Source organism: Cynocephalus volans, chromosome 5 (genome assembly GCF_027409185.1).
Source record: "Cynocephalus volans isolate mCynVol1 chromosome 5, mCynVol1.pri, whole genome shotgun sequence".
NCBI lineage: Eukaryota > Metazoa > Chordata > Mammalia > Dermoptera > Cynocephalidae > Cynocephalus > Cynocephalus volans.
Genome location: NC_084464.1, coordinates 44,238,175 through 44,353,130, shown reverse-complemented (window position 1 = coordinate 44,353,130; position 114,956 = coordinate 44,238,175). Strand labels below are relative to the sequence as shown.

The following is a 114,956-nucleotide window of genomic DNA, read 5'->3' as shown; positions in this document are numbered from 1 at the left end:
CACTGCATGATTGCAATAGATAGGCATTGAGACAGGATGCATGCTCTTGTAACCCTTAAGCTGATTGGAGGATGTAAAAAACCTGCCTTCCCCATTTGCCTTTAAAAGCAAGTGCTTGTGTGATAATAAACGGAACTGCTCGACAGTTAAAGACACTGCTCCCCCGCTGCTTCTAAGTGTCCTTTAACTGGGCTGGTTGGGGCCAGCGGCTGTGCTCACCTCTCTTCACGGCTCTCTTCCCCCGTCTCCTTCCAAAGGGGACAGGAGGGAAAGAGGAATCCCGGGCCATTTGCTCGTCCACCAAAAGGAACGAGGCTCGGGCTGTTCGGGTCAGCCGGCGGCGGACCCGACACAGGATGACAAAGCTCAACAGATGTCTTGTGGGGGAACCTGGTCATGAATTTGAGACGCTGCAAATTTCTAATTTCCTCTCATTTTTTGTCTCATTGCTAAAACCTTGCTTGATTTCACCTTCTCCAGCAGGTACCCTCTGCTGGTTAGTTGACAAACACCCCGTGTGTAGTGGGGACAGTCGTCAGCTCACCTCAAAGGATTATCCCTTCTCTAGAATTCTATTTTATCTGGTCCATGTTGCCTCCACAGCTCTCCTTCCTCCTTAAAGTATGAATTTTGTGTTTTTAACTTTTTTTCCCTAGCTGTTGTACTGGGAGCGTTGGGCTGATCTGACTGCACCCTACATAGAAGTTAAAGTCCTGTTAGTCTACTCTTATTTTCTGGGTTTTTTTTTTTTCCTGGCTTTTTGTCACTTTTTATCTTCTTGTATACCTTTTTTATTGAGACCACTGAAGAAGAAAAATGTGAGTGATAACTTGAGGCTTTAGATCATCTTATGTTTCTCCAGAGGTGATTTAGTCTTGCTTGTGTTAGGCAATAAGACTTAGGACACTAATATCCCCAATTCACCTGAACCTGGTCTAGGACTTAGTTGATTGGAACTTGGGCTTCGTTTCCTATAAAGGATGATCTATTTTTAGTTCACTCTTACTCCTCACCTTAGATTTTCAGCATTCTTATAGAAAGTATAATTTTATATTGAGTGACCCCTCCTCTTATTGTGGACCATAAATTCCAAATTTGTCCCTCTAGCCCCATGAACACAGAAATACCCAATGATACATTTTGTGAGTGTTTTTGTGTAATGCGAGTTGAGCCAAATGAAAAGAAACATAAATTTGATAATGCCACATGGAAGCTGATGCAGTCAACTGTTGGACTTACTCTGGAATATATGTTCCTCCTCATATAATAAACAGCATTATATTCTTTCAAACTGGAGCTGGAATCCTGGGAAGCACTTTCTGTCTTTGCCTTTACACTTTCTGGTCTTTTACTAGTTCTGGAAGTCACCTGTACACATGCTTCTCTCCCACTTGGTCTTGGCCAGTATGTTGTTCCTCTTATCCAAAGGAATTATCCAGATATTGGATAATTTGGGGCAGGATAATTTCCTGGATAATTATGAACGTAAAGTAGTATTTTACCTTCACACAGTTATCTGGAGAGTTTCCCTTCCCACCACCCGCCTACATAGTTTCCAGGCTGCCTGTATCAGATCCCGGAGCTCCAGGTAAGCAGACATAAAACCCAGAGCCTCCACGTACATTGGGCCCTCCTGCCTGTTCAGTTGTCTCTGCTATACACTGGCCTATATCAGGGTTTCTTCCTATGTGACCAGTCCAAGGAGGAGAAAAAATATCAAGGAAGTATAAAATTGGGGCTATAGATTCGATTTCTTTGCTTCATAAATGGCATAGTTAGGTTCTTCCTTTATGATGCTGTATTTCTGGTTTTTATGGTATGGTGTAGCTCTGAAGGTATATCAAAAAGTTCACAGGATGAGTATTACTATCTTTTCATTCTATTTTTCCGTGAACTTTTTGAGGTACCCTCACATGTGGTGCTTGTGTGGCACAGGCCTCGTCCGAGAGTTAAACACGTTTAGATTTCTAGCCTTTACCAAAGATTTTCCCCTTTGAATAGAGCTACAAAAATATCTTGATGCTACTGAGCCCCTTTTATCTGTTTTTATTCACTTGACTCCTGGCTTATGTCCTTCATAAGAATCACTTTTTACAGCATCATCAACCTCTGACTGTCTGGCTGTTTCCCAACTCTCAGTCCTTTGATGCTGGTGATCAAGGACACTCCCATTTGTCCTCTTTAAAAAATATGGAGAAAAATAATTTGAATCTAGAGGCATTACAGGTGTCATCCCATATGTCCCTTCTCTTGTAGACATGCTCTGTGACAGAACTCTCATGAGGAATTATCCCTGAGGACACTTCAAACTGAAAAATGAAATATGTTAGCCAACACTTTTGCTTGCAAATGGCAGTAAACAAAGAAGTTTTGGAAAAAATCATGTCAGCTTTATTAACCCTCATGTATAGTCTTTAAATAGATATGTGTGCAATCTGGATTGCAAGAAAGACTGAAAACCCATGTGTAGATGTATCTAAGCCTCCTTCCTCCATGAAGAGCTAAAAATTGCCATGTTGGGAAAAATGATATGAGCCTCCTGTTATTTCAGGAATACATTGTAGAGAAGAGGAATTCCTCTGAAATGGTCATCTTCTTGAAGTGAATGACAACTCTGACAATACCTGAGAGAGCAGAAACTGTTGGGAAGAAAATCAAGGAAGCAGACATTGCAGACGGAAACACACGCTGATGGTCAAACTAAGTCTGGGCATAATGTGGAATGACCTGTGGGCTGAGAGGCACAGCATGAACCGCCACGAGGATGCCGTCCTCTAGGGCAGCAAAGGTGGCTTCCACTAGCAAACATGATATGCGCTCTGGGGGGAGGCGGTGAGGTGACCCCAGGGTGCAGGGTCATCTGTCCCCACCCAAGAATGGAAGGAATTGGCCTAATTATACATTGTGTACAAAAATAGGCACCTGTTGGGAAAATATAGGAAAATGGTCAGGGCCCCTAAGATGTTTAGAATCTTACTGAGCATTTGATGTAAATATGCACATGCACCCAGGTTTTCCTTGGCTATTGTCTAATATAATTGTGCGTGTGCACCCAGGTGTTCCTTGGTTGTCTACTGTAATTGTGCATGTGCACCCAGGTGTCCTGGGTTATGGACTTAGGTATAAAGGACTGATGGCTCTGATACATGGTGCTTCTCGGGACACTCTGAGAGGCCACTAGGGCAGCTGCTCCTAGCTCTGAAAAAAGCCTAATTTTTACCCATAGCTCCCAGGACCTTTTCCTGTTACCCAGCTCAAAGACCTGCGTGCAAAGGGTTTGTGACCCCGTCTGTACAACAGGCTCGAGGGGTCTGTGAGCCCCAGCCCTAGCTTTACAGCACCATTATGAGAATTTTTTGGAAATTAATAATCATAAGAATTATTTTATTTTTCCCCATTCCTTTTCTCCCTCCTTTTGATTCCTTTTACCTTCTGTCCCTTCTCCCTTCCTTCTTTCCTTCTTTCATTCTGTACATCCCTTTCTATCCTTGCTTTATTATTTTTTCTTCATTAAAGATCTTGCCCAGGTGAGCATCTCAGAGGTGAGGGCATGCTGGGTGACAGGTAGAAGCCCGTCAGTGAACTCAATTCTGAGAGAGCTGTGATCATGCATTGGTTTAGCATAAGAAGGAAAAGGGAAGCATTCAGCTTAACTCAGGAATAACTTGCTTAAAAAGTAAATATTCCCCTCTAGAGGACAGTGGCCTCTTTAATAAAAGGGCAAAGAGCTCCTAATCCATGGCCTGCTTTTCCTAAAACCTCCATCTCTCCCATCAATTATCTGTGAATAATTATCAGGTGTAACTCATTGTGGAGAATACTACAGGATGAATTTTTAAAACAACTATAATTAGGGCCGAGCCCGTGGCACACTCGGGAGAGTGCGGCACTGGGAGCGCAGTGACGCTCCCGCCGCGGGTTCGGATCCTAAATAGGACTGGCCGGTGCACTCACTGGCTGAGTGCCGGTCATGAAAAAGACAAAAAAAATAAAATAAAATAAAATAAAATAAAAAAACTATAATTAGAACTCAATGATCAAATGCAAGTTTGTCAGTATGGAATAGAGACTTTACTTTTTCTTCAGAAAGGAGAGTTTACATGAGTTCACCCACAGCAGCCTGGGAGTGGCACTGACCGTGGGCACAGACCCAGCTACCTGTGGGGACCCAGTCGGGTCACATCAGGCTCACCCCTGGGGATCTCCTGGCTTCTCTCCTCCCAATCCTTATCCTTCCCACCTGAGAAGTGAAGTGGCCGGCAGTGGGTAGTGCAGATTGAGAAGTAGAGCTCTTGGACCAAAGGAAGAGAGAACTGTTCTTAACTTGCCTTAGAATCGGCAGGCACGTGAAAGAGAGAAAGGGCATTTGTAGAGAGCATCAGTACACGTATATCAAACAGAAATTTTTAACTAAGTGGAAAAGAAGAAAAAGCCAATCTTAAACAAGTTTTAGGCCTTTGATTGAAGAGATGGAGGATATCTCAGAAATGACAATGTTACAGTATTCTAGAGCAAAAATACCTGGTTTATTTTAAGGTTATTCCAAAATCCATTTACTGCCTCAACAAACAGTCCACATTAGTTTCTATGTCACCTGCCATTTCTAACAGAAGCTTTTCCCTGTCGGTATTTGTTTCTAGGTGGAGGCATTAAGAGACACTTCCCAGTTAGTTCTCAGCTCCAGAAACCTCTCAGGATAGCAATGTGTGGACAGAGCTGCCCTCTGGGTCTAAGATGTAGGGACCTGTGGACCAGAGCCCCTCGGGCCCCAGAGCTGCCGTGCTCCTGTCAGCTGGAAGGACGTGATGCTGCCCTCAGTGCAGGTGTTGCAAGTGCCGGGACATACAGACGTGAAGACGCCTAAGCCTGAGCCGCAGCTCTGAACCTCCCCGTGCTCCCTCTGAACAGACCCTGGCTCTGTCACTGATTTCAAATGACCACTTGTCTCATCGTCTAGATCATCAGCGTCATTAAAATGCCCACTAAAGTGTCAGCTTCAACATTTACTCAGCTAAAGTGTTTACTAATGTTCCATTTCACTTCGATCCCTCCTCCCTCACTTTCCTATAGAAAGACCACAGCCCAAACCAAGTGTCCTTATCACCACCTTTGATTCATCAAGTGGCAGAAAGTGGGGTAGTGCCCTTATATGTTCACGATTAACTCCGTTAATCAATGGGTTTGACTTCCATGTGACATTTAATATTCATATTTCTCTTGATGTGCCTCAACCTCCTTCACAAAAAAACAGTAAAAAAAAAAAAAGCCTATCAATTTTTAAATATCACATATTTGAATGTCTTCAAGACATTAATTCTATTCTTTGAACTCTCATAAATTTCTATTCTTTAGATACAAGTTTATTCTATACGTAAAGTCACTCCTGCTAGCTATGAATGCTGCTTTTGGAATCAAGAAAACTTACCACTTTTCTTTCTGAATTGCTTAGCTCCTACCTGAATGGATAATTAAGGTTTTCAGTATATACAGATTGCAGGAAACATTGATTCTCTGTACTCTAAAGCCCTCATGGCACCTGTCCCTCTGGGGCAGCCTGTCTGCCATCACCTTGATGCTCAATGCCAGGGAGATGCTCTGCTGTCTCCTCCTGTAGTACAAAGCTCTGGGTGTCCTTACAGGGCCCTCTGGACCTCACCTTCCTAGGCATGGGCAGAAAGACCCTTGTTCCTCCATGTGGATTGATCCTCACCCGGGCTCTGAAGCTATCCCTGAGGTCCTTGGGAATGGGATGGGAGATACAAAGAGCACAGAACCTCCTGTGAAAAAGTGAGATGAGCGTTGCCATCACTGACCCTTTGGGCATCTGTTGTCCAACACCTGGAGGATCTAGTCCTGGGCAGGAGCTTTCATAGCACTTGGTGTAGGTCCCTGACAGTGACCCCACATGAACGGTGGGGGTATATCCCACGCACAGTACTTGCATCACTCCCCGTGCCATGTACCAGGGCATTCACTATGTGTCCATAAATGACCAAGCACCTGATGACACTTGCCCTATGAGTCCCCCACCAGGTTAACTTCCATGGCAGTTGAGTACAGTTTCTGGCAAGCTTCTTCGAAACCAATGTCATGCATGGGAGAGTAACTCCATGTATTCAGCTGCAGCATCTGGGGCTGTCTTGCTATGGATGAGATGGCAAAGCAGCTGATGGACACGTCAGCAGCTAAAGACCCACACGTGCCTGTGAAGAGCCTTGTATGAGATACACATACATCAAGACATCGTATGTATGTCTGAAGACCAAGAGGGAAGGTCATGATCCTCAGTCCCCCTAATCAAGCTGCATAAAGAGTTGGAGAATCTGCTTTATGCTGGCTCCACCCAGAGAAGGTCAAGGATGAGGTTTCAAGCAGGGATAGACTTGCAGTGCTAGGCAGAGATGAGGGTAGACGTGAGTTGTTAGGACTGGCAAAGCTCCCTGCCCCCATCCCCACCCTACCTGTTCAAACCCCAAATCCAGAGTTACAAAGATAAGTCTCACCAGAGGTCCAGTGTGCAAAAGACACCGGAGAAGAGGTAAGGGCCCCAGAGATACAGATATGCTTTTCTTTTGTGAAGGGTTTGGTACCTTGCCATGAGCTGCCTTGAGAGAGAGCCGGTTCCTTGGATAGTATTCAAATTCTGGAAGAATTTCTGGTCCCTGAAAATCTGAGGAGGAAGGCGGCAACACCCATATGCTCTCCAGGCCTCAAGCCGAGTGACTCTGGCAAGTTGCAGCAGAATAGGTGCACAAAGTCAGGGGCCACGGGTCTGTGAAAGATTGGCTCTAAGACTGGCTCCAATGCACCAGGGTGCATGCCAAGGTTGGAGGGGGCTGCAACTTTGCTGAACGTTTTCTGCCATACCACTGCCCTCACTCTTTCCTATTCGGTTTTATTGCTCTCCAGTCCTACCCCAGTGAGAGCTGCCCAAGGGGCATGTGGGGCTATTCATTGCAGAATAACATGTAATAGGAAAAGACTGGAAACAGTCCAGAGGTTCATTAACAAGTGACTAGTTGAACAAATATAGTACAGCCCACAAGGCAGTGCAGTGCAGCATTAACAGTAACAACGAGGGAAGAGGGAGGAGCAGAGCGGCCCGAGAGAAAAGGGCAAAGGGCGTTAGCTGCAGGCTTTGCAGCTACTGGTAACTGTAGCAGCAGAAACTGCAAGTGGAGGCAGAAGCTGGAACTGTTTCCAGAAAGCAATAATGTGACTCAACACTGGGGGGAAAAGTGTGACTTACCATGGAAAGCTGCCTAATTTCACCAACGATTCTTGAATTTTCACCACTATTATCTCTGCTTATTTAGATATTTCTCCAAGATAAAAAAAAAAAAAAACTCAGAATTATTTTTCATTTCTTACTTATTTGAACCAGAGAAAACTCTGACCATCACAGCAGTCATAGATAACAGTGTCCCCATGTGGACATGCTCCTGTTCGGTGTGAGGCTTGCTGCTTTCATGCTTTCTGGTTGCGTCCATTACACACCAGTTATCATTGTACAGAGAATTAACTTCAAATACGAGGATCTTATGTGGACAAGGAGTGAGGGCTGTGGGTCTGCTGAGTTCTCCTAGGGCATGGTCACCTCCCTAAGGTGCTTGTTGTGCTATTTACACAGCATGGTCAACTCAGAACATTATCAGAAAGTGACTGGTTACTGTAGGAGCACCTTCTATCAGCCTCCATAGCAGCCTCGGTGCTGACACAATTATGGTCATTCCAGCAAACTGATCTTACTTGACATTGTAACTATGGTCTCTGTATTTGAAGCACTGCCTCCCTGCCCCTTTCATTTCCCAATGCCCAATAAAAGCATGCTTTTTATAGTGCAAAACCCGGGGAAGAAATTCTACAAAATTTGCCAAGCAAAGACTCATTGTTAGATGAAACTCATGGTTGGGCCGCAGCACACCAACAGTAGAGAGCCGATGCAGAAATATGCACCTTTAGAAAACCTAGGTGAAAGCCACTTCGACAGCCCTAGAAAAGCTTATTCATTTAACTATAATAGATATGAAAATATATAAAGTTATTTATCCATTCAATTGTTACTAAATATTCAAGTTGTTTTCCATGTTTTACTATTGCAAATAAAGTTGTTTTAAATTTGCAATAGTTCCTCTAGGTGTATATTCAGGAGTAGAATATAGTATTATAATGTATATATCTTTTCATTGTTACTATGTAATGTTGACTTCTTTTCCAAAATGATCCTATCAATTTGTATTTCCATCAACAGGATCTTGTTTTCCAGTGTGGTCTTTATTTGCATTTCTCTGATTAGTAATGAAGAGGTTCGACCCCTTTTCATGTGTATATGTGTCATTTATGTATTCTTGCTGTAGAATGTTTTTTCTTGCCTTTACCACTTTTTTTTTCTCAGATAAATATACTTCTTCACTAACTGACTTGCGTATGTATACTCCTTTACTAGCTGATTTGTAGGAGGTCGTCATATGTTCTGGGTACTAATCCTTTTTATGTTTTAATATGTTGCAACTATCTTTACCCAGTGTACTAAAAAAGTGTCCCTCCATAGTGGATGGTTCAATCGGCATACAAACATGGCATAGTAGGTCCTCTCTCCTAATTCCAACTCTGTTAATGGATTTTTACTCCTAATTTGAAGGAAAATCCTCAAAAATGTTAGCTGCACTTATTTCCATAACTTCCCATTCCTCTCTGAACCTGCACAAGTCAGGCTACAGTCCGTACTTCTAACTGAAATCCTTTTTGTCATTGTCATGTTAGCTCAGTGTTGCCAAATCCAATGGTCATTTCTAGGATGTCACTTTATTTATCACATTAGAAGTATTTTTATGCAGTTAATCATTACTGCATAATTGATATATTTTCTTGATTTGTCACTAACCATTACTCTCCTGGGATTCTCACCTCACAAGACTGACAGCCACATCTCAGTCGGCTGTGACTAGTGCCTCCCATCTGCCCAACCTCTGGATGACTGAGGGATCCAGGCTCATCTCTTGCACTTGTTTTCTATGTGCCTTCATTCTCTTTCACCCCTACCACTAAGCATAAGTCTTTGTGGGAGTCTCTCTAACTTCTTTCACTATCCCTGACATGTTCCCTGTAACTCTGACATGCGACTTGAAACCAAGTTTTGAATATTCCTTTTGTTCTTCTTTTTCAAGATCATTTTGCTGTTTGCTATCCTTTGCATTTTCATATAAATTTTAGAATTGTCTGTTTCTACAAAGAAACCCAGTGGAAATATTGATCAAGATTGTGTTGAGGACAATTAGTATTTCAACAATATCAGTTCTTCCAAAACCAACATATCTCTTCACATATTTGGGATTTCATGAGTTTCTCTCATCACTGTTTTGTAGTTTTCACTGTGGAGAGAGACATCACACATCTTTTGGTTCAATTCATCTCTAAGTGTTTTATGTTTTTATTGCAGTTGCAATGGAATTGCTTTTTATTTTATATGCAGTATTCTGCTGCTGGTATATAGAATTACAATTGTATTTTGCCATTAGTAAATTCACAAACTGTGCAGACATTTTTAATAACTTTCTTATGGTTTTATACGTAAACAATCATGTCTTCCAGGCTGCAACGTCCATTCTTTGCCAAAAGGAGTCTGAAGTTGTGTGAAATCTGCTTTGCTCAAATTAATTTTAAAATATCTTTTTGATGCCAGTGAAGCCAACTGGTAGTTGACTTTTCTTTGTTGGGAAGTTTTCGACTGCTGACTTACTAATTTTTGCTTATTTTAGCTCTGTTGAGATTTTCTATTATTCTTGAGTCAGTTCAAATAATTTGTGTATTTATAGAAATTTATTCATTTCATCTAAGTTATGTAATTGTCAAGTAGCTGGTAGTTGCATGATTAACGTTTTAAGAACCCACCAGATGTTTTTCTGAAGTAGTTGTGCCATTTTGCATTCCTACTAGTAGTGTACGAATTTCTCCTTGCCAACACTTGTCAGGATCAGTATTTTCTTTTTTCTTTATTTTTTATTTTAGTCATCCTTTTAGGTGTGTAGTTGTGGTTTAGTCATTCTTGTAAGTGTGTAGTTGTGGTTTTGTTTTGCACTTCTCTGGGACTGGTGATTTTGAGCATCTTTTCATGTGCTTTTTTGCCCTTTTTATTTAACATCTCTCTCTGGACTGGCCTCTTGGATCCCAACACATATCCTAAAAAATAAATTATTTCCTATATCTTAAAATATATATATATATATGTATATATATATAATGAAATATAATGCCAGCTCAATTCAAAAAATTTAAAGAGTATTTTCAAAATTGTTAGTCCCCAATTTTACGTTAAATCACAACCAGACACAGGTAGTTAAATGTCTCACATATCATCACAAAACTAAATAGTCACCCATTATTTCCATATTCCAGTTTATATCGATTTCAATGGCTAGGGCATCCTTTGGCGGTATAGTTTTCCCTTCTCCCTGCTAATATATTAATTACTCTTTCTTTCTCTGTGTGTTCACAAGTATATTTTTCCCTGATGTTCAAAGCACCCTGTCCCTAATAGAGTATGCTCCAATACTCTATTATACTCAATATACTCTATACTCAATAGAGTATCCCCCTGCCAGTGCAGCCCTAAATGAAATATGAACAATCCCTTACGTTCAGTTCCACGCCCACATCCTCCATGAAGATTTTCTTGACTCCTCGTAGTTATCGGATTATTATAATTTTATTGCCTACGTTGTTTACTCTTAAAATTGCAATGACTTTGAGAATTGGATTTATAATTTTTTCAGCTTTGCTTCCTTAAAAGTGCCTGGTAATGAAACGTGATAACAATGAATTTAAGATACGGAAGCAGTCCTCTGTTTCCCTCCACTCCCCTCTCCCCGGCCCCCTCCAGGGTGGTTTAGTCCTGGAACACTTTGGGGGCCCCAAAGAGATGGAATTCAGCGGCGGCAGCAGCTTTCCTATACCTGCCCCCATTCGGCAGGCTTTGAGCTGAGTTAATACAGATTAGAAAAGCACGATTTAGGAAAAGAAGATTTTGGAGTTAAAATTCGAGACATTTTAGAAAAGGAGCCTCCGTCCCTGCCCCCTCACTCTGAGGTCGCTTGCCTTCCTGAGACACCGATGCACGTCCTTGGACAAATAGGCCATCTGCTGGTCAGATGCGAAACTGCAACGGCCCGCTAGGGAACCCGCGTCACAGAGATGGAGCCATTGGTGGCCTCAGAGAACCAAGTAAAAGAACCCAGGAAGTGTGGCAGGGGGGATGGACACAAATGCAGGAGGCTTAAGAGACAGGTGTGCTTTTCTTTCACCCTCTTTCTGTCAACATTCAGAAGGTTCTCCTAGTTCCAGTGTGAGATGCCCCCTCATATCGCTGTGAGTGCAGGTTCTCGGGGATCCTGGGAGGAGTGCGACGGTGTTAACACGCATTCTCTGGCCATCCTAATTCTCCAGGTGAGACACTGCATTGGTTGGCTAGTCCACTGGTGTGAGCGTCACCCGTGTTTACATCTCTTCCCAGAAACTTCACTCTTCATCAGAAGTATATTGGTAGAAACATCCTTGCACACAATTTATACATTTTGACATTTTTATATTTTCTTTTAGGCTAAAACCCACAGAAGAATCAATCTTATGTAATTTTATCATTTGCAAAAAATCATGGATGATATTAGTGATTATTCTATACTTTTGTAAATTTTTCATAAAAGTGAATTTTAAAGTAAAAATTTTAAATTTAAAAATTTTTTAAATGTAAATTTTTTAAATTTAAAAATTTCAAAGGAACTGGTTTGTCAGACACTTTTTGGATTCTGAGACAGTGACGGATCTAACAGTGCAAAGAGCTCTTGGGCTTAGCCTGGAGATCATCAGAACCAAGAATTGCCTCGGTCCCCCACGCCTAAATGTTTGGCTGTTTCAAGTACCGCTCTCCAGCAGTTCTACTCTTTCCTTCTTTCCTTCCTTTCTTCCTTTTTATCTTTCTTTCCTTTTTCCTCTTTTTGATTGACTTCTGCTGTCAAATCTCTGATGCAGAGAGATTTTGCTGAGAAAGCAGGGTCTGGAGGCGAGTCCTTGGGGCAATTAGTCACCCTGTTCTCGTGGCATGAACTGTAGGAATCACCGTCTTCCTCATTCTCCTTTCAGTGAGTCCTCAGTCCATAGGAGCTTACTTTGGGGCTGATTCTTTTTCTTCCTCAGGCTTTGGCCGGATGGCAATGCTGTGCTTCCCTTTGATTTGAAGGGACATTCGTCACAGCCCTAAGCTCTGGAAGTCTCAAGAGGAGAAGCCCTATTCTACGTCCACTGTGTCTCCTGCTGAGGTCAAGGTGACACTGGGTAAGAAAGGGGTAGGATGAGGAAGCTTACACCCCAAGGAGCCCTCAGAGCTGTTTTCTGATAGTTTACTCCTTTATCACCTCTGTCCCAATGGACCCTGAAATATCACAGAGGGGGCGCCAATGTAGTCACAGAGCAGAGTACCTCCTTTCTGTCCCTACATGTCTTGAGCTGATCCCCAGGGTATTTATACCTTGGAGCACACCACCCTTCAGGGCCCGGCCTTCCTGGAGGTGAGGTTGAACTTGCCCCATTCAGTCAGCTTCCTCCTGTGCCCTGCTCCCGCGCTTACCCTGTAATGGCCAGCCTGAACCCAGCACTTCAGGTTCAAATATCACCTTAAAGGGAGGGAATTATTCTCCTCTCCCAAAGCTGACTATCTGCTATCTTATGTCAGAAAAACACATTTGCAAGAGGAACAAATCCAAAAAAATGTTGTTTTAAACAATAACTCAGAGCCTCAGGTTTCTTTTAAAGAACAACAGAAGGTCAGACTTTGTTGTCTGTAGTGATTCGAGGGTTCAAAGGGGGAGGAGGAGGAGTGATTGAAAGAACAGAATCCTTTCCCGAGGCACTGACTGAACTGTGGTCACACTTAGGAGAAAAGGTCACCGTCCACCTGTGAGCATCAACCCTCCCCTCAGTAATCTCAAGAACACCACACCCGAGACTCAGCATTTGTGTGGGCATCTCAGGGCTACTGTCACTGTTCTCTCCCCAGCAGTCAGAAGGCAAATCAAGAGCGCTGTAGAATGGCATACTGCCAGGCCACCAGGATAGGAGTGCTGCTGATTTTTCTTTCCTTTATCTGAGGGAACTCTGCGTTTATAAAAGTTTCATTGCTAGGGGACTCCACAAAATAAATTACCTTTCTGGTGTGTTGATCTGACAACTCTCAAAAAAGGCTTTCCACTAGATCCCCAAGAATAGAAGCTGATGGATGACCAGCACCTGAATTTTTCCATTTTCCTAGCAAGATTCTGAAAGAAAGGCAGCCGAGACGCCAGGTACCATTCAAGCTTTATTAAAGGAAAAGAATCTGCTGGGCTGCACTCAAAGTGGTGGGCAGCCCGGGGCTTCCCTGAAAATGGGGGACAGCACCAGGTGTGGGGGTGGTAGAGCTTGTATAGGGTGTAGAGGGCTGGCTGATATAATCAAGGAGGGGATCCCGGCAGAGAACTGTGTCCTTGCAGAAGCAAAGGGGGTTTCTGTTTTGCAGAAGTCACGAGGCTTCTCATAAAGGGAAGGGGGAAGGGTTTGGTGCTGGGGTGGAAGACAAGGCTGGAGGCTATTTTGTGCTTATTGTGTGCACAATGGCTCCGGTCACGTCCAAGATCCATCAGATTCCTGATGTCTCTTGGACGAACATCGTTTTCTTATTCTCAATTCTTATCCCTCTCTTGTTCTAGTCTCCCTTTTTTCCTAGACTCTCCACTCCCAGTAACGACACCTTATACCTAAATAGGGATTTTGTATCTTGATTACATTCTTACTCTGTTCTTTTAAGAATATTTTAATGTGAGCAGTGCACATATTATCCCTATGTTAAAGCTAAGAAGATTGAGACCCCAGAAATAAACAGACTTATCCAAAGTAAAGCTTGCCCAAATTGATTAAAAAAAAAAAATCTAGAACTAAAATTTCAGGCACCCTAAGCTCAGTGCTCTTTTTGTCATCTACTGGACGAGGCAGTCGTGAATGTTGGTCAAGCATGACAGCAGCATTTGGAGGAGGAAACATTTCCAAGTGCCTTGATGAAAAGCACTTGAGGGCCAAGACCGTGAGCATGTCTCTGCTGCCCTCTGGTGGCCATGTAGATCCATGACTCGCCTTCCCTTCTGTCTCCTGCCCTCTCCCAGATCCTTTTTGTTTTGTCTTCTCAGTGCTGTCGGCATTTACCTTGTTTTCCTGCCTCTCCCACATGCGGACTCTAATCAGAATGGCAAAGAGATTGTGTTTTATTTTTCTCCCCCACATAGCCGTGTGTCCCTACACAATGTGGCCACCCGTAATACATTATGTAATTTAGGGCACAGTTCTTATCTCAAAACTGGTGAGCCTCTGAGAAAGTGTACGTAAATGGTTTGTGAGAAAAGATGTGCAAAAGGTTAAACAGAGCTTCTTTTAGGAGTCAGTTGATGCTAACGTGCCTGACCATAAACAAAAATTCAAATATGGATACTAAGACTCCTGGAAGAATTCCAACACGATATATCAAGATAATGCAGAATGTGTGCAGTGGGTAGTCACACCACAAACTCAGGTGTGAAAAAATAAAATTTCTGTATTTTCCTATTGCTATTTTTATGACAAGCACTATTATAATCTGATAACTTCCAGATAAAGGCAGTGGCTTTCACAAAATTAATAAGCAACCTCCCCTCACCTCTGCCCCAGTGCCCAGGGTTATTTCTATATTTCTAAGTGCTGAAATAGGGGGTGGCGCAGGGTTGGTGCGGAGGCCCTTCCCATGTCCGCGGGACATGTAGTGATTTCTCCTGGTCCCTTCATGCTCCCTGGTCGTCACTGGCCCTCCCATTTTGGTGATGATGACCGTTACATCCATAACACCAAGCTCTCTTCTTGCTGCAGCACTGCATGCCAGCATTTTAGGCAGCAAACGTTCAATCCAATATTTGAGTTTTCCAGGACCCACTTCTTCTTGCCTTGGGGAGCTTTCCCTTTGCTGCTACTCTTCAGTGTCACTGCAGGAGAGAGAAGACTGTGGGCACCACTGCTATTCTGGGAACCGGAGGTGAAGTGGGGAGTAGACTCTCTAGTCTAATTGAGAGAAAAACAGGGTAAGGAGGTCCTCTTACCCCCATCAATGTTTAATTTTTTTTCCTTCTCCTCTTCAAACCCCTTATGCTCCACAGTGAGGAGGAGCTTTAAACTGAAGCTTTAAACCTCAAGTTAGGTGGCCCAATTACCGGCTGATCATAACACGGGAGGGAAAGAGACTCCGGGAAAATTCAGCTCAAAGCTTCTAGCATCACAATGCTGCATGTACTTGAATTATTAGATCGAAGTGCAAATCTAGAATTAAATCTAAAAATATTCTGGAGGACTCTTAAAACCCTGAGACTGCATCTGCAGACCCCGTCTAGCCCAAATAAAACAGACAGTAGGAATGTAGAGAAAAATCTGAAACAAAAATACACAAAAATGTGCCTATAACCTCTACCATTATGCTCTTTGTGCCCAAAGTTTGTGTTCAGAAGCTCATTAAATTTCTTCTGTATCTCAGAGTAACGAATCCCTTTACTTCCCAGTAGAGGGCGACAAAGAACCAAAGTGAAAGGAGCAGCACAGCCGCCCACCGGGGACCGCGGCTGGCGCTCGTCCTGGAGGAGGCCGGGCCGGTCTACCCGTCTAGGGGCCTCGGTGTCCTCATCAGTGAACCGAGGGGCGATGTGCTTGATGTCCAGCCCTGTGAGTACCGCGTTCCGGTGGAAACTCGGCACGAACGGCGGAATCTCTGGCGAGTGTCGGGCGGAGGGAAGGGAGACGACGGGCACCGCAGGAGGCGCTGCGGCCGCAGGGCTGCGCGGGGACCTAACACGGGGACCCAGAACGAGCGCCCTGGCTTCCTGGGGAGGGTGACGGGTGCCGATGTCACAGCTGTGTCTGTGTGTCTACAGAACTCAAAACTGAACCCGGTCAAAGTCCACTTGTCTCGTTTCACTTTTGAGAGGGTTGTCGCTGGTAGGAAATGAGCGTGCGACGCTGACTGGAAGGTCATTTTCACAGCGAGCCTCGGGCACCTGGCTGCGCCTTCAGCTGGGGAGACGCGGCCTTAACCCTGCCTCCGCCCAAGGCCCCGGGGATCCGGGGCTGCCTCCGCCCTCTCTAGTGTTCTGCAGTTCTGGCTCCAACCCGTGCACCCCAGCCCTCAGACCTGTCTGTGGACACCTGCTGTGTGATGAAGGGCACACCTGCGAGCAGGTGACGAGAAGACTCAGCTGCCCCCGTTTCACGTTGAAGGAGAGAGGGAGACACTTGAGAGGTGTGGAGAGTCCCTGGTGAAGGATGGTCATAGGAACAGGGACGTCGCCTACAAGGAGGAAGTAGAGCGTGCAGTCAGCGTCCTGTGGGAAATGCTGCCCCTGTTACACACCTCTCGCGGGTGCTTCATACTTACACCCCACTGCACATGTTTCAAAGGGATGTCACAGCTCATTTAATCCCCACAGCGCTCCTGTGGAGCAGGCTGGGTGAGGAAGAGCACCGGGGTTAAAAAGAAGAAAACCAGGCTCGTACTATTCCTTTGTCATGTATGATGTTGGGCTGTTTTTCTGAGCCTTGATTTTCTCGTCTGTCACATGGTGATGATACGGCTAGAAAAATGTTAGCAATGATTGTCTCCATCACAGAGGAGAAAAAGCAGGGATTCAAAAAAGTAAAGTGAGACACCCAAGGTCACAAAAGTCGAAGCAAAGTCACCTTGCCTCCTAGAACTCATTTTATTTTTGCTTTCTCTATAAAAATGTAGTGTTTCAACATGTGATAAACTGCAGCTGTTTATAAGGTCTATACAGAACATAAACTTCAAACTTTGTGAACTGAATTACTTTATTCTCACCACTTAATTACTATGGCTACTTGACATTTTGAGGATTTAACATTTGAGGCTTTTTACCTAAGAAATTTCTAATAACCCACGATAAGCAGTAATTTGTAATTTTCTTTGATACGAATTTCAATAGTGGAGACATAGACCTGGAATTCAGAATCGTTATTCACCGACGCCTAAACACAAGCTTCCACTTATTGCTGCAGTTGAACGCTTGTACTTTATCCAGGGAATTAAATGAAATATGGGTTTTTGAGAATTTGATGCTACATATACAGATTAGATCATATATCTTGACAAAACCAAAATTTACCATGTTTAATAAGACAAGCAGTTTCAGAAGATTTTTGCTGCACATTCAAATGGTGAAAGAGATGTCAAAAGCTTATCATTAAAACATTTTAATTTAAAGTTTACGATTTAAGTCCAATTATCTCTTTATCAAAAACATGCCAAAGGTTTTCAGCACACTGACAGCAGATAGTCTCTGGCAGGGTTTTTTCTTGGCACTATTGACATTCGGGCTGGATAATTCTTTGCTGTCAGTGCCGTCCTGCACATTGCAGGAGGTTTAGCAGCACCCTGGCTTCTACCCATTATACGTCTCCTCATCCCAGTGTGACAACCGAAAATGACTCCAGACATTGTCAAATGTCCTCTAAGGCCAAAACCACCTCCTTCCCGATTGAGAACCCTGGTCCAAGGCAGTTACTTTCCCCTTTCATTCTCTCTCACAAATCTGTCCCTGAGCATTTTCACAGCATTCTTCAAAAGCATCATTGATTTGAACAATTTTTTTCTAGAGTTCATTTGTGGGCCTCCCTCCCTGCTTTAACATAAAAGACTCAAAGGAACACAAGCCTGTAAAATGGTTTGCAGCAAGTGTGGGTTCACACGATTAAGTTCACATGGCTGAGGAATGGTGCTTGGTGTGGACTTTGTGGGGCTTTCTCTGCTCTTACTTGGAAAAAAAAGTTTCTTCTTTTCACAAAAGGAGTCAGGGGCATTGCCAATATCCTTCAGTCTTTTTTTTTTTTTTTTATCTATCTCATTTACTTTTAGTTTTTTGAAAAATAATATGTAAATATGCATATTTGTGGGATACGGAGTTGAATATCAATACCTGTGTATTATGTGTAATTATCAAATCAGGATAATTAGCATGTTCATCATTATAAAACAGAATCATTCCTTGTTTCCATTAACCAATTTCTTGCTAGCTCCCCTCCCCATCTCACTTTGGCACCTCTAGTAACCACAGTTCTGTTCTCCCCTTCTGAAAGTTCAATGTATTATTGCAATTGTCCTTCCTTCCTTCTTCCTTCCTTCCTTCTTCCTTCCTTCTTCCTTCCTTCCTTCCTTCCTTCCTTCCTTCCTTCCTTCCTTCCTTCCTTCCTTCCTTCCTTCCTTCCACACCCACTTATGAGTGAGGATATGTGGTATTTCTCTTTCTGTGCCTGGCTTGTTTCATTTTACATAATTTTCTCCAAGTTCATCCATGCTGCTGAGAATGGCAGTATTTCATTCTTTTTTATGGCAGAGTAGTATTCCATGGTGTATATGTACCACAATTTCCTTATCCAGTCATCCACTGATGGACATTTAGGTTGATTCCATATATTGGCTATTGTAAATAGAGCTGCAATGAACATGGGAGTGCAGGTATCCCTTCCACATGATGATTTCCATTCCTTTGGGTATATACCCAGAAGTGGGATTGCTGGATCCTATGGCAGTTCCATCCGTAACTGTTTGAGGAAACTCAACACTGTTTTCCATAATGGCCGCACTAATTTACAGCGGTGCAGAAGGCTTCCCCTTTCACCATATCCTCATCAGCTTTTGTTATTCTCTTGATAATGGCCAGTCTAAAGGGGGTGAGATGAAATCTCAGTGTGGTTTTGATTTGCATTTCCCTGATGATTAGTGATGTTGAGCATTTTTTCATGTGTCTGTTGGCCATTTGTATGTCTTCTTTTGAGAAATGTCCATTCAGTTCCTTTGCCCATTTTTTTTCAGATTTTTTTTTTACTGTTATTTAGGTTCCTTGAATTTTCTGTATGTTAATCCCTTATTGGATGTATAGTTTGCAAATATTTTCTCCCATTCTGTCTGTTGTCTTTTCACTCTGTTGATTATTTCCATTGTTGTACAGAAGCTTTCTAGTATTATACAATCCCATTTATTTTTTCTTTTGTTGCCTGTGATTTTGAGCTCTTATTCATAAAGTCTTTGCCCAGTCCTACATCCTGAAGTGTTTCCCTTATGTTTTCTTCTAGGAGTTTTATAGTTTCAGGTCTTATATTTAAGTCTTTGATCCATTTGGTGTTGATTTTAGTATATGGTGAGAGGTACAGGTCTAGTTTCATTCTTCCACACATGGATGTTCAATTTTCCCAGCACCGTTTGTTGAAGAGACTGTCTTTTCCCCAATGTATACTCTTGGAGGCTTTGTTGAAGATCAGTTGGCTGTAAGTATATGGGTTGATTTCTGGGTTCTCTATTCTATTCCATTGGTCCATGTGTCTGTTTTTATGCCAGTACCATGCTGTTTTGGTTACTAAAGCTTTGTATTATAATTTGAAGTCAGGTAGGGTAATGCTTCTAGCTTTTTTTTTTTTTTACTCAGGATTGCTTTGGCTATTTGAAGTCTTTTGTTGTTTCATGTGAATGTTAGGATTGTTTTTTCTGTTTTGGTGAAGAATGTCATTGGTATTTTGATGGTAATTGCATTGAACCTGTAGATCTCTTTGGCTATATGGACATTTTCACAACATCAAGTCTTCCAATCCATGAGCATGGAATGTCTCTTCTGCCTTCCTCTTTAATTTCTTTTGGTGGTGATTTGTAGTTCTCACTGTAAAGATCTTTCATCTCCTTGGTTAAATTTATTCCTAGGAATTTTATTCTTTTGATAGTTATTGTAAATGGGCTTGTTTTCTTGATTTCTCTGTCTTCTAGTTTGTTGTCGGTGTAAAAAAATGCTACTGATTTTGGTGTATTGATCTTGTATCCTGTGACTACTAAATTGTTTATCAGCTCTAGGAGTTTTTTGGTAGAGTTTTTAGGTCTTCCTGTATATATAGGATCATGTCATGTGTAAACAGGGACAGTGAGTGGTAGGTTTCAAGTAGCAAGGTATGAATGGTCTGTGCTGTCTTGTAACACTCAGTCTCATTTTAATATAAACATTCTAGTTCTCTTTTAGATCTAGGTATTGTGACTGGGCTCATATCAGTTTCTTTTAAATGAAAGTATGTTTTTTTTAAGAAAGCAAATAGGGTATTATTAGAGTAATAATAATCTCTTGAATCATTTAATTCATAATCTTCACTTCAGACTGTTGATTTTTCCCCACACCCAATAAAATCTTTCTGTCATTAGTTTTTGGGAAAAGGGAAACTGTAACTGACTCTACCTTGCTCCAGAACTGGTTCTTCTGCTTGCTGTGAAGAAAGTTTTCCTTCAATAAAATAAGTGACACATCAGATATAATAAGTGTTAGACTTTTTTTACTCTAGATTTTTTATTTTTCAACACTAAAGCTCGCATTCTATCTTTGTCTTGGTAAGTTTTAAACACTTTAGCTGTGTAGAAATATTTTGATTATGCTGGTACAATGAGCTTGTTAGGTTTGCCAATCTCTACCAGTTGGGCTATTTCTTTCATTCATTCCTATATGTCTTCAAGACTATACTAAAAAAGCAGAGAAGGTAGTTTCCTTGACATTCTTCTGTAGCCCATTTCCACTGCTCTTTCCTTCACCCTCCAAGGCATCCCCATGCCCCTGGGTTCTCCAGAGGCACGAATGTTGGCTTCCTGGCTGCACGTGGGACTCGAGGCCTTCCTCCTCTTCCCTCCACATCTAGAAAACTGCAGTGAAGAACTTTGTAGGAGGGGCTGGGAGAAGAATGGGAAAAAATATCTGAATCCTTCTCTATAATTTTTGTGTGATCACAACAGATGGACCTAAGGAGTTTTTGTTTTGTTTTGTTTTAATACTATTGTCCCTTTAGCACAGGAGTGCTTTTTATCTTAATCAGAAAGCTTCCCCTAGGCCTAAAAAATAAAGTACAATAAATTAGGTAAGGGATTAGAAATGATTAATAACTGCAGAGAAATGGAGCCGAGCCAAGCCCATGTTATTGATCGTGACAGGGTGGATGTTGATTCCTCGTTAGACCAGTGGAAACCACAGAGTATGCTGGGTGGATTACACTTCACTGAGGCACACTCATGCTTTCTGTTGTGTTTGTTCCGGGGAGGATGATGGACTTTCTGGGGTGCAGTCTGTCTGGTGAGGTTGCCTCCTTCTTCTTCATTCTGCTGACCAGGAAGCAGTCAGGTAGGACCTCCTTCTCCCAGTCTAATGTCCCAGTCACCCAGTCAGATGCAGAGTTCTAAACTCAATAGGACTAGTACAGAATTTGAGAGTGTAGGTCCTGGGGCCAAAGCACCTGTGTTCCAAAGAGGGCTCCTTCAGATTGAAGCTGTTATCAGAAGGCTCCCAACAAAGAAAAGCCCAGGACCAGATGGATTCACAGCAGAATTTTACCAAACATTCAAAGAGGAATTGACACCGATTCTTTACAAACTATTCCAAAAGATTGAAACGGACGCAAATCTCCCAAACTCATTCTATGAAGCAAACATCATCCTGATACCAAAACCAGGTAAAGATATAACCAAAAAAGAAAACTACAGGCCGATATCCTTGATGAATATAGATGCAAAAATCCTCACTAAAATACTAGCAAACAGAATACAGCAACACATACGAAAAATTATTCATCACGACCAAGTGGGATTCATCCCAGGGATGCAAGGTTGGTTCAACATACGCAAATCAATAAATGTGATACACCATATTAATAAACTCAAACACAAGGACCATATGATCATCTCTATAGATGCTGAAAAAGCATTTGATAAAGTTCAGCACTCATTCATGACAAAGACCCTCTATAAGTTAGGTATAGAGGGAAAGTATCTCAACATAATTAAAGCCATATATGCCAAACCCACTGCCAATATCATCCTGAATGGGGAAAAGCTGAAAGCTTTTCCTTTAAGAACAGGCACTAGACAAGGATGCCCACTCTCACCACTCCTATTCAACATAGTGTTGGAAGTACTAGCCAGAGCAATCAGAGAAGAGAAGGAAATAAAGGGCATCCAGATTGGAAAAGATGAAGTCAAACTGTCCCTGTTTGCAGATGACATGATCCTATATATCGAACAGCCTAAAACCTCTACAAAAAAACTGTTGGAATTGATAAATGATTTCAGCACAGTAGCAGGATACAAAATCAACACACAAAAATCAGTAGCATTTCTTTTCTCCAATAGTGAACATGCAGAAGGAGAAATCAAGAAAGCCTGCCCATTTACAATAGCCACCAAAAAAATAAAATACTTAGGAATTGAGTTAACCAAGGAGGTGAAAAATCTCTATAATGAGAACTACAAACCACTGCTGAGAGAAATTAGAGAGGATACAAGAAGATGGAAAGATATTCCATGCTCTTGGATTGGAAGAATCAACATAGTGAAAATGTCCATACTACCTAAAGTGATATACAAATTCAATGCAATCCCCATCAAAATTCCAAAGACATTTTTCTCAGAAATGGAAAAAACTATTCAGACATTTATATGGAACAATAAAAGACCACGAATAGCCAAAGCAATGCTGAGCAAAAAAAATAAAGCTGGAGGCATAACACTACCTGACTTTAAGCTATACTACAAAGCTATAATAACCAAAACAGTATGGTACTGGCATAAAAACAGACACACTGACCAATGGAATAGAATAGAGAATCCAGAAATCAACCCACACACTTACTGCCATCTGATCTTTGACAAAGGCACCAAGCCTATTCACTGGGGAAGGGACTGCCTCTTCAGCAAGTGGTGCTGGGATAACTGGATATCGATATGCAGGAGAATGAAACTAGATCCATACCTCTCACCGTATACTAAAATCAACTCAAAATGGATTAAGGATTTAAATATACACCCTGAGACAATAAAACTTCTTAAAGAAAACATAGGAGAAACACTTCAGGAAATAGGACTGGGCACAGACTTCATGAATACGACCCCAAAAGCACGGGCAACTAAAGGAAAAATAAACAAATGGGATTATATCAAACTAAAAAGCTTCTGCACAGCAAAAGAAACAATTAAAAGAGTTAAAAGACAACCAACAGAGTGGGAGAAAATATTTGCAAAATATACATCTGACAAAGGATTAATATCCAGAATATATAAGGAACTCAAACAACTTTACAAGAAGAAAACAAGCAACCCAATTAAAAAATGGGCAAAAGAGCTAAGTAGGCATTTCTCTAAGGAAGATATACAAATGGCCAACAGACATATGAAAAAATGCTCAACATCACTCAGCATCCGGGAAATGCAAATCAAAACCACATTGAGATACCATCTAACCCCAGTTAGGATGGCTAAAATCCAAAAGACTATGAACGATAAATGCTGGCGAGGCTGCGGAGAAAAAGGAACTCTCATACATTGTTGGTGGGACTGCAAAATGGTGCAGCCTCTATGGAAAATTGTATGGAGGTTCCTTAAACAATTGCAAATAGATCTACCATACGACCCAGCCATCCCACTGTTGGGAATATACCCAGAGGAATGGAAATCATCAAGTCGAAGGTATACCTGTTCCCCAATGTTCATCGCAGCACTCTTTACAATAGCCATGAGTTGGAACCAGCCCAAATGCCCATCATCGGATGAGTGGATATGGAAAATGTGGTACATCTACACAATGGAATACTACTCAGCTATAAAAACGAATGAAATACTGCCATTTGCAACAACATGGATGGACCTTGAGAGAATTATATTAAGTGAAACAAGTCAGGCACAGAAAGAGAAATACCACATGTTCTCACTTATTGGAGGGAGCTAAAAATTAATATATAAATTCACACACACACATACACACATACACACACAAACCGGGGGTGGGGGGGAAGAAGATATAACAACCACAATTATTTGAAGTTGATACAACAAACAAACAGAAAGGACATTGTTGGGGGGGAGGGGGGGAGGGAGAAGGGAGGGAGGTTTTGGTGATGGGGAGCATTAATCAGCTACAATGTATATCGACAAAATAAAATTTAAAAAAAAATAATAATAAAATAAAATAAAATAAAATAAAAAAAACAAAGAGGGCTCCTTCACTTCCAGCTGTGTCACCTTTGGAAAGTTACTTGAACACATTATGCCTTGATTTCTTCATCTTTCCAATGAGAATAACAATGTTACCTACATCTTAGAGGCTAGCACAGGCTTTAGGGTTAAATGAAACATGAGAAGCCCTTGAATCAGTGGCTGGAACACATTAAGTTCATGCATTCATATTCATCCATTCTGCTGTTTCCATGCAGGACAGCTCTTTGGGGGGCAAGAAAAGTGTCTGTTTCTTATGGTAAATTAAGCAGCATAAAAATAATTAGAAATAAGAAACTAGAAGGAGATTTCCAAGAAATGAACTTGGAAATCTTGGTAGATGAATTTTGTGTCAGTCAAAATGTACCTTGAGTGGAGACCACACACCCCACAGCACCAGCACGCGACTGAGCAGGTAGGCCTCGCCGCCGCTAGACTCCATCCCCAGCCCAGCCGAGTGCACACCGACCAGAGAGGTGCCTCCCCAGAGAGTCCCAAGACCCAAGGCAATCACACGCCCAAGGGACCAGTGGGCAACTGAGCAGACACTGACAAAGTGAGCAGCCGTGCCAAATTGGCAGCCCCAGCAGCATCCTATCCAGACAATAGTGTCAAGCCAGTGGACCATGAAATCCCTTTCCACAATGACTAGACATCATAGGAAAGATACCAGAAATATGAAAAATCAAGAAAGTACACCACCAAAGGTTAATAACCCTCAAGCTCTAGATCCTATAGATCAAGAAGCCCTTGAAATGTCGGACAAGGAATTTCAAGTGATAATTCTAAGGAAACTAAATGAGAGACAAGAAAACTCAGCTAGACAACACAATGAAACAAGGAAAAGTATATAGGCTCTGAAAGAAGAAATGTACAAGGAAATCAATGCCCTGAGAAAGAATGTAGCAGAGCTTGATGAGCTGAAGAATTCATTCAATGAAATAAAAAACACAACAGAGAGTTTAACCAGCAGGCTTGCAGAAGCAGAAGAGAGAACTTCTGACCTTGAAGATATGCTGTTTGAAATAAGACAGGCAGACAAAAAAGAAAGAAAAAAGAATTAAAAACATTGAAGAAAATCTAAGAGAGATATCAGACAACCTTAAACGCTCAAATATCCAAGTCATGGGTATTCCAGAATGGGAGGAAAAAGGAGATTGTATTGAAAACATATTCAACAAGTACTGGCAGAAAACTTCTAAGGTATAGGAAAAGACACAGATCTTCAGATTCAGGAAGCTCAAAGATCCCCAACTGTACTCAACCCAAAAAGGTCTTCTCCAAGACATGTTATAGTCAAATTGGCAAAACTCAAAGACAAGAGAGAATCTTAACAGCTGCAAGAGAGAAGCATCAAATCACCTATAAGGGACCCCCAATCAGACTAACATCAGACTTTTCATCACAAACCCTAAAAGCCAGAAAGGAATGGGATGATATATTCAAAATACTAAAAGACAGAGATTGCCAGCCAAGAATACTCTACCCCACAAGGCTATCCTTCCAAAATGAAGGGCAAATAGTATATTTCTCAGATGAGCAAAAACTGTGGGAGTTCACTACCACATGACCACCCTTACAAGAAATTCTCAAGGGAGTACTAGGTTTGGTACCTGAAAAATAACTACCACCACCATAAAAACTCAAGAAAAATCAAAACCCACTAGTAAAATAAAAATGCAAACAATGAAGAGAAAAAAAAAGTTTATCTACAACCCAAGAAACCAACAAATACAGAAGATAAACAGTAAATCAGAAAGAAAGGAACAAAAGACACTTATGACATGCAAACAAAAATCAATAAAATGCTAGGAATAAATCAACACTTTTCAATAACAACTCTTAATTTAAGAGGATTAAATTCCCCAATCAAAAGACACAGACTGGCTGACTGGATCAAAAAAGAGGACCCAACTATATGCTGCCTTCAAAAGATCCACCTCACCCATGAAGACTCACATAGACTAAGAGTGAAAGGCTAGAAAAAGATTTACGATGCAAACAGAAATGAAAAATGAGCTGGAGTAGCTATTCTTATATCTGACAAAATAGATTTTAAAAACCATAAAAAGAGATAATGAGGGCCACAGCATAATGATAAAAGGACACATCCATCAAGAAGACATAACAATCATAAATATATATGCACCCAATGTCAGAGCAGCCAGATTTATAAAGCAAGCACTACTAGACCTAAAGAATGAGATAGACACTAATACCATAATAGCAGGGGACCTGAACACCCCACGATCAATATTGGACAGATTATCTAGACAAAGAATAGCAGAGAAACACAAGATCTAAACAGCATTCTAGACCAACTGGACTTGGCAGATATCATTCCATCCAACAACCTCAGAATATTCATTCTTCTCATCAGCACATGGATCATTCTCCAGGATAGATCACATGTTAGGTCACAAATCAAGTCTCAACAAATTCAAAAAAATTGGAATTATCCCATGTATTTTTTCAGACCACAATGGATTAAAATTAGAAATCAATAACAAACGAAATTCTGGAAACTATACAAACACATGGAAATTAAACAGCATTCTACTTAATGACACATGGGTCCAAGAAGAAATCAAGCAGGAAATCAAAAAGTTTATTGAAACTAATGAAAACAATGATACATCATACCAAAACCTGTGGGATACTGCAAAAGCAGTATTGAGGGGAAAATTTATTGCATTAAATGCTCACCTCAGAAGAATGGAAAGATGGCAAGTGAACAACCTAACACTTCGCCTTAAAGATCTAGAAAAACAAGAACAATCCAATCCGAAAGTTAGCAGACGGAAAGAAATCATTAAGATCAGAGCAGAACTGAATGAAATTGAAAACCAAAAAACAATTCAAAAGATCAACGAAACAAAAAGTTGGTTTTTTGAAAAGATAAATAAAATTGACAAACCATTAGCATGGCTAACAAAAAAAAGAAGAGAGAAGACTCAAATAACAAAAATTAGAAATGAAAAAGGCGATATTACAACTGATTCATCTGAAATACAAGGAATCATTCGAGACTACTATAAACAACTATACGCCAACAAATTTGAAAATCTGGAGGAAATGGATAAATTTCTGGACACACACAAGCTCCCAAAACTGAACCGTGAAGACGTAGAAAATTTGAACAGACCAATAACAATAAAGGAGATTGAAGCTGTTATCAGAAGGCTCCCAACAAAGAAAAGCCCAGGACCAGATGGATTCACAGCAGAATTTTACCAAACATTCAAAGAGGAATTGACACCGATTCTTTACAAACTATTCCAAAAGATTGAAACGGACGCAAATCTCCCAAACTCATTCTATGAAGCAAACATCATCCTGATACCAAAACCAGGTAAAGATATAACCAAAAAAGAAAACTACAGGCCGATATCCTTGATGAATATAGATGCAAAAATCATCACTAAAATACTAGCAAACAGAATACAGCAACACATACGAAAAATTATTCATCACGACCAAGTGGGATTCATCCCAGGGATGCAAGGTTGGTTCAACATACGCAAATCAATAAATGTGATACACCATATTAATAAACTCAAACACAAGGACCATATGATCATCTCTATAGATGCTGAAAAAGCATTTGATAAAGTTCAGCACTCATTCATGACAAAGACCCTCTATAAGTTAGGTATAGAGGGAAAGTATCTCAACATAATTAAAGCCATATATGACAAACCCACTGCCAATATCATCCTGAATGGGGAAAAGCTGAAAGCTTTTCCTTTAAGAACAGGCACTAGACAAGGATGCCCACTCTCACCACTCCTATTCAACATAGTGTTGGAAGTACTAGCCAGAGCAATCAGAGAAGAGAAGGAAATAAAGGGCATCCAGATTGGAAAAGATGAAGTCAAACTGTCCCTGTTTGCAGATGACATGATCCTATATATCGAACAGCCTAAAACCTCTACAAAAAAACTCTTGGAATTGATAAATGATTTCAGCACAGTAGCAGGATACAAAATCAACACACAAAAATCAGTAGCATTTCTTTTCTCCAATAGTCAACATGCAGAAGGAGAAATCAAGAAAGCCTGCCCATTTACAATAGCCACCAAAAAAATAAAATACTTAGGAATTGAGTTAACCAAGGAGGTGAAAAATCTCTATAATGAGAACTACAAACCACTGCTGAGAGAAATTAGAGAGGATACAAGAAGATGGAAAGATATTCCATACTCTTGGATTGGAAGAATCAACATAGTGAAAATGTCCATACTACCCAAAGTGATATACAAATTCAATGCAATCCCCATCCAAATTCCAAAGACATTTTTCTCAGAAATGGAAAAAACTATTCAGACATTTATATGGAACAATAAAAGACCACGAATAGCCAAAGCAATGCTCAGCAAAAAAAATAAAGCTGGAGGCATAACACTACCTGACTTTAAGCTATACTACAAAGCTATAATAACCAAAACAGTATGGTACTGGCATAAAAACAGACACACTGACCAATGGAATAGAATAGAGAATCCAGAAATCAACCCACACACTTACTGCCATCTGATCTTTGACAAAGGCACCAAGCCTATTCACTGGGGAAGGGACTGCCTCTTCAGCAAGTGGTGCTGGGATAACTGGATATCGATATGCAGGAGAATGAAACTAGATCCATACCTCTCACCGTATACTAAAATCAACTCAAAATGGATTAAGGATTTAAATATACACCCTGAGACAATAAAACTTCTTAAAGAAAACATAGGAGAAACACTTCAGGAAATAGGACTGGGCACAGACTTCATGAATACGACCCCAAAAGCACGGGCAACTAAAGGAAAAATAAACAAATGGGATTATATCAAACTAAAAAGCTTCTGCACAGCAAAAGAAACAATTAAAAGAGTTAAAAGACAACCAACAGAGTGGGAGAAAATATTTGCAAAATATACATCTGACAAAGGATTAATATCCAGAATATATAAGGAACTCAAACAACTTTACAAGAAGAAAACAAGCAACCCAATTAAAAAATGGGCAAAAGAGCTAAGTAGGCATTTCTCTAAGGAAGATATCCAAATGGCCAACAGACATATGAAAAAATGCTCAACATCACTCAGCATCCGGGAAATGCAAATCAAAACCACATTGAGATACCATCTAACCCCAGTTAGGATGGCTAAAATCCAAAAGACTATGAACGATAAATGCTGGCGAGGCTGCGGAGAAAAAGGAACTCTCATACATTGTTGGTGGGACTGCAAAATGGTGCAGCCTCTATGGAAAATGGTATGGAGGTTCCTTAAACAATTGCAAATAGATCTACCATACGACCCAGCCATCCCACTGTTGGGAATATACCCAGAGGAATGGAAATCATCAAGTCGAAGGTATACCTGTTCCCCAATGTTCATCGCAGCACTCTTTACAATAGCCAAGAGTTGGAACCAGCCCAAATGCCCATCATCGGATGAGTGGATATGGAAAATGTGGTACATCTACACAATGGAATACTACTCAGCTATAAAAACGAATGAAATACTGCCATTTGCAACAACATGGATGGACCTTGAGAGAATTATATTAAGTGAAACAAGTCAGGCACAGAAAGAGAAATACCACATGTTCTCACTTATTGGAGGGAGCTAAAAATTAATATATAAATTCACACACACACATACACACACACACACACAAACCGGGGGGGGGGGGGAAGAAGATATAACAACCACAATTATTTGAAGTTGATACAACAAGCAAACAGAAAGGACATTGTTGGGGGGGAGGGGGGGAGGGAGAAGGGAGGGAGGTTTAGGTGATGGGGAGCAATAATCAGACACAATGTATATCGACAAAATAAAATTAAAAAAAAAAAAAAAAAAGTTTGGTAGAATTCAGCAGGGCAGCCATCTAGTCCTGGGCTTTTCATTGTTGGGAGATTGCCAATTAGTTATTCAATATCTTTGCCTGTTATTAGTCTGTTTAGGTTTTCTGTTTCTTCTTGGTTCAATCTCGATAGTTTGTATGTGTCCAGAAATGTATCTATTTCCTCCAGATTTTTAAACTCATTGTCATATAGTTGTTCATAACAGCCTTTAATAATTTTTGTATTTCTGTGGTATTGGTTGTAATGTCTTTTTTTTCATTTCTGTTTTTTGTTATTTCAGTCTTTTCTTTCTATAGTTAGTCTAGTTAATGGTTGGCTATTTTGTTTATCTTCTCAAAAGACCAAGTTTTTGTTTTGTCAATCTTTGGGGGGTTTGGTTGGGTTTCTGTCTCTATCTCATTTAGTTATGCTCAATCTTTATCATTTCTTTCCATCTATTCATTTTTGGATTGGATTGTTCTTGTTTCTCTGGTTCTTTGATGTGTAACCTTAGGTCATTTATTTGAAGTCTATTCTTTTTACATAAGGATTTATTGCAAGAAATCTTCCTCTTAGTACTGCTTTTGCAGTATCCCATAGGTTTTGGTATGATATATCTTTATTTTCATTTAGTTTTTTAAAAATTTCCTGCTTAATTTCTTCTTTGACTAATAGGTCATTCAGGAGCATGTTATGTTGTTGTTTAATTTCCATGTATTTGTATAGTTTCCAGAGGTTCATTGAGTTCTACCTTTATCCCATTGTGGTTTAAAAGATACCTAAAATGATTTCAATTTTTTTGAATTTGTTTAGACTTGATTTATGACCTAACATGTGGTCTATCCTGGAGAATGTTGCATGTGCTGATGAGAAAAATATATATTCTGTATTTGTTGGATGAATTGTTCTGTACCTGTCTGCCAAGTCCAATTGGACTAAAGAGTAGTTTAACTCCTGTGTTTCTCTGCTGATTTTTTACCAAGATGATATGTCCAATGTTGAGATAGGGCTATTGAGATCCCCAACTGTTATTGTACTGGGGTCTATCTCTCTCTTTAGGTCTAATAGTGTTTGTTTTATATATCTGGGTTCTCCAATGTTGAGTGCATATATATTTATGATTGTTGTATGCTCTTGCTGGATTGATCCCTTTATCATTATATAATGACCTTTTTTGTCTCAATCTTATTTTCATTCAAATACAATCTCATCCTCTGAATCATCACCTTCTTGCCAATTTCTCTTCTACCTCTTTTCATTTTACTCTATTAAAACCTTAGTCGATTTACATATACCACCAGCCTTTCTGTATAAAGCAGTGTTTCTCAATCTTTTTTTCATCACCTGCCCCCTAAAGAGCCTTTTTAGACAGCTTTTTCCTAATCACTCACACCCATGAAATTTTAATATCACAAATATACTGTATACATGCACATATTATATTTATATCTGTGCTTTATATGTCAAAGAGTAGGATTTTTTTCACCCTCCAACAACCAATTTTTCCCCTTTTAAGGACACTATTACCCTGATTGAGAATACAAGCTATGAGTCTTTCTCTGCTTCCTCACACTGAATGATGCCTAGATTTCCCCTGCAAAAAACCCTTCCCTTTCAAACCTCCCAAGAGAAGTGTAACTGTATTCCCATAATACTCCCAGACAGAGAGAGGAACTGTGATCCCTTTGAACCTTTAGGACTGCTCCTATTTTACTTAGACACATGCTTTTAACTACTCCTCCTTTTTGGTCTAACTCATCTAGAGTTCCCATTCTTGGTCCTGTTAACTATTGATGGTCCACACAACATTCAATCCTCATGATTCCTTCATTCCTTTAATTCCACAATGTTTGTTTCCAGTCACTTTAGCAAACTGCTTTCATGATCACATCCTAAAATAGGTCACAATTGGAACACAATGAGCTATATTTCCACATTTTGTGGTCCTCTACCCCAATAACCATGCTTTTAATAACAATTATAGAGAGTCCTCCAAGCTATTGGCACTCCATGTTCCCCCAGTCCATGAGTTCCCACTTAGTTTCACTTCCTTCCCTACTAACTTTTGTCAATGAAACTTTTGTCAATGCTTAACACCTCTAAAATTCACTATTTCATCCATTTACTGAATCACCTTTGCTACCAATTCACAAAACTAAATCAATGCAACTGCTCCTCAGCGTCTAGTATAACTATTCTTAACAGAGACAGGAGAGAAGTTAGAAGGCTATTGAAGTAATCTAGGAAAGAAAAATTGTTGACTTTGTTGCAAGAGGGAGAAAAAAAACAGAGAGATGCAGAAGGATTCCAAATACATTTTTAAAAGTAATTTTCACATCTCATTTTACACATCAAGAACTAACGTCCATAATATATAAGAAGTTCATACAAATCAATAATTGTTTCCCAATTTAAAAAAGGAAAAGAATATAAACAAAGTTCACAGAAGAGGAAAGCCTTATGAAACTCACTGATAATAAAATAAATGCAAATTTAAACTACCACATGATAGTATTTCACCTATTAATTTTTTTTTTTTTCTGGTATCATTGAGTTTTCTATCTGTGTCCTATTGAGCATCATTAAAACAATTATTTTGAATTCTTTATCAGGCAATTTGTAGATTTCTTTTTAGGAAATCTTCATTTCTTTGGAGCCAGTTTCTGGAAGTTCATTGTGTTCCTTTGGTGAAATCATGTTTCTCTGATTCTTTGGGATCACTGTAGGCTGTTGTAAGTAACTGCACATTTGAAGAAGCAGTCATATTTTTTCCAAACATTATGGACTGGCATTAGTAAAGAAAGAACTTCACTTGGGGAGGGGAGGTCGAGGGAGGCATACTGAGCATGTTGTGGCACCAGGTCTAGTGGTATGAGGTGCCAAGTGTGAGAACATGCAATGCTTCAGGTCGGGGGGTGGGGGTGGGTATGGTGTCTTGTTGACTTAGGCTACTGGTGTTCATAATATTGGCAACTGCCTGGTCCTTGGAGGCAATAGCTGCAGGAAGTCTGTGGTGGCTCAAAGGGCTGTTGGGATCCTCAGGGGAGCCTCTGGCCAGTGACAGGGAACCAATCCAGGTAGCTGAGGGGGCTGGGACCTGTGGTGTGCATGCATTCAGCTACAGGGGCTGGCTGCAGGTACATGTGTGGCAGCAGGGCCTGGCTGCAGGGCCTGGCTGCAGGCATGTGCATGCTGGCAATGTCCAGGGGCAAGGGCCAGGGCCAACTGCTGGTGTAAGTGTGGTAGTGGAAGCTGGCAGAGTGTATGCACATGGCTATAGAGGTCAAGAATTGCAGTGTGAACATGTGCAGCTGTAGGGGCCAGATTTGAAAGCAAGCATGTTGGTGGGGGCCAGCAACAGAATTAGGGGCCAGCTCCTTGTGCACACACAGCTGAGGAGGCTGGGGCTTACAGCATTCACATGTCCAGCTGCAGGGGCCAGCTACAGGCATGTGTATGGTGGTGGGTGCCAGTAACAGAGGTCAGGGTGGCTGCATGCATGCACATAGCTGCAGTGTCAGCCATGTGCAAACATGCAGCAGTGGGAGCCAGGGCCTGCAGCAGAAGCCCAGTCCATTCGTGAACATGCACACAGTGCCCTGAGTCCCTGGGCAGCAGTAGTAGGAGCAGCTCCAAGAGGGAGAGAGGCATATCAGTTCATGCAGCTAGAGACTGAAAAGACTAAAAACTGCTGGTGGCAAAAGCTGCAAGGGGTCCACTGTGGCTGTACTGGATGTTGGTTTTGTCACAAGTGAAAGCTGCTGGGGTGCTCTGAGGAACAGAGCTGTGGGGTCCACTATGGCAAACACTGCAGGATCCTTGGTAGAAAAAGCAATGGGGTGGGACTGGGGGGACAGAAGGGAGGATTATGGCAGCCACAGGGTTTTGAGGTCCTCAGCTGCTGGTGTCCTGTGCAGATCACGCCACTGGGAACCATGGTGGCTTCTTCTGCACAGCTTATACTGATAGCCCTGCCCTTCTTATTTATTCCCAGTCATCTCCAGATGTCTCAGCTATACCGGTTTCCCCAGTGATCTGGGTGGGGTGAAACTAAAGCAGGTCATTCAAGCAGTTCCTTGAAAGGCTGGGGAAGCTTGTTGTTCACTCTGTTCTCCTTTTCCTTGTGAGGGGAACTCACAAGCTGGGGAGTTCCCTCTTAGTGCTGAACAATGCCAGCCTGGGGGGTGGGATTATGCAGGCGAAATGAAACCATTATTCCTATCCTTTTAATGTAGTTATTCTAGGGATTTGTGCTCCACTGTTTTACTGCACCTTCTTAGGTGAACTCCTAAGGTCTCCTAGAGCTGTTTTCATTCATGGACAGCTGTTCAATTATTGTTCTTTGGGTCTGGGATCCCCTATTCCATCATCTTGCTGAAGTCCACAAACTATTTTCAATGACAACCATCCCTTTATCTGTTATTGGCTTATCTATACCTCAAATTTTCTAATACACTGTGTTTTAAAACACTGCAAATGTTCTGGGCCAAAGTCATTTCATCCATATGTTTACAGTGCAGAAATCTCTAATATCAAGAGACAACAGTCTCAAGGATTTGAGCAAACACAAATATAAGCTTTCCTAGCCCACAAATGCATGACCACAAACATAAGCTTTCCTAGCCCATCGCAATGGGGTAGAGAACTTTTCTTCATTTAAACCAAAAGTCAAGCTCTTTTCTTTGCCCAATGAGTTTCTAATATTGCTGTTTATCAAGGATATTTAAATCATAGGTACACCCCTAGCAATCAATCATACATAATTAGATACTGGTTAGCAATATTATAGTTAAATTTTCTCATCTTATCCAAATGTCTGTATTAAAAGTCAAGTACGACTTTAATCTGTATTGCTTATCAGTCCTAGGCAAACTTGGTGTATGGACCAAGGAGATGCTTGCAATTCATTACTCTACCTTTCTTAATCTTTAACCTCCATCAAGTCAAATCCATTGAAAGTTACATATATGAACTCTTTACACATTATTTCTTTCTCCTTTTTAGTAGCTAGAATTCTTATTGTATGTGGTCAGTTTTCTAAAATAGATCAAATTTCCCTCTGGGCAATACAGAGGGCCCACAGGTAGTTTTTTAGTACACACACACTGTGTTGTATTGCCAATGATTAGATATTTAGCAAAAGGATGTGTTAGTCAGGGTTCACCAGAGAAACAGAACTAATAGAATGTATATACAGAGATTTATTTTAAATAATTGGCTCACATGATTGTGGAGCCTGGCAAGTCTGAGATCTGTAGGATGGACCAGCAGCTGGTAAATTCAGGTAATAGCTGATATTATAGTCTTAAGTATGAAATCCACAAGCAAGCCAGGCAGGATGGAAACTCACGTAGGGTTTCTTCAGTGCAGTCTTGAGGCAGAAACCTCAGCCTTTGCTTTCAAGGCCTTCAACTGATTGAATGAGGTCCATCCACTTTATGGAGGGTAATTTGCTTTACTTAAATCAAATTTAAAGTCTAATTATAAATGTTTATCACATCTAAAAAATGCCTTTACAGCAATACCTAGATAGTGTTTAACCAAACAACTGGGCACCATAGCCTAGCCAAGTTAACATAAAATTAACCATCACAGGGAGTATTTTGTTCTGTTGGTTTAGTTTGGATTTGGGTTTCGGTTTTATGATGATGGTAGTAGTGGTTATGTTGGTAATATGATAGAATTATCATGTTTCTTCCATTAGAATTTTTCAACTAATTTACATTTAGTTTATAGTAAGAGAGCTGCAATTCAGAAACCAGGCTGAGGTACTAATCTATTTCATAAGATGTTAGGCATCTAAATTCTAATAATTCTATTATGGTATGCAATTAACATAGTCAAAATTAGATAATTAATCATTGTAATTGGCTATTGGACTTGCAATAGCTCTAATAACTTTGTAATCTGACTTAAGAATGAATCTGTGTCAATAGATACATCTCAACAGAATTAAAACATGGAGTGATTATTGAAATCCTAGTAATTTAAATTTATACATGTAAAATTTAAATGATTCCTCCCTCATCAACCTAGACCATAAAAATAGACCAAATGAGGATTTTAACCATCAAGGTTGACTTTAAAAAAACAAACAAACAAAGTAATCCAGAACTGCCCCCAGACCTGGCAGGTAGAGCATGCTGAAACTAGAGGACACCTCTCTCCTCTTCCAGAGGCTGACCGCTTACCCTAGGAAACACCACCATGGACAGCAGGCCTCGAAGATCAAAACAAAATGTGGCTTTGTGAATATAATGTGGGCTTTGGAGTCAGGAACTCTGCCATTTGTTGCTTGGTGACAACAATCTCTCCATCTTGAAGGATTTAATTCTGAGGGTTATTGGGGATTGATTAAATGAGTTTGTGCTTGTAAAGTACCTACTACAGAGCCTTGTAGTTAATAGACACTCAATAAAAGGTGTTTATCTCTCCCCTGGCACCACAGACCCCCTGACTTCTCCTTGCTAAGTCCAGCAACTTGGCTTCTTTAGTTCACCTTCATTTGTTCCAGGGGCCCCTCTTTTTAAACATCAACTATTTATCCAAGGCCTATTCTGTGGATGGTTCCCTATCTCAAGAGTTATAAAGATGAATGAGACATAATCTCTAGCCTCAAAATCTCCGGAAAACTAGAAATTATTCTAAAGCCCAGATAGAGTGAGTTCCCTTCCACTATCCTATATAAGCACAAGGTCCTCCAAAAAATTCGTTCCCAGCTTCTTGGTCCTCCTCTTACTTTCCTCTTGCCTCTCTGAAGTTCTAAGTCTTTGTTATGACACAGATTCCAGAACCTTCATAAGCCACACTCCCACAGTTTGCTTAGGTCTGATCAACCTGAGCCACACAATTCCTCAGCAACCCCTTGTCTACAAGGGCCTCCCTGACACCCAAGTTCATACTGCTCAGAAACACTGAGCTTGAGTTGTTCATTTTATCTTAATCTCCCTCTGACAAGGAAATCCAGATGACATGGAGCCAACTGAAGACAGTATCTGAAAAATGGCAGCCTTGGGTATGGACTGATGCCTTCTCTGAGGCTTCCATCACTCTGCTGGCTCAGGCATCTTCTCGGAGGAGCTCTGGCACAACTGCTTTACCTGCCTCCCCTGCTTCCTCTTCAAATCCAATATCCTTCCTTGCACTCTCATTGATCCCTCTGAGAGCCTGGGGGAGACAGCCCTCAGTCCACTCAGTTCTAAAGTGGTAGTGCTGGTTTCTCCTTTGGCTTCTAAGGTTTGATTTGATCAAAGAAAATAACCATCTGCCACAGCACTAGAAAAATTCCTTAGCCCATTATCTCCTTTCCCATAGTATTGTTCACTCCATGATCTGTCTCAACTCTGAGAAATAATGACTTCCTCTTTTCCATAAATGGGGTGGGCCATCTTCTAACTGCTCTATAGCCAGAGCATTTTAAAGTCCAAAGGGAGTACTACTCTCCAGATGCTTAATCTGAGTACAGTACCTAGTAATTCCTTCCTCTCCTAAGGGTTATTACATTAGTCAAAGAATTGACTGGCATAACAGGCCAGACTGACTATTTTCTGTTCACTTTAGTGGTACATGAGGAGCAAGTCTCTGAAGGTTGATTTGGCGTAAGAATTTTCTCACATAGCCAAATACCTAAAAGACTAAGTAGACATGTGCCTAATCAGCCCTGACTGGAAGTATGTTATTACATCTTTAGGTGGATTCACCTAGTCTTTTTGAAGTAGCCTTAATCTCTCTCTCTCTCTCTCTCTCTCTCTCTCTCTCTCTCTCTCTCTCTCTCTCTCTCTCTCTCTCTCCTTTCTTTTATCTTCTCCCACAGCCTTCATAGTAACTGTTCTTCATAATCATACAAAGTTGTCTAAGATTTTTCTCTCCTATGACTGAAAGACTATCTTAGATCGACTGAATGCAAATCAATAACACATAAACACAGATTAGGCAGTCCCAGCATGCTTTATCCTATCAACCACAGTAACAAACCTCACAAACAGCCATCTTATCATGAGGGGCTTGGTGGGTGATGACTGAAAGGCCTTTCTCAATAATAAGAAATTTCTGTCCCCTGCTATGTCTTTCATTAATATAACCAACTTCAGTGAGCTTCCTTCATCAGGGGGGACCTCCAAAGTTTTTTGATCACCCACCCATGTAAAATTTTTTGAGCATGAATTCCCTATATGTGCATATTAATAAATGTTCATCACATTTATTAATATGCATATATAGGGAATATATATATATGTATGCACATTTTAAAACAAAATGTACATTTTAAAACAAAAATCTACAAATTTTAAAGGTATGAGATATAATTACATAAAAGTAGAAGTTCTAATATTTTTTCTCATATCCAGTGGATTGCTTTGCACATCACTGATCCCCTCTAACCTTCCGCCTGGGGAATAAGGAGTACAACTGAGGAGAAAATATGTCAGACTGCCCATTCTAAATCAAGCATACACAGCATCTGAGGTAATTAGTATATGACCAAAAGGACCCATAGAAGAGCTAAGAAATGGGCAGGGGCAAGGAGCTGAAGTAGCAAAAAAGAGAGAGAAAAAAAGTCTACTTGGTGGACAGTAAGAGGTGACCAGACATTATCTCTGATAATGGCCTGGTCGAAATAAGCATGCTAAGGTGAGTTTTTGTTTCAGAGATAACTCTGGCTGTCATCCTGACTCTACTGGGACTTGCCATTCTGGCTATTTTAATAGCAAGATGGACACGACACAAGCAAAACGGTGAGTAAGAATGAGTCAAAATTGAAGATTCCCTGTGAAACTCACAGAGGGAGGGGTGCCAAGATTCAGTCTGAGTTTGTCTCTACTTATCAGATAGCTAGAGACTTTGCTTTTATTCTGGGAATCTGTTTCAATGCATGCGTCAAAGATCTCTGACCTAATAGTGGTTCCCCCTGCACTTTTAAACTCCCAAAGCTTACATTATCAATAATATCAACCAAAAAAATCACAGATAGAGCTTAGCAAGATTAATAAAAACACTTTAAAAGAAAATTATCTGAGCTCCAAGGGAAATTACTTGTAAAAAAAAAAAAAAGAAAGAATACAGTATACTAGTAGGTACCAATATCTAGTATTATACAGAAAGAATTGAAGATTTTAATGACGTAATATGCGAAGATGATAAGAAAAAACAAACATAAAGTAGCACTTGTCAATGAAACAGAGATGGGGTTCATAAAAGTAAAGTCTTATTTCTATGCCATAAGGTCCCTCTTTCCAGGAGTTTTCTTGATAACTTTCCCACTCCTTTCTAATCATCTACGTTCCTTTCCTGTTTCCTATTCTCAATGCCTGTTAGCCCTCAGAGAATAAGTGGTGTGAAAACAATAGAACAGGGATGACTGGTGATGCTAAAAAGAGGTGAGAACCAGTAATGCTTACATCAGGAGGACCACCCTGGGAACAAAGAAGCACAGTTTAAGATGAGGACAGTTGAGTCACGAGAAGAACACCTCTCACAAGTAGCTAATAAACATTTTTGCCTAATTCTTCCACAGAAATGTATGTCTCCAGATACAGTTCAGAACAAAGTAAGTACTTATACCTATGAGAAAAAGAAATATACTAAGTATTTATGGAATTTTCATATGGCAGGAACAGAGTCTGTCACGTTGACCACTGTGTTTCCAGCACCTTGCATAGTGCATCATTCCATGAGCTGACTTCTAAGTTACTGGGAGAAATCGACCAGAGATTTCTGGGCTGCACTGAATGCCAAACTGGAGTTGGAAGAATGAATTAGTAGTATGTAGGCCTACATGATTCTGAGGCTCCCTTCGGATGTTGCCTGTGGCCTGAGAGCAGCATAAAGATAACAAACCATGGAAATAGCAGACTCCTCAGACAGTGGAGCACATGATTCAGCAGAAGACCTAAGAGTCTGGTAGCAAAGGGTGCCTCGGTAAGGTAGCTGGACAGAAGAATCTCACATAGCCAGTAATAATGAGCGTGAACACAGCTAAGGTGATTATGATTGTGAAGAATAGCACCAAGTTTGAGATGTGAAGAGGTGAAGCAGACTTTCCATGACAAGATCTGGAGAGATGCCGAGGTTGCTAAGAAAGATAGTTCAGCATTGGTTAGAGGGGAAACACAGGAGCTAGGTGCTAGAGCATCAAGAGGTAAAAGGAACTTCGAAGTTCCTTTTAATTATCATTTAGCCAGGTTCATATAGTGACTGGCACAGTCACTTATCATTATCTGCCCCTGCTACGTATGCACCATCTTTAGCTGCTGCAAAGTAAATTAATTCACATCATTGCTCACCACTGGGGGTTCATGTTTACATTAGCTCACAGAGCTAATGTAATTTTTAAATTAAGCCCCACTAATAGTCAAGTAGTAAAATCATGGAGCTCTCTCTCCTTTTTCCTCTAGGTACTGGGCTTCTGGACTATGAGGATAGTAGAGGTAAATAGATTAGAAGTTACCTGAGAATTAATAAAGGAATGAGTTATTAGAACTTTGAAAAATGACTTGTTAAGTCAGCACATCTTTTGCTGTTATAATATCCAACTGTGTATTAATCTCTCTATAATACATATACATTTAATACATATGCATACACAAATATGTATAAAAATGCAAAATACAAATACATATACAAATAAAATATATATACATTGAAATTAGTGGTGTGTGTGTGTCCCTGAAAAAAAGTAGACAGTGCCGTATGGACTCCTCATAACAAATTTCTGGAGAAGTTTTACTTCACTTAAACTTTATCATTATTCCTCATTCATGTCAGACCATATGTCTTGATTTGGGGACAGGTCATAACTTTATTGATAATAGTAAATAGTTAAATTCAGAATAACATCATTTTTTGTCTTAAATCAAGTGGGGGTAGTATGGTGTACAAATATTAGTACTATATTCAGAGTCACAAAATCTGGGTTTAATATCCAACTCCTTCCTTAGCTAGGTGAACTCATATGAGTAAGTCTCAATCTTTTTGAGCATCAATTTTATCTTCTAAAATGAGGATAGCAAGTTTTGTTTATTTATATCCTTTTATATGTACTGTTGCATTTAATCTTCATGGCAACATGTGAATTACATACCGGATCCCCATTTTAAACATCCAGGAAATTGTTTCAGAGAGAAACAATCTTTCTAAGATCTTAGGGTAAACAAGAACTGGAAATGAATTTTTTTAATATTCTTAGGAAGGGGAAATATCTGCCTTTTGTGAGACAAAATGCACAACGTGTGTTTGTGTGTGTGTGTGTGTATATACATATATATATATAATAATTATAAAACTTATTTGAAATAAAACTTCTGCAGAAATTTGATGATTATGAGGAGACTACAAGGCACTGTCTAATTTTTGCAGAGACACGCACATACCGCTGATTTTAATGAACCACAGCTGTCCTTAATCCTTACACCCCAGCCCTCGCTGATCTCTCTCAACATCCACTTACTCAGTCTGCTCATGGATGTGCCCTCTGCTCTCTCTCTGACCACTTCTACCTTCAGAACTCATGAAGAACCACTAGAGCCATCTCATTCCTGCGAGAGGCCCCTAAAATTGTCCATATTAGGCCCACCAACCAAACTATAACTATGAAGTTATAGGGCTACAGGTGTGGAAATAATTACACACACATACATACATACATACATACATATACAAATGAACACACACACATGCTAGAAGCATACAGATCCCCAAGAGGTGAAGAAAGAAAAGAAGAGGTGGCTTGGTCACTCTGCTGGCTGTCCATGCCTCACTCTTGAACTCTTGGTCCATTTCTCTACTTCTTAACTCTTTGATTCATCTGTCATGAACAAGGGTGAGTAGCAAAGAGCCATGGCATCCTCTCTTTCTTTTCTGAAATGGAACCCAAAGAAAATGGGAATATCTGGGAAAGTAGCAAATCTCTTAGTAGTTGAATTTAGACTAATGATAAATTTATCACTTGATGAGCTGTTGGCAAAGTAATCTGTTCTTTTTTTCTTCTTTCCCCAAAGATTTTTCTTCTCAGAGATCTAAAAGAGGAAGAGGTAAACAGATTTTCATCTAATAAGAAAATAATGCAGACATACTTGTCAAGGTAGAATCCCATTGTTTTCATCTTTTCTTTTAGGACTCCGACATGCATATTCAACAGAAAGTGGTAAATAAATTAGACATTGGATTGCTAATAAATTAATACAGAAGTTCTGTCCACGAGAAATTAAGAATCTTTTATTTTTCCTTCAATCCTCTAGAAAGTTCATATGATGACCAAGGTAAGTATATTTAGAGATTACGATAAAATTAAAGGAACATTAATATTTCTTTCTGCCATAACATGAGGGGCTGTAAAATGACAAGAAATCAAAGTACCATGTAGATTATTCCAAAAAATGTTCACAAATGTTCACCTTTGTATTATGAGGTACCATTCTCCCTGGTGCTATCCATTTTCTCTCCTATCCACCTCCTAATCAGTTAACAAAAGTAACCTAGAGAGTGACATCAGCAAGACGGCAGAATAGAAGATTTGTACTGTCATCCTCCACAGAAGCAGTGATTTAGACAACTATCCACAGATCAAAGTACCTTTGTAGGAGCCTAGGAGTCCAGTGGAGAAGTTCCAACACAACGTTGGATTATAAAATCCTAGAATAGATGCATAAAAGAGGGTAAGAAGAACACTTTCACTTTACTTGCATTACCCCTCCCACAAGGTGGCACAACTTAATGCCAAGAGAGGTCCTTTTGACCCACAATTTCTCCCATAGCAAAAAGCAAAAGAGTAGTGAGTGACTGCCCACCTCCCCTAGCCACGCAGGATGCTGCCCAACAGATCCATATCTTTCTCACCCCACCTTGAATACTAAGGTGATTAGCATGGCTGAGTGGTTGACAGAGGCTGGGAACAGAGTTCACAGAACCCACTCAGTGCTCTATAGACTCCATGAAGAAACCTACCCATGAGCCACATGAACTTGCCCACAAGCACTCCAAACATTCCATGCACTTCACCCCTCCCAACCCAGCCTGGCTCCCTGAGTGTGCTCCGATAGCAAGTGGAAGCATCTCACACAGTTGGCTCTGCTCTGTGGGATTGAGAGAAGGTACACAAACTTGAAGATTCTAGGGCACTACCCTAGGGAATACAAATGGGAGACTCTCAGGATCTGGTCTGGCTTTGCAAAATCAAGAGAAGACACACATTTTAAAAAATACCACCCAAGTAAGTGGAGCAGTCAGAACACACACAACATTTATGAATTAAGTTTGCTGTCTTATATGAGTACAGTTTGTGGCACCCCCAAAAAATTACAATAGTAACATCAAAGATCATTATAACTGATATAATAATAATGAAAAAAGTATTTAATATTGAGAGAATTACTGAAGTGTGACAGACATGAAGTGAGCACAATGCTGTTGGAAAAATGGCCCCAGTAGACTTGCTGGATGCAGGATTGACACAAACCTTCAATTTGTAAAAAACGCAGTATCTGCAAAGTACGATAAAACAAGGTATGATTTTAAATGTAATAATACAGTGTTCTCTGTCCCCCACCCCATTCTTGTCTGGCTTGTTTTCATGCAGAATGGTGATTTTTAGATTCTTCCATGTTGTTACTTGGATTAGTTCCTTTTTATTGTTGAGTGATATTCTGTTCTGTATATATACCATATTTTGTTTATCTACTCATCTTTGATAGATATTTAGGCTGTTTCTACTTTTGGCTTTTACAAATAAAGCTGCTCTGACATTTGCAAAAAAAAAAAAAATACCACCCAAGAGGGAATAAGAGCTGTAGAGAAGGTGCATCCATAGAAAAGGTGTGATAGAGCCTCAAGCCCCTAGCCATGCCTTTGGTAAAAGCATTCCTCTCCCAAAGATGGTCAATAAATACTAGACAGGGTGACTGTTTCTTCAAACGTGAAAAGTCAATGCACGATTTCAAAGACATGAAAAATCAAGAAAACATGACACCACCAAAGCAACACAATAATACTACAGTAACCCCCGCCCCCCCCAAAAAATGGTGATTTGCCTGAAAAGAAATCTGCAAATTGCCTGACAAAGAATTCAAAATAATTGTTTTAAGGAAGCTCATAAAGGTACAAGAGAACACAGGTAAACAATTGTTGGGTGTCTCTGGCAGCCGCACGGGATCCCAACAGGTTTTTCCTTTCCCTAGAGGGTTGGAGCCAAAGGGATTGCCCTTTTCTCCCCTCCAGGATGTGGGGTGAAAAGAGATTCCAAGAGATGGATGAGCACACTGCTGCTCTCCCAGATAGGGAACAAACACATACACATGCAGTGGGGGTTCTGTCAAGCAGTCCCATTTATTGTAACACAAAAGATCATATTTATATTCTTAGCAGGTGGGGATTTCCAAGCTTAGGCCAATCCTTGTAAAGGTCAAATGTGCACATGCCTTGCCTCTCTATGCTTAGCCCTCCCCCTTAACTTCCCTTGGGTGCCACCTTTTATCCGTTTAGGCCATCTGTTGTTTTTGCTTAGAAAAAGGGTGCAGTCCCATAAACAATTTAATGAAATCAGAAGAACAATACAAACAAAAGGAGAACTTCAACAAAGAGATAGAAAGCACAAAAAGAATCACAGAAATTTTGGAGCTGAAAAATATGAGTGAAGTAAAAAAAGTAATAGAGAGCTTCGATAGCACATGGGTCAAGTAAAAAAAATAAGTGAAGTTAAAGACAGCATTTTAAATTATCTAGTCAGAGGAGGGGGTGAAAAAAACAATAAAAAGGAATGAAGAAAGCCTACAAAATTTATGTGACACCATCAAGAGAATTAACTTTTGCATAATGAGAATCTCAGAAGGAAAAGAGAAAGAAAATAGGGCAAATGCTTATTTAAAGGCATAATGACTGAAAAATTCCCAAATCTGGGGAGAGAGATGAATATACAGGAATAAATTTCTTTGGTCAGATTCAATCCAAAGAAGACTTCACCAAGACATTTTATCAAACTGTCAACAATCAAAGATGAAGAACGAATATGAAAAGAAGCAAGAGAAAAGAAGCAGCATATCACAAGAGAACATCAAAAAGGCAATCTGCATTTCTAAGCAGATATTTCATAGGCAGGAGAGAGTGGGATGATATATTTAATGTGCTGAAAGAAAAAAAACTGCCAACCAAGAGTACTTCACCCTGCAAAACTGTCCTTCAAAAATGAGGGAGAGATATAGACTTTCCCAGATAAACAAAAGCTGAGGGAGTTTAACACCAGGAGACCTGCCATACAAAAAAATGCTAAAGCAAGTTCTGGGGTACAATCTCATGTTTTGATACATATATTTGTTGTATAATGATCAGGTAAGGGTATTTAATGTATCCATCGCCTCATACATTTATCATTTCTTTGTGGCAAAAACATCCAAAAGACTGTCCTCTAGCTATTATGTAATATACAAAACTTACCTGTTAACCATCGTCACCCTGCTGTGCAATAAAACACCAGAACTTATTCCTTCTAATTGTAACTTTGTATCCATTAGACAACCTCTCCCTCTTTTCCCTTTCTCCCCTCCTCCCCAGTATCTGATAACCACTGCTCTATAATGCTAGTATGAAAGTATTAAAGAATAACTATAGCTATAATAATTTGTTAATGGATATATAATATAAAAAGATGGAAATTTAGTCAACAAAAATATAAAATAGGTGGAAGAGAATAAAAATGTAAAATTGAGTATGCAAAGTTAAGTTGTTATCAACTTAAAATAGATTATTGAAATTATAAGATGTTTTATGAAAGCCTCATGGTAACCACAAATCAAAAACCTACATTAGATATACAAAAGAGAAAGAGAGAAGAAATCAAAGGAGATCACTACAGAAAATCATCAAATCACAAAGTAAGACAGTAAGAGATGAAAAAAGGAACAAAAGATCTACAAACAGCCAGAAAGCAATCAACAAAATAGCTATAGTACTTACCTATCAATAATTACCTAGGATGTAAATGGATTAAATTCTCTAATCAAAATACAGAGTGAGTGGCTGAATGAATTAAAAACAAGACCCAGCTATAAACTACCTACAAGAGACACTTCAGCTTTAAGGACACACATAGATTGAAAGAGAAGGAATGGAAAAATACGTTCCACACAAATGGAAAGCAAAAGAAGCCAGAAGACACTATAAATTTAACAAGACTGAAATCATGGTAAGTATCTTTTCTAATCCCAATGGCATAAAACTAGATATCAATAACAGATGGAAAACTGGAAAATTCATAAGCATGTGGAAATAAAACAACATCCTCCTGAACAACCAATGGTCAAAGAAGAAGAAATCATAAGGGACATTATAAAATATCCAAAATAAACAAAAATGGAAGCACAATATACCAAAACTGATAAGATACAGCAAAAATGTTTCTAAAAGGAAAGTTTATAGAAATAAGTATTTGCCAGAAGAAAAACAAGATCTCAAAATCCCAATGTTATATCTTAAGGAACTAGAAAAAGAAAAAAACAAACCCAAAGTTCGTAAATAGAAAGCAGTTACAAAATTCAGAGCAGAAATAAATGAAATAGAGATTAGAAAAGCAATAGGAACTATCAACAACACTAAGAGTTGTTTTTTAAAAAGATAAACAAAATTGACAAACTTTCAGCTGCACTAAGAAAGAAAGAAAGGACTTAAATAGATTCAGAAATGGAAAGGAGGCTCTTGCCATTCTCTCCATGTGAACCCCTGCATTGCTTAGAGACTGCAGAGAGAGTTCTCACCAAGGAGAAGACACTTGCCAGATGCACCCGCTGGATCTTGGACTTCCCAGCCTACAAAACTATCTGTGTTGGATTACTTGCTGTTCCCACCACTTAAACTCTGCACTGGAACTAATTTGTTGTCCTTTGGCTACTTCTAAAATAGGGGAACTTCCTGTGAGAACCAGCACTTGAGCCCTATGGTTGAGCTAAATTGCTGCTTTGCTGCTGATTCCCTGGGGAAGCCTTTTAGTGCAGCTCAGGTTTTAATTGTTGACCTTGTACAGGCCAACATCCTTGAAGGAGATTAGTGAGAGGAAGGAGAGTGAGAGCTGGGTGATTACTTTCACGGCTATGTCCCTGCGAGTTTGCCTGCGCTGGTTGTGAATCTCCTTTGAAGCTCTGCTCTTCTGCAAAAGAGGCATCACAGGAGGAAACAAAAAGACATCACAAATATCAAAGCCTTGTCTAAGGACTACCGGTCAAGATGGCGGAATAGACGGTCCCTAGCGTCACTCTCTCCCACAAATCAACCGATTTAAACTACAAAAACATAACATCAAGTGCATATGGAAGGGGGAGACATCCAACAGGAGAGGCAGAAGCTACAAGGAGACCACATGCCCTGCGGGGCCGCCGTCGCACAATCCGGCAGATAGGCTTCACAGCTGCCACCCAGCTCCATTCCCAGCCCAGCCCAGTGTGCACAGAGCAGGGAGACGTCCAGCAGGGGAGGCGGGAACTCCACGGGGTCAACGCTGCTGCCGCGCAATCCAGCAGCCTGGCCCAATGTGTATTGAGCACAGAGTCAACCAGCAAGGGAGATAGAAGCTCTGTAGAGTCCACACACCCTGTGGGGGGGCAGCCACCATGCGATCCAGCAGCAGGTAGGCTTCACCGCCACCAGCCGGCTCCATCCCAAGCCCGGCCTAGCATGCACAGAGCAGGGAGACATCCTGCAGGGGAAGGGGAAGCTCTGCAGAGACCACACACTCTGCGGTGCCTCGGCGCATCCCAGCAGCCCAGGCCAGAGTGCCGGAACAGGGAGAAGTCCAGCACAGGAGGTGGAAGCTCAACAGACGCCACACACCCTCCAGTACCGCCCCATGACCCAGCAGCCCAGCAGAGTCCAAGCTGACCAGAGATGTGGCTCCCCAGAGAGGCCCAAGACCCGAGGCAACCACACACAAAAGGCACTAGTGGCCAACAGAGTAGTCACTGAGGTAGCCATACCAAATGGGCAACCACAGCAACATCTTACTCAGTCAATAGTGTCAAACCTGTGGACTGTGAAACCACCTGCCACACTGAATAAACATCAAAGAAAAGATACCAGAAATATGAAAAATCAAGAAAGTACACTTCCAAAAGATAATAAATCTCAAGCTCTAGATCCTATAGAACAGGAAGCCCTTGACATGACTAACAAGGAATTTCGAGGGATAATTCTAAGGAAACTGAATGAGATACAAGAAAACTCAGCTAGACATCATGATGAAATGAGGAAAAGTATACAGCACCTGAAAGAGGAAATGTACAAGGAAATCAATGCCCTGAAAAAACATGTAGCCGAACTTACAGAACTGAAGAAGTATTCAGCGATATAAAAAAACACAACGGAGAGGTTAACCAGCAGGCTTGTGGAAGTTGAAGAGAGAACCTCTGAACTTGAAGATGGGCTGTTTGAAATAACACAAGCAGACAAAAAAAAAAAAAGAAATAAGAATCAAAGGCATTGAAGAAAATCTGAGAGAGATATCAGTCAACCTTAAGTGCTCAAATATCCGAGTCATAGGAATTCCAGAAGGGGAGGAAAAATGAGATTGCATTGAAAACATATTCAACAAAATAGTGGCAGAAAACTTCCCAGGTATAGGAAAAATCACAGATCTTCAGATCCAGGAAGCTCAACGATCTCCAAACGTATTCAACCCAAAAAGGCCTTCTCCAAGACATGTCATAGTCAAATTGGCAAAACTCAGAGACAAAGAGAGAATCTTAAAAGCTGCAAGAGAGAAGTGTCAAATCACCTATAAGGGAGCCCCAATCAGGCTAACATCAGACTTCTCATCACAAACCCTAAAAGCTAGAAAGGAATGGGATGATATTTTCAAAATACTAAAAGACAAAGATTGCCAGCCAAGAATACTCTACCCTGCAAGGCTATCCCTCCGAAATGAAGGGCAAATAGTATATTTCTCAGACAAACAAAAACTGCGGGAGTTCACCACCACACGACCACCCTTACAAGAAATTCTCAAGGGAGTACTGGGTTTGGTTCCTGAAAAATAACTACCACTGCCATAAAAACCCAAGAAAAATCAAAACCCGCTAGTATAATAAAAATGGCATTCATGAAGAGAAAACAAGCTAACAAAAACACTATCTACAACCTAAGGAACCAACAAACACAGAAACCAAACAGTAAATCAGAAAGCAAGGAACAAAAGACACTTAAGACAACCAAACAACCAATAAAATGCTAGGAATAAATCAACACCTTTCAATAACAACTCTTAATGTAAAAGGCTTAAATTCCCCAATTAAAAGACACAGACTGGCTGACTGGATCAAAAAGCAGGACCCAACTATATGCTGCCTACAAGAGACCCACCTCACCCATAAAGATTCACACAGACTAAGAGTGAAAGGATGGAAAAAGATTTACCATGCAAACAGAAAAGAAAAACGAGCTGGAGTAGCTATTCTTATATCTGACAAAATAGACTTTAAACTAAAAACCATAAAAAGAGACAATGAGGGACACTACTTAATGATAAAAGGTCTCATCCATCAAGAAGACATAACAATCATAAATATGTATGCACCCAATGTTGGAGCAGCCAGATTTATAAAACAAACTCTATTAGACCTAAAGAAGGAAATAGACACTAATACCATAATAGCAGGGGACTTGAACACCCCACTGTCAATATTAGACAGATCATCTAGGCAAAGAATCAGTAGAGAAACACAAGATCTAAACAAGACTCTAGACCAATTGGAATTGGCAGATATCTACAGAACATTCCACCCAACAACCTCAGAATATTCATTTTTCTCATCAGCACATGGATCATTCTCCAGGATAGATCACATATTAGGTCACAAATCAAGTCTCAATAAATTCAAAAAAATTGCAATTATCCCATGTATCTTCTCAGACCACAATGGATTAAAACTAGAAATGAATAACAAACGAACCTCTGGAAACTATACAAACACATGGAAATTAAACAGCATTCTACTTAATGACATATGGGTCCAAGAAGAAATCAAGCAGGAAATCAAAAAATTTATTGAAACTAATGAAAACAATGATACATCATACCAAAACCTGTGGGATACTGCAAAAGCAGTATTGAGGGGAAAATTTATTGCATTAAATGCTCACTTCAGAAGAATAGAAAGATGGCAAGTGAACAACCTAACACTTCACCTTAAAGAACTAGAAAAACAAGAACAATCCAAACATAAAGTTAGCAGACAGAAAGAAATCATTAAGATCAGAGCAGAACTGAATGAAATTGAAAACCAAAAAACAATTCAAAAGATCAACGAATCAAAAAGTTTGTTTTTTGAAAAGATAAATAAAATTGACCAACCATTAGCATGGCTAACAAAAAAAAGAAGAGAGAAGACTCAAATAACAAAAATTAGAATGAAAAAGGCGATATTACAACTGATTCATCTGAAATACAAGGAATCATTCGAGACTACTATAAACAACTATACGCCAACAAATTTGAAAATCTGGAGGAAATGGATAAATTTCTGGACACACACAAGCTCCCAAAACTGAACCGTGAAGACGTAGAAAATTTGAACAGACCAATAACAATAAAGGAGATTGAAGCTGTTATCAGAAGGCTCCCAACAAAGAAAAGCCCAGGACCAGATGGATTCACAGCAGAATTTTACCAAACCTTCAAACAGGAATTGACACCGATTCTTTACAAACTATTCCAAAAGATTGAAACGGACGCAAATCTCCCAAACTCATTCTATGAAGCAAACATCATCCTGATACCAAAACCAGGTAAAGATATAACCAAAAAAGAAAACTACAGGCCAATATCCTTGATGAATATAGATGCAAAAATCCTCACTAAATTACTAGCAAACAGAATACAGCAACACATACGAAAAATTATTCATCACGATCAAGTGGGATTCATCCCAGGGATGCAAGGTTGGTTCAACATACGCAAATCAATAAAGGTGATACACCATATTAATAAACTCAAACACAAGGACCATATGATCATCTCTATAGATGCTGAAAAAGCATTTGATAAAGTTCAGCACTCATTCATGACAAAGACCCTCTATAAGTTAGGTATAGAGGGAAAGTATCTCAACATAATTAAAGCCATATATGCCAAACCCACTGCCAATATCATCCTGAATGGGGAAGAGCTGAAAGCTTTTCCTTTAAGAACAGGAACTAGACAAGGATGCCCACTCTCACCACTCCTATTCAACATAGTGTTGGAAGTACTAGCCAGAGCAATCAGAGAAGAGAAGGAAATAAAGGGCATCCAGATTGGAAAAGATGAAGTCAAACTGTCCCTGTTTGCAGATGACATGATCCTATATATCGAACAGCCTAAAACCTCTACAAAAAAACTGTTGGAATTGATAAATGATTTCAGCACAGTAGCAGGATACAAAATCAACACACAAAAATCAGTAGCATTTTTATTCTCCAATAGTGAACATGCAGAAAGAGAAATCAAGAAAGCCTGCCCATTTACAATAGCCACCAAAAAAATAAAATACTTAGGAATTGAGTTAACCAAGGAGGTGAAAAATCTCTATAATGAGAACTACAAACCACTGCTGAGAGAAATTAGAGAGGATACAAGAAGATGGAAAGATATCCCATGCTCTTGGATTGGAAGAATCAACATAGTGAAAATGTCCATACTACCCAAAGTGATATACAAATTCAATGCAATCCCCATCAAAATTCCAAAGACATTTTTCTCAGAAATGGAAAAAACTATCCAGACATTTATATGGAACAATAAAAGACCACGCATAGCCAAAGCAATGCTGAGCAAAAAAACTAAAGCTGGAGGCATAACACTACCTGACTTTAAGCTATACTACAAAGCTATAATAACCAAAACAGTATGGTACTGGCATAAAAACAGACACACTGACCAATGGAATAGAATAGAGAATCCAGAAATCAACCCACACACATACTGCCATCTGATCTTTGACAAAGGCACCAAGCCTATTCACTGGGGAAGGGACTGCCTCTTCAGCAAATGGTGCTGGGACAACTGGATATCCATATGCAGGAGAATGAAACTAGATCCATACCTCTCGCCGTATACTAAAATCAACTCAAAATGGATTAAGGATTTAAATATACACCCTGAAACAATAAAACTTCTTAAAGAAAACATAGGAGAAACACTTCAGGAAATAGGACTGGGCACAGACTTCATGAATACGACCCCAAAAGCACAGGCAACCAAAGGAAAAAGAAACAAATGGGATTATGTCAAACTAAAAAGCTTCTGCACAGCAAAAGAAACAATTAAAAGAGTTAAAAGACAACCAACAGAGTGGGAGAAAATATTTGCAAAATATATATCTGACAAAGGATTAATATCCAGAATATATAAGGAACTCAAACAACTTTACAAGAAGAAAACAAGCAACCCAATTCAAAAATGGGCAAAAGAGCTAAGTAAGCATTTCTCTAAGGAAGATATACAAATGGCCAACAGACATATGAAAAAATGCTCAACATCACTCAGCATCCGGGAAATGCAAATCAAAACCACACTGAGATACCATCTAACCCCAGTTAGGATGGCTAAAATCCAAAAGACTATGAACGATAAATGCTGGCGAGGCTGCGGAGAAAAAGGAACTCTCATACATTATTGGTGGGACTGCAAAATGGTGCAGCCTCTATGGAAAATGGTATGGAGGTTCCTCAAACAATTGCAGATAGATCTACCATACGACCCAGCTATCCCACTGTTGGGAATATACCCAGAGGAATGGAAATCATCAAGTCGAAGGTATACCTGTTTCCCAATGTTCATCACAGCCCTCTTTACAATAGCCAAGAGTTGGAACCAGCCTAAATGCCCATCATCGGATGAGTGGATATGGAAAATGTGGTACATCTACACAATGGAATACTACTCAGCTATAAAAACAAATGAAATACTGCCATTTGCAACAACATGGATGGACCTTGAGAGAATTATATTAAGTGAAACAAGTCAGGCACAGAAAGAGAAATACCACATGTTCTCACTTATTGGTGGGAGCTAAAAATTAATATATAAATTCACACACACACACACACACACACACAAACCGCGGGGGGGGAAGAAGATATAACAACCACAATTATTTGAAGTTGATATGACAAGCAAACAGAAAGGACATTGTTGGGGGGGAGGGGGGAGGGAGAAGAGAGGGAGGTTTTGGTGATGGGGAGCAATAATCAGCCACAATGTATATCGACAAAATAAAATTAAAAAAAAAAACCCAAGAAAAATCAAAACCCACTAGTATAATAAAAACGGCATTCATGAAGAGAAAACAAACAAACAAAAAGGCTATCTACAACGTAAGGAACCAACAAACACAGAAAACAAACAGTAAATCAGAAAGCAAGGAACAAAAGATACCTAAGACAACCAAACAACAATCAATACAATGCTAGGAATAAATCAACACTTTTCAATAACAACTCTTAATGTAAAAGGCTTAAATTCCCCAATCAAAAGACACAGACTGGCTGACTGGATTAAAAAGGAGGACCCAACTATATGCTGCCTTCAAGAGACCCACCTCACCCATAAAGACTCACATAGACTAAGAGTGAAAGGATGGAAAAAGATTTACCATTCAAACAGAAAAGAAAAATGAGCTGGAGTAGCTATTCTTATATCTGACAAAGTAGACTTTAAACTAAAAACCATAAAAAGAGACAATGAGGGACACTACATAATGATAAAAGGACTGATCCATCAAGAAGACATAACAATCATAAATATGTACGCACCCAATGTAAATCTGGAGCAGCCAGATTTACAAAACAAACTCTATTAGACCTAAAGAAGGAAATAGACACTAATACCATAATAGCAGGGGACTTGAACACCCCACTGTCAATATTGGACAGATCATCTAGGCAAAGAATCAGCAGAGAAACACAAGATCTAAACATTACTCTAGACCAATTGGACTTGGCAGATATCTACAGAACATTCCATCCAACAACCTCAGAATATTCATTCTTCTCATCAGCACATGGATCATTCTCCAGGATAGATCACATATTAGGTCACAAATCAAGTCTCAATAAATTCAAAAAAATTGGAATTATCCCATGTATTTTCTCAGACCATAATGGATTAAAACTAGAAATGTATATCAACAAAATAAAATAAATAAATAAATAAATACTCAGTTTACTGTCTACTCCCCCCAAAAAAAAGAAATAGAAAGGAGACTTTACGACTGATACCACACAAATACAAAGGATCATAAGAGACTACAATGAGCAAATTATACACCAACAAATAGGAGAACCTAGGAAAATGGATAAATTCCTAGGTACACACAACCTACCAACACTGAATCGTAAAGAAGTAGAAAATATGAACAGACCTACAATGAGTAAGGAGATTGGATCAGGAATTTAAAATCTCCCATTAAAGAAAAGCCCACAACTATATAGCTGCACATGTAAATTCTACCAAACATTTAATAAAGAGTTAATACCAATCTTTCTCAGGCTCTTCCAAAGAATTGAAGAGGAGGAAAGAACACTTCCAAACTCATTTTACCAGGCCAGCATTATCCTGATACCAAATCCAGGAGATGACACTACAAGAAAAGAAAATTGATGGCCTGTATCCCTGATGAACATAGATGCAAAAATTCTCAACCAAATACTAGGAAACCAAATTCAATAGCTCAGTAAAAGGATCATAAATCACGATCACTCATTCTTACTCCTGGGCTGTAAGAATGGTTCAAATTACACAAATCAATATAAGTGACAGAAAGTGAAGGGGAAAAATTATATTACCATCTCAATAGATGCAGAAAAAGCATTTCCATAGTTTAACATCCTTTCATGATAAAAACTCTCAACAAATTAGGTATAGAAGGACAGTACCTCAATATAATGAAGACCATGTGTGACAAGACCACAACTCACATCATATAATAGGACTCCCAAAATTTCAAGGAATAATATTAAAAGATAAAAATAAAAAATATAAACTTTATTTCTCAACATAAGATCCATCAAGTTCAAGATTCTTCTGTAAGTGGTGATACCAGCCATTTAGTCTATCCCTAAAGAACTGAAGTTCCTGGGATTTTAACCATGTCAATGGAGTTTTTCTTACATTATTAACTGAAGAAAAAATGAGTGCCCTTTAAAGATTTTTTAAGATTAGGAAAGAGAAATAGTCAGAAGGAGCCAAATCAAGACCGTAAGTTGGATGCCTAATGATTTCCCATCAAAACTCTAACAAAATTACCCCTGTTTGATGAGAGAAATGAGCAGGAGCATTGTGGTGGTGGAGAAGGACTCTGGTGAAATTTTCCCAGGTGTTTTTCTGTTAAGGCTTTGACTACCTTTCTCCAAACACTCTCATGATAAGAAGATGTTATTGTTCTTTGGTCCTCCAGAAAGTCAACAAGCAAAATGCCTTGAGCATCCCCAAGAATGTTGCCAGGACCTTTGCTCCTGACCAGTCCACTTTTGTTTTGACTCTTCCACTTCCATCTCTTCACAGCCATAGCTATGATTATTCTTTGTCTTCAGAATCATACTGGTAAAGCCAAAGAAATGCTTCAGGATCTTGATCCCACTTGTTTCAAATTTTCATTGAAAACTCTGCTCTTGTCTGCAGCTGATGCGGGCAAAACAGTTTTAGCACCTATTGAGTGATAACTTTGCTGAACTTTAACTTTTTAGTCAAATTGTGCAAAGTGAACCAATTGAGATGTCTGTGGTGTTGGCTATCCTTTCTGCTGTTACCCATCAGTCCTCTTCAGTTACGTCGTGAATAAGATTAATTCTTTCCTCTCAAATTAATGTGGATGGTCTTCTGTGGGCTTCATCTTCAACATTATTTGTGCCTTCTTAAAACGAGTTATCCCTTTGTAAACTACCGACTTTGGGGGCATTGTCCCCATAAACTTTTCATAAAGCATCAACAATTTCACTATTCTCCTACCCAAGCTTCACCATACATAAATTTTTTTATTTCCTTCATTGCTTGTGAGGTACAGTTTGTTATTTCAATACTTGCATATATTGTATAATGATCTAATCAGAATAGTTAGCATACCTATCATCTCAATGTCATTTCTTTGTAGTTATAACTTTCAAGATCCTTTTTTCTGGCTATCTTGAAATATACAATACAATGTTATTAGCTATTATCACCCTACAGCACCAGAACTTATCTTTCCTATCTCACCGTAACTTTGTACCAGTCTACCAACCTTTCCTTGGACCCCACCCCCTTTCCCTTCCTCTGATAACCACTATTCTACTATTTCTCTTTTTACCTCTCCCTTTTCAATTATTTTTCTTAACTGACCCATGATAATTCTGTATATTTATGGAAAACAATATGATATTTGGGTACATTCATACTGTGTGCAGTGATCGTATCAGGGTACTTAGACTATCCATCACCTCAAGTATTTGTCACTTCTTTGTGTTAAGAACATTTGACATCATCTCGACTAGCTATCCAAAGATACACAGTACTTTGTTGTTAACTGAAGTCTCCCTTTATTACTATAGAACGCTAGATCCCATTCTTCCTACCTCTCTACTATTTTGCATCCACTGACCATTCTCTTGCCATCCCTCCTCCCGCTTCCCCACACTGGTAACCAGTAACCACTATTCTACTCTCTACTTCTATGAGATCAAATTTTTAGCTTCCACATATGAGTGAGAACATGTATTTCTCTCACTGTGCCTGGCTTATTTCACTTAACATAATTTTCTCCAAGCTCATCCGTGTTGCTGCAAATGGCAGAATTTTGTTCTTTTTTATGGCTGAGTAGTATTCCATTGTGTATATATACCATGTTTTCTTTATCCAATCATCTATCTGCTGAAGGACATTTATGTTGGCTTCAATTCTTGGTTAGTGAACAGAGCCACAATAAACACGGGAGTGCAGGCATCCTTTCAACTTGTTGGTTTCCATTCCTTTAGGTACATATCCAGTAATGGGATTGCTGGATCATACTGTAGTTCTATCTGTAGTTGTTTCAGAAATCTCCATACTGTTTTCAATAATGACTGTACTAATTTACACTCCCACCAACAATTTATAAGAGTTCCCCTTTCTCCACATCCTTGCCAGCATTTTTCATTTTCTGTCTTTTTGATAACAGGCATTCTAATTGGGGTCAGATGATATCTCAATGTGGTTTTTGATTTGCATTTCTCTGATGATTAGTGATGCTAAGCAAACATTTTCTCCCATTCTGCAGGTTTTCTTTTCACTCTGCTGATTGTGTCCTTTGCTGTACAGAAGCTTTTTAGTTTTATAAAATCTCATTTGTTAATATTTGCTTTTGTTCCATGATTCTGAAGTATTATTCATATTCATAAAATCTTTGCCCAGACCTATGTCCTCAAGTGTTTCCCCTATGTTTTCTTATAGAAGTTTTATAGTTTCAGGTTTTACATTTAAGTGTTTAAACAATTTTGAGTTGATTTTGGCATATGGTGAGGGATAGGTGTCTAGTTTCATCCTTCTGCATATGAATCTCCAATTTTCCCAGCACCATGTATTAAAGAGACTATCCTTTCTCCAACGTATGTTCTTGAGTCCTTTGTCAAAAGTCAGTTGGCTGTAGGTACATGGATTTATTTCTGGGTTCTCTATTCTGTTCCATTGGTCTATGTGTCTGTTTTTGTGCCAGTGCCATGCTATTTTGATTACTATGAGCTTCACCATAAATTTGATGTTTGTCCTTACTTCAATTTTAGAAGAATTCATGTTGCTCTGATAGGGGCTTTTTTCAAACTGACATTTTATTCTTCTTAGTGCTTCAAACTAGATCTTGTTCATACATGTTATAACAAGTTAGCACAAGTTTATTTTGGAGCAAAAAAAATTTGAAATCCATGCATTATTTCTTTCACAATATGCATTTTCTGTGAACTTTTTGGAGACCTCTTATATTCAATGGTGAAAAACTGAAAGAATTTCCTTTATGATCAGGAACAAGACAAGGATGCCCACTCTTACCACTTCTATTCAACATAGTACTGGTAGTCCTGGCCAGAACAATAAGGCAAGAGAAAGAAATGCAAAGTGCTATCTCAGTCAAATGTGTCCCCCAAAGGTTCATGCATTGGAAAGTTAATCTCCATTGTAAGAATGTTAAGAGGGTGGTAAATCCAATTATGGTAGTTGAGAGGTAGATCTTTTAAAAAATGAATAGATTGTAAGGACTGCACCCTTACAACGGGTTATTCCATTGATGGTTTAATGGGTTGTCATGGGCATGATTATGATGGTTTTATAAGAAGAGTGAGCAAAAAGGTTAGCTCTCTCTTGCTCAGGTCATTCTCCATGTGACACCCTGCATTGCTGTGGAGAGTCAGCACCCCCAAGAAGGCCCTCATCAGATGTGTTCCCTGGACTTTGGACTTCCCAACCTCCAGAACTGTAAGAAATAAACTTCACTTCTTTATAAATTACCCAGTTTCAGGTATTCTGTTATAGAAAACAGAAACAGACTAATACACAGGCATCCAAATCAGAAAGAAAGAAGTAAAATTGTCTGTTTGCTGGTGATATAATAGTATATAGAAATTCCCAAAGACCCATCAGAAAACTGTTAGAACTAATAAATTAATTCAGTAAAATTACAGGATACAAAATCAACATACAAAATTTAGCAGCATTTCTATACACTAAAAACAAACTATCCAAAAAATAAATCCAGAAAATCTCATTTACAATAGCTACAAAAAAATTAAATACTTGTGAGTAAATTTAACCAAGGAAGTCAAAGATTTGTTCACTGAAAATAAGAGAACATTGATGAGAGATGCATATCTAGTTTCATTCTTCTGCATATGGATATCCAATTTTCCCAGCACCACTTGTTGAAGGGGCAGGCTTTTCCCCAATAAAGATTTTTGTTGCCTTTGTCCAATATCAGATGCCTATAAGCCTGAGGGGTGATTTCTGGGTTCTCAATTCTACTCCACTGGTCTGAATGCTTATTTTTATACCACTACCATGCTGTTTGGGTTACAATAGCTTTGTAGTATAATTTGAAGTCAGGTAGTGTTATGCCTCCAGCTTTATTTATTTATTATTATTATTATTATTATTATTATTATTATTATTATTTTTGCTCAGGATTTCTTTGGCTATTCAGGGTCTTTTGTTTTTCCATATGAAAGGTAAGATTGTTTTTTCCATTTCTGTGAAGAATGTCATTAGTATTTTGATGGGGATTACTTTGAATCTGTAAACCAGTTTGGGCAGTATAAACATTTTTACAATGTTAATTCTTCCAATCCAAGAGCATGGAATATCTTTCTACCTTTTTATGTCTTCTTTAATTTCTTTCAGAAGTGGTTTGTAGTTCTCATTGTAGAGGATGAAAAAAATTGAAGAAAATACAAACATATGGAAAGATATTCCATGTTCATGGATTGAAAGAATTATCATTGTTAAACTGTCCATGCTACCCAAAGTGATCTAAAGATTCAACACAATCTCTATCAAAATTTCAATGGTATTTTTCACCAAAACAGAAAAAAAGTCCTGAAATTCATATGGAACCACAAAAGACCTCTAATAGCCAAAACAAGCTTGAGCAAGAAGAACAAAGCTGGAGGCATCACACTACATGACTTCAAAATATACCACAAAAATATAGTAATCAAAACAGAACAATACTGGCATAAAATCAGACATACAGACCAATGGAACAAAATAGAAAAGCCAGAAATAAACCCACACAGATATGATTAACTAATGTTCTACAAGGATGCCAAGAATACACAATAGAAAAAGGATAGTATCTTCCATAAATGGTATTGGGAAAACTGGATATTCATATGCAAAAAAAAAAAAAAAATGAAATTGGCCATTATCATACATCATACACAAAAATCAACTCATGTTGATTAAAGACTTAAATATAAGACTTGAAACCATAAAATTCCTGTAAGAAAACAGGGGAAAACCTCCATGACATTAGTCTTGGCAATGATTTTTTGTATCTGACACCAAAAGCACAGCAATGAAAGCGAAAATAAGTGGGATGTTATCAAACAAAAAAGTTTCTCCATAGCAAAGAAAACAATCAACAAAGTGAAATGCCAGCTCGTGGAATGGGAGAAAATATCTGCAAACCATATATTCAATAAGGAGTTAATACCTTAACTGTACAAGGAACTTATAGACTCAATAGCAAGAAAACAAATTACCTGATTAAAAAATGGGCAAAGCACCCAAATAGACATTTTTCCAAAGAAGACATACAAATGGCCAATTAGTATATGAAAAGGTGTTCAACATCACTAATCATCAGAGAAATGCAAATCTAAACCACAATAAGGTATCACTTCACACCAATTAGGATGTATAAAAAAGTAAGAGATAACAAGTTGTATTAGCCTGTTTCCACTGCTTATAATAGAAATAATTAAAACTGGGTAATTTTCAGAGAAACAATATTTATTGCTTACAGTTTCAGAGGCTGGGAAGTCTAATGTCTAGGGAACACATTTGGTGAGGGCCTTGTTCTTGGTGGTAGCACTACAGTAACAGGGTATCACATGGTGAACGGCTTGAGCAAGAGAGAGAGACACTAACCTCCTCACTTGCTCTCCTTTTAAAGTCATCAGAACCACACCCATTACCACCTGTTAAACCATCAGCTTATTACTCAGTGAAAGGATCAACCCATTCACTAGGGCATGGTCCTCACAATCTAATCACCATCCAAAGGCCCCACCGTTCAGTCGCCATAACTGGATTTCCCACCCTCAACACTGTCATAGTGGGGATTAAGTTATAATGAGCTTTGGAGGGACAAACATACCCAAACTATATCACAAGCATTGGTGAGGATGTAGAGAAAGGGAACCCTTGTACACTGTTGTTAGGTATGTAAATTGGTACAGCCATTATGGAAAACAGTATGATGGTTTCTCCAAAAAATTAAAAATAGAACTACCATATGATTCAGAAATGCCACTTTTGGGTATACAGTTAAAAGAAATAAAATCATTATCTCAAAGAGATATTTGCATTCCTATGTTCATTGCAACATTATCCACAATAGCCAAGATATGGGAACAACCTAAGTGTCCGTCAATAGATGACTAAACCTAAGCGTCCATTGATAGATGGATAAAGAAAATTGGTGTTTTTATGTACAGTGGAATATTATTCAGCCTTAAGAAAAGAAGGAAATCCTACCATTTGTGACAACTTGAATGAACCTGGAAGACCTTACACTAGGTGAAAGACAAATACTGCATGATTTCACATATGAGTACGTGTAGAACCTAAAAGAGTTGAACTCAAGAGAAACAAAGAGTAGAAGCGTGATTACCAGAGGATGCGGTGTGGCAGAAGGGGGCAGATGTTGGTCAAAGGGTACAAACTTGCAGTTATAAAATGAATAAGTTCTGCAGACCCCATGTACAGCACAGTGACTATAGTTAATAATATGTATTGTATACTTAAAATTTGCTTAAGTATTCTCATCCCAAAAAAGAAAAATAAAAGTGAGGTGATAGATATGTTAATTAGCGTGATTGTGGCAATCATTTCACGATGTATACATATATCAGAACATCACACCATGTATCTTGAATATATATAATTTTTATATCAATTATACCTCAATCAAGCTGAAAAAAAGAAAAAATAATCTGACTGCTTAAGAGAAATTCACCATCCCAGATCTCACAAATGCTAACCACTCAATGTGCCTTTCTTAAAATAAATGTTAAGAAAGCAATGAATAAATCCCTGGAAATTCATCACATTAGGGTATGACCTGTGCAATAAAATTCCAAGAGCACAAAGAAATGCTGCTATTGTTTACTGTTGTCATTTACATTTCCTGTTTTGTGGTTTGCAAACCTCCTCAGTAACAGTGCAAGAAGCTACCTCAATGTAAAGAATTTAAAGGTACACAGATAAGCAAAATGAAACTATGCACAATAGGAAAGGAAGAGAAGTAACATGTACTCAACACCTATTGTATGCTAGTCACTCTGGTGGGCACTCTTTGTTTTATTTTTTAATGTCTATGTACAACCCTGTCAAAGGTGAACCACCAAAAATCCCTCCTTGCCTGTCCAAGGCCTCCACTAGCCTACAGGTTGCTTTGTTGTACATTATGGAAAGGTGCTCCTTCCTCCAGGTGGATGCAGCCCCAAACCAGGGACTTACTTTTCTTTGTTTTGTTTGTGTTTTCAGAGGGATCCCAAAGAGATTACAGTAAGTATTCTCTCATTTCTCAACAAAAACTTGTTTCCCAGTAGTAACATTTCCCTAGATTGTAAATGCTTTAGAGAAAAGAGAAATCCTATCAGTTCATGTGACTACTAAGCAATAGATAAAGTCTCCTAGTACTGGTTTAGAATGACCTGTCAGTAACAAGCAAGTTTCCAAATTGACTAGAAGGAAAGAAAAAAAAAAGAGAGGAAATGATGAGTGAGAGAAAAGAGAAGTGATAAAGATAAAGAGATGGGAGAGAAGGAAAGAGGGAAAGAAGGGAGGGAGGAATGAGGACAAAGAAAATGTAAGTCACAAAGTTTTACAGGAATAGCATCTGTCTACTAAAAATTAATCCCTGTTTAGAGATTGAAAGGATAAGAGATAGCTGGTGGGGGTGGCCTCCAGTACCCATGACCAGGTCAGTAATGTCCCTCTGGGCCTAAGAAGGGGTGACAAGGACTGAGGCTGATATGCAAAGATTAGGGATCCAAATTCTGATGATTCACCTCCTGTTTTTCTGTGTGTGTGTTTTAGCGTCATCAGCCAACTCCCTAGGTAAGGCCTTTGTGGCTTTCTTTCAATTTTATTGTCATCTGCTTTGCAAGCCCTGTTGTTTCTGTATTTGTTCTTTCTTTCTTTTAAAGAAGTTTTAAAAATAAAGTACAAAAATAATTAACATTTGTATATCCACATCCTAGATGTGACAACTGATATTTTGTCATATTTCTCAAATTACAGATAATGTTGAAATTCCTTTTGTCCCCATCCCTAGACCAATTCCACTCCCGTTTTCCCAAAGACTTACAAATGTATTATAAATCTTTTAAGTCTATTTTCATATATTCATATAATCTTTACCTATCACTGAACAAAATATAGCATTGCTTTTTATGTTATTTTTAAAATTTTACTAAAATGGCATAATTCTGAAAGTAACACTACAACTTGCATTTTGCCCCCAAAACATAATATTGAAATATATAGAAATCCAGGTTATGCACTTTAATTGTTCAGTAATATTCCAATTTATGAATATACAATATTTTTTCTATTATTTCCCCTACTGATGCATTTTCAATGTTTGTGATTTCTGTTATCACAAATAATGCTGCAAAGATTATCCTGAAGTAGATGGAAAACCATTTATCCAGGGTACATATCCTGAGGTGGAATTAATGAATCATATTGCATATAAATATTTATGTAATTTGTGTATATTTTTTATTTTACTAATTATTTAGTCGAGATCCATAGTAGTTAGATAGAAGGCACACTAAAATACATAAAAGTTCCCTATTTCCCTGCATCAATAACAACCCAGATTTTGTCATACTTTCATATTATTGCCACTTGGATAAGTGTAAGATTTTTTTAATTTGCATTTCCCTGCTCATTCCTGAAATTGGTTATCTTCTCATGGGTTTAGTCACTAGTTAGCCTTCACCTTATATAAATTGTTTGTTCATTTGCTTTACTCATTTATCTATCAGGTTATTGATCTGTAGGAATTCTTTATTGTTATGAAAGCTCAACTTTTCTATTTTGTGTTAAAAATTTGCAAATATCTCCTCTAATTATGTCACTTAGTTTTAAATGTTTATGGTGTCTCGACTTTTAGAAGGTCCCCACACGTGCTCTCCCGCCCCATATACAATCTATCGTAATAAAACTTTTCAATCTTTTGTTTTCTTTCAGAGTGTGTGCTTTTTGGGGCCATAATATCCCAAAGATATTATGCCATACTTTCTCTTAATAATTATAAAGTTTGTCTGTCAACATATATGGCTTTAATCCAAATGTGTTTTGTTTGTTTGTTTGTTTGTTGTTTGAGGGGGGATTATTTTGGAAATAATATAGGTGGGATCTAATTGTCTTCCTGTCTGGAAAGCCAGTTCCAACTGGATTTATTGACTGATGCATACTTTCCCCACTGATTTGTAATGCCACCTTCATCTTATATGTTTGGTTTTTCCATGGATTTTCTTTTCTGTTTCAGTGACCTTTTGTCTTTTATTGAACCAGTACTACATTGCTTTCATTACTAAAACATTATGATAACATCATAAGGAATGGCACGTTATCTTTGTTCTTTTTCAGAAATGCTTTGCCTATTTTTGGACCTTATGCTTAAACAGAATTTTAGAATTAATTTCTCAAAATCCGTGAGCCATATTAGGATTTCATTGGAACTGCATTGAGTCTGTAGATTAATTAACAAAAGTAATTCTTCCCATGCATTAATACAGTAATCTGTCTATTATTCACATTTTCCTATATATCCTTAATTAATGTAATATAATTCTCTCCAGAAAGGTCTTGCATATCTTGTTAGGCGAATTCCTATGCACATAAATGTTTTTTGTTTCTGTCATGAATGGTATCTTTTTTACTGTATTTTACTAATAATTATTGCTAGTATATAAGTTATATGTTGTATTTCTGAAAGTAGATTTTGTATCTAGCCACCTTGCTGTGCTCTTAGAGTTCTAATATTTTTTAGATTCTCTTGAATTTGTATGTAGAAAATCATATCATCTGCAAAAACTGACAGTTTTGAGTCTCTTTTTCCAATTCTTAAAAACTTCTCTATTATTCTTATTCTTATTGTTCTGCCCAAAATATCCAGCACAATGTTAATTTCAGCAATAATCACAGGCATCCTTCTTGATGTCTGACTTTACTAGGAATCACTCTGGCTTCACCATTAAGTGGGCTGCTTGTTTGTTTTTGGCAGCTCTTTTTTTATTGGGTTGAGGAAATTCCTATTCCTGGTTTGCTAACAAAAGTCTTATCAAGAATGAGTATTGAATAAATTTTAATTAATTACTTTTATGTATTCATTGGTATAAAATTATTTTAAAATTAGTTACTCTGTATATATTCTATTTTTAGTATATCACTGGCTTGTGCCTTTTTTTCTCTCTTTAATCATTCATGTCAAGATAGTTATTATTTATTAATCTATTAAAAATCAGTTTAGGTTTTGCTAAACACCTACTGGTTCTTTATTTCCTACTTCATTAGTTTCTCCTTTTATCGTTAATATTTCTCTTTACTTTGGCCTTATTTTTGTTCTTTTTTCTAGCTTGCTATATAAAACATTAAATAATTTTCAGACTTTATTTACTAATATAAGTATTTAAGTAATTTCAAAATGCTGCTGAAACTTCATCCCATGAAATTTTTATATAGAGAGTTTTTCTTGACCTTCAATTTAAATATTTCATATTTCCATTGTGAGTTTAACAAGTAAATTATACAAAAGTTTGTTTCAGTTTAATATGTTTTATCTTGGCTCTGTTTACTGTTTATTTCAAGTTTTGTTGCATTATTATACAAAAGTGTAATTCATATGATGTGGATGCTTTTAAATGCATTGAGACTTTTGAGGCCTAGTAAGTAAACTTGAAAAGACATTTTTTATTGTTTGAGTTCAGAATTTTAGCCACATATATACATATCAGTCCCGCTTGTTAACCATTATCACTCAAATATTCTCTCTTTTTTATTAATTCTGTTCCATGATATGTTAGTTTCAGAAAGAAATGTTTAAATATCCAATTATAATTTTCTCCTTTTGATGTCATTTTTCTTTTTAATACTGCCCATTTTTTCTTTGCATATTTTGTTTGTTGTTAGATGTATGTAAGTTCAAAGTTATTCTATCTTCTTTTTTAAATTTTGCTTTATATAATGATACAATGTCCATCCATATCCTTATAACTATTTTTTTTTTTTTTTGGCTTACGTTCTACACTAATATTAACATTGTTCCAACACCTTTGTTTTAGTTGCTATTTGCCTATTATATATATTTTCCATCCTTTCATTTTGAATCTTAAGAGTTTGTTTTTGTATTAGGTGTGTCTTTTTTAAAGAGCACATTGCTTGACTTTGTTCTTATTGGTAACACAGAATTTTCTGTGTCAATAAATTTAGTTCATTTTACATCTATTGTAAATTGCTGTTATATGAGATTCTGCCAATTTATATTGTGTTTTCTATTTACAATACTATGTTTTGTTCATTTTTTTAATCTTTCGTACCTTCTGCTGGATTATTGAAATTCCTTGTTCCTTTTGTTTTGATTTACCATTTTAGTATATTTTATTTTATTCATCTTTACATATGTAACATTCATACTGTTTAATTTTTCTAAAATAAACTAAAGATAATTAGTATCTTCTGCCAAGACTAGATAATAACCTTTATTTGACCATTTTTCCCCAAACTATTCTTTCCATATCCTCCATGTTGTTTTATGCTATTGTTTTTAAAAATAAAATAATTATTGGCTTTTTACAGTTAGTAATTAGACTTACAAAGATGTTTCAGCATTGATTCTGCTTATTATTGTTTGCTACACCCTGGGACTTTCCTCTTTTATTTCTCATCCAAATACAATCCTTTAGTTGTTCTTGAAGACCTATATGTGTGTAAAAACTTTTCTAGGCCTTTGTATGGCTGAAAATAGCCTTTCTTCATCCTTGGCCTTAAAAGAAAGTTTAGCTGAATTGACAATTATCTTCCCTCAGCACTTTGAAGATTCATTCTATTTTCTTCTGCATTTATTATCGTTGATAAGAATCTGCTACTAGTTTGATAGTTGTTCCTAAGTAAACATACTTTTAAGATTTTCTCTTTATCCTTATATTCTGCATTTTAATTATGACATATCTGAGTGTGAGATTAACTTCATTTATCCTGCTCAGGATTCAAGATTTTCCACTCTGTGGACTCATATCTTTCTTTAACTATAGAAAATTCTTAACCTTAATTGCTATGAATATTGCCCATATTTATGTCTATATTATATCTATCCAACAAATTGTATTCTCTCCTTCTAAAATTACTATCTATGTGAATAAATGTATGTAAACATTCTACTTCCATCTTTCAGGTTGTGTAACTTCTCTTTTATATTTCTCATCTGCATTAATTCAGTTAATCCCAGATCTTGTAATAGATAAATCTTAAAATCTCAGTGGTTTCACATAGTATAATTTTCTTACTCATGAGAAGTCCAAAACAGAAATGCCTGACTGGTGGCTAGCCTTTCTCTAAGCAATGTTTTAGGCTCTCAAATTCACTCTATCTACTGTGTCCACCATCTTCAACCAATGGCTTCTGAGTTCATCATGCTTGCCTGCCATAAGTGAGCAGAGAGGAAAATGTTTGGAAATCATGAGTGGGAAGCTTTATGGAGAAGCCTAGATGCTGTCTTCCATGTCACTTCCAACAATATTAGATTGGCTAGAACTCAATCATATGGCCACACCTAACTGTAAGGAAATCTTGGGGAAATAATCTAACCATGTTATATTAGTTTTCTATAGCTGCTGTAACAAATTATCACAAATTTAATGACTTAAAACAACACAAATTTATTATCTTACAGTTCCATGGGTTAGAAATCTGCCACATATGTCCCACTAGGCAAAAATCAGGGTGTCATCAGGACTTCATCCGTTCTGGAGGTCCTAGGAGGAAATCCATTTCCTTTTTCAGCTTCTAGAAGCTGCTTACATTCCTTGGCTCATGGCCCCTTTCCTCCATCTTCAAAGTTAACAAAAGTAAATCAAGCCCTCAAATCATTCTAGCCTTCTTACATTGTCACATCTTCCTCTGACTCTTTTATACTTCCCTCCTCCTTTTGAGGACCCTTGTGATTACCTTGGGCCTACCCAGATAATCCAAGATAATCACCCTTTCTTGAGGTCAGCTAATTATCAACCTTAATTCCATCCGCAACCTTAATTCCCTTTTGCCATGTAACCTAACATATTCACAGGTTCCACAGATGAGGACATGGAAATCTCCAAGAGGGCTATTAATCTGCCTACCAAACACATGGCTAAGAGACAAAGGAAATCAGTCTGGTGAACGGCAAGACTGTCTCTGTCATATCATCTCCTTATTTCTCTATGCTGAGTTCCGAATGATTTCTCTCAGATTTATTTACCAATTCACTAATTATTTCTTCTTCACTAATTATTTTCTATTCTCTTTCTTTATCCACCTAATGATTTTTGTAAATGACTATATTTTCCACATCTGCAATTTTTATTTGATTCTTTATCAAATGTACCTGTTTCTGATTCCTAAGTTATTCTTGATTTATAAATTCTATTTCTTCCTTTGTATCTTTGAATATACGAAACACATTTGTTCAAAAATTCCTTTTGAACTGTTCTTGTGTGTATTTTGCCATTTGCTGTGGTTATCTCTCATGGCAGTAGGTTTCCTCAGAGGCTTTTTAACTTAAGTCTCTGAGCTCACTGGTTATCATTTGTTTGAGTTCATCACAAATGCTATGTTGGATAATAATTCTATTACTCCACAGATTTCATAGATCAGTTTTTAAAATAGTTTCTGCACTCATAGTTTCTTCTCTACATAAAGTGTTCAAATGTGGTCTCTGTACTTGAATCAAGTCTTTGTTGAAGATTCTATCATTACTAGAGACTCAATTTCCAACAATGCCCTGGTGCAAATGGATTCCTTCCTGGCATACCTTGGCTAACAGATAGGGATTAATGGTGCCCCGTTCACAGATAGTGCGTTAGTGAGCCAGATTTATACTGGAAAGACTAGTCCCAGGTCTTCACAATGCATGAAATGTGTGACCTTGATTTCTGCTGCTATCGGGTGTTAAAAACCCAGCCCCCCAATAAGATACTCACATGTTGGTGCAACTTCTCATTCACTATCAAGATTATGGGGTCCCTCTTGATATATTGTTCTTGGAGATTTCTCTTTCCAATTTTCAAGCCCAGCTCTACATTTGAAAACTTTTAAAACTATTGCATCCAACTTTTCCAAGTGATTAGAGGAGAGGGTAAAATATTCATCTTGACAGCAACCCACTTTTCCCTGCATTGGCTCTTTATCTTCTAGTACTCAGAACATCATGATTCTGCTCTCTTGCTATTCAGTATCCCCATATGACACAAGTGATTTTTGGAAAATGGAAACCCCCTGTTGAAACAGTTATATAGTAATAGTTTGGCATAACAAAAGATCTTTCAAACAAAGGGGAAAAAGAAAAAGAAAATTAAGGAGAGAGAAAAGGAGGAGCAAGAAAGGCAAAGAAGGAAAAAATAAAAGCAGTAGAATTAGCAATGGAAGAAGACATAGAGACAGAAAATTTCCATGAACTGAGAAACTAGCAATTTCCCAAAATATTTTTATTCTCTTTCTCAAAGAAATTAAAAGACAGGTTCCATATATCTTGCAGTCCTATTCTACCCACAAGAGTATTACTTAGAAAATATACAAAAGTCTGAAGTATACTCGAAAAGCAATCCATAAATGGAAATCCAGCTGCTCACCATGTTACATTGCAACTGATAATAGAAACTGGATGTGACTCATTTCTGCCCTCTTTCCCACAATCTTTTTGCAATACAGTGTCTATGTAATCTAAGTTCTCCCTGGGACATGCAGAACTCATTCTTGTTTCAATTTGTTTTCTTTTAGCACTGTCTCAATCAAGTATTGGTAAGTTCCTTCACTTTTCTTTAATTCTGCTGACATTTAGCCCCATTTAATCAAGAGAGCCCTTTATTAAACTTCCCAGCTTCTTCCATTGAAGCGCAGCAAAAGCTTGAGCTTCACATTTTTCTAATTTCTTTGTTACACATAACAAGACTCCTCGATAATCAGTCAAAAGCATAGAAAGTAAATGAAAGTTTGTAGTGGCTGATTGTCATGGCACATCGACAAGAAAGAGACCAATTTCCAAACCTGTAGTGCTGGGAAAACAAAGTAAATAAAGAAGGAAGGGAGCAAGGAGTTAGTAAGAAAAATGAGATGAGAACGGAGATAATATAGTATGAGAGACAAGTTATATTATCTGTCTCTTGAAAATTTCAAAGCTCTGTACGGCTGAGTAGAAGGGGCAGCCATCCCTGAAGGTGTCCCCAAGCCAAACGGACAGCAATGGAAGAGCTGCCCAGTCTCCTACCCCCTTGAGCTGCAACTGACACTCAGGGTTTGATGCCCACAGAGTTCCTTGTTAGATACGTACCCCCCACCAAAGGGAGAAATGTGTAGCTTTTGAGCCAGATAACCACATAAACTTTTTTGTTTTTATTTTTAGGAGAACAAGAGGGTAAGTTCCTTTCAATTTCCAAATTTTAATTCCCTTTGGTGTGTCACAGAGCTGGAGAATGTGTTGGGGAACTAATCCTGCCAACCTCTCATCGGCCTCGGCGCTACCAGCGCCACACTCTCCCGAGTGAGCCACGGGGCCAGCCCTGAACAAGTTTATTAATCACAGGTTTTAATTAAATGTGACCCAACAAATACCTATCCTTAAAATAAGGAAAAGAAAGGGATTCACTTGGCCTATCTCAAATCAGGTCACAACACATACGCTGCTGATCTCACATTGCACTGTTGTTGAAGTATGTATGGTGCTCACTTAAATCCCTTTCTGTCTCAAAGTAGAGCTCCCAAATTAGCCACGACTAGCCCAGTGCCACCAGTAGATGTGTTTTGTTTGGCCAGCATAGCAGTACTTTGCATTTTGAACTTGAATGCTTCTAAATCAGGCGTGTACTTTTCACATGGCTAAAATCCCCACTATCCATTATGACTGGCAGATTCATAATCATGAGGGCTGCTGAGCCCCTGAAAGCAACTGAGTTTCTGACTCCCACAAAGATAACCCATATTTCTGACTGGGATAGAAAATGTGTTAGTCTCTAAGAAAACTAATTCTGATGTTACCTTTAGGAAGAATATCTACTGAGACTGTGTCCTTAATCCAAAACACATAATATCTAGTATTTGGGCAGGATACCTGAGTGTTATAGTTACAGTTTTTTCCTACTTCTCCACTCTGAAAGTCAATGATGAATACCTTTCCCCTCGATCTATATTACTTTAGGTCAGGAATTGAATATATATGACATGTGTTCCACCTCTGCTTACGCTTTTGCGCACGGCAGACATCAGTAGTTAATCATAGCTCTCCTTCCTGTTCACCCATATGCTCTAAAATTCTTCTTTTCCAATCACTACAATTGGTCAAAATTAAATATACATAGCTCAAATATGTTTATCATTCCTAATAGAGGGTAATATTCTTAAATCTTAAAAATCTTAAGTATATATAAGCTGTCCTTTCAAAATTATCTTTATCTGGTGGTGGGAGTGACAGTATGTTACTTCACCTTCTCAAGAAACTGACAATTCAGTACTTAATGGCCTAAAGTAGCACATAAAAAACTGACATCTCTTTCCAAGGGCTGAGGGTGGATCTTATTTCTGGGGAAAGCTACTGTCCCCCACTTCCACTCCCCCCCCACCAAAAACAAACAAACCAAAACAGCCACACGCAGACAAGTCAAAAAACAGTATTCAACTATTTTAAGAGAAAAAAAATTCAAAATGTATAACTCACCAGAAGGTTTCCTAGTAAATAGAAGTCCATTCTTCAGCACTTGAACAATGTTCAACAAGGTGAAACAGAAGGAAAAAGGAGCTGGGCAAGTAGAAGAGGAAAGAATAGGGAGGAAAGAATTGGGAATGAAGAATTACAGTCAAAATCTCCAGAAGAAGAAAATGAAAGACCAAAGCAAATTCTAAAAGCCAAAGTCATAATTTCACAATACACAAAACCTTTGAAATTCCATGGGAAAACTCATTCATTTCATCAATAAATGTGTTTCAATAAGAAGACTTTTGACGTTTTAAAATATGATTGATTACTTCCCAAGGCAGAAGCAACAGAGACTGCTGAACTTTTAGAACTTAATAGGGCATAGCTAAGATGCCAAGGTACACAAAAACATAGTTTTTTTAAAAAGAGTAAAATCACACAGATAAAAAAAATGTAATTATCTGTCATTAGCATTCAGAACTTTCCAAATAACAATAAGAAATAAGAGGAAAAATTAAAGAAGGTGGAAAAAAGTAAAATAAAGCAGAATGAATACCTTAAGTGCAGTGAAAACCTCCTACTTTGCAGAAGTGTTTCATTCCTTTGTAGTCACTGAATATTTCTCCATAACATTTCTAATAGAACTTTTCTGCTTTCCCACCTGCTATTACTCTTGATTTTTCAATGCAGTTTCACAGCACAAGACAGGAGATACAATTTCCATGATAAAGATAAGAAAATTGATGTTCAAAAGATTTAGTGACTTGCCCAAAGCCATAGAGGTCTTTAACCTCAAGACTGTACCTCACACCTGGGGAGGAGAGAATGGGATTGTCTACCCCCCATGACTTCTGAAAGTCTAAATCTAAGTAAGATTATATTTGTCCATTTTCATTATAGGTAATACAAAAAGTGTAAAAGCATCTCAAGAACCTATGTGTAAGTTTCCCTTATTTACAATTTAGTCCTTCTTTTTGATCTACAAAGTGCCAACTATTGGGGGTTGGGGAGGGAGGTAAGGGGAAAGCACATGAAGATGGAGGAAAGGAGGAAAACTCACCCTCTGACTGTTCTCCCTCCCCTTTACCAGCATGAGGAACTTACTGATTTCAGACACTCCCAAGTAACTGATTATTTTTTTATTTAGCAAAATGGAAAGTCTGCTAATAAAAGCTAAATTAATTAATTAAAAGATGAAAGAAAAATCCTGGGTTTATTTATCTAAAACAAACTTTTAGAAGGATTTGACAGCTGAATGATAGTGAAAATTGAGAACAAGAAAAATAATTTCAGGGAGTATGATCATATCAGTCTTGTAAGAAAAAAGGGGAAATGCAGAATTAGCTTCTTGCTTCCTTCTTCCATGTAAATCTATGTAGTAAATACTTGCTCTGAAACCCTGAAATGAACATCCTTGAGTTGTGCTCTCTCCAAACTTACTTTTTGTGTTTGTATTTCAGATGGCACTGCAGGACCTATCAGTAAGTTCTTTGTCTGTGTTTCAATGCCCATGTGCTTTGCTTTACTACACCTTTAGAATATGTAAGACATTCATATTCCTAGATGATTTTTATTTCCTCCTGCACAAATTACCAATTATTTTCTCCTTTATTCCCTGTTCTTATCTTAATAAGCTGGGATGCCTCTGTGAGAAAGTGCTATCTCTTCTAATTTTTACAAAATCTTGAGATTCAACAGCAAAGGCAACAGTGTTAAGAACAATAGTGGTTGAGTGAAAGGTAGGAAGATCTCCTGCTAGAAATCCCAGTAACTCTCAAAGTTTGTGGTAGCCATTATATTCAAGATCAACCAACAGACTTTTGGTGGCATGCAGTGAGTCCAACTTGCTGACTGAGGGTCCCCAAGTTGTCATTGATGGTTGTGTGGAATGTACGAATATATGCTTTGCTATGAACACAAAATAAGTCTGGAAGAAGTGTTCAGAGAGAATTTTAAATGACATTCCAAAAAAAAAAAGATCTGTGCAGAAACACTCAGAGTGAATAAAGAGTGAGAAATAAATGAGAGGCCGTTGACTTAGAAAGAAAAACAAATTATAAATGGAAACAATGACATGTAAAAGATCTGAGATTTTAACAACCCTTTATAGTCTCGATACTTAAAGTGGGTCCAAAGACCTGCAGCAGCACCACCTTGCAGTTTGTTAGAGATGCAGAATCTCAGCCTAACTCTCACCCCCGATCTACTAAATCAGACTTTGCATTTTAACAAGATCCGCAAGTGATTTGTGTGCACATTAAAGTTCGAGAACCATTGCTCTACAGGATTTCAATCCTCTGCCCTTAGAAAGGAAATAAAAAGAGTGCACTTGGTGCAAGTTTAACCAGCTTTTGCATCCCTTCAGATTCTCCACACAAGGAGAATAAAGCCAAAGACAAAGACAAGGCAGATAAAACGCACCAGGGTCTAATTCATTTCTTAACACATTTCCATCCATCATTTCTGAGGATGTTCAGAGCTTGAGTTCCTGGAGCAGGGCTAACCCTGAAGGGAAGAGGAAGAAAAATTATTTGAGGGTTAGGGCTCATGGCATATGATACCCTATGTCTCCTCTTGGAGTATTTATACACATGAAACACGATTAAAATAAACAAAAGTCAAACTTCAAGAGCAAACACTGGGGAAGTGTCACAAAAGTACACATAGCCTGTGAGGTATAGAGGAATGGGGGGGGGGGTGTAGGAGAAGGCTGTTATTGCCAACCATGTGGGTCCAGCACCTCAATCTCTTTCCCCACTAACCATACATATAAATGCCTTGAATCTATCTAGCAGTTTCGATTCCATCTTATACTAAGATATTGCAGGCCAAGTTACTCTGTTGAATAAGGACCGAAGTCACCACAGATGTAGGAACTCCCACTGCCTCCTTTAGAAGGTGAGGCTATAGATTCTACCCAAACAGTTCAAATTAGCTGAAAGAAAGACAATGAATGGCCTGTGTAATCAACTGAGATACAAACAGGACATCCATCTGGGGAGGAATCCTGACCACTTCATCTCTGCAGTTCAAGCTGCCAGATCTCAGTAGAAATTGGGGTCCCCGAGGGAAAGAATAAAGCATTTATAAATTTTGTTTCTCCATTGAAGTGGAAATATTGCTTTATATTTCTGATGTTTTCCCAGAAGAAATTTCACTGCAAACTATATTTTCCTATGCCAAAGAACCATTCTAATTAGTTCTGGTTTTGTTTTCTTTTCCTCACGTTTTAGCTGGAGCGATTGGACCTATAAGTGAGTTCCTTTTCTGCTTCCTAATTCTAAGGCTCTTTGGCCTTCTGTGGGATCAGGGGGCCATGTACACACCCTATCTGTTGCCATTTCTTTTTCTGTTCTTTTGTTTTTGTTTTTGGCAGCTGGCTGGTATGGGGATCTGAACCTTTGACCTTGGTGTTACAAGGCTGCACTCTAACAACTAAGCTAACAGGCCAGCCCTGTTACCATTTCTATATCTGCTGCATTTTCCACTCATGCTTCTCTATTGTATTTGAATCTCCTGATGCCTCCTGACACCCAAGCCCTCAGACAAAACACGCTGAACTGTCACTGAGTTTAAGACAAGTGAAAACCAAATAATTCATATTTCAAAAGTTTTAGTTTGATTTTGATTTTTTTTTAATTTTATTTTTAAAAGTTACTTAAATATCTCATTTAAGATGGATGCTGAATGACTTGATCTGGTGGGAGGGTTATGAGGCTTCCATGCTAAAATGATCTGCAGCCCTGCAGTAGTTGTTCTCCCTCTGGTTGAGATGCTTTACAGTTTCTTTAGAAAAAATATTGGTGGCATGAGAATTCTGTTAATGTCAAACCACACTGATTTTCCTTCTTTTTTTATTTCAGTGCAGTTCACAGCACCTATCCGTAAGTATCAAGTTTGTTTCTCCACTCTGGTCCCTTAGATATCTGACCTACAAGGTTTTGGTAGACCTACAAAGTCTTATATGCCCAGCTTTCTTGACACTGTGTTTCTCAACTCCCCTAGCATTCCTATTACAGTTTCCAAAGAGGACATGCATGAAGTGGAGAGATTGCAAACCTCACAGGCTAACATAAGACAACAGAAAACAAAAGAAAAGGACCCTGTTAGTAACAGTCGTAATAACCCATTAGCAAGGGAAAGTGTACTTTTTAAGTAACCATAAGCCTCAAGGAAATGAGAAAAAAAGAAAATGAAAGAAGAAAAATAGAGGCATTACAAATTAATATGGTGAGTCTTTCCCAGTCCTCTGTCAGATTTCAACCATCACTGAAAACAAGGGAAGACCTCCGTTCCTGTAGATCCCCTACATTGTGCAAGAGGGAGCCTGCCTGAGGTTTGCTATGTGAGCAGCCCTTGATCTTCCCAAGGTTTCTTTTTGTGATACTCCCTCTAGAGTGTTAAGGAGTGGGTATTTCCTTCAGGCGGTGAAGCATACTAATTCTCTCTCTCTCTCCCTCTCTCTCTCAGCTGGAGCTACGGGACCTATCAGTAAGTTTCCTATCTGATTCTCTGCTTTGGAGCATTTTAATTTCCTGCAGCATCTTAGGAATCTTTCCCTGGCTTCCATGTTGGGATTTCAAGGGTTTGGAGCTCACACTTTCTTGGCCTTTGGGTTTTCTTCTACCTAGCATTTCAATAAGTCATTAATGATTCTGTGAATGTTCGTTTCACTGATAAACACAAACTCTAAAGTGGAAGGCAGACCCTTGTAGAAGGTCTCCAATGGCTTACTGGCATCACAAAAAGAAATTTTGAAAACAGGGATGGGAAGAAGTGAAATAATGGGAGAAAGAAAGAAAGTAAAGTTTAAATGGAGAAGGCTTTCTCTAATCCTCTACAGGGATTTAAATGAACCAAAGGGGTGATGTCTATTTAGTACCTTTGCTACTACTTTTTCAGTGGATCCATTACAGGGAAAGGTTCTTATATTATTAGCTTGCTATAGCATCCCAGCATGAAAGTCAACATCCCTTCTACCCAACTGTAGCTGACCTTGAGTGTAATAGTGAAGATTCTATGGTTTCCAGAGTCTGAAAGCATCTACTGATTTCTTTTATTTCTTTTTCCTTTGTTTCTTTGTTTTTAGAGCTCTGTCAGAAAACCATTGGTAAGTCATCTAAGTCTAGGTTATAATGCCTTTTGGTCCTTTAAAATACTTAGGATATTGATCTATTTTTATTTCTTTTTTTCTTTTTTAAAAATATTTTTTGTTACTACAAATCGTGATTTTGCTTTATGCCCCCTACCCAACCTATCCCAACGATTTGTGCCCACAAACTCAAGTACCAAGTGCTTCCACCACCTCATAATTCCAACCAAAACTCCTGTAGGTTGGATTCATCCAGGTTCTGCAATAAAAAGATATTAACTATAAAGCTGAAATGCAAAGTGAAAAAAATTCCCCCTTAAAGATGGTCCTTCCTGAGCTGTTCCTACTTAAGTATATAATCTAGTTCTTCAGAGCCAATATGTAAAGATTTAGAACACAGTACCTAAACTTCTTGCTTTCTGTGCAAATAACTTTTTCATTATTATATTATCTTCATTTTGTAAAATAATGCAAATTTTAAGGTTTTTTTCATTTCTAATTGCTCTGAAAAGTTTTCTCTAGGACAGTTAGATTCTATTTTTACCAACTTTTAGCAACTTGCCCTATTACATTTTTCCATAGAAACATTATAAATAATGGTTAGGTTCCAAGATACAATTGCTCCCAATTACATGTTTATAAACTAAGACCTGTCTATATACAAATAGTTACAGTATATTTCACACATTGGATTATAGTATTACTAACAAAAATTAAGAATTTTTAAAATTATAAAACTAAAGAAATATGATTTGAGGTTCCTCTATATTAATATGATAGAATAAACATGAGTTCTATATTTGTACCTAGTCACATTCTTTGAGTGAACTGTAATATCCTACAGCTTTTCTAACACTGATGTGCATTATTTTGTTGGATCTACACAACATCCCAATAGTGGTGAATAAGGCTGGTCATATTACAGATGAGACAACTAAGGTTCAGGAGTTATTGCTCAAAAAAAAAAAAAAGAAAAGAAAAGAAAAAGAAAAAAACACCACAAGAGGAGAGATAGTTAATAATGAAGTTAGAACTGAAGTTTTACTCTTTCCACTACCATTTTTGGGTGTTATTATGGGTTATTAACAGTGAATGAAATGAGTTTCTGAAGTTGGAATTCAAGGGGGAAAAGACCTATTGGGAAAGAAAGAAAGAGAAAAAGCAACACAAAGAGTAAAAGACAGAATGAGGAAGCAGGTTAAAGAGAGAAAAATGGAAGGAAATAAAAAAAAGTAGGAAAAAAATTGGAAGGGGAAAGATTAAGTGAATTGGCACACAGGAGAAGAAGAGCAAACAAATATAAATAAAGCAGAGAAACAAGAAGTCACGAACTAAGAGTGGAAAGGGGAAGAAAAGATAGGAAAACTGAAGAAACAAAATAAAATCTGAAGTTATCATCTATCCAAGGATTTAGTGACATGTTGAGAGGGCAGGTGTACTAAGAGGGCTACTTTAGGATCAAGGGCACATATTTATAGATACAGGCAAAGCAAATATTAATATTTTCAAAATGCCTAACTTTCTGGCTTGTTTACTGCTCATATCCCAGGATATCCAGATCTGGAAAACCACCTTCTATCTGTTTTACATAGAAAAAAATCCAAAGTTAAACATTTGGGACTTACAGGTCAGAACTGGGATAGTTCATATCATGAGTGCCACTGAAGAGAGGGGCTCTAGAAAAGAAAGGAACTGTAATGCCCACTGGGTGGGGGTGGGGTTTCTTTTTAGACCCGACAAACCATGCAGACTCACAAGATTATCATAGCCCCCATCTGGCACTAATCTACTCAGTAGGACCTGAGGTGGGAAGCACAGCTTGCCAGCAGGGCAGCACCAGCCATCTCTCTTCTGCAGGAGTAGTCCTCACAGCGGTTTATGCAGGTGTCCACACAGCCACCCAGGAACTATTCCCTTCGGCCTCCCATCAGTTGAGTGTGGGAGCTGCCCTGGCTTAGAATCCCCACAAGTCCCCCAGGAGCTAAAATCTCCTATAAGAACTCCACACACATAACCTGCAGGGATCCTATAGGAATATGCCCAAATACACGGGTCACTACACTCAGGGAAGCCCAAAGCTATGGCTTCTTAACAGCTTTTTATAGTTCTCCAGTTCAGATGCAGTTTACCTATCAAGGATCATTCTTACATAAGCAATGTTGCCAAGTAACATAATTAGGCTTCCAATCTTTATCAGGTCACGAGAGGATCAGAGCTAGAAAATCAACTGAAGGCCAAATTCTCATTAAAAACTAACGGCTTTGTTGACCCTTTGCTCACAGAGTCGAAATCTAATCAGAGCAGCTGCCACCGCTCTGTCAATCCCCAGTAAGCTGGAAGCTGTGAGAAGAGAGAACTGGGTCCTTACCTCCTACCCTAATGCTTACTTCTGGAACATATTAGAAATAAAGATTTGAGTATAAGGGTAGTCCCTTGAGAAGTGGTATCTTCTACTCTTACTGACAGGAAGGGTTTCACCTTTCCCTAATATCAATACTTAGTAAAAAAGTTTTGCTTTTCCCTAATGTCACTTAGGTTGACAAGGATCCTACAGAAACCCTCACTTCAGGCTGAAATATTGCAGTAAATGCTAAATATCTCTTTTGCTCTACAATTAACATAGTTGGATTAGTTCTCCCTAATGATCTCATAACTGATATCACTTCCCCTTCCCTACTCTACCTCCCAAAGCCCCACCTCTAGAATAAAATTAAGGAAAAATGTATTCTTCAGCCAAATAACCATACTCATATCCCTATTCGGATTTATTTTTAGTGCAGACTCCAGGACCTGTTGGTAAGTTGATTGTGTGTGTGTGTGTGTGTGTGTGTGTGTGTGTATACATATACATGTATATCTCAAAAACTTATTTCTAGTGGCTTCCTACTATGTCTAAAGGACTTTGACTGGCTGCAACTATTTATATTTCTGGGTTAAATAAGCTGAAAATCACATTTCTCAGACTTTCATTTCCCCATACACTAACCAACTCTCTGAGCCACCAATCATATTTTGGAAAACAGAAATTCTATGACCTTAAAATTCATAATAGGCAGGAATTTTTCTAACGATGACTATCGTGGTTTATCAATAATCATTAGAAGAGCTTTCCAAAGCAAAAATGCAATAGACAGAATCAGAGGGAGGATGTAAGAAATGAGCGAAAACAGAAAAGAAGACAGCTGAGAGAATGAGACTAGAATAATTTGAGGGTCATGGGTCTGGATCCTCATCCCAGCCAGCCACAAACAACAACAACAACAATAATAATAATAATATGAGGCAAAAAGGATGGGGGGAAGATGTGGAAAGAAATACAACTAAGAATTTCACCTCCAACACCTATAATGAAAGGTAAGAGGAAAGTGGTTTTACTTCTAACTAAAAGAGGGTTACAAGTCTCCTAGAAGATCTGGTTCTTAAGGAGAGGCTAGAGTACAGCAGCAATACAATAAAAAATATGTAATCCTGAATACTTGGATATACTAATTCCTGGAAAAATCATTATTGCTGACCTCCTTTGGAAAACATCAATGGTACACCTGGTTTTTATCTTCAACACTCACAATAATTTGTTTCTATTTTTAGTACAATATATTGGACCCAACGGTAAGTCCCTTATCTATTTTTTTCCCCTCTGGTGTTCCTTGATCTCCTATAGTATCTAGAGGGCTTGTTCCCTGCCCTAAACGTGTCTACTGCTATATGACGTATTTTCATGCTTCCTATTATATGCCTGCTGAGCATTTTCCAGGGTTATTTTTCAAAAAGTGTGGGGTTAAGAAAATCCCCCTCCCCTTTATAGAAGGGGGTAATTTTAGATGGCTTCTATAACTATATAGAATAATTTTATACTGTAACAGAGAAAGAATAATAATGAGGCCTCACTTTATCACTTTACAGGCCAGCAGAAGCAGGCCTGAGGTGGAGCCCAGACACTGCACAAACCTAATAGACAGGTTTTAGAGCCCCCTGCATCCTCTCTGCAGTTTTTCTTAAGACTATCATAGGAGAACTGAGTGCTCTTGGCTCCACACATGCTGATTTCTTCCTGTTATTCTCCTTCCTTTTTTCCAGCTGAAACTTCAGAAACGACCAGTAAGTTCCATGCCTGTTCTTATATGATAGCTGCCTTTGACTTCCTACAAGTTCTGGGATCCTTTCCCTCGCTGCTTATTTTTGTTTATAGGAGTAGAAACTCATATTCTTCCGTCTCTTTTACTTATAGCACTATCTAGCTGCCACCCTGCCCCCGGTAAGAAATGAATCCAGAATATAAACCCCACAGATCAACCCAAAATATAGAGATCAGAGGAAACTGGAGTTTTACAGTAACTTGTCAACAAGGAGGGGGAGGATATTTGTATTAATGAGTAAAAGCTTGCACAGAATAGCAGAAATAGGGAGAAGAAAAATGAAGTCAGCACAGTTTATTGAAATACCAGCCCCCTGCAGGATTTCAAGCAGTTACCGGTCACTGCACATAGGGAAGAGATACATCATCTGCCTTTCCTGCGGCCTCCTAGACTAAGCAGGAGGCAGAATCCCCCCAGACATGACGGCCGGTGTATTCCCCAGCGCTCTATGCCCCTCCACTGAAGAGGGTGGTCCCGCCGTTGCCATTTCTGATACTCCTTCTCAGAAAAGGAGCAGGAAAACTAGTTCCTTTTTCACCAGCCTGTCCACACTGACTTCTCTCTTTGTTTTTCAGCTACAGGATCCTCTTGTAAGTTTGACCATCTCCCTTCATTATGGAACCCAATTGTCTCTGGCAGTGTGCAACAGATCTTGAGCCAAAATTTATCTATCCATGTTGGGATACAATAGCTTAAAGCTCCAATTTCCTTGACCCCTTATTTTTCCATTACTCAGAACTCCACTAGGTTATTAATAAGTGTCTAGAATGTTCACTGGCTCACATAAAAATGAAAAATCACAGGAAAAAGTTTATTCACGGTTCTAAAGATTGTCAAGTAGAAATTTTCCAGATAGAAGAAAAAAAAATGAATGAGACCAAAATTATATAGATAACATTTCTGTTTTATGGCTGGGTCACCTATACAATTAGTAAGTTGTTTATTTGTTTTTCTGCTGTGCACTTATGAAAGTCCAGCGATGTCTATTGGAACTTGAGCTCTAATACAGGAACTTGAAATTCCTACTTTCTTAAATTTTTGGTTTTCTATTATTCAGAATTCTACTAGCTGATTATTAGTTTTCTGGAAACTTCTAATGCCTCTGATCAGAATAACTCTTCAAGCAATTATATCACTAGGAAATTTACCAATAGAAAAAAAAAATGAGTAGGAGAGGAAACAAAAAGGGGGAAAAAATAATAATAAGTCTCTTCCCTTGTTTTAGTCAGATCACCTCCTCGCACAACCCATAAGTCTGTGTGTTCATTTAATTCTCTCTCACAGGGCTCAGCTGGTCTGTAGTGGAGCCTAAGAGTCTTTATCTGGTCATATTGGGATGCAGAAGGCTTGAGGTACATCTTGGCCTCTTGCTATGTCATTATCGAAACCGCTCTGGGTTTTTGATGTGCAGGAAAGTTCTAACAACTACTATTTACAAAAATATGAAGAGCAGAGAAAATATTTTTACATAATTATAAAGACCAACAGGAGACTGTCTACAGAAAAGGAAACAATGATAGTAGAGAAAGGGGGAGTATAAGAAGTTGCTATTAATCAGTTTTCATTTAGACCTCCTGCCCTACCTTGTCTGTTTTTCCACATTTAAATTCCAAGATATGTAAGGAAAATTTCCCTGAGCATACAGGGATATTAGGGGCTTGAGGTTGCTATTTTCTTGATGTTTTGCTTTCACATTACCCATAATTCTCTCAGCTTTTTGATAATGCTATGGAAAAAAAATCACACTTTACTGATTTATATAAAAAATAAAGAGCAGAGGGGAAAGTTTCTCAGCAGTTTAAAATGATATGTTAAAAGGGACTTCACAAACTGAAAAACAAATTGAATACGGAAAATAGGAAAAGGAGATCATTTTCTCTGTTCTACTTACCAGCTGGATCAGTCCCACTTGCCATCAGTAAGTCTGTTTCCACCACGGTATGATCCTCCAGTTTCTCCTTTCCCTGGCAGTGCTGGGATTTCTGGGTTTGGGGTACATACTATTTTAACCACTTATCTTCCTATTATCAAAATTTCATCTATTCATGATTTTTTGGAAAGCTTAAATCTGCTAATTCACGTTAAAAATAAGTAACTACCAAAGGGCAAGTTTTCCCTATTGTTATAATGATCTACCAAGAAGGAACTCTCTAAATAGAAAGACAAAATTTAGTGGGAGAGAAAAGGGTTGCTGATATACTTCTCTGTTTTTCAGCTGGTCCATGTTCAGTGCTCATTGGTAAGTTCAGTTCACTTTCCTACTGTTTTCTCTTGTTGTTAGAGTTCTTCTCCACAAGGCCTAGAGACCTGTTTCTGCCCTGCTCGTTCTCACTCTGTGCAGCAACTTGAGACTCACAGCTTCCAGTTTCCTTCGCCTTCCTCTCATCCGGCGTACCCTGTGAAAGAAGCTTACATTTACATGATCTCAAACGTGTTCACTTTGTACCTCCTACAGAAATTATATAGGTGCTTTAATTACATTATCCCATTGAATCCTTAATCGAATTAGTAACTCCACTAACCCCTTTGTAAGGGATAAGAAACTGAGGCCAAATACTTGCCCCAGAATACATAGTCATAGAATCATAACTTGAGCCCAGAGCTGTGTGACTGACTACTAAGCTTCTCCCCTATACAAGTAGAACTCCCTAGAAGAAACCTTGCTCCTTTCAAACAAATCTCCACTGATCTCTAATTTGTTTTTTTAAGTCCACACCTGGCACCCATAAGTAAGTATTACATGTGTTTCTCTACGTTGATTCTCTTTGGTCCCTTTACTTCACTCCTGTTAAAGTGATTTGAGTTTCTCATTCCTCTCTTGCTTCCTTATTAACCAGCTTTCCCTACACTATAGATAATATAAGAAAATACACTATAGATAATATAAGAAAAGTCCTTCTTAAAAGAAGAACTAAGCTAACATTTGTCAACAACAAAAAAAATAACTGAAGAATATTATGAAATAACACCAGTAGGCAGAATTTTTGAGAGAGAGATGAAGTCCATAATGATGTTTAAATGGAGAAAGACCTAGAGTTTTCTCTCAAAGAGCACAATGCTACTCCAAAGAAAGAGAAAGATCCAATGATCTTTACCTAAGACTATACCCAAAGTTGTTCAGGTTAAGGAAACCCTACCATTGACTATGTCATCACATCATCACTGCTTAATCTTACATCTAAATTTGCGTTGCAACTAATCCATAGGGTTGTTTGAGATGCTTCCTTCTTATGCCCATCCACGTCCTCCCCTCACAGACAACAACAAAATATATTAGATAATACTATATTTTGTCTATTTAAGAAAAGTTAACTGGATTTCTTTTGCTTGTTTTTAGCGATATCACAAAGAACCTCAAGTAAGTTCTTTACTTCTCAGCTGGTTATATGTGGAGACTTTTTCTTATCTATTTATTTTTCTAGAAATAGAAATAGAAATATTTCTATTTCTAAGTGCCCAAAAGAGTGAAACTTGCGTTTGCTTCATATTCATTTGCTTCTACATTACCCAAAGTCCTCTAGCTTAGGACTGCAAGATGACCTTTTAGATTTCTAACTGTAGGATTTCCTGTTATTTCAGTACCTAACTCAACTTCCCAAATAACAGAAGCCAACAGTAACTCAATATTTAAACTAGATCGAGCACAAACAATCACAATATTGAACACAGAATTCGTGAAACCACCTTTCACATTATGTCCTAGTTTTCCAGAATGCAAATCTGGTTCTCATACCTTGGTTACAATGATTTTTAGCAATCTCAATATCCCCTGGGGTTCCTCAGACTGAAATTAAATTACCTTAATATTAAAACCCAAAGTTTCTGTCAAGGTTAAAAATTCAGATGCCAACAGAGCTAGGCAGGTCATGTAAATGAGTGAGGTAAGTCCTCTAGGAATTGTGGAGAACTAGGAGGGGGATCGCATGCAATCTGAGCAGGGTAGCTGCTGCTCAGCTCCAGTCAACTCCTCCATGCAAGAATGCAGATCTAGATATGCCAAACATCTCACTTAATCCAGATTTTAGGTATAATTTCCCAATTTTTTAACATGATAGACAACCGGATCACTCTGGCAGATTGCAGACATGCTTATATACCACCTTTACTTCCATCTAACACAGTTCGGGAGAAGTCTTTAGTTTCCATTTATTTGCGGGCAGAGCCAACAGGGCCTGCTATTAGATTAAATGTGGGTTGAAGGGAAAAAGAAGACTCAAGGGTTACTCCTAGGCTTGAGGCCTAAAATACTAGATAAATGGTGCTATTCATCAATCTAGATGAGTGGGGAGAAGAGCAGGTCTAGAGGAGGCAATCATGAGTTCAGTATTGCATATGTTAAGTTCTAGATGCTGTGGACATACACGACTAGTTTATCAAATAGTCTGAACTTAGCAGGCTTCAAGCATGTCCTCTGACATATATCTCTTCCCTGTCCCTTAGTGGTGTCTTAGAACCCATAATTTTCCAGTCACTTTAAGTTATTACAAACACTCAGCCTACCTCTTTTAAAATACTCTGCTCTCCTAGCAGCCAGTGTCAGGTGTACTGACTCAGAATAAGGAGGAAGTACAGTCTGCTTTTCCTCCTGCCCACTGTCCTTGTCATACTTCCCACTTAGTTAAAGCTGCAAGAATGAATTTGGGGCATGCAGTTTCCCTCCTCTGTTAGTTGTAGGTCCTTTTCTCTGAGAACATGAAACTGACTGTCCTTTGATGTCATCTAGGGCAGGCACGCAAATATCTTATAGAATACATATGAGGGGTCATCAAAAAGTTCATGGAAAATGCATGTTATGGAAAAATCTATGCCTGGATTTCAAAAATTTTTGCTCCAAAATAAACTCATACCAACTTATTATAACGTACCTGAACAAAATCCAGTTTGAGGCATTAAAAAGAATAAAATGTAAGTGTGAAAGAGCCCCTTTCAGAGTTACATGAATTCTACTAAAATTGAAGTAAGAACAAACATCAAATTTATGGTGAAGGTTGGGTGGAAGAATGGTGAAATCACTGATGTTTTATGAAAAGTTTATGGCCACAATTCCCCAAAGAAATCAGCAGTTTACAAATGGATAACTCATTTTAAGAAGGAACAAGACAATGTTGAAGATGAAGCCATAGCAGCAGACTATCCACATCGGTGTACAAAGATGTTGTGACATTATCTTTAATATTAAAAAATTAGAAGTAAATTAAGCAGTTAAAAATGAATTAACATAGACACATCAAAAAAAGCAAAGATAAAAACAATATGATCATCTCTATAGATGCTGAAAAAGCATTTGACAAAATTCAACATTGTTTCATGATAAAGACTCTCTACAAGTTAGGTATAGATGGAAAGTATCTCAACACAATTAAAGCCATATATGATAAACCCACTGCCAGTATCATCCTGAATCATGAAAAGCTGAAAGCTTTTCCCCTAAGAACAGGAATTAAACAAGGATGCCCACTCTCACCACTCCTATTCAACATAGTGTTGGAAGTACTAGACAGAGCAATCAGAGAAGAGAAGGAAATAAAGGGCATCCAGATTGGAAAGGATGAAGTCAAGCTGTCCCTTTTTGCAGATGACATGATCCTATATATTGAACAGCCTAAAGCTTCTATAAAAAAAACTCCTAGCAGCAAAGTTGCAGGATACAAAATCAACGCACACAAATCAGTAGCATTTCTATACTCCACCAGTGAACATGCAGAAAAAGAAACCAAGAAAGCCAGCCCGTTTACAATAGCCACCAAAAAAACAAAATACTTAGGAATAAAGTTAACTAAGGATGTCAAAAATCTCTACGAAGAGAACTACAAACCACTGTTGAGAGAAATTAAACAGGGCACAAGAAGATGGAAAGATATCCCATGCTCTTGGATTGGAAGAATTAACATTGTGAAAATGTCTATCTTACCCAAAGTGATCTACAAATTCAATGCAATCCCCATCAAAATTCCAATGACATTTTTCTCAGAAATAGAAAAAACTATCCAGACACTTATATGGAATAACAAAAGACCACGCATAGCCAAAACAATCCTGAGCAAAAAAAAAATAAAGCTGGAGGCATAAACAGCATGGTACTGGCACAAAAACAGACACACACACACAGATTAATGGAATAGAATAGAGAACCCAGAAATCAACCCACACACCTACAACCATCTGATCTTTGACAAAGGCAGCAAGTCCACACACTGGGGAAGGGACTGCCTCTTCAACAAATGGTGCTGGGAAAACTGGATATTCATATGTAGGAGAATGAAACTAGACCCATACCTCTTACCATATACCAAAATCAACTCAAAATGGATTAAAGAATTTAATATACATCCTGAAACAATAAAACTCCTTAAAGAAAACATAGGGGAAACACTCCAGGAAGTAGAAGTGGGCACAGACTTCATGAATAGGACCCCAAAAGCACAGGCAACTAAGGGTGAAATTAACAAATGGGATTATATCAAACTAAGGAGCTTCTGCACAGCAAAAGAAACAATTAACAAAGTTAAAAGACAACCAACAGAGTGGGAGAAAATATTTGCAAAATATACATCTGACAAAGGATTAATATCCAGAATATACAAGGAACTCAAACAACTTTACAGCAAAAAAACAAATAACCCAATTAAAAAATGGGCAAAGGAACTGAATAGGCATTTCTCAAAGGAAGATATATGAATAGTTAACAGACACATGAAAAAATGCTCAACATTACTCAGCATCCGGGAAATGCAAATCAAGATCACTTTGAGATACCATCTCACTTCAGTCAGGATGGCTAACATCCAAAAGACTGAGAATGATAAATGCTGGAGAGGTTGTGGAGAAAAAGGAACTCTCATCCACTGTTGGTGGGACTGCACAATGGTGCAGCCTTTATGGAAAATGGTATGGAGTTTCCTCAAACAATTACAGATAGATCTACCATATGACCCAGCTATTCCACTGCTGGGAATACTATACCCAGAGGAATGGAAATCATCATGCCTAAAAGATACCTGTACTCCAATGTTTATTGCAGCACCATTTACAATAGCCAAGAGTTGGAACCAGCCCAAATGTCCATCATCAGACAAGGAAATTGTGGTATATCTACACAATGTAACACTACTCTGCTATAAAAAAGAATGAAATACTACCATTTGTAACAGCATGGATGGACTTGGAGAAAATTGTATTAAGTGAAACAAGTCAGGCACAGAAAGAGAAATACCACATGATCTCACTTATTTGTTGGAGGTAAAAATAAATAAAGAAACACACAAACAAACATGGGGGGGAGAAGACACAACAATCACAACAATTCCTTGAACTTTTTAAGACAAGTGAACAAATATGATGTGAGGAGGAGGGGAGAGGGAGTGGGGAAGAGGAACAGGTAAAGGGCCATGAAAATTGACTACAATGTATACTGAGAAGTTAACATAAAAAAATAAATATAAATAAATACGACAGAGTTGGTAGAATAACCAAGAACATTTTATATTAAGCACGAGGGACTGGAAGAATAACATTATGGGCTGAACTGTGTTCCCCTAAAGTTTATATGTTAAAATTCTAAACCCCAGTCCCTCCGAATGTGACTGTATTTGGAGATAGGACCTTTAAAGAGGTAACTAAAGTAAAATAAGGTTATATGGGTGAAGCCTAAAAAAATAAATAAAATAAAAAATTAGAAATAAATTAAGCAGTTAAAAATAAATTAACATAGACACAAAATATACAGTATATGTGACTATGTGCATATAATCAAGGAAAGATCTCAAACCATTGCATGGAATGAAACAAGACAGGTGCAAAATGATATTAAAAGATGACACAAGCAAATTAAAGCAAAAAAAATTTTAAACCCACCACATTGCTTAAGGATCCATATATATATGAAATCACTTCTTAAAATTATTGGATACACTACTGAACTCATAATAGTGGTTGCCTCCAAAGAGCATAGGGAAGGGGATGAGCCTGGGATTGGTGGTTCAAAGGGATTTTAGCCATCCCATAATATTGTCTTTCTTAAATGAAAAATTGGGAGAAAATGTGACAAAAATTACATTATACATGGTATGACTATTGATACCTGAGATATTATTCTTTGAATATTTTTTTAAATATCTCAAAGTAAACAGAAAGCAAATAAAACAATTATACTGTGAAGCCCTGAGGAGATAGGTAATCTTGGCAATTTGATCACCAGTGTGTCCATCTGCAAAATATCCAGCCCTTCTTGCAATGTGTCCTGTCTCCTTCAAGTATTTCTGGGAATCTCTAAAAGAATGACTACACATTCTCACTCACTAGTCCATCAGAACAAACTTCCTCTGGATTCCTTTGATTTATCCACTGCCCATGAGGCTATTTGAAGGAGCCGCACTTACTTCCATGGCTAAATGCCCTTCCTTGTCAAGGATGCTCCCTGCAAATGCTTAGAAAAAACCACTGACCCTTGAAGTGCCTTGTGGTGCTGAGTTGCATGAGGAATGGGGACTTCTTACCCACACTAATAGTTGTCACCTGAGCCCGAAAATAGCACAGCTTAAGTTCAGTCTCATAACATATCTCAATAAAATTGCTGCTTAGCCGTAAACAAGAACACACACACACATGCATATGCTTATACACTCAAAGAACATTTTTCAACATTAGTGCAACCCAAATTCACATTCAGAAAACAATGGTTTTCTTCTATGTAAATTTTCTCATTCTTACATGGAACAGGTTGGTTACTTTGAGTCGTAGTGTATCACACATATCGCCTTTTCAAGTCTTTCTTTTTCACATGATCTCTGCTTTACAGTTTCATAGTTGGCCCTTTCCAGTGGTTTCCTAGAACAAAAGAACAAGCTGCTCCAAAAGTATATTTATTATTTCACCTCTTGCTAGATTGAAAACTCCTTATAACTTTGAAATTATTATTCCTAGCCTCACTGAGTCTTCAAAATCTTAAAGATAAAATTCTGCCAGGGCTTAGGCACAAAATGCCATATGATCACTCTTCCCTCAGCAATCTCTTTTATTCACCCTCCCAAATCTTGTGACATCTTTGTTCGCTCTTCCACTTCTTGTCTTCCTATGCTCTGATACCTGTCTCACTTGTAAGCACAAAATATTTCTGATTAATGGGTATGTGAGAACAGAAGAAAAGGAGGAATATCCTGATGCAGGCCACAGCAGGGAGAATTTCTTCATTGACTCAGCAAACATTTATTAAGTGCCTGCTCTTTCAGAGACCATGCCAAATGTGGGGATTGATAAAAAAGAACCTAGCGCTTATTCTCAGAGAAGGGAGTGACAATCTGGGCAAATCAAATAAGGAACCCTGGTGAAAATCACAGAAATCGAGAACATGGATGGGGATTGGGAAAGAAAGATGACGAAGGAGAGCCAACAAAATAGCTCAACTAAAGTAGGTTGGGACATGACATGGACCATTTAGAGACCTAGATGGGAGAGGGAAGAGTGACCCTTCCTTCCATAACATTCCCAAGGCAAAGCAGTCCCTGCTTAATCCCCACCTTCTTTTCACTACTGTTCACTTTGTGACATTCGTCCTGGACATGACAGCAAGAAAGTGTGTTTCTGTTTCATCAACAACCACACTAATTTGTTTGTTTGTCTTTCTTCTTAAAGCAAGACCTGAGAAGTCTAACAGTAAGTACCATGTTTCTCTCAATTCTATTGTTACCACTGATTTCTTATAGTATCTAGAGGTCCTTTCTTATCCTGGTTTTAGTGCGAATGTACCAAGACATAAGATTTGTATTTCTGACTTTATGGTTTACTAAATTTTCAGCATTCCTCGCTTTCTAGCTTCCAATTTTCCTATTTCTAGTTCCAGTGGCTTGCTCCATTTTCAGTTATCAATGCCAATTTAGGGGCTATAATTGAAGCTGGTACTTAATATTTATCAGGAACTTACAATGTCCCAGGTACTGTACTCAGGGCTTTACCTATGCATATACATTATATCAGATAAGTACTATTATTCCTACTGTAGAGAAGAAACTTGTGAGATTAGGTAATTTGCCCATGATCTCACAATTATAAGTACCAGGTCTACTTACCTGTTTCTAAAGTCCAGCAGTGTCTCCATTCAGCCAAACGGTGAGGACTGTGGTCACCCAGTCATGGGACATTTGTGTTTGTGGGAGAAAAACAGAAACCTTTCTAAAATTAACCTAAAGACCAGTAATAAGCAAACAAGAATCATAATGCAATGATCATGATGAATCAACACAATTGTTCTAAAGAAGTGAAGGGAAAGAGGGAAAAAAGAAGGCAACAAAGTCTAAGAGACATAAAAATCTCACCAGTCGATTATTTTTGGAACTTTGAATTAGCAGAGAGAAATCAGAAGGAGGAAATAGTTTCTCCCAATGATTCCACTCTTACCCTTTCTTTCAAAAAAGACACCCAAATGAAGAGGAATTTGAACAGAAATCTAAAGATATTTATTCTCCTACTATCCTTGATTGATTCTGAATAGAGAGTTTGGTGGCCTCTCAAAGTCCTGTTTCTAAAACTTCCAGCAGAAAGAGTTTGAAAAGTAACTGTGTTCTTCATCCAGAAATCTCCCATTAATTTATTTACTTGATTTCTTTTTCACAGTAAGACAAGAGCCAAGTAAGTTCTATATCTATTTATTAATTCAGGGGTTGGTTCCTGTACTGCTTATGTCCTTTTCTAAACATGTATGACCTTGACATTCAAGTGTTTCAGTCTCTTCTGTTTTATATTGAACAGCTTCCTCTAAAGTTATTGATGAGTATTGTAGAAAGTAAAAAGCTCATAAATGACAAATCAAATCACGAGCTGGCTGAAGGTGACCAGAAATTAGAGAGAATACTTTTGAACATTTTTTTATAAATTGTCAGCTATGGGGGAAAAAATTGTTAATTGTTACTCTTATCACTAGAGTTTATCAATTATTTTGGTAGAAAAGGATAAAAGTAGATGACAGAAAATTGAATTGCCAGAGTTAAATTAATTGAGATGTTACTCATTTAAAGTATATATATATATTTTTTTATTATATATATATAATTATATATTTTTTATTTTAAAAATATATATATGTTTTATTATATATATTTTACATATATATATATAGACTGCCTACCATGTACCAGGCAGTGGGAATACAGCAGGGACCAAGATAGAAAAAGATACTGCTCTCCCAGACTTTACATATAAATTTAAAGATTCCTGGTGTTTCACATCCAGAGAGGTGGAGGAGAATAGGAAGAAAAAGTCGTTCATTTCCCTCACTTCTAGAATATGCTTTCTGACAAATGTGTTTTAGTGCTACTTAAGAGTATTTGTCCTCACTCACTGAAGAGTATCGGTGAGAACCATGTTCTCTGTCCCCACTTTAATGACACCCGCAGTCCTAAGAAATTCCCTTTCTGTTGGATACTTCTATTACATGCTCAGCGTGGGCTTTTTTCTAAATGTGGCTGTTTCCTTTTCAAGAGAAAGACTGGCATTTTCATTCTCACACCCTCTCCAAATTACCAGAATTCTGTTAGAATATTTATGATTTTATACAAAGCCTAGACCACAAAGATTAACGGAAAAAAATAAACATGATTGATTTTTTTCCTAGTAAGTTAAAACGTCTTGCTAAAAACAAACAAGACTTTACATACTTAAAAAGGCTCATTTAAGGACTTAGTAGAGGTCATATGCGACTGCCTGAGGAGGAGAGCAGGAAAAGCAAAGGCTGTCCTCATTTCTAACTCTGCTGGGATTGCCCTTTATTCATTTTTGCATACAATTGACCAATTTCTTCCCCTTTGGTTACTGAGTAGTATCTGGAAAATAAAACCGATAAACAGAAATAACTAAGAATGGGATAAAAATCTCTTGGGATTGGCTCTACTGACTTTTCAACAAAATCAATACGTTTTCAATTCTACATAAGTTAGAAATGACAGAGAAGAGTGGGACAACTTACGAAAAAGTAAGCAATGACAGAAGAGTGGAATGAAAATGGAAGCAAAATTTAAAGGAAATGAGGCTTTTCCAGCTCTGTGATAGTTCAATTTCCAAGAGAAACTATATAATAAAAGGAAAATAACTCATCTCTCAACCTCTCAAAATGACTATATTACTGGAAAAAAGAGACTAAAGTAACATATAAAAGGCTTCCTTTTCAACCCAGAAATTCCTGTCTGGAAACAATATCAGTACTAATTCTCTTATCATTGTCAATTCCATTATCAGTGTCAACCCATATTAACACTTTGTGTTTGGTTTGTAGCACATGCGGAGGTACCTATCAGTAAGTTCCTTTTCTTTTCATATATCTGGTACAAATTGGGATTCAAAAATGAGGAAAAAGGTTTTCCTAAATCTGACCCAAATTCCATTTAATGCTTCTGTTTACACACCTCTGCTCTCCCCCTCACTCAGTAGTCTGCTGAGTGCTTAATTTCTCAATGAAAGAATAAACATTTGACTAAGGGACTAAGTATAAGAGAAGCATTTTTTTTCCTAAAAAAAAATTTCAAATAGCTTTTAAAAACAAGTGAAACTTTCCATACTGCAAAAAGGAAAAATATACAGGGTGGGATATAAAAATGTGGAGATAGCAAAGAATAATAGAGGAAAAGCAGGGAGATATGCTAAGTGTGGGGAGAGGAAGGAAAATAACTGGGGTTAGCATTCTACTTTGTAATTATTTAAAAGTTCCCTGCAGTATTTACATGCTTCTACCAGATGAGAAAGAAAAAGAATGACCTGAGCATGTATGTGTTAGCCCCCTTCTGTCCGTCTACCAAATTGAAATATACAAAAGCCAGTCATATCAGACTGGGACTATTCCTTCACCAAGAAAGAAATGTTAATCCCTCTTATTGCAGTATGGATATCTTTCTGGGGAGGTTTGGTGTCTTCCAAAGATCTCTTTATTAACCCCTTAGAAAGAATAAGAAACTATGTTCTTGATTCAAAAACTCTGCTAATACATTTTTGTTTCATGTTATTCTACCAGTGACTCAGATACCTATTGGTAAGTTATTATTCATCTCTTTCTTAATTCCAACATCCTTTAGGAAATTTTCCCTGAAGTAAAAGGTTTTGCATTTATATTTTCCAACCCCCTTTGCCTCCCTATTATCTAGCATCCCTTTAAGTTAGCAATAAATTTAGAAACTACAATATGCCCAACGACTGACAGAAAAAAAAAAGAAAACTAAGACTCTGAGATAGTATTTCTCACCTAATGAAGAGGAAAACTTAAATATAGTCAATGCTGGCAATGTTTTGGTAAAAATTATACACTCATACATTACTGTCATTTAAGTTAATACTCAAAAAACCCTTTTAGAAAGCTAATTTGTGGTATGTTACTAGATATATAAAAATACAGTATCTTTTAAACTCATAATTCCATTTTTGGAGATATGCTCTAAGGAACAATTCTTTTTTTTTTTTTTTTTTCTTTTTTCTTTTTGACTGGTAAGGGGATCGCAACCCTCGGCATGGTGTGGTCTGCACCATGCTCAGCCAGTGAGCGCACCGGCCATCCCTATATAGGATCCAAACCTGAGGCCTCGGCACTACCAGTGCCGCACTATCCCGAGTGAGCCACGGGGCCGGCCCAGGAACAATTCTAAATATGAAATAAAACTACTTGCATGATGTTAATTGGCAAAAAGATGCAAAGGTAATAAATATATTGTGGCAGTTAAGAAAGGAATCAGACAGACCTAGGTTCAAATCCCAGCTAAAATAGCAGATATATGCCTTTGGGTAAATTATTTAATATCTCTAAAATTTTAATTTGTATTATCTCTATTTGATATTATTTCTAATCACTTCCTTGCAAATCTGATGTTCTCATTCTCCTTCCTCCACATTACTAGAACCAACTAACTTATTTATAAATTGGTGGAAAGCATAAATCTCTACTGGTATAGAAAAAAACAGAGAGAGAAAACAATTGCTGGTGACAGTTTAAACATTTTATTAACAACAAATTAAGCCACAAGGGAAATCCGAAGATGAGAAGACAGAAAGAGTAGAGAAATTGGGTCTCTCAGACAAAAAAGAGAAGGCCAGAAAATTATAAAATCTAAGTTTGAATGTGGCAACATTTAATTCCTTCCTTTTACTATGTGTCAAGAGTCTGCTTTAGCACACTTTTCAGTTGAGAATTTTCAAGAGAAGCACTTTTTCAAAATTCACCAGTGAATATGGAATTCTGCTTTTCCTCTGATTTCCTAAGAAACATAATAGTATATACTTCCCCCCTCCTCACCTATCGCTCCTAGACTAGACTTAAAGTTTCCATGTTACAGTTATTGTGGATGATTGACTTATCAACTCTTAGTAGCAAGAGAGACCATTACTCTTATAAAGTAACACCCCTAGAAAGGGTCTATTTTTGTATGTTTCCGTACAAAATTCTGAAGTACCTCTAGTAATTTAGTCCTTTATTTGCCAGTCATAAAGAGTTCATTCTAAGTTAACATTAGCTAGTCCAAGCACTGTAAATGCTGTAGGAGGACTGGATATTTTTATCAGATTATAAAACTTTTGTCCATTCTTACAATTGTTAGGAGCATTAGCATTAAGACAAATTCTGTTCAAGATGCTAGGTGGATGTATGACTTTGATTTGGATAAGATTTCCTGATAAACTCGCCAATCTTTCAGCAGCTTTGCATATTCCCTCCACCCACACATAAGGCCAGCCATTTTTACCAAATGACTATATTTCAACTCTTCTAAATGATCTAAGAGCAAAGAATAAATTTTTAACTTATTGTGATAAGTCTTTACAGTCAATCACGACTCGAAATAATGCGTATCTATAGTAATTGTGTGAAACTAATGTTTGATACTGAAAACTAATATCTAAATATTAATAATTCCTAATACTGCATGCCATCCCCCACCACTCCAGTTACATACAGGTTATTTGAAATTGTAGGTATACTCATGCCTCTAGCTTTGCCCTCTGGCCTTAGGTTACTGAATAAAAACAACAAAGGGATTGACCTATCCTATTTCATTACAGCTTCCTTCTTAGGAGGGAGAGTGGTCAACTGGTCTCAGGAATTCTTATTCGCTCCTGCTATAAAGAATATGATTAGTAACTGAATTTTTAAAAGCTTAAACTTTGTATTGGATTGATTATTAGAATTCTTTTCAAAACCCACCAACGTGCTGCTTGGTTGGCTATTCTAGCGTCCTTTGGCTTTCCACAGCATTTGGATTCCATGCTCCGATTGGCTATATTCACTCATATTAATCCAAAACCTAAGAAGCATATTTCCCCATCTCGTTTGCATTCAGGTTTTTCTGCATTTTCTAAAATTATTGATTCTAAGTGAAAAATCTATTGATGCAAAGGATAAAGATTACAGATATAATGTGGGCTTGTCATAAAAAAGTGGAATTCCTTAAGTAAGATAGCACAGATATAAGGCAGGGAATAAGTTATCTAAGTAATGGAGACCTAGAATGTTATGACGGAAGGGGAAGAATAGAGATAGCATGAAATTAGAGATTGAAATAGAAAGAAAAGAAGAACAAAATTTAAATTAAAATAAGCATCACTAACTCTTGCAGAGTTTTAAATTTTCATAGAAGGAAGGTCTAAACTCATCTCCATTTTGCCTATTCAAAGATATCCACCATGAAAAATTGAGGACTATGGAAGAGGATCAGAAAATTTAAGCTCTTGGGATTTCTTACTTGTCATTATAACGTCCTCGCTTTTCTCTATTCTAACACCTCTGGGAAATGTGCAAGTGAGAATCCTTATGTCTTAGCTCGGGTTGCTGTAACAGCATACCATAAACTGGGTGGCTTAAAAAACATATTTTTTTCACCGTCTGGAAGCTGGGAATTCCAGGATCAATGTGCCAGCTGATTTAATTCCTGGTGAGGGCTCTCTTCCTGGTTTGCAGACAGCTGCTTTCTTGCTAATATCCTTATATGGTAGGAAGAGATGATCTCTTCTTATAAGGACACTAATCCCATTCATGAAGGCTCCACCCTCACGACCTAATTACCTCCCAAAAGCCCCACCTCCAAATACTATCACATTGGGGATGAGGGCTTCAACCCATGAATTTTGGGGGAACACAAACATTCGGTCCATAGCCAGATGTAAACCCCATATATAAATTCCTTTTCTCTTTCTTAATTCTGCTACACTTTTAAATCACAAAATATCTAGCAGGTTTCTTCTAACACATGTTATTTCCCAAGCCAGCTTTAGAATTCTGGTTAAACCCCAGAGATTATCAGAAAGAAAAAGCATAGAAAAATTATCATAACAAAAGTCTAAAAATTTATAATTAAAAACAAACTTTCTGCACTGTAAAAAAAAAAAAAAAGAAAGACTGAAACGCCAACGGCAGTGATAGTAGGGAATTGAAAGGATGAAAGAATATCAAAAGACAAAAAAGATGAGTAAATAAGTTAGTAACCTTTACCTGTTAACCAGTCTTCTGAAAGGACGTGACTCTTTGCCCTGGTTAAGAATATTTTTTTTAAAAAATGTTTGTTCCATTAGAAAAAGTGACGTTTACAGATATAACCCTTCACACAGGCCTTCCAAAATGGCTTGGGTATTTCAGTTAGTAAAGTGAAGTTAAAATTGACTTCAGGGATAGCACATTCTTGTAAGATTTGATAATTCCCCAAAGTCCCTTTTCTGGTGTTCCAAGTGGATTTTCAATGGGAACTTAGCCCATAAATTTTTTTAAAAACTAATCTATTTTCTTTTTAGCAATTGGTCCAATAGCAGCCAGTAAATTCCTAATGTCTTTCTCCATTTCTTCTGGTCTCCTGTAGCATCTGGTTCCTTCCTTTGTGCTGACACTTTCGACATCTGACCACTCTGAACCCTGAGAGTCAAATTGTTTTCCATCTCCTTTCCTCCACATTATCTAGTATTCTTTTAAATTTCAAATAGCTTTCTTGTTGTTTTTGGTTATTGTTGTTGTTTTGGTTTGATTGGGTTTGGGTTTTTTGGTAAATTAAAGACCCACAGAAACAGGAAACCACACGGAAAGGACAGAAGAAAAAAAAAGTTGTTCCTCTGGTTAGAGAATTCAGTCACAAAAGAGAAACAAAGGGAATCAATGCTGACAAATATGCTGGGGTCAGATCACAGGAAAGACCGTCAAAATAACACACTAAGAAGTTTATGTATCAACCTGAAACTATAAGATCACAAAATAAAATTCCAAAAGATAACAAGGTAGAAATAATAAAATGAGGAGATATAGCAAATGAGAATATAAGGAGAGACAGACAGCAAAATGCAAACAGAGTTGAAGATGAAGGAGAAAGGCTGATCTTTGTCCTCCCCTCTATAAATTTTATCACATCTAAACTTGAACCATCACTGCTGCAGAGAATAAGCCTTTTCTGACTTCCACGGGCTGTGTTTTGCCAACTCTTGCTCTAGGGAGTAAGTGTCCTAACTCCACATTTTCATCCCTGCTAAACAATCCTGGTATTGTGTTTCTCACAATTTCAAGCTTGCTTATTATTTTGTGCTTTTTATGTTAGGTGTACCAAGTAATATCAACACAAGAGATGTACCTATACTCATATTTCAGTACCTGGAAACAACTGTACCTTAAATATTTCATATCAAAAAATGTCAGTGAGCAGTGTTAGCACACATCTTGTAAGCAAGACCATTATATATCCCATATTTCATAGACTGTAATCTTGAAACTCAATGAAATTGCTATTGAGTAAGTAAAAATAAAGGCTATTTTAAAATAGCTTATCACAAGGTCTTTCTAAATCAGAAAAGGCCAAGAAAAGGGAGAAAGGAAATGTAGATTTCCCACATTTAAGTAATTGGAACTTAGTTGTTAAGGACACAGATTCCACCCAATGCAGAGGCTTGGGGATTAGGTAGAAGAGAAAGCCCAATACCTACTGATGTGTGTGCCATTGTTTCTTTCAGTAGACAGATCTGGAAAGATCAGGAAGTATGGATCATTTCCTTCCCTTATTTCTGTGTCTCGGACCTTTGAGTTCTTGTTCCCAAATTTTCTTGTATTACAAGTTCTTCTACCTTAAAGTAGTCAATATTTCTTAAATAAGTGGTTTCCTCATATTTCAGATTTGATTTCCTCTTATCTATTTTCCTTTTGGAAGAAAGTATAATGGTCTTGTATTTTATTCTAATCATTTACTGCCAAGGATTATTGGTAGCATATATTCCCAATTATTCTACCACAACAGAGTCTATTTTCTCTGTGCTACAATTTGGTATCTGATAATTTTTACTAAAAAGGGAATCCCCTAAAGATTGACAAGAAAAAAATAAGTGTCAGGACAAGATGGTGATTTTGGTAATTGACCAACAATACATATTTTTCAAACTGATCAGGAGAGTAAGTAAAAGACTGATTTGTGAAAGAACAAAGAAAAATAGGAAATGGAATAATCTGAATTTCAGTAGTATTGATATTACTTACCCAAGAATTCTAATCCTTACATTAACTAAATGGCAAACTAAAGATAACTCTCTCTGGAGTGGGATGTGGAGTTTTGTCCAGCAGCACTCCTGAGGATGAAACAGAGAGTATTATACTCCCTGGAGGTCCTGTTTCTGCACCTAGAAAGGATACTATTGGAAAGTGGGTTCTCCTTGAGTTAGAAAATCCCCACTGATCTATATTTGGTGTTTTATTTTTAGCACTATCTCCTATGGGTAAATTCCTTATCTATTCTCAACTCTGATATTTTACATTGCTTATAGTTATTTTCTGGCCTGGCTGTTTCTTCTTATTTATTTATTTGTAACATAGTTGATTGTACATATCTGTGGGGTATGAAGTTAAATATCAATACTCATGTACAATATGTGATGCTCAAATCAGAATAATTATTATATTCAGTAATATACACTGTCATTGCTATTCATGGCTTTTTAACAATTCCTCCTCCCCCTCCTTTCCTGCTTCCAGTAACCTCAGCTCTCCTTTTGAAAGTTCAGTGTATTATTGTGAATGTTATATCCTTCTTTCTTTCTTTTATTTATATGTTTACTATTTTAGCTCCCACTTCTGAGTGAGAACATATGGTATTTCTCTTTCTGTGCCTGGCTTATTCCACTTAATATGATTTTCTCTAAGTTCATCCATGTTGCTGCAAATGGCAATATTTCATTATTTTTTATGGCAGAGTAACATTCCATTGTGTATATACACCATATTTTCCTTATCCAGTCGTCTGATGATAGACATTTAGGTTGGTTCTAATTCTTGGCTATGGTAAATAGAGTTGCAATAAACATGGGGTGCACGTATCTCTTCAACATGATGCTTTCCCAGTGGAATTGCTGGATCATATGGCAATTCTATCTGAAGTTGTTTAAGGAATCTCCATACTGTTTTCCATAATAGTTGCACCAATTTGCAGTCCCACCAACAGCGTGAGAGGTTTCCCTTTTCTCTACATCTTCCTGGCCTGGCTGTTTCTACTCCAAAAATAGAGGTGTGTGCTTCTAAAGTCATTTTAAATATCCATGTTCCCCAGAATCTTCAAAGATTTTACATAATTAATTTTGGACAGATTGCTGTAGAGGAGATGAAGTTCATATGAAAGGATGCCATAATGTCCAGCCATCTTCTAGACTCTGGAAAATAACTCCTCTCTGATTCCCAGCAAAATTTAATGAAAGAAGAATTGGTTCCTGAATTCTGCTAGTTCTTTGCTGAGAATTTGGAACTCCTTTTTAATTATAAGTGAAGGCCCTCTGAATCATGTTAATAGAAGGAAAAAAAAACTAAGAAAAAAATCTCGTCTATTTTCTGTTGCCTTCTAAATAACTTTACCTTTGAGGGACAGTAGGTATTGAGCCCCTTCTACATACTGTGCAGTGTGCTAGGCACTTTCAAAAACAGTATCTCTTATTTCTTATTCTCACCATGGCCTTGCCTGGTAGCTATTATTATTCCCTCTTTACAGACCAGAAAACTGGCTCAGATATTTGCCCAGGGTTTAAGAGATGGTAAACAGCAGTGTCAGGATTTAAACCCAGGACATTCCAACCCAGTTTTCCAGGACTTTTCTGAAGTACATACTCTTTCCATACCAACACATTGCCTCCTATAGTGAATCACAAATGCCTGTTTTGTGATTAGTCATGAAACCTTATCTGTAAATCAAATGTCTGTAAATACAAATATATATCTACTAGAGAAGCTGTATAATTAAATCTATGCAAAAGAATTCTTTTAATAATAGAAGACTTCCTATTTAAGTCAATGTTTGACTTTTTTCTAAATTCAAATTTCGGTATACTGAGATTATTTAATGCATGGCTCAGCTCTTCAAGGAAACCATATAAAACAAAATAAAATAATACTTTCTTAAAATTCTGTAAATATGTAATCATAAGAAGCAAAACAAATCTAGTGAGACACATTTTAAGCATTTCAAACATTCCAAACACTGACAAACACAAAATATGTCTTTATATTTAATCATGTTTAAGCTCCATTCTTCTTTCTCAGTTTACACTAGAAGGAGGGTGGATTTGGGGGGAGGAAGGGCAGATAAAGTTGAAAGGGGCAATTATTTTCTTTTGATTTCATGGTACAAAAAATAGTATGCATTCAGAGCAGTCATGAGGTGCCTACATTCCTCAAATGCCCTCCCCACCTAGGGACAGTAATAGAACTGTGATCTTGTGTGTTTCCCTTACAAAAAGAAAGAGAGCTGTGATGGCTAATTTTGTGGGTCAACCTGACTCTCTCTGAGAAGGGATCACAGGCCAAATCTCTTCCTGGAAGGTAAATTAGTTTTTAATGAGTACATTTTTTAAAGTTGCCAGAAAAAAAAAATCAGTTTAATTTTTCTAATTTTCTTGTAAAAGATATACTTATTGATATAACCTTTCAAACGCATTCTTCCCAATTGATATTTTTAGAAAAAAGAGGTTAAGGTTTAATTCAGTGTTCAAAGAAAGATTTAAGACATCAGACCATGAAACATTATCATCCTCTCAAGCTAATTCACTTACTTTTCACCTCCACATTCAGCTAATAAGTATATAATCTTTTAAAATGTAATTTATGGCCTGAAAACTATAATGACTGATCACTCTGATGCTTAACAGATCTTTTAGAATCTAGATCTGATTGTGCTGTCCCTGCCAACCACTGGATTAAGAATCTAAGATTAGTTCCCTAATAAAGCCCATGTTCTATTTTCTACATTTTTTTTTTTTGTCTTTTTCGTGACCGGCACTCAGCCAGTGAGTGCACCGGCCATTCCTATATAGGATCTGAACCCGCAGCGGGAGCGTTGCCGCACTCCCAGCGCCACACTCTCCCGAGTGCGCCACGAGCTCGGCCCACTCTATTTTCTACATTTTAAAAAATGTATTTATTACAAGTATTCATGAGGTACAAAGCTGATTGTCCTCCCTCCTGCCCATGATGTGAGGGCCAGATTTTCTACAGTATTTTAAGTATCATATAATTAAAACTATTAATGTGATAGTGATTTCGTGATATCTTTCAGTGTTAGCAAAAATTAAACCAATTTAAATTTTTTAAACATTAATTTTTAATCAGCCTGAATACATTACAATGATCCCCAAAGTCTTCATTAAATCTTTTGATTGTACTAGAATTTTGTTGCATGGGCTACTTACTGCCTGAAATAAATGAATTTTCAGACAGGGCTTACAAACCTTTATATTATAAAGATTTACATGGTAAGTATAGAATGATTATGAAGTCCAAGGGAAAGAAAAGATTTATGCCCTATCTTGAAATCTGGGAGAAAAAAGAAAGGAACTTAGAATGTGGTGAAATAATAATTTGTGGCTTAATTCTGCAATGCAAAGTTGAAATAAAAGTGAACCTCACTTTATGGGATAGCTAGGTTCCTGAAAAATAAACTCTGGCATATCTAATCTATGTTAATTAAGTCCAAGATAGAAAAGATAGCAGCAAAGATATTGAAATAATCAAGGGTATGAAGATACTATTCCAAGTGACTAGAGGTGTTTTTCAATGTAATGGGAAAAAGAATAAAAATTCTTTTAATTCTATGAAATTAAGAAAGGCATAGTTAGAATAAAAAATGAGTACTTCATTAAATCCTAGAATATTTAATTTTGGCTGACAAAATCTATACAATTTAGAAGGTAAATTTGGGTTTTTTAATGGGCCATGCAGAATCACACACAGTAGTAAACAATTACCCCAATATACAGTAAAACTAAAAATATTCATGTTAAGAAAACTCAGCTTGTTTGAGGAGTACATTCCACAGTGTTTAAGGTTAGAAGCTTCAGTAGAAAAACACTGTCTTCTCTATACTGTTCCACATCTCACCATACTCCCCCAAAAAACAGTGTCCACTGGTAGCCCTATCAAAAACCAAAATATTCTGGATTATCTTCCTCAATTTAGCAATGTTTGGGATATAGTACCACTGATTTTCATTAGAAAATTGGAAACAGGTTTGTTTAGAATAAAAAGTTAGTAGCCATATTTTAATGAAGAGCATTACAGGGGGAAATACACAAAAGGGTTCTTACTGCAAGGTTCCTAATGATATTTTTATTTTGGTGTCAAAAGCTTAAAATAAGAAAGATAAAATACCAGAAAACACTGAACTATAATATTCCTTTTGGTTTATAATTAGCTTCTTCCCTAATACAGGTGTGCCTCATGTTTACTACTGATAAAATCCTGAAGTTAAAGTTCAATAATTAATTTTTAAGCAAGAAATCTTCCTGTAATACAATTAGCCATTCTTATAAATTATTTATTGGGAACTAAGAGTGTCTTGTCTTGACTGGATCAGAGAGTTTGTGCCTGTACGATCTTATTTAGTAGTAGTCATAGCCAATATTTATTGATTACTTACTATGTTCCGTGCACTATACTGAGGCTTACCTAAATAACGTTATTTAACCCTGATAACACCTCTGTGAGGTATCTTTTACTATTGCCCTCATTTCATGGACAAGAAAATGAAGTCTGCCCAGGGTCACCCAGCTGGTTAGGTGTGGAGCCAGAATTTAAACCAGTCTGTCTCCAAAGGTTATGGTACTTTAACATTTGTCTAAAACTTTTAATAAGTCTATGAAGTGAGCAGAACAGACTAAACACAAGGAAAGTGAGTCTTTGGGGACTAACCGATTTATCCAACTAAACCCAGTTAGCAAGGATAGTAAACCCAAGTCTTCTGATTCAGCTTTTAAATTCAGTATTCATTTTACTATATTAAATATTAGGTTTTCTCAAAATCAGACACACCTCTTCTCCACAGCAAGAACCCAAACAATTCTCCTTGGTAGCTTAGATATTTCTTTTACTTAATTTAGGAACAAAGTTACAAAAAAAAAAAAAATACTTAGCAGAATCTAACAAATTCAAGTTTATTAGTTCACACAGAAATTGAAACATAGCAGAGCTGATTTACCTGCACATGATAAAAGTACCTGAAATTTTTTCAAAGTGAGTTAGCAGATATTGCAAGAAGCAGTCTAAGGTGATAATTAAAACTGAACTTTGGAGTCTGACTACTCAGGTTCAAATCCCAGCTGTACCACCTACTGATTACAAGACCTTATTCACATTTATTTAGGCTTTCTGTGCCTCAGTTTCTTCATATGTAAAATGGGGATAATAATAGTAGTTACACTATATGGTTGTTGTGAGGATTAAATGATTTAATACATAAAATGCTCAGAACAGTGTGTGCCTGGTATATGGTAAGCACTTAATAATTATCAGCTAGTATTATTATTATTACCTTTGCATAATGAGATATGTTTTTATTCAATATGGAAAGCATATTTGAGTCTTCTTTCTCTATTTTAAGAAATAATTATTGCTTCTTTCCATAATTTTTACTTAAAATAAATTCTATTTCTTTTCAGAATACATCACCTGTTTGCCCCTAAGCATTATTTATTGGCCATAATCTACTGAACAAATGCCAGTTTATTTATAGTACATTTAGGCTTTCCTCTCATTAATCATCCAATTTACTGAAAAGAGTCTAGAATTGTATCAATACTTCTACAATTTTATGTGTAGAAATCTACCATTTTATATTTTCAGGAAAATCTCAAGTTATTTCCAGTTTGTCAAGTTTAAGACAAAAATAAAAATAAAAAAGAAACCAATATCAAGAGGGAAATAGAAAATACTTGATATCTGAATCATGTACTTTTGTTGTGTACTCAATTATATTTTACAGGTTACATGGATGGACAAGTTGCAATACAATCAGATTCCAAAGCCCAGATTCTAAAAAGTGGAGGCACTACACTTCCTCAGAATAGCCAAGAAGAAAGCAAGGAAGCATTAAAGAATGAAATTATATTTACAGATTCTGATGAATACCTGATATCAACAAGAAAAAAGGAGCCAAAAAGAAAAGGAAAAGGCACTGATTCAGAGAAAGACAAGATAGGAATGAAAGACAAGATAGGAATGGAAGTCAAGACAGAGAATGAAGCTGGAATACCACCAGGACAGGAATCCCAAGTAATAAAGAGTGGGGCCGGAATACCAAAAAGACAGGAATCCCAAGTGAAGATGAGTGACACAGGAATACCAAGAAGACAGGAATCCCAAGTAAAGATGAGTGAGGCCAGAATACCAAAAAAACAAGAATCCCAAGTAAAGATGAGTGGGGCCGGAATACCACCAGGACAGGAATCCCAAGTAAAGAAGAATGAGATGGGCATACTGCAAAGACAGGAGTCCCAAGTGAAGATGAGTGAGACTAGAATACCAAGAAAACAAGAATCCCAAGTGAAGAAGAGTGAGGCTGGAATACCACCAGGACAGGAATCCCAAGTGAAGAAGAGTGAGGCTGGAATACCACCAGGACAGGAATCCCAAGTGAAGAAGAGTGAGGCTGGAATACCACCAGGACAGGAATCCCAAGTGAAGAAGAGTGAGATGGGCGTACTGCAAAGACAGGAGTCCCAAGTGAAGAAGAGTGAGGCTGGAATACCAAGAAAACAAGAATCCCAAGTGAAGAAGAGTGAGGCTGGAATACCAAGAAAACAAGAATCCCAAGTGAAGAAGAGTGAGGCTGGAATACCACCAGGACAGGAATCCCAAGTGAAGAAGAGTGAGATGGGCGTACTGCAAAGACAGGAGTCCCAAGTGAAGAAGAGTGAGGCTGGAATACCAAGAAAACAAGAATCCCAAGTGAAGAAGAGTGAGGCTGGAATACCAAGAAAACAAGAATCCCAAGTGAAGAAGATTGAGGCTGGAATACCACCAGGACAGGAATCCCAAGTGAAGAAGAGTGAGGCTGGAATACCACCAGGACAGGAATCCCAAGTGAAGAAGAGTGAGGCTGGAATACCACCAGGACAGGAATCCCTAGTGAAGAAGAGTGAGATGGGCGTACTGCAAAGACAGGAATCCCAAGTGAAGAAGAGTGAGGCTGGAATACCAAGAAAACAAGAATCCCAAGTGAAGAAGAGTGAGGCTGGAATACCACCAGGACAGGAATCCCAAGTAAAGAAGAGTGAGGCTGGAATACCACCAGGACAGGAATCCCAAGCAAAGAAGAGTGAGGTCAGAATACCAAAAAAACAAGAATCCCAAGTAAAGAAAAGTGAGACTGAAATACCAAAAAGACAGGAATCCCAAGTAAATAAGAGTGAGATGGGCACACCACAAGGACAGGAAGCACAAGTGAAGAAGAGTGAGACTAGAATACCAAGAAAACAAGAATCCCAAGTAAAGATGAGTGAGGCTGGAATATCAAAAAGACAGGAATCCCAAGTAAAGAAGAGTGAGATGGGCATACTGCAAAGACAGGAGTCCCAAGTGAAGATGAGTGAGACTAGAATACCAAGAAAACAAGAATCCCAAGTGAAGAAGAGTGAGGCTGGAATACCACCAGGACAGGAATCCCAAGTGAAGAAGAGTGAGGCTGGAATACCACCAGGACAGGAATCCCAAGTGAAGAAGAGTGAGGCTGGAATACCACCAGGACAGGAATCCCTAGTGAAGAAGAGTGAGATGGGCGTACTGCAAAGACAGGAGTCCCAAGTGAAGAAGAGTGAGGCTGGAATACCAAGAAAACAAGAATCCCAAGTGAAGAAGAGTGAGGCTGGAATACCACCAGGACAGGAATCCCAAGTGAAGAAGAGTGAGATGGGCGTACTGCAAAGACAGGAGTCCCAAGTGAAGAAGGAGAGTTCTGAGGATAAAGGAAAGGAGGGCAAAAAAAGGGAGGGAGATGCAGAGAAAGATAAAGATAAAGAAGGAAAAGATGCTAAAAACAAGAAAGGTGATAAAGGAAAGAACAAAGTTAAAGAAAAGAAAGGGCCAGAAATGAAGGGTAAAAAAAGAGAAGGCTCAGTAAAGGGCAAAGACAAGTAAAGGAAGTATAACAAAAAGGTGGAAGAGCGAGGATCAATAAAAGGCCCTACGACAGCTGTTCATTATGATTCCCTTCCTCCAAATACAAACCATATCCCAGCGATTGCCTAGAGTGTAAATTACAAAACCCCTTTAATCCATATATCTGCAGAGTTTCTGCTCTTTAGAGGTTTCACCATTTTTAGACCTCTCAGCCGCAAACCTCAGCTGCCAAATGTTTGTTTTAGAAATTGATACATATATTCTGTCAAGAAAGACTGGATACTTCCTGAAATAAAACAATTTTGATTAAAGAAATGCATAATAATTTCCTTCGACAAGTATCTCTGTGATAGCCTACCTAACTAATAAACCAGTACCTCCTCGTCGTGGGCCTAATGTTTGCAAGGCACTGTCCTAGCAATAAGTGGAAGATACACATCAACATCCCTGCAATCAAGTAGCTTGTAACATATACAGGGATACGTTTAGATAGACAATATAATAAGAGTTCAGGGAACATCTAGGGATAAGAAAGTAAAAGGCGGTAGCTTTATGGGGGCAGGAGGCAATTTTGCTATCACAGCACACTCATGAGAGGCTTTCCAGGGTATAATTTTGAAACGGAGTATATGAGGGAAAAACAAACCAGGAATTTATATTTACTCTTCAGGCAGCTGGAAGCTTTTCTGGGTGTTTGAAAAGGAGAATTAAATAAATAAGGTTGCCTTTAAAAAAAAGTGTTAATCTCGTGATTGTGCAAAATAGATTAAAGAAAAGAAACATCATAGGTAGCAAATCTAGTTAAGAGGTGCTTGGAGTAAGTGATGAAAAGAGATTAAATAGAAGGGACAGCTATCAGATATTTTTTCAAAGAAGAAACACTACTTCGTGATAACTGACTGCATACGAGTAAGGAAGAGAAAAAAACAAAAAATTGATGACTCCAGAACTTTTGAAACTAGGTAGCAGGAAATGGGTAACAAACTAGGAGCTAGTTTGTGAGACAGAGAGGGAATAACGAATTATAGAGTTTAGGGAGATAAATAATAAGACTTGTCATTCAAGAGCAGTCTGGAGGTAGTCGAATAGAGGTAGCAATTGAATCCATCAGAGTAGATGAGCTCTCCAAAGGAGAAAGTAAAGGGCTGGCAAAAGCAGAACTCCAAGAACTGAGCTTGTGATATGTCACTTTAACAAGAAAGTTAACTAAAGGATGGGAAGACATAAGGAAAAGCTGTATAATGGAATGCTCTGATAAGATGAGAGTTTCAAGAAGAATATATGATTAAAGGATGGCTGAGACTTTAAGGAAAATAAGGACTGAAAGAGACCATTGTAGTTGCTAGTTGGAGATGCTGGTAACAAGAACTTTCCAAAGAAAGGTGGCTAGGAGAAGGAAGTTAAGCAAACAGAATACAGAAACACAAGTAAGTAGCTACAGAATGTGCCTTCCAAAAAAGTTAACTAATTTTAGTCTGCTTTAAAAGTATAGTTTTTAGGAATTTTATTTTCATACTGCTCTATTCTGTGCTGATTAGCCCAAACCCTGAATATTACATTCAGTTCTGTCATGGGATGTGGATAAAGTGCCTTCAGGAGAGAAAGACTCAAGAGAGCAGGAAGTTACACATTTCACCTGGTGGGGGGGGGGGGGGTTGTTGGGGGGCGAGGAACATATAAGGAAAAAATAAGAATTATTTGTAAATATATGAAGGCTCATCATGGATTTTGTATGGCCCCAAGGAAATAATACCAGTGAATGGAAGGTACAGGGTAACAGATTTTATCTCAGTTATAAGGGGAAGTAGGACCAAAGAATTTAACCAAGTGTTTAAGCAAAACCAAAACATGCAAGAGTTTAAGGCTGCATGATCATTCAGTAAGAATGCTACAGAGGAGATCCTTAAGAAACAGCTGAGTAATTGGAATAAATTATCTTTATGGTTCCTTCCAAAGCTGAGAGTCTATAATTCAAAGTATAAAATGCTTTGGACTAACTAGATGTCTTCCAAGGAAACTTTTCACACTGATATGCTATGATACGTTGGAAAAAATTGACAAATAAAGGAGAGAAATCAGACTTTAATTCCTGCCCAAAATATAAAATATTTCATAAATGTTTCATACTACCCAACCACAACCTAAGAGTAGCTGCACAGCTTCTAGCACAAGCCAAACCACTGTGTCATGTGCTCACAGCTCTGCTGCAGGTATAGAAGTCTATGTGAATTTTAGAAGTTGCCGAATCCTCAGGCCTCCCTGAGCTACATAGATTTAGTAAAACTGAATTGCCAAAAAAAAGGGGGGGGGGGAGGAAGGACAAATAATGAACATGGAATTTTTATATCGTAAGTTACTTTTACGTCTCTGGAATATACACACTAAGAGATTTTATCAGCTTTAGTTGACTTATTTCTTGCACACATTATGCTGTTATTGGAAAATGTGTGAACAGAAGGTTTTTCATATAGTTAAAATTATTCAGATTTTCGTGATCCTCATGTCATTTTTTTCTATAGCTATCTCTGGTCCATCTGGCAGCTAACAGGTTTTAGAAGGCTATGATAAATGCAACCTCTTTCGGACTTGTGCTAAGAAGAGGGAACCTGTCAAAGCAGCTACTAAAAAACAGTAGATAAGACTTCAGCAACCCAGTTCAGCTGATTGCTGTCTGTGTGTATATCCCACTGAACCAAGGAGCCAGAAGAGATGCATCTATAGAAACCTCTCTGTATCTTCACCACTACTTCTAACTTGAGGTCAAAACATTTTCACTCCCATTTGGTCTTTGAAGGCAAAAAAAAGTCATACAATAGGAAACTCCAACCATGAGAACTTTCTGAATCATTCTCTAAAGGCCACCATAAAACAGGCCAGTTTAAAACAATTGTTTACCCTCCCTTACAGATACAGGTGTGGAATTCTTAAAGGACCCCAGAAAAAAAGAAAGGGAAAAAGGACAAGCTATCAAAATGACACCATGTTTAACAAAATGATGAAAAGTATAGAAATGTGTATGCACTCCAACATAGTTGCGAAATTCACTAGCAATCAATGGTAGTAAATTTTGTTTTACAAATAAGCTAAAATAAATGTCAAATGCCCTGTTCACAAGAATGAACAGTAGCCATACAATTAGAGATTTTACGTTTAGAAGCAGAACGTAGGGAAGAAAAGCAGGAAAGTGAGTTTAGAGATAATGAAGCTAAACGAGAAATACAAGAATATTGGGAAATAAACAACGTAAAATCAGTTAGTGTGGCTCCCATCCCAATTAAAGATTTCCTGGGTTAGTAGTGCATTAAAAATGCAATTTCTCATTTGCCTCCAAATGTCTCTTGTCCTGGGTTATAACTGACATACCTAGGAAGTGAATACAGGGAGATAAATATAAATATAAATATAAATATAAAAAGAGATAAAAGGGTAAACTGAAAAATTGATGAAAATATTCAGTTTTATATTTGATGAAATTCCATTACTCTCCCCCTTTAGAACAGTCGGGAATAGGAAAAACAACTACTGTTCTTGTGCTCTACCTGACAGTTTCCAATTATGGTTTTGAAGAAATATAAGCCTATTTTTCTAGCTTTTAAGGAATAAAGACATTCTTATCCATCGTCATCCAGAAGCCTGAGCTCCTGCCAAGACTGGGAAGTCAAACCTAAGAGATGCCACACCACAGACTACACATGCTGTAACCCAGGTCTCAATAAATACTTTATTTAAAACGTCATTAAATTTGTCTTTAAAAATTAAAAATTCATGGTGTTAACTTTCTATAAATCTCTCATGTCTTAATCCATATTTATATAAAAATATATGCAAATATTGTAGAAAATTGTTTCTAAAACTAGGGTCAAACTATATACATAATTCTGTGACTTGATGTCTTCACCTAACAATATATCATGGACATCCGTGCAAGTCAGCAGACATCAGTCTAAAACATTTTTAATAGCATAGTATTCAGTAATGTGGATGAATTACTGCTTATTCAACCATTTCCTTAAAATGGACATTCAGCCTATTTCCAGCTTTTTGCCATTGGCTAAATAGTGCTGCCATTGCCAAATGATGCTACAACAAACATCTTTGCACACTATAAGGATTTTATTTCTCTAGAATTTCCAAAGTGAAATTGCCAAATCAAAGGAAATGTGCATTTTTAATGTTAATAGATATTATTTTCCCCAAATTAGTAATAATTCACATTCCTGGAGAAATATGTAAGAGTTCTATTTTCCCCACACTCTCACTGGTGCTGGAAAACTAGCTATTTTTAACTTTTGTCTATCTAATGAGAAAAGTGGTACCTAACTGTTCCTTTGTGCATTTTCCTGACTACTAATGATACTGAGAATTTTTTCATAAGTTTATTGGGATTTTTGGATTTCCTTTTCTGTGAACTGATTGTTTTTCAAACTGGTGGTTTGTCCTTTTCTTATTCAATTTCAAGATGCTTTTTGCATACTAATTTTTTTATCTGCCATTTGTGTTAAAAACGTTTTCCCATCTACTCATTTTTTCTCTACACCCAATTCATTAATCAGTGACCTAAAATTATATCCTGAATCTGACTTCTACTCACCTCTTTCGTCAAGTATCCAAACCATTTCCATGTCTTACCTGTACTGCTGTGTAGCCTCCAAACTGATCCTGCTCCTCACACCAAGCAGAACTGTGCTTTTGAAATGTAAATCAGATCATGTCGCTTCCCTGCTCAAGACCCTCCAATCCCTTCAGTGTAAAAATCCAAAGTTCTTATGGTCTTCAAGGCCTTAAAGAATCTGGCTTCTGGTTTCTCCCCCAGCCTCACCGCCTACTCTGCCTCTCCCTCCCAGGGCTGCAGCCACGCTGGCCCCATTCTTCACACCTGGCCAGCATATTCCCACTTCAGAACCAGCCTGCAATATTCTCCCTCAAACATCTGCACTACTCATTCCTGAATTCTTTAAGATTTCTGCTCACATTTGGCTACCTTATGAAAACAGTACCCCCTCATTCTCTATTCCTTTGCCCTGATTTATCTTTCTTCCTAGTATTTAGCACTACCTGACATTATATATTTATTTGACTTTCTGCTGCATAATAATGTAAATTCTAAGACAGGGACTTTGTTCACTGCTGAATCTCCACTGCTTAGAAAAGTGCCTCACACATAGTAGATGCTCATCAAAGATTTGTTAAATGAAATGAAGTAAATTAATGGGAGGTATCTTTTACTATAGAAAAATTTATTTCATTTTGTCACATATGTCTACCTTATCTTGACTGCTTTTGGGCTTTCAAAAGGGTCTCCTCTACTCCTATGGTATGCATACTTATATTCTCTTAATTTTTTTTTTACGTTTTATTCTTCTTTCACACTTAAATATTTAACCCATATTTTTTATGGTATGAAATAGGGGTTTAGTTTACTTTCTTTCCAGATGGATATTAGACTATGTCAAAAGTGTTTGTAGGATAAACCACTCTTCCCCCCCGCCTACAACCAGGCACACTGCCAGGGCGTCAGGGCCCTGCCAGGGGGTCTGGGTCATTGAGCTGAGAACCAGACCCCCTACCCACATCCAGGCACACCGCCAGCACCTTGAGGCCCACCCAGGGACCCAGGGTATGGAGCAGGGAACCAGACCCCCACCCACAACCAGGCACACCACCAGCACCAAGGAGCATGCCAAAAACTTCATCTCCATGTGGGTGGCCCATCACATCCACCACAGTAACCACAGTTGCTGCAAAAGTAGCTAGACATCACAACCACCACGCAGATGGTCTGCCAGCCACTGGAGTGCATTGACACAAGGAGAGTCACCAGCAGAGACCAAAGGAAAGAAGAGGATGTCTCTCTCCACAAAGCCCATTCCAGAGTGACAGAAGAAGCATTTGCTCTATGATAATATTGGGGGACCTGAACACACCTCTCAGCACTGGACAGATCATCTAGGCAACAAATCAACAGAATAACCATTACTCTTTCAGAGGGAGAGAAGAAATCTAGGGTTTCAGTGGTGGGAGCAGGGAGGGAGAGGGGGATAGGGAGAGATTGGACAAGGAGCATAAAGAATACGTACAATTTGTAACAATATATATACTAGTAATATTGATTTGATCAACATATGTCAACATTGAAGCCCCAAATATGTATAATCAATTATGATTCAATTAAAAAAAAGGATACAAATCAAAAGAAAAAAGAATAAACCACTCTCTTTTTCTACTAAATCATGCATTTTCAATGAGGGTGATCTTGCCTTCCAGAGGGTAAAAATTGGTTCTGGGGGGTCAAAAAATCTTATTCATATAATGCATAGGTCACAGATATTCATAAAGTATATAAGCACATACATAGCATACTTATAAAATATACAAGCAGATATACAGTTTATTCATAATATTTAAATTTTATGAGGAAAGGCAATTAGGATAAAAATGTTTGAAAAGTTGCCTTAAAGAGATGATAATGAAAAAAAGGTGCCAACTTCATATTGCTTTGATTGCACAAGCTTTATAGAAGATTTGAATGTTATGTGTCTCTTATTCCACTCTTCTTTTTTCATTGTTTTCTTGTCTCTTTTGAACATTTGAGTACGTTTGTTGCTTTGCCTCCCACAGATTTGTCACCCCTATTCCCCTGGGTGACAGAGCTTCCAAAGATTATTCAAAGCCCATCTCTTTTGAGCAGTGAGAAGCCCCAGAAAGGGGTTAATATCCCAGGACCCTCAAGCCTGAGGCATCCTTCCATTTGGAAAATTAACCCTGGATTGGCGTTCTCTTCCTGCATTTATTCTCCAGACCAAGAAGTTAGAGGAAAAGCCATAGGTGGGGTTTTGCTAAGTACAGTTTAACAAGTTTTACAATAGAAGCTGGTAACATTCAGTAAAAACAAGTCAGATGACATTCTGTTAGGCAATTAAGTGATCCACTAACAAAGGCTTGATTTGGCAAACATTCCTCTTCCCTCCAGCAGCTTTTTAGTAACTTTACATATCAATTAGTAACTTGTCTGTCTTTGAGCCAGCAACCTTGCTGTGTTACAATTCTTATCTTGCAACAGAGACTCAATAGCCTAGGGAAAATTTCCTGTCCTTTGCAAGGTCAATATTTGAAACTGCAAGGCTCTGGAAAACCAGGCCCTGTGAGGTACATTTGTTTTATGAATCCTCTATACATGTTCTACCATACAAATTTTAAAATAATTTTATCTGACTCCCTTCAGAAAAAATTAGCATTCTGACTGAAAATAAGTAAAACTTATACAATGATTTGGAGACATTTGACATTATTAGTATTGAAGCCACCCCACCCAGAAATGTGATGAGTCTTCATTAGCTTAGGTCTTAATTTTGGTGCTTTCAGAAGACTTTATAGTTTTCTTCATATTAGTTCTTGTTCTATTTATTCCTAGGTACTTATTAGTTTTGTTGTCATTGCAAGTGACTTTTTCTATTTCCTTTTCTAATTAACTTTTACAAATATAGAAAAAAGTAATTTTGTGTGTTTATCTTCATCCATGTAACTTATCAGACTCACATATTAATACTAATAGTTTTCTAACCATTTCTTGGATTTTCTAATATACTCTGTAAAGATATAAAATTTTGCTTTACACAATTTATATTTACACATTTTGAGAATATGTTGTTAGGTATATATGGTATCCAGGGTCTTCAAGGAGAATCATTTCTTTTATTGATATTTAACAATATTCTTTATTTCTAAAAATAATTTCCGATTCAAATTCTATTTTACCCTGATAGCTTTCTTTTGGTTAATATTTTCCTCTACTATGTGTTTTTCTATTATTTT

At 37.9% G+C, this 114,956-nt stretch overlaps 1 protein-coding gene across 1 annotated transcript; it reads left to right on the top strand.

Annotated features, from left to right (window-relative positions):
• Positions 1-14,038: 14,038 nt before the first annotated feature.
• Positions 14,039-107,273, top strand: TSBP1 (testis expressed basic protein 1). Its single transcript, XM_063098275.1, is given in 4 exon segments — positions 14,039-14,107; positions 15,603-16,032; positions 105,010-105,251; positions 105,309-107,273. Coding segments are annotated over 4 exon segments (2,706 nt in total).
• The last annotated feature ends 7,683 nt before the right edge of the window (positions 107,274-114,956 follow it).